Source organism: Melanotaenia boesemani, chromosome 15 (genome assembly GCF_017639745.1).
Source record: "Melanotaenia boesemani isolate fMelBoe1 chromosome 15, fMelBoe1.pri, whole genome shotgun sequence".
Taxonomy (NCBI): domain Eukaryota; kingdom Metazoa; phylum Chordata; class Actinopteri; order Atheriniformes; family Melanotaeniidae; genus Melanotaenia; species Melanotaenia boesemani.
In genome coordinates, this window is record NC_055696.1 from 30,728,716 (window position 1) to 30,872,894 (window position 144,179).

Genomic DNA, 144,179 nt, shown 5'->3' on the forward strand with positions numbered 1-144,179 from the left:
TGTAGGCCATACCTCCATTCTGGGACATTGCTGCTAGATGCCTTGCAGCTGTCTTAGTCTGTGTACTGCTACTGGATGCGCAGCAGCCTGTTCCATGCCTGAACATTGATGCTGAACGACCACCAGAACTCCATGTCTGGACATTGCTGCTGGATGCCAAGCAGGCCTCCGTGTCTGGGGATCACTGCTGGAAGCCCGGGTAGTTCAAGGCAAATTTAAAAAGCAGGGGGACATCAGGTCTTCCTTCATGTTGATAGGGTGTGTCAATTCGCTTGCCATCCATCCACTACCAACCATCATCACCCAGTCCCAGTGAGGTTTTCCATTAGTTCGGAGGCAAGAATTGGGTCAATAAACCCCCCTGTTGTGTGTGGTGTATGTTTACTGGACGCTAACGAGCCCTCCTACCTCTCCCACGTATCACAAAAGCTCTCATGAATCAGTGAGATATGGATCGTACACTCAGGGCCTTGGCTCCAATCTAGGACAAGTGCTGCAAGCCTTGCAAGATCAAGAGCTGGCTGTGACCCACTCTGCAGACACTGGGAGGTTGAAAGTTTAACTCGTTCTCTTTGACTTAAGTAATTATGAATATTTAGTTTGTTTTTCCTATTGGTTGACTCATGTCTCCAGCCTGTGCAGAGTACAGTAAGATATGCTAGTAAAAGCCAATCAAAACCAGTTTCTCAGTCGTTTAATATAGCCTCGTTTCCACCACTGGTCCAGGTTGGTAAAGTTCGGGTCGGTATGTATTTTTGTCTATTTTAGGTCATTAAGTTATTCTCCAAATCTTACCAATCAGACCCTAAAGGGTGGAGTTGGACACTGCAATCTAATGATTGTTGCTTAATAAATAAAATTAGATTTGATTTGAAAGAATCATCACTTCTTGTGTGACTGGGCAACAGGAACAAATCAGGAAAAAAATATTTAAATATACGGAGGATTTTTTGTTGTTTAAAGCCACATGCCAAGAAGAATACAAACTGTCATTTTTATGTCATTTTGTAGTGTTATCACTTCTCGCAGAGGATGTAACAGGCTTAAGGGTATGGTCAGCTGTGGAAACACAACAGAGATAAGGATTTACCAAACCAAACCATTCCAAGTCTGACCGCCGATGGAAGCGGTGCTCATGTAGCTGTCCTGAAGTGAGATCTTCCAGGTCTTGATTTTTGCTTCTCTTTATTAATTGAAATGTTACTCTTCAAATACTTATTGTTTTCCCTATTGTGGTCAAATACATATATATTTTCATGTGCTCTGTTGATTGTAAGCATAGTTTTTAATAGTTGTCATGAGTAAATAATGCTTCAGTTTAAAACAATCATACAGTTAACAAATTTCTCCAGTGTTTGTAACCATTTGTAAGCAGCAGAGAGAAGTATGATTTATACCACTGTGTTGCGAATTGCAGTGGTTTAGGCGAGTAGAAATGAAAGTGTGGATGACTTTTTCAAATGGCTTGAGTTTTTTGATGGTGCACATTTGGAAAAAACTGCTTTTACTACTGAAGACACCTGTTTGTCTAACTTAAGTGATGAATCAAAGATGAAACCAAGGTTTTTGACTTGAGGGTTGATGAAAGTGGATAGGTTGCCAAGACTATTAGATGCCTGATTGATATTGTTACAGGGGCTGAAGAGAATAATTTTGGATTTACTGTCATTAAGTTGAAGGAAGTTAGCTGCCATCCAGGACTTTTTTTCACCAATGCAGTTGTGGATGTTGGTGCGTTTGGACTGGTTGTTGGGTTTGAAGGGAAGGCAGAGCTGGGTGTCATCAGCATAACAGTGGAAGGAGATGTTGTATTTTTGAATGATGTGACAGAGGGGGTGCATGTATATGGAGAAGAGAATATGACCTAGGATTTAACCTTGAGGGACTCCAAAGGAGAAAATAACTGTGAGGGAGGAGATTGTGCCAATTTCTCCTGAGAAGCTTTTATTGTTAAGGTAGGAGATGAACCAGTTCAGAGCAGTGGCATTTATTCCAGTTCCATGATGGAGACAGTCTATTAATGTGGTCTATATTTTTCCAGGATGTTATTATGGATTAGGTAGGGGAGCAACTGATTGAGAGTGACCTTTTCAAGAACCTTGGAGAGAAATGGAAGTTTGGAAATGGCTCTGTAGTTGCTGGGTAGTGTGGGATCAGTGTTGGGTATCCTTGGAAGTGGCTGGACAGTTGTGTGCTTGAAACAAGTTGATACATGCAATGTAGAATTTTATTAAGTAGATAAAATGTTGTAACTCCACAGATGTATTTAGTCAGAGTTTTAAACAAATTAATACCCCTGGTTGTAGTTGGTGTTATTGGCTGTGCAGAAAAAATGTCTGAGAAATGTCTGTGGAAAAACTGCACTGCAGCAAAATTTCATTTGAATATTTAACCATTAAGATCGGTCTGCTTTCAGGAACTTCATTATTTCCTTTCAGTCATTTTTTATTTGGTTTAGCGTAAATTTCACTGTATAAAACAAGAATAAAGAGCCATTATCCATCTTCTGAATTGTGTTAAATTAAAATGATTTAATTAAGTACAAAGAAAACAAGTGCCTAGATTAGATTTTGTATTTTATCAGAGAAGTCCTGCACAGAAATCATCTATACTCCATGTGTGCTGTGTTGACTCACTGTATTAAATTAAAGTGCCTGATAAAATGAGTCAAGCTAAGTCCTACATGTGCAAGTCGTTCATGCACAACATGCTTAACGTAATTAAAAGAAAAAAGAAAGGTAAAGGCTGAGAGAATGCTGGAACGCGAGACTCAGCAAGACTTGGCAGGATGTTTTTTACATAAGAGGTCTTTATTTTTTAGATACATTTTAGACATTTTATTTTTGACATAGTTTATGTGACTTTTCCAGTTTTAGTTGATTATCAACAATAGCTTCTTTGAATTTGGATTCAAGAACAGTTTCTGTTGAAGTGTCAATAACTTTGATTTTTCTACTATTGTTTGTTATATGATTTTAAAATATAATCCATTTAGTTAATCCTAGATGGAGAGAGAATTTGTTGGCATGAAACCCCTTTTTAACTAACTGAAATTCAAGTTCTACTGTATCCAGAAGCTGCTTCAGATTGTCCCCACTACAAAAAAAGTTTAATCGTCCGCATATAGGATACATTTTAGTAAATTAGAAACAAAATATAAATAATTTATAAACAATGTAAACAGCAATGGCACAAGTACAAAACCCTGTGGCATCCCACATGTAACCTTCAGCAACTCAGACTCTATTATCTATATGTACAAACTGATACCTGTTATCTAAGTAGCTTCTCAGCCAATTGTGGGCGAGTCCCTCAATGCCATACTGTTAGAATTTAATTAGGAGCAATGAATGATCAACAGTTTTGAATGTAAATTAAAAAAACTGCAACAGTATGTTCCCTTTTTTCAGTAGCATCAGCAATTTGTTCAGTAAAATTCATAAGTGCCAGTAAAGTGGTCTGGTTTTCCTGTACCCACTTTGTTGGTTGTAAATAAGATTGTGCTTATCAATAAAGATATTTAGTGGATTAACAAATAATTTTTTTCTGAAATTTCTGGTCAAAGTGAATTGGTCTGTAGTTGGATAGCATGTTTTTGTCACCAGATGTATACAAAAAAATTACTTTAGCTATGTTTCCTCGTAAGGGAACTTTTCCAACCATCGGGGACAAATTACTGATATATAGTTGTACAATCAATTGTCTTTTAACCAAGAACATGATGAGCTCATTCAAGTCAATTGATTTTTCTTGATGAAATTATTAATTTCATCATGATCAGTAGGAGATAATGATCTCTCTCCATTAAGGTCTTTTAGGACAGATCTTAATTTTAAAATGTTTAACGATGCTGGAGCGTAATTCTTTGCTGACCAGGCCGTAGATGATGGGGTTGATCGCTGGAGGAATAATAATAAGTAAAATGCTGAAGAACTTCTGTATGTTTTGGGAGAGGGAGGGAAACCTGTAACTCACAATGATGACCAGTGAAGCGATCTCATACAGGACATAAACAACAAGGTGAGGTGTGCATGTCTGAACTGCTTTGATGCGGACACTCTTATAATTTCTACCTTGTTTTATAGAAGCACTCAGGATTCGGATGTAGGAAAAAGCAATGATGATGAAGATCCCTGTACTCAAAGTCCAGGTCATGGCAAGACCTAGAAAATCATAGAAAGGCAATTATTAATTAATATTGAAAACCATGTTTTCATGGGAAGAATTATAAGAACGTTGCCCATGGTCTTGATACTATCATATATATGGCTCCAAACTTGTGCAAAACAAAAGCAAAAACCAAACTTCATTGTTAATAAATGCACCGTAGATGTTGTTTGTGGGAGTGGGAATGCAGGCCAGGTCGAGGATGTTGTGGTTGCTGCAGTAGACATGAGGGATGCTTTGTCCACACAGTGGGACATTTATATGGAAGGCAAAGAGGACCGCAATAACCAGCAGGGCAACGATCCAGGCCAGAGCGCAGCAGGTGTGCAGTCGAACCGAAGTCATGATGGCATGATACCTGAGCGGCTTCCACACTACAATGTACCTGCACAGAGAAAAGAGCTCAGTTCGTTCAAAGCAATATATATTGTACACATATATTTGAGAGGGTTAACGCATTCATCATTAACACCGTCCAGTTTTTTGTTGCACATTAACACATATTTTTTTTTCTTTCTCAAAGTTCATGCTTTCTGGTTCTGAACACAAAAAACCCACAAGCTGAGGCTTGCAGTCCAATGCTTCTTCAGCCATGTAATATCCTGCTGCATATATATATATATATATATGTATATGTTAGTTCAGGTGCTGATCACCTCTCTGTTTCCCCTCAATACATTTTCTCTCCCTCTCCTTTCCTTGTTTTCATCTTGTTAGTCTGATCTTCCTTTCTTAGGGAAATACGTAACTTTTCCTGTTCCCTGTGGCTGTCCAACAACATAGACTGAATTACCTGGTTCAAACACCTGGTGTAGGTGTGGACTAAACCATTTTCCCCTTTTTGAATGGGGCTTCAAAGAATGAGTGATCCATAATTATTAAAATTAATTCAGAATTCAGGGCAAATTTAAGCCTACTCAAGCTTTTTTTTCTGTTAAACTGATTTATTTTACTTTTCACGTTAGTCCAGGATAACAGTCTACTGTCCCTGTTACCATCAGGCCTATATCACTTATCCCCCCACTGCTGGATGGTTATTTCCTGCTGGGACACATGATAACAGACTCAACTGATGCAGACTTACAAGGATATTTAGTCCTCATCACTACAGAATGAAGATGTCAGGTCATGTCTTAAAAGACCTTGCAGCTGCAGTACATGTTGATATCAGGTTAAAATCTAATAAAAGACTGACTTTGAGATTTGAAGATCGTAGGTACCTATAAAAAATTTTATAAAACAAAAAATTTAAATTCTAATTTTGACCAGTAATTCTTTCTGATAATGAATGAAAAACTGAGAAATTAAATTAACTGCTGAAGGAATAAGTTGCAGCACATGATCTTCCAAAACCCACTTATTGCTATTTAGAACATTTTAAACTCTGGAAAATACTGATGCAGCATAAAGTTTCAGAAACTGAAAAGCTCCTCATTTCCTCAGTGATTTCACTACCTGTCATAGGCCATAGCACACAGAACAGTCTGTACTGCAACCCCGTATGTGTGCACACTGAAGGCCTTAGCGATGGCCGGGATGTAGGCGATCCTCTTCTGTCCTATCAGGAAGTCACAAGGAATCCATTAATACTAAATGTTGTGATTAATCGCTGGGAAAGATGTAAAATGCTGATATAAAGCTGACCTGAAATCTGTTGATAATGTTGAATTTCTGCTATTTTTTCATGTGTTGTTACATGAACCCTGATGTGCTGCTGATATCAGCTCAGACTATGTGTTAGTTCAGGTGCTGATCACTTCTCCGTTTCCCCCTAGTTGATTTTCTCTCCCTCTCCTTTCTTTCTTTTCATCCTGTTAGTCTGATCTTCTTTTCTTGGGGAGATACATCACTTTTCCTGTTCGCTGTGGCTGTCCAACCACATAGGCTGAATTACTCGTTAATATAGCCAAAGCAGGTGGAAGTTCTTGCTATGGACAACAATGCCCTCAGAGACTCTGTGAAAAGCCTTACTGAAGGAGTAAGCCGACTATCAGTGGAAAATAAAAAAAATGAAACAATTAGTCTTACATATACTGGCGCTTGGCATGAGAGATAACCTAGTTATTTCTGTCACGAGTGGCAGCGGAGGTGAGGACCCAAGTGCAGGCAGCTCAGGCATGAGGCAGGATCGGTGAAGTTAAAATAGTTTATTGCCAAGATGCAAGACAGGGAACCACACATGACAGGGAGTATACCACATAAGGATCTTACCAGGAGTAACTGAAAACCAAGGTCATATATACACGGAGGGAGTAATGAGGAACAGGTTAAGTGGATGAGTAATTAGACCAGATGATCTAATGAGCCAGAAACTGAAACAGAGCGCATGAGGGAAAAACTAACTTAGCATGACAAAACCAAAAACCCAAACCATGATCTAAAAGCAGAAACTAATCATGACAAAAACCAGAACTATAACCCAAAACCAGAACTAAAAAACGACATACATGATCCATACACAGCCCATGAGCATGACAATTTCAGGGATCCCTGAGCAGGTGGAGGAAGATACAGAGGCAGCTGTAAAAAAATTATCAGAACCAACCTGAAACTTCCACAGGAAAAGGTAAAAGCCAACTCCTTTCATCGTGTTCACCGCATAGGGGGAAAAAAACGGAGGGCAGACCCAGGCCGATAGTAGCTAAATTTGTTCTCCACAAAGAAAAAGAAGAGGTAATGCGTTGCATCAGACAGCTTTGTGGGACTGACCTTAACATGAGCGATCAGTTTCCCAGAGAAATCCTGCGTTGCAAGATCTTGTTCCCCTCTTGTTCCCCATCAGGAAGAAATTCCTGGACGAAGGAGCCTGCGCTGTGATCTTTACGTCAATGGACAGCTACATCGTGACCATAACACCACTCCCTGGCTCTAATGACCTCAGATATGTATCCACACTGCATACTTTGCACAGATGATATAAATGCTAATCAGACTCACTGGGTTTAAGTCACAGAGTTTAATGTTTGTTCACATTTGACAATAATACTGCCAATCTCTATTGTTTTTTTATGGGTTAATTTTCTTTTCTTCACTTACTCCCCCCCTCCTTTTTTTTGTCATTTTCCTCCCACTTCATTGTTCTTTCACTCTCTCTATGCACTCTTTTTTGTTTTACCTTTTTCTAGCTGCCACCTCACAAAACCACATAACACCAATGCTAAGCTGCACAGTACGTTTAGTAATACCTGCATATGTAACCCAGCACTCACATTTAATAATTCAAGTACATTTAATAACATTCAACACAGGCACACAACATTACACATACATATTCATACACTTACACACACACACACACACAAACACACACACACACACACACACACACACACACACACACACACACACATACATACACATTTATATCGACAAGAAGCATCCAACACTCACCTTTTCACCACAAGCATGACCATACTTAGATTTATCACGTGTAATGTGCACGGAGCTGGGACCAGAGAGAAGAGACTAAAAATCTTTAATAGATTAAAGGATCTGCAGACAGACATTGTGTTCTTACAGGAGATTCATATGACAAAAACATCAGTGAATGCCCTCTCTACAACACAGTTTCCTCATGTTTACTCAGCCTGTTATAACTCCAGACAGAGAAGGGGTAGCCATTTTCATAAATAGAAAAGTAACATTCACAGAAATCAGCGTAATCACAGATCCAGAAGTTAGATTCATCTAGTAAATTATCTATTCAAAAAATGAAGTTATGCTTAGCTAACTTATACGGCTTAAATGTTAACGATCCCTCCTTCTTTCATTCTTTCTTCACATCACTTTCTGAACACGCAGATAGCACACTAATCACAGGAAGGGATTTTAACATGGTTCTGGGCTCAGCTGATAGATTTAGTAGCACTGAAAATCATCGAAACTGGCAATCCACAAACACTGTTAAACAGTATATGGAGGATTTTGGACTTTGCGATATATGGTGGTCTTATCACCCTAATATCAGAGAGTACACCTTCTTTTCCTCAGTTCACCATTTTTGCTCTAGGATAGATTATTGTCTGGTTAGCAGCTCTTTGGTGAGTGAGAGTTCAGAGACCCAGATTCACCCCATCACTATTAGCAACCATGCACCAGTTTCCTTCACCTTGAGGCACACGAGAATCACACCACCTACTAAAAACTGGAAATTTAATACAGAGTTGCTTAAAGATCCCGACTTTATCAGCTACTTCACAAAGAATGAGCTATAAACAATGACAAACCAGGAGTCTCAGCATGTTTTCTGTGGGAAGCAGGGAAGGCGGTAATGCGAGGGAAAATTATGTCTTTTGCATCACATAACAAAAAGAAAGAAATCTCAAAAATATTAGAATTAGAACTAAGAATTATATATTAGAGGATGTCTACAGTGCTTCACCAGATGAACCAACGATGAACCAAATTGTCATGCCTGCTCCTCCTGTACCAGTACGCTCTGCTTCACCAGAATTCTGATCACCAGTTCTAGGACTTCATCTCCCAGGACTCATCTGTTACAGCTCATCGGACTTCACCTGCCTCTATCCTCATCAACCTAACAAGTCACACCTGTCCTCCGGCCTACTTAAACCCCTCAGCACACCACAGAACTTTGTATTGTCTTGTCACACCTTTGGTCTGTTAGAAGTTCCATTAAAAATCCTTCTCTCTCAACCAGCCTGGCCTTGTGTCCGACTTTCAGCCGATCCATTCTTACACAAATAAGGAAGGCTAGACTTAAATGAAATAATTAACAAGAGAACAGAATTTCTAGTGCAAAGATTTTGCTTGGAGACATTTGAACACAGTAATACATCTGGAAGTTTTTTAGCTAATCAGTTAAAAATAAATAAAGAAAAATCTACTATATCAGAAGTTAAAGATTCAGTAGGTAATATTATGCATGAGCCAGATGCAATAAACAACATCTTCAAAGACTTCTATAAAACTCTGTATACATCACACTTAGATCCATCAGACAACGATATCCATCATTTTCTTAACAATATAGATCTTCCAGGTTTACAGCGGGAACAAGTCACAGCCTTAGATTCCCCCCTCACAGTGGAGGAGCTACATGAAGCCCTTAAACATATGCCCTGTAAAAAAGCCCCAGGTCCGGATGGCTTCCCAGCAGAGTTCTATAAAGAATTCTGAACAACACTGGCCCCTACATTTTTCAAAATGGTAACACAAATTAAGGAAAATGGTTACTTACCCCAAACATAAACTCTGCCACCATTACTGTACTATTAAAACCAGGTATAGAGCCCACAAAACCATCTAGTTACAGACCCATATAACTGATAAATGCAGACCTTAAAATAATCTGCAAAGCATTAGCTGGAAGGTTAGAGAAAGTAACGCCTCTCATTATACACCATGATCAAACAGGCTTTATAAAGGGCAGATATTCCTCTGTTAACATGCAGAGACTAATTAATATAATTGATTATTCTACCATCAATAACCTGGAAACAATAATAGTTTCTTTAGATGCTGAGAAAGCTTTTGATCATGTTAACTGGAAATATTCACTAGCTACTTTAAACAGATTTGGCTTTGGACCATCTTTCATTAACTGGATTAAAATCTTGTACAGTTCTCCTAATGCGAGTGTTAGAATAAAACCTCTCCAAGTTTAAAAACTTGGAGAGGTTTGATAATTTGTTTTACAAAGAGGTACCAGACAAGGTTGTTCACTATCCCCCTGACTTTTTGCTATATTTATTGAACTGCTAGCCGCTGCAATTAGACAAAATCAAGTTATTAAAGGCATTCTGTCCAAAAATATATTTCATTAAATGTCAGGGTTGGTGTTTGGATCTAAGGAAGAAGAAACACTGGGAAAGGTTACCAGACACTTTATTTTGACACTGGTCAGTGGAATGAGATGAGATCACGGGGAGGACGGGCTGGAGCGGGCAGACAGAATTCTTCGAAGTCACCGGCAAGGTTCGGGTCGGGTTCTTGTGGGGAGAAAGCATAGGAGAGTTAACATCAAGTTACGAGACAGACTAGACTTAGATCACGACTGGTTACCACAGATTGTAGTATAATCCAGCGAAGACTGAAGATCCGCCTGGAGTTCTTATGCGTGAGTGGTGATTAGTCTGATGACTTCCAGCTGCGCCGTCCTGATAGAAGAGGTGCTCTGTGATCCAAATAAGGTCAGCAGGAAATGAGGAAGCGTGAGCCATGACATTAAATGAATTTTTATGCTGATGATGTTTTCCTGTTCCTCCAGAACGCAAATTCTCATCACTCTCAGATTACTCCGTTACCTAGTCTAAGAGTATAGTTGTCCCCATCAACTGTAGCTTTCAAAATCTACCCAACATCAGCTTACAATCAGGTAACATTAGATACCTGGGTGTAAACATTCCCTCCAGGCTCTTAGAACTAACAAAACTTAATCACTTTCACCTTCTTAAGACTATAGAAGATGATCTTGGTCGCTGGAAATCTCTACCCATTTCACTCATGGGGAGAGTTGCCATAATAAAAATAATGGTTCTACCCAAAATCAACTATTTGTTTTCCATGATTCCAATGAAACCCCCCTCTACCTGGTTTAAATTGGTAGAATCACACATCTCCTGATTTCTCTGGAAAAATAAAACTGCCCGGATCAGTTTAAAAACTTTACAGAAGCCGAAAGATAGGGTAGGATTAGACCTGCCTAACTTTCAACATTACTTCCTAACTAACAGGTTGCAATATGTCCTAAAATGGCTCAAACCTAGTATTATAGATGACCTGTGGATAGACAAAGGACAAACATTTTGTGACAATTTGGAAATTTCTTATCTTCCTTTTTTCAGCTTAGGTATTAAAAAGCTAAAGTTCTTCAAAAGTGTCAAGATTGTAGCAGATTTTATGGACCTCTGTACCCCAAAATTACTTTAAAAAATATACAGATTATTAAAAATAGATGATTCAAATTCCCTACCTACTTCAAAATGGGAGAGAGATTTATCCATCAATCCTAGTCAACCATTTTGGCTACAAATATGTCCTAATACCTTTAATATAACAGACAGCCCAAATTTACAACTCATGTAATACATCCAGGCCTTGGGGTCTTGGTGGCCTGGGGGCTGGTGCTCCCTGGGGGCAGGCCGGGGGGCGACCGGGGGTCCGGGGCTGTTGGGGGGACCGGAGGCTGCCTCCCTCCAGCTCGGGAGACCCTGCCTGGGCCTCAGGGGGGCTTGGTCACCCTGGGCATGCCATCGGGATCGGGCTAATCCAATGCCGGGCATGTACCCTTAGGATTACGATGTTTCCGTAGGGACGAAGGGAGGGGTAGGGGAAAGGGGGACAGCTTGGGTCCTGGTGGGCAATGGGGGAGATTAGGGCTCATGGGGGGTGGAGTCTGCTCTCCTTCTCACTCTCTCCCCTCCCGCCAGGGGCTCCTTCGGGGTGGGTGGGAGTGCTGTGTCTTGGGCCCGACCAGGATATGTATGTGCAACCTGGGGCTCTCTGGTCCCCTGATTTTAAGGTTCTCTTACTTGTTTATAAATGTCGTAATGGTCTTGGGCCTTCTTATTTATCTGACTTGTTTTCAAATTATGAGCCCTCGCGGACCCTGAGGTCCTCTGGTACCGGCCTTTTAACTATTCCCAAAGTTAGATCTAAAACACACGGTGAGGCCTCGTTTCATCATTTTGGTCCTCAACTGTGGAACAGCCTGCCAGAGAGCCTCAGGGCTGCAGAGACTGTTGATGTTTTTAAGAAGAGGCTCAAGACCTTCCTTTTTAGTTTAGCCTTTTGATTTGACTTTATTCATTTTCTGTTATTTATCTCATCTTATCTTATCTTATCTGTCTCATTTATCTATTTTATTTTATTATATTTTATTATAGCTTCTTAACTGTTTCCCTATTTTATCGTTGTTTTAACTGTTTTAACATTTTTAACATTTTTAACTCCAGTGTTTCTTTATGGGGATCCTAAACTCTGGGAGTAAAGCCTGCTTGGTCTGCCCTCTGCAAACATGGCTTGACTGGCTCCTGGTGTAAATGGGTCCCCAAAAATGCCGTTTCCTCACAGCAGCGCCAAGCTAAAGACAGATATTAAGAGTTTGTGTGTGTGTGTGTGTGTGTGTGTGTGTGTGGATGGGTGGGGGGGGGGGGGTTAATCTGTCACATAACTGGGTGTGTAAAGGGCTTATTGTTTTTGTTCTGTGATTTTCTTTTTTTTCATTTTAATATGCATTCATTTATACTATGTAAAGCACTTTGTGTTGCCTTTGCATGAATGAAAAGCGCTTTATAAATAAAATTTGATTTGATTTGATTTGATTTGGTGTGGTGGCGTGGGCTGCCGGGGGTGGGTGGGCGTCCGGAATGCTGATGCGTTGGACTCTGCCGGGCCGTTGCCCTTCTGCCCTTGGGTTGTCTTGGGGAGGCGGGGGCGCCTACAGCAGCCAGCTGAGGAGTTGGCTGCCTGGGAGAGAGAAAGGTTGAGGTAAAGAGGGTTTTTTTCGGAGGGGAGAGTTTTTTTTTTTGGGGGGGGGGGGGGTTGGGGTGCTCGTCTAACCATCCAGATGTTGCTGATGTTATTGTGTTGGTGCTATTTTTCTTAGTGTATCATGTAGTACTGTAGTAGTTAATATTGTTTTTTGTGATGTGTTTTAGGAAGCCTAGACAACTGTTATTTCCACATTTTAATCCTGTACTTTTCTCCCTTTTTTCTCCCGTCCTCTATCTCCCTGTCAGGTTTGACACTGACATATGAAAACTGAAGAAAATAAGATAACAATGAAAATAATAAAAATATCAAGGGCAGCCATGTATATAACATGTCTCCCTTGGTAAAGCAAATCTGTTCAAGCAAAATATGGCACACAGACAACCGTTCTGTATGTTAGGATGCTGGACAGGACAGGGTAAAAAAAAAACAGACATTGCAACACTTAGTAAGAACGAGTTGGGCTGGGTTTAATCCAGCTGCAGGCGATGCTCAAGAGGAAGAGGAGGAGACGGACACATGCATCTGTGGTTGCGATGGATATTATCTCGCTAGGTCTTGTAAGAATTTAGACATCTTTTTAAAGCAAATGGATTAGATTTTAAAAAGTCCTTATTGAAACTGTTCACCTCAATCCTTTTTTACTTCCTGCATCATCCCTCTGCACTCTGTGCCCAGACTGAGATACAGGAGGAGTTATCTCACAGGATAGACCAAACATAACCTACTGAAAACCCAGAGGAAGAGCTGCATCTGCCCCCACCCAGCCTTGAAAACAGAGACAACAGCAGAGACAAGAGGCAAGGGAAGTTTATTTGTACAACCCATTTCATGTACAAGACAATCCAAAGTGCTTAACATAAAACATTAAAAGCATCATAGTGCAAAGAAAGCATTCAGAAGTAGTAAAAGGTAGAAAGAAATAGCAAACATCAAAATAAGATCATAAATTACATTCAAATTATTAAAAAAAGATCAGTTACAAAGTTAGCGTGCAGATTTCATGCATAGGTGCATGAGAAAAGAAATATTTTTAACCTGGATTTAAAAGTGTCTATGTTTAGTGAAGGTTTAATCTCCACTGGCAGTTTGTTCCACTTGTTTACAACATAACAGCTAAATGCACTTCTCCATGTTTTGTCAGGACGCTGGTCTGGACCTTGGTTTGGACTGGTTGACCAGAGTCTTTACATCTAAGGGCTCTGCTAGGTTTATATTCTCTGAACATATCACAGATGGATTCTCGGCCTAAACCGTTCTGGGATTTGTAAACGATCAGAAGGTTTTTTAAGCTCTATTGTCTGACTGACTGGTAACCAGTGTAAATATTTTATAACTGGTGTGATGGGTTCAGATCTCTTAGTCCAGGTTAAAACTCTAGTAGCAGCATGTGAATTACAGTAATCCAGCCTACTGATGAAGAGGAAGGATCTTTATTTGACCCCAACCCCCTCAACAGAACCAAGAACCACGACGTGGTCCTTCACCCCACCCTACACCAACAGATCATCATCGTCCTCACTCTCCCTTTCCCCCTCCTTCCCTCACCTTAAATTAACTAGGCAGATGATGGACCGGGTCAATGCTGGACTCAGATCTTAAGCCAGAGCTACACTCCCTCTCGACAGTTACGCTCTGCCAGTGAAAGACGACTTTTGCTCCCACCACAACGTGGCGCAAAATCAGTAGCTAGACTCTTCTCCTCTGTTGTTCCCCGGTGGTGGAACGATCTACCAAACTCCGTCCGATCCGCAGAGTCCTTATCCACTTTAAAGAGCAAGCTAAAGACTCACTTGTTTAAGGAGCATTTCCACCTTTAGCTTAACTAAATGAGTTAGAAAGATTTGTCCAGCTCTTTGGCTCAACCAAGTACTGAATAAGCTGTGTGCACTTATGCCCAAGATGATATTGTGTGATGAAATCATGCACTTATGACCAAGTTGATATTGTGCGATGAAATCGTGATCTTGTATTTTAATAAAATGACTTATAAAAAAAAAAATTATATGCACTGCCTCTAGCACTACATGACAGCACCTGGGTCCAACTGGACTCAAAGCGGTCTGACTATCACTTAATTATGACGTCCCATCTTGTTTGAATTCATGCTTGTGTTGTTCTTACTCTCAAATGTAAGTCGCTTTGGATAAAAGCGTCTGCTAAATGACTGTAGAATAGAATAGAATAGAATAGATCTACCTCCTAGAGCAATAAATTTTTGTCCCCTATAAACTCCCCACTAGAGTGGGTAAAAGGAGGGCACCCAGTCCCTCCTGTCCCACCATGCCAGTTTCTATGGCAAGCCATTTTAACATTTATTCAAAGCACACTCCTCTCATTGTTCCGTTTGGTAGATGTTCACATTGGATTCTTCTTAGTCAAAATTACATTCTTACTAGTCAGAATTCTAATTAAAGATATCTTCAATCACACTTCTGCTTGCAGAAACTGAATTTCAAGATATCTACAATTACAAACGTACTAGTAAGGTATCCACAAATCTTTACAAATTTTAGTTGGCCATTTTTAACATATATTACGTTGACTGGATATTTATTTCAGATATCTTAATTCCATTCTTCCTAGTCAAAATTAAAATTTCAGATATCTAAAATTACTCCCATCGTTGCCAAGTGTGGACACAGCTGGAGCGCATCCAATCAACCCACTGCCTGGGAGTGGAGGGAGGAGGGGAAAGGAACCAACCAAGGTGGTGAAATCACGGAGGGGGGTGTGTCTGTAATAGTGTGCATGAGTGTGCCTGCTTGTGTGCGTGCATGTGTGCATAAGTAAGTATAAGTAAGCACGTCTGTGAACTTTGCCCCAGTTCCTTTCTCCAGTCTTTGCCACCAGATGATAGTGAGGTGACCTTGGGAGCTGATCCAGGAAAAGTCCACAGCCTGAGAATATGGGAGGGGGGGAGGGTGGGGGCAGAGCATCCATTTACACAACATTCCAGGGGAACTTGATAACCAGCCATCCAAAGCCAGTACAGGGAGCTGTCATGCTCTGTGGTACAGAGCCCGGTTTTCCCAGCTACCCTGAAGGCATCTTTCCCGCACTCTGGCTTGATTGCATGGATGTATTATAAGAACTGGATAACGGACTGAAAATGGCGGCCCATTCATTTCTATGGAAGTTGCTCACCCAGCGCATACGCCGAAAAAGTTCTCAGGCTTCCGGGTTACTTCCGCATATTGGGCCCATAGAGCATGCGCAGTAGTGTCACCTCCCATCATGCTTCACGTCACTGTGAACGAGCAATGCGCAGCCCAGTGACCTGATCCAGCGACGCGCGGTCACGACATTAATCTGCAGTATGAGAGCTGTACAAACTCAGATGATGATTTTCTACGGCACACGATCGGACCTCGATGTAAAGTAATGATATAATATACGTGGAAAAAGTTGTGTAGTAATTGTTAAAATGATGGTTTGTTTTAATCTGATGAATTTCTATATGGGATTCGTAATAGCCCAATATAAGTCAGTCTATATTGTATATTTGTATAATCCCGTGTCAAATTTTCACGATGACTTACAATTCCTACCTTTATTCATGAATAATTTCAGGCACGTCTTTTGTAATAAATGTTAGAAGTCCTTGTTAATGCATTATTTCATTGTGCTACCCATGCATATTCTTTTTATTTTTCTGCTATTCCCTGGATGACACCAAGATTATCAATTGCGTCTCTTAAAATGTTCCTTTCTTGTGTTTTGCCGGATTCCACTTTGTTAAATGCTGCAGTTTTTTAATTGACAAAGAAAAAAAAACTTTGTTTAAACTGAGGACTATGTTAAAGAAAACTAGGCCACTTGGGTTATCACCATTCTATATTTATTATGTAGTTATGTATTTTATGTATCGTGATTTCCGTTAGGGATTGAAAATGGTTTTGTAGGCTATTTTACCTAACTTGGCGACATTGTGTCGCTGTCATGAAATGGCTCAACACTCCCAAAATATTTAACTGTATATGTATAACAAAATATCACTGACAGCGATGCGTCAAGACTGTTATTCATATTTTATTTGAACTAACGAAAATAGAATAGCAGCTCATAAGACAAAATATTTTAATTAAAAAAAATTCTATTGCCCTCTGGGTGAACAGTGTGATTAAACTACTTAACAAAAAGTGAACTAATGTGAACCAAAATATAAGAAATTAACAAATAAAAAAAAAAGCCACCCTCACTTTCCCCGATCTATTCATGGGCTGAATCTCTCTTTACATAAAATAAACCAGTAAAACGCACTATCAGGTGGTTTAAAACAGGTGGTCGTAACTACAACCTAGAGCTAATTAGGATTTAGGTCACAATATACGTTTAAAAACAGGAACTATCATGCATGTAATATCAAACATTAAGAATACAAATGTATTAAGTTACTCGATATCAGAAAAAAGAAACTTAACTTTAACTTAACTTTTACGAACAGCTTTCCCATCATATTGAAGTCAACAGCCGTCCTCCTCGCTCCCGACACAGCATGACCGCGCTTCGGCAGTGCATGTGCACAGCCGTGACGTCACCGGAGAAATAGAGACTTTTCTGTGGCTTTTATGGCCTTTTGAAAAATAATTGACGGATTAAATGTCCATGAATTAAAAATATTGAATAGAAAGATTGGTAATTAGCTGTGTTTAAAGCTGAAGACGTCCTGTCAACAGTTTTACAGCCGTGTCTTTTACCATTGTGGCCTATGGGAAAAATGCTTTTTGGGCCCCATGGGATTTTTTGTTGCAGTACCACGAGTGGCCACTGGGAAAAATCGGCGTGCCGCCATTGTTCAGTCCGTTATCCAGTTCTTATAATACATCCATGCTTGATTGCTGATGCGCTCCACCTGCGCTGAGCGCTTTATATACCTGCCAGTTTCATCTCTTAGTCGCCAGATCGTCTTGGTTTATCCCTGTACGTTTCCAGCCCTGATTTCTCTGCCTGCCTGTCTGTTATCGACCCTGTCACCTGGATTTGGATTCTGCCTCTGCCTGCCCCCTGTCTGGTACTCTGCTTGTCTCTGATTGGATCTCCTGGCTCTCGGACCTCTGGAATAGATTATTGGACTTAGATAACGGATCACGGACTACTTCCCTCATCCCCTACTGTCACGGAGGTTGCCTGTGGTTAGATTCTCCCAGCTATCCCTGAAGGCATCTTTCCTCCGGTGCGCTCCTGATTGTTGATGCGCTCCACCTGCGCTGCTTGCTTTATTTACCAGTGCACAGCACCACTCCTTTGCCAGATCGTCTCGGTTTACCCTGCACGTTTCCAGCCATTATTGCCTGCCTGTCTGCCTGTGTTCTGATCTCCGACCCGTTTTCTGACCTGGAATACCTGATTCTGCCTGCCCCCTGTCTGGTAACTTTGCTGTCTATTGTTTGGAACCTGTCTGTGCATTGACCCTTGGACTGTCTTTGGATTTGATTATTGGATTTGGATAACTGGATTACTTGTTTGGATATTGGATACAGGACTTCGGACTTGGATCTGGATGTGGATGTGATCTTGGAGATTCCCCCCTAACATTACCTGTCCTCTATCTCCTCCCCAGAGGATTCAGTGGACCTCAGGGCTCTTAGGCCAAACTAACTGTTTTTCCCCCTTCAGTTTTGCCACCAGCCTAGTCTCACTCTTCACATCACCACAGCCCCAGTGGATCTCTCACCGCCCTCCCAGTACAGCGATTCCCCCTGCGTCCTTCCTCTCCTTGGCCGGTACGTAAGACGTCATTATTCTTACATCCCCATTTTTGCCACGCTTTTGCTCACCTGGATCTCCTATTCTCACAGGCCAGTGGGTGACGTCTCCAGACCCGGATTTCCTGAGCAGTATTCAGTCCCTTATAATAAACCTGTTTTCTTACCCAACCCTCTGTCCTGATCTTTTTGTGGTCCAGCTTGCTGAACCGTTACACCCTACGAGGATTCTCTGACCCACGCTGTCATCCTGGTCGGCAGTCCGACCTGTGGGTTACTATCCAGCTTCTAACCTCTCTTCTGTTCAGCAGCTTCTCCCACATCACGCAGCGGATTCCCCCCCCCCCCCCCCCCCCCCCCCCCCCCCCCCCCCCCGGATTGCCTCGGCTCAGACCCTGAGATAATCCTCCCTCGCCCGCTGGATCTCACGCTGCTGGTACGTCAGCCACACTATTGCGCACTGTCACCTGTCGCTCCCTGCCTTCTAACACCTGTCTCCTATATCCACAGAACCCAGACCATAGCAGACCAGGATTGCACATTCTATCCATTGTACACCAATAAATGTTTGTAACCCATCCCTGGGATTCTGAGCTTTCTTCTGAGTCCAAACCTGTCAGCCCCATGACAGGGAGCCAGATTAAGATAACAGCTTTTGTTTTGGTTCAGGCTAGAGCATGTTTCGTCTGACTTCATTCTCTCAGTGGTCTCACTGGCGACTCCAATTCATCCGAATTTTTGGGTCAGTTTCCACCCAGCCAAGCAGACAACTTCTCCAAGTTCGTGTCCTCCCTGCATACGAGCTCCAGAACTGCAGCTAGAATAGCTTCCAGTTTACGAATAAGCTTCTGCAACTCGCTCATATCACGTACTCGCGCGCGGTGATCCCCGTGCGCTTGCATTGTTTTTATGAGCTGCTTTTGTAACTGAATAAACGCCATATTCAAAGCTCTCCACACACCAGCACAGAAATCAGGCAGCTTGCCAGTGGCCGCCAACAATGTCCAAATTTTGCAATACACCAGGAAACCACCTGCCCCAAACAGCAGAAACCCAGTTATCATGAATCCAAATGTGTAGATGCCCTCTGCATCCTGAACGGAAAGAATGGACAGACACATGAACTTCCACACCCCTCAGGAATTCATCACATATCCAGCCGCGAACGTTCCGCCAAGACAAGTGGGTTCCACTACGCCCGTTTTGCTGTTCAAATAAACTTGGTCAATTGCATTGAGAGACCAGCTGATTAGATCCATGGTTTTAGATTCAGAACAGAAATGCAGAGAGAGGCTCAGAGATGACAGGACAAGTAGCGAGGCAGAGTGTGAGGAAGGAGAGAGAAGAAAAAGCGTTCGCCTTTGTCGAGGGCAGGAAGTAAAGTACTAATACAAATGAACATTTCAGATGTCTAAAATTACATTTTTACTAGGACAAATGATGTCACAGTCCCCATTCATGTGTGTATTGCGTTTTTACTTCCAGAGATCCTAAATTACATTCCTCCTATCTAGAATAAACATTTTATACATCTGAAATAATAATTTCTGATATCCAGAATCCAATTGTTTCTAGTCATAATTTTCATTTTAGATATTACAAATAAAAAGAACATTCATGAGAGCTACAAAATAATTGCTAATATCAAAAATATATTTATACTAGTAAAAATCTCATTATAGATGTCCACAATGGGATTCGTACTAGGAGCAAATAAGTTGTGGATATCCATAACTGCCATTCTTCCTATCTATTATGGCAAGTCTTTTTAACATTTAATAGCTAGGCTGGATATGTATTGCAGATATCTGTAATTCAATTCCTCCTAGTCAAAATGAACATTTCAGATATTCAAGTCATTCTTCCTATACAGAATTGTAATTTCAGACATCCACAGTTTATTTTTTACTAGGACAAATGGCGTCACTTTTCCCATTCATGTGTAAGGGGCGACTGTCATGTTTGCTGCTCTGCTGTGCAGCTCCGCAATCAATCACCTGCCCTGATTGCTCACTCACCTCACCTACTTAAACACTCGCCAGTCTCTGCTTCCCTGCCAGATGGTCATCTAACCTTGTCGAGTTCTTGAGTTTTTTTTGCATTTGCATTTGCATTTGCATCAAAGCCCTGGATTTTGCACTTGTCCAGCCCATTTCGGGTTGTTTCCCTGCTGATAGCCTGCCTGGATATTGAACTCTGTTTGACTGACCTCGGATTTATGCTTCCTGGGTGTTGGATTCTGTTGTGGACAGACTACGGATTACCACTTCCTTGATAAGTTGCCTCTGTGATCTACCTTACCTGCCCATAACCAGGTCTTTGCATTGTGGACTGGTACCCTGGTTTTCTGGAGTTTTCACTAATACTGGCGCCATCTGCCTTCGGACTGTTACCTGTTCTCCTGAACCACATTCCTGTCTGTTACATAAATAAATTTTTTCTTGTTCTAACACAATTCTATGTGAGGCTGAATTTCCGGGTTTGCCGGAGTGAATTATTAGAGTACCATCTGGCCAACATGGACCCGTCGCCCTCTCAGGCTCCAACATGTTGGATTTACTTACGATGCTAACTACTTTCTCTACATCAGCAGGTTTCCACAGTGCGATACCTCACCAAGCTTCCGCCTTTCCAGTTTCGCCCTCCCAGGAGCCGTGTCTTGTTCTCCGGAGGTGTTCACAGGTGAGCGCACTCAGTGTCGACCATTCTTGACCCAGTGTGAGATACAAATTGAGCTCCAGCCCTTATCCTTTCCATGTGATCGAACCAGAGTCACCTATGTGATTAAATTATTGTACGGAAAAGCTAAATTATGCGGAACGTCTGAGTGGCAGAGACTCGCCCATTTGCTACGTATATAAAGACTTTGCCAAAGCTCTCATTAGAGTGTTTGACTCCATATTACCAGAGAGGGAAGCAGCTTGCGGGTTAAGACAAGATCAGAGACGTGTTATGGATTACATCATCAATTTCCACACCCTGTCGACTGACAGTTACTGGAATGATGAAGCCCTGTGCGATGTTTTTTTTTTTTACCACAGTCTCAATGAGGATATCAAGGATGAACTGGCTACTAGGGATGCCCCCTATCTGGCAGAGTTAGAGACACTCCTGCTTCCTGGCTGCGAAAACATAATCCACACATAGAGTGGAGCAAGGGAGAGATTTTGGGTTGGTCTGCAGACTGTTTCTCTTCCAGTCTGGAGACCAGGCAGGAATTATCCAGGCATCCTTGTCTCTTGCCGGAGCCGGTTTCTTTTTTGTAGAGAAGAAGAACAGGTCTCAGACCATGCATCGATTACAGAGGATTAAATGAAATAACAGTCAAGAAACGCTATCCACTACCCCTCATGAATACAGCTTTTTAACTGACTACTATCTGCACTAAATTGGATCTCCAGAATGCTTACCACCTCGTCTGGATCAAGGAGGGCGACGAGTGGAAAACGACGCTTAATACCCCCACCTCACCGTGGATCCAAGAAAGATCAAAGCAATTTTGGAGTGGCCCGCACCACAATGTCATAAGCAGCTGCAGTAATTCATAGAATTTGACATCTTCTATCGCAGGTTTATCAGGAATTACAGCACTATTGCTTCTCCTTTGCATGCCCTAACTTCTTCCAAGAACAGGTTCATCTGGACGGACCAAGCAGACCGGGCATTCTCTTCCTTGAAGCACCTGTTTACTTCTGCTCCTGTTCTTTTTTCTCCTGACCCATCACAACAGTTCATCGTAGAGGTTGATGCCTCTGACTCAGGAGATGGGGCAGTTCTTAGTCAAAGGTGTGCAGACAATAAAATACACCCCTGTGCCTTTGTTTCCAGGAATCTGTCTGCAGCACAGAGGTACTAACATGGGTAATCGTGAACTTTTGGCTGTTAAGTTGGCGCTCGAAGAATGGAGGCATTGGCTAGAAGGAGCGTCTGAACCTTTCATTGTGTGGACTGACCACAAGAATCTGGAATATTTGAAGACGGCCAAAAGGCTAAATCCCAGACAAGTCAGGCAGGCTTTATTTTTCTGTCGCTTCAACTTCTCCTTATCTTACAGGCCGGGAAAGAAGAATGTAAAGCCTGATGCACTCTCCAAGCTCCATGACATGCCAGAGGAGGAACAACCAATGGATCAGGCTGAGTTCATACTACCCCCCCTTCTGTACGATTGGCGGCTACCAGACTGGAGGTGGAGAACAAGGTAACAGAGTCCTACCGGCAGTTCCCTATGCCTGCTGAGTGCCCAAAAGATCTTTTTGTCCCAGGGCACGTAGTCCCAGAGGTGTTGTTGTTTTGCCATGGTTCTCATTTTTTACTGTCATCTAGGGGTGAACAAGACTCTATCCGTGGGCTGGAGTCGGTTCCGGTGGGAGACACTGGCTCCCCGCCCTACTTAAATCCTTTCCAGTCTTTGCTTCCCTGCCAGATGGTCATCTAACCTTGTCGCATTCTTGAGTTTTTCTTGTATTTGCAGACCTCCCGTTTTCTTGCCCTGCCCATGTCGGATTGTTTCCCTGCTGATAGCCTGCCTGGATATTGAATTCTGCCTTTGACTGACCTTGGATTTATGCTTCCTGGATGTTGGACTCTGTTGTGGACAGACTACGGATTATCGCTCCCCTGATAAGTAGCCTCAGTGATCTAACTTGCAGGCCCATAATCATGTCTTTGCATTGGGGAATAATACCCTGGTTTTCTGGAGTTTTTACAGATACCGGCGCCATCTGCCTTTGGACTGTTACCTGTTCTCCTGAACCACATTCCTTCCTGTTCCATAAATTATTTCTTGTTCTAACACAAGTCTGTGTGAGGCTGAATTTCCGGGTTTCCAGGACTGGTTTAGATCAGTTGTTTTTTGACAGAATAACCACGCATTACATTTCTCTTGACAATGGTTGTTTAGCATAAATAGGCAAACAAAAAAGTTCCTTTAGTTAAGCATATTAAGCACATTTTGTAAAGATAAATAAATTTGCTATAAAATGCTTACTGTGTGGGACCATGATATAAACAGATTAAAGAACTTGGACCAATCGCCGAACCTTTGTGCATAAATTCCTGGTACACCAATTACACTGATGCACATGGTAAACTTCCACTAATAACTTAACAACTTTGGCGCTATATTTAGTGATTTTTCAGACACATATAGCGACTCTGTTTAAATAAAAACAGGACTGTAGACAAATTTACTGATGATACTGTAGACTTTTGGTGACTAACATGAAAGCACATATAGTTTACAGCTATAGTGAACAGCAGCAGCTACTGCATAAGCCCCTCCTTCATCCTAAAGAAATGACAAGAAGCTTGGTCTTCCCACGCAAATATTGTTATGCGATTAATCAAGATTAATTGCAGCCTCGTTCGAAGTTCAGTCAAACTGTTTTTCAGTTCGTTAAGTTTCTGTAGATAACAAATATTTCTGTGTTCACATGGGAATATAAGCCGCTAAATATTATGGGTCACACGCAGGTAATTACGTTAGTTTTTTTTCAGTCATCAAATTTTATGTCCCCTTCCCTTAGCCACCACCTTATCGTGGTGGAGGAGTTTGTGCGTCCTGACGATCCGAGCTGCTATGTTGTCGGGGGCTCATGCCCCTGGAAGGGTCACCCATGGCAATCAGGTGTCTAGGGGAGGGACCAGATGAAGCGCGGCTCAAATCACCCCCATGACTATGACAAAGCAAGGACCAGGGATTCCCTTGCCCGGATATGGGTCACCAGGGCCCCCCTCTGGAGCCTGGCCTGGAGGGAGGGCACGGAGGCGAGTGTTTTGTGGCCGGGCCTTTGCCCATGGGGCCCGGATGGGCTCAGCCCGAAAGAGTGACATGGGCCTCCGCTCCCCTGGGCTCACTACCTGCAGGAGGGGCCATAGGAGTCGGTGCATTGTGAGCTGGGCGGCTGCCAGAGGCGGGGACCCTGGCGGTCTGATCCTCGGCTGCAAAAGCACGCTCTAGGGACGTGGAATGTCACCTCTCTGGCGGGGAAGGAGCCTGATGTGCGAGGTTGAGTGGCTCTGGGTAGATATAGTTAGACTCACCTTGACGCACGACTTGGGCTCTGGAACCACTGTCCTTGAGAGGGGCTGGACCCTCTTCCACTCTGGAGTTGCTCCCGGTGAGAGGTGCCGAACAGGTGTGGGCATGCTCATTGCCCCCCGACTTGGCGCCTCTCCGTTGGGGTTTACTCCGGTTGACGAAAAGGTATCCTCCCTCAGCCTTCAGGTGGGGGGACGGGTCCTGAGTGTTGTTTATGCTTATGCACCAAACAGCAGTTCAGAGTACCCACCCTTTTTGGAGTCCTTGGATGGGGTGTTGAAGAGCACTCCTTCCGGAGACTCCCTCGTTCTGCTGGGGGACTTCAATGCTGATGTGGGCAATGACAGCGAGACCTGGAGGGGGGTGATTGGGAGGAACGGCCCCCCTGATCTGAGTCCGAGAGGTGTTTAGTTGCTGGACTTCTGTGCTCATCATGGACTGTCCATAACATACACCTTGTTCAGACATAAGAGTGCCCACATGTGCACTTGACACCAGGACACTAGGCCGCAGTTTGATGATCGACTTTGTAGTCGTATCGTCGGACTTTCGGCCAGATGTCCTGGACACTCGGGTGAAGAGAGGGGTGGAGCTGTCAACTAATCACCACCTGGTGGTCAGTTGGCTCAGATGGTCGGGGAGGATGCCGGTCAGGTCTGGCAGACCCAAGCGTGTTGTGAGGGTCTGCTGGGAACGTCTGGCAGAGTCCCCTGTCAAAAAGAGTTTCAACTCCCATCTCCGGCAGAGCTTCAACCATGTCCTGGGTGAGGCAGGGGACATTGAGTCCGAGTTGGCTGTGTTCCATTCCTCTATTGTCGAGGCGGCCAGAGGAAGCAGAGTCTGGGGTAGCTAGTGCTGGCTCTCCCATCTCTGGGGCTGAGGTCGCTGAGGTGGTTAAAAAGCTCCTCGGTGGCAGGGCCCTGAGAGTGGATGAGGTCCGCCCAGAGTTCCTTAAGGCTCTAGATCAGGGCTACTCAATTCGGTCCTATGAGGGCTACAATCCAGCAGGTTTTTCATGTATCCCTGCACCAACACACCTGAGTCAAATTAGGTGGCTCTAACAGCCAATCAGGTTCTACACAATAACTCATTAATTTGACTCAGGTGTGTTGGTACAGGAATACATGGAAAACCTGCTGGATTGCAGCCCTCATAGGACCAAATTGAGTAGCCCTGCTCTAGATGCTGTAGAGCTGCCTTGGCTGACACCAATGCAGCATCGCGTAGACATTGGGGACAGTTCCCCGAGACTGACAGACTGGACTGGTGTTCCCCCTCTTCAAAAAGGGGGACCGGAGGGTGTGTTCCAACTACAGGGAGATCACACTCCTCAGCTTCCCTGGTAAGGTCTATTCAGGGGTGCTGGAGAGGAGGGTCTGTCGGATAGTCGAACCTCCTATTGAGGAGGACCAGTGTGGTTTTCGTACTAGTCGTGGAACAGTGGACCAGCTCTACACCTTCAGGGTCTCTGAGGGGGCTTGGGTGTTTGCCCAACCAATCTATATGTGCTTTGTGGACTTGGAGAAGGCATTCGACCGTGTCCCCCGGGGACTCCTGTGAGGGGTACTCCAGGAGTATGGAGTGTCGGACCCACTTGTACGAGCTGTCCTGTCCCTGTAAGACCGGTGTCAGAGCTTGGTCCGCATGGCCAGCAGTAAATCAGAATCATTTCCAGTGCGGGTTGGACTCCGCCAAGGCTGCCCTTTGTCACCGATTCTGTTCATAACTTTTATGGACAGAATTTCAAGGCGCAGCCAAGGTGTTGATGGGATCCGGTTCGGTGGCCTCAGGATTGGGTCTCTGCTCTTTGTGGATGATGTGGTTCTGTTGGCTTCATCGGGCCGTGATCTGTAGCTCTCACTCTCGCAGCTGAGTGTGAAGCAGCTGGGATAAGAATCAGGACCTCCAAGTCCGAGACCATGGTCCTCAGCCGGAAAAGGGTTGAGTGGCTTCTCTAGGTCGACAATGAGGTCCTGCCCCAAGTGAAGGAGTTAACATATCTCAGGGATTTGTTCACGAGTGAGGGAAGGATGGAGCGGGAGATGGACAGGCGGATGGGTGCGGCGTCTGCAATGATGCGGACTCTGCATCGGTCTGTCGTAGTGAAGAAGGAGCTGAGCCAAAAGGCAAGGCTCTCGATTTACCAGTCAATCTACGTCCCTACCCTCACTTATGGTCATGAGCTGTGGGTAGTAACTGAAAGAACAAGATCGCGAATACAAGCGGCCAAAATGAGTTTCCTCCGCAGGGTGGCCGGGCTCTCCCTTGGAGATAGGGTGAGAAGCTTGGTGATCCGGGAGGGGCTCAGAGTAGAGTCGCTGCTCCTCCGCATCAAGAGGAGCCAGATGAGGTGGCTCGGGCATGTGGTTAGGATGCCTCCTGGACCTCCCTGGTAAGGTGTTCGGGGCATGTCCCACCGGAAAGAGGCCCCGGGGAAGACCTAGGACATGCTGGATGGAGTACATCTCTCGGCTGGCCTGAGAACGCCTCGGGATCCCTCCGGATGAGCTGGTGAATGTGGCCGGGGAGAGGGAAGTCTGGGGATCCCTGCTTAGGCAGCTGCCCTCACGATCCGACTCCAGATAAGCGGCAGAAAATGGATGGATGGATGGATGGATGGATGGATGGATGGATGAATGTTTTATATCTAAAATGAAAATATGACTAGAAACAATTGGAATTTGGATATCAGAAACTCGTGTTTTTCCTAGTAAGAATTTTATTTCAGATATCCAAAATGTTTCGAGCAGGGGTAGCCAACGTCGGTCCTCGAGGGTACCAATCCAGCAGGTTTTCCAGATTTCCCTGCTCCAGCACACCTGACTCAAATTAAATGGATCCAAGAGCCTATAAGGATCTCCACAGTGACTTGTTAGTTTAAGTCAGGTGTGTTGGAGCATGGAAATCTGGAAAACCTGCCGGATTGGTGCCCTCGAGGACCGACGTTGGCTACCCCTGGTTTAGAGGAATGTCATTTAGGTTATCTGGAAGTAAAAATGCAATACACATGAATGGGGAATGTGACGTCATTTGTCCTAGTAAGAATGTCGTTTTAGATATCTGAAATGTTAGAAAATGGAAACTTCTTATGATTTAATATTCTCACTTCACAATATGGAATCTGTAGCAAAATATTTTTAGAATATCACCAGCTTAAATCTATTATATGTAAAAAATATACCATTAATCAATTAAACTTACAGCTACCTATTAGGGTGGCAGAATTCATGAATCTCAATGCCCCAAAGCTATTATCGAAAACATATAGACTATTATCTAAACTAGAAGACTCAATCTGTCTTCCAACTTCAAAATGGGAGGGTGACTTATCCAGTAACTTTAATAAAGATAAATGGTCACAAATATGTTTAAACACCTTTAAAATGACTAAAAATTCAAATATGCAACTAATACAATTCAAAATTCTGCATAGAACTCATTATACAGGACAAAGGATGTTCAGGATGGGTCTGTCACAATTAAACATCTGCACACACTGCAATGAAAACACACCTGACAACTATCTCCATGCCTTGTGGTCCTGCACACCTGTCCGCAGGTTCTGGCTTCAGGTATGTGTGGACATGTCAACATGGTTTAAATGTAATATTCCTACAATCCCCGCACTATGTCTACTAGGTGTCTTGGGTGATATTAATATGGCAATTAACTCTGCACACATGATACGCACAGCATTATGCATCGCAAAGAAAACTATCCTTGTGAACTGGAAAACCAAAAATAATCTGTGTTCAGCAGTTTAGGAATCTCTTAGTTGACCACATCAGTAGTGAGACAATGTCTGCCTCCTCAAAAAACTATTTGGATGAATCTCATTCCTTCTGGTCCCCTGTGCTTAGTTCCATCACTTAGTGTAGGTGGAGGACTGTGACCTCGTGGCTATGGGGGTTTGAGAAATGGCCGGGAGTGACTGGTGGTTGCATGTTCTTTGTGGTTGCCCGTGGTGCGGGACCGGGCTGCTCTGCAGTGGGGGTGGCTCTGGGTCTGGCCCCGTCGGGGGCTGTGGGGGCCAGCGGTTGGAGTCGCCTCGTGGTGGGGGGTGAGTCCAGTGGTGGTGCCTGGGGTGGTGGGCGTCAGTCCTGGGCCGGGTGGCCGGGCTATTCTGGGGCGGGCTGGGCGGGGGTTCTGGGCTCTGGTGCCCGGGGGTGGTCCTCCTTCCTCCGGGGTGGTGGGCTCCGTATGTGCCTGGGGTCTGGGCCTGCCCGGATGTGCTGCCGTGGTGTGGGTTGGTGCATGCCCTGGTGTCTGGTTGACACCCTGGGACCCAGGGTATGGCCCAGGGGCAGGGGGGGGTGTAGGGGTTTGAAGGAGGGCTGAGTGGGATTCGGGGGATTATAGGGGGAGGTGCTGGGGTTGTGAAACAGGATTGCTTGTATGTTGTGCGTGTGTGTCTATACTTTGGATGTTTGTGTGAATGGGGGGGGTATGTTTATGTGCGTGTGTATGCATGTGTTAGGATGAGTGGGGGTGTATCTGGGAAGTGAGAGTGGGAGGCTTGGATGCTGTGCGAGTGTTTATATTTTTTGGGTGTGGCTGAGAGGGCATATGTGACTTAGGATGAGTGGGAGTGTGCAAGGAAATAGGTGTGTGCATGTCTTTCTGTGTGTGGTTGGGGCGGGGTTAAGTGCACTTGTGGGGGGGTGCTGGGCGGGCCTGGGGGTGGTGGGCCATGGATCTGCCGCTGTCCCCATCCTCTCATTCCCCGTTAGGGGTGTGGGAGGGTGGGTATTTTCTGGGGTGGGTGGCGGCTCACTGGCTGCAGTCCCTGAATGGCCCGGTCGTGGGGGGCGGCCTCTCCTGGCCTGTCTAGCCCTGGGGGGCCTCCAGGGGAGCAGGGGTGCCTAATGCCACTAAAGGCTCATCATCCAGAGGGATGTTTGCTTCCCTCTGGATCTACATCACCGGACCCCTCTTACTTCCCGCTCTCTCTGTCTCACACACACACACATAGGGAGTTGGGAGGCGTGGAGCTATGCGGGGTGGAACGGAGGAGACCATTCAGTGGTCTCCTTGGATGCACCCCGTGGCTACTCGCCTCTCAGTTTTAATTGCACCGAGACACCAAAACACAAGAAACACAACACACAAACAACACCTGGGGGCATGGCTCATTGCAGTCACTGCCCCTCAATTTTAATTGCACACAACACTCACTACATAAACAGTCAGGAGCGGGGAGGGAGAGGGTATTGGGGACCTCTTACACCCCTGCTCCTCCTGTGTGTGGCTGGGGGCGGGTGTGGGGGGGGGGGGGGTAACGCGACTGTGTGGTGGTGAGTGATTGTGGGTGCGGGACGGGGGAGGGTGTGAGTGTGGGGTTATATGGGGTGCAGGTTGAAGTAGATGGGGAGTGGGGGGAGGGGGCCGATAGCACCCTGGTTCCCGGGGTGTGCGGCTGGAACATCGGGGGGTGTGCTGGCCTACGCCGAGTGGCTGTCTGGGGGGGCCTGGTCCTCCTAGGCATGTTGCGGGCCCTCTGCCTTTGGGGGGTGGGGCGGCCGCCTCTGGGTTCCTGGGGCCCTGGGTCCTTCGCTTGGGCTGCCCTGAGTGGCCGGTCCGCGGCTGCTGATCTTGGCCCATTGGGGCCTGTGCCCCAGGACCGTGGGGGGCTCTTGCTGGGGCTCTCCACTGCCGCCCTTCGGGTGGGGCTGGAGTCGTCTTTGTGGTGGGGTGGCTTGGGTTGGTGCTCCGGGTCTGCTGTTGAGGGCCCGGCCCAGGCCCTGGTCTGCCTCTAGCCTCCTTGGAGGCGAGGTCGCATTTGCATGATCTCACTCACCACTCTTCATCACTGATCACTCCTTGTTTCTCATGCTCTGCATGCTGACACAGTCACTGAGTTGTCTAGTGGGTTTTTAATACTAAGCGATAATTATTAATTTTTTTTTTTTTTTTTGTATTTTTCCTGTGAGTTAGTATCTGGTCACTGTAATGTCATTTTGATTTGGTTATTATTTAAAAACTCTTAATGACTGGCAGCCCTGTTTTTTTGTGTGTGTGTGTGTTTCTGCTTTTGTAAAAGTTGTAGGAAATTTTCTGGTGTGTTCATGTACAGGTGTAACAGTTTGTTGTCTGGTGATGGTGTGGATTGAAGGGTCGTTTCCTTCTGTCTGTGATCTTCTTGTCTCCTTTCTTCTTTCCCTTTTGCTCTTTTTGCTATTTTCCATCTTTTTCCGTCCCCTCCGGTCAGGTCCAGCAAGATTACATAGATTCCGTGATTCAAAGTAAATAAATAAATAAATTAATCACATTATCAAGAGGAGCCTTACCCATAGGCCTCCCCTTGGCAGAGCAAATTTGTTCAGCACGATACAGCAACCAGATTATCATTTTGCTTGCTATGATGCTGGACAGGACAAGTAAAAAAAAAAAAAAAAAAGATATCTGAAATGTTCATTTTGACTAGGAAGAACTGAATTACAGATATATGAAATATGTATCCTGTTAAGCTAATAAATGTCAAACCGGCTTGCCATACAGCTTCATGTTTCGGATGTATGATGTGTTGAGGGTCCAGGCTGCATGGATAACAGCAGTCATGATATTTCCCAGTACAAGCTGAATCCCTGTTTATTGAATAGTTCCAGGATATCTGGACTCTTTGGTAACAGAAGGAGAAACGTAGCTCGACCAGATCACAGAGAGCTGCTTTCTAAAAAGTTTCCCAGCAGAGTTAAGATACCCTATGGCAAACAATTCTAAACCCATCAAGTTTGCTATATTAAATGTTAGGTCAATAGCAGGGAAACATTTTTAAGTAATGATTTTATCACTGAGCACAACCTTGATTTTACGGTTTTAACTGAAACTTGGTTAAACCAAAATAACGGTGCAGCTGCTCTTATGGAATCAACCCCTCCCTACTTTAGTTTCATCAGTGAAGTCTGACTGAACACGAAAGGAGGAGGAGTACCAGTTTTATTCAATGAATCATTTCAGCGTAAGCAATTATCTCTTGGAAGTGTTCCTTCTTTTGAATACGTGGCTCTTCAGCTGAAGGCCTGTTTCAGAGTACTGTTTCTAAATATTTACAGGCCTCTGGGCATTGTGCAGTATTTTATGATGGTTTTAGTGAACTGGTGAACTCTGGAGCCAAATCTGTTAGGTTGTCAGGTTGTGAACTTGTCTTTAATTTGGGGTGTCTTCCCAGACCTTCTACAAACAGCTGTAATCAAGCTTCTGCTAAAAATGGACAATTTAGGCAAGACACAAATGAACAACTACAGGCTGATCTGAAATCTTCAGTTTTTAAGTAAGATCATCAAAAAGCTGTTTTTCGTCACCTTAATGACTTTTTAACACAAAACAACTGCTACGATGTCTCCCAGTCAGGTTTTAGACAGCACCACAGCACTGAGATGTTCTGACCAAAGTCATGACATATGAAATGACATACGTTTGAATACAAATGATGGTAAAATATTAGTCTTAGTCTTACTGGACCTTAGTGTTGTATTTGATACAGTTGACCACAATATATTCCTTAACTGACTGGAGAACTAGGTTGGCCTCTCTGATAATGTGCTACACTGGTTTAAATCTTATTTAGAGAATAGAAAGTATTTTGTGTCAATAGGCAAGATCACATTAGAGCAGACAAGAATTGCATGTGGAGTTTCCCAAGGTTCCATTCTGTGGCCTCTTCTGATTAACATCTACATGCTCCCAATGGCACAGGTCATAAAGAAAAACAAAATGAGCTACCATAGCTACGCAGATGACACACAAATATATATTACAATGTCACCAGGAGACCGAGGCCCCGTACAGGCTCTTGGTAAATGCATTGAGGAGATTAATGACTGGATGTGTCTGAACTTTCTTCAGTTAAACAAAAACAAAAGTGAGGTGATGGTCTTTGGAGCCAAAGGGAAACAATTAAAGGCCACCACAGAGCTTCAGTCTATACACCTAAAAACCACCAACCAGGCCAGAAATCTGGGTGTATTGATGGACTCAGACCTAAACTTTGAAAAACACATTAAGGGAATTAAAAAGTCAGCCTACTATCACCTTAAGAACATATCAAGGGTAAAAGATGTGATGTCTCAGCAGGACCTGGAAATACTATTCCATGGTTTCATCTTTAGTCAGCTTGATTATTGTAACATTGTTTTTACAGGTTCTACCAAAAAAATCAATTAGACACCTGCAGTTTATTCAGAACTCTGCTGCTCGAGTCCTCACTAATACCAAGAAAGTGGACCACATCAGTCCAGCTCTGAGGTCTTTACACTGGCTGTCGGTCCGTCATAGGATAGACTTCCAAGTTCTGCTGCTGGTCTATAAAGCTCTGAATGGTTTAGGACCAAAATGCATCAATGACCTCTTGACCCAGCATGAACCTACAAGAATTCTCAGGTCATCTGGATCCAGTTTCTTAGTTCAGTTCCCAAAGTCAGAACCAGACATGGAGAAGCTGCATTCAGCTTCTATGCTCCACATGTCTGGAACAAACTCCCAGAAAGCCTCAGATCAGCTGAAACACTCAGTTTATTTAAATCCAGGTTAAAAACCCACCTGTTCTCTGCTGCAGTTCAATAGTTTTTATTTAGAGTCCAGATCTGCATCTGGTTCTGTTAAGCTCGAATCTTTAAACTTGATCATGTTTTAATATTGTCTTTCCCCATGCTGGAACTTTATTTCTTGCATTTTATTTATTTTATTTTACCCTTTTCTTTCTGTTTTTGGTAATTAATTTTACTTCTTTTAATCTTTGTTTTTATTAAATGCACTTGTATTGCTTTCTGCACCCTGCTGTAATGGTTTATGTAAAGCACTTTGAATTGTCTTGTACATGAAATGTGCTATACAAATAAATTTGCCTCGTCTTGCCTTACTCACTTGACAATATGGAATCAGCAGCACAATTTTTTTTCTAGAATACTACCAAATTAAATCTATTATATGTAAAAAAAATATATATATACATTAACCAATTAACTTGCAGCTACCTATCAAGGTGGCAGAATTCTTGAATCTCAAAGCCCCAACGCTATTATCAAAGATATATAGACCAGGATATACAGACTCAAATTAAATGGATCCAACAGCCTATTAGGATCTGCATAATGACTCATTACTTTAAGTCAGGTGTGTCGGTGCAGGGACACGGTGCAGTATTGTGGCTCTCAAGGACCAACGTTGGCCACCCCTGATATAAACTATTATCTAAACTAGAAGACTCAATCTATCTTCCAACTTCAAAATGGGAGGCTGACTTATCCAGTAACTTTAATCAAGATGAAAGGTCACAAATATGTTCAAACACTTTACAATTACTAAGATTTCAAATATGCAATTAATACAATTAAAAATTATGCGTAGAAGTCAAAGGATGTTCAGGATGGGTCTGTCACAATCAAACATCTGCTCACACTGCACTGATAACACAATTGACAACTATCTCCATGCCTTGTGGTTCTGCACACAAGTTCACAGGTTCTGGCTTCAGGTGCTGGTTGCAATGATGTGTCTGGTCATGTATGGCTACTTTTGTTTAGGTTTTCTTGTTGTGTGTGTGTTTCTGGTACTTTGGTTGTTGTTGTGTTACATCTTGTTGTTGCTGTCTTGGTTACCTTTTAGGAACTGCTGATGATTAGTTTACCTGTAAAAGCTGTAGGAAATTCTCTATTGTGTTTCTGTACAGGTGTAGAAGCTGGTTGTCTGGTGTTAGGCTGGATTGAAGGTAATTCATTCTATCTACTGGATCTTTGTCTCCTCTTTCTTTTTGTACTTTCCTTTTTACATTTCTTCATTATTCCCCTTTCATTTTTGTCCACTGCGGTCAGGTCCAGCAAGATTACATAAATTCCATAATTCAAAATAAATAAATAAATAGATTATCAAGAGGACCCTTATACCCACGAAGCTCCCATTGCAAATTTGTTCAGCACAACACAGCAGCCAGACCATCATTCTGCTGCCACCATGCTGGACAAGTTAAAAAAAAAAAAAAAAAAGAAAAAAAACAGTCAAAATTGATATTCAGTATACTACAACCTGATAAACTGATTTGGTATTGGAAAATATTGGTATGCGCTAGTATCCACACTTTAAAACCATAAAACAGCAGTCTCTCTACTCACACACAAAGATGGTGTATGTATGTATGTATGTTTTTATTTATTTATTTATTTATTAAATTGTTTATTTATTTATTTATTTATTATCCATTCAGTTAATTAGGTAGTTTTATATGCCTTTATTTTTCTTCTATGATCTTGAAAAGTTATATTTCAGCAGTCCTGAGTAGAGCTGTATTATCATGTATAAATGCTGTTTCTCAAATTTCACACATTATTTACAACATTCTCATTATCACAAGCTACTGTCCTACCACCATAACAGTGACTATAATGACTCACTGTGTGAGTGTGTTAGCTTTTGGGATGGACCTTGATGAGGAAATGTTTAATGATGCTAGAGCGTAATTCTTTGCTGACCAGGCCGTAGATAAAGGGGTTGATTGCTGGAGGAACAACAATAAACACAATGTTGAAGAACCTCCGTATGTTTTGGGAGACAGAGGGGAACCTGAGAGCTATGATGATGACCAGTACAGCTATTTCATACAGGACATAAACAACAAGGTGAGGTGTGCATGTCTGAACTGCTTTGATGCGGACACTCTTATCATTTCTGCCTTGTTTTACAGAAGCACTCAGGATTCGGATGTAGGAAAAAGCAATGATGATGAAGACCCCTGTACTCAAAGTCCAGGTCATGGCAAGACCTAGAAAATCATAAAAAGGCAATTATTAATTAAAATTGAAAACCATGTTTTCATTTTTATTTTAAATTTTCTAACAATTAATTGGAAGAATTATAAGAACATTGCCCATGCTTGTGATAGTCTCATACTACCGTATATGTGGCTCCAAACTTGTGCAAAACAAAAGCAAAAACCAAACTTCATTGTTAATAAATGCACCGTAGATGTTGTTTGTGGGCGTAGGAATGCAGGCCAGGTCGAGGATGCCACGGTTGTTGCAGTAGACGTGAGGGATGTTTTGTCCACACAGTGGGACATTTATATGGAAGGCAAAGAGAACCACAATAAGCAGCAGGGCAACGATCCAGGCCAGAGCGCAGCAGGTGTGCAGCCAAGCCGAAGTCATGATGGCGTGATACCTGAGCGGCTCACACACTGCAACATACCTGCACAGAGAAAAGAGCTCAGTTCTTTCAGTGCAATATATGTTGTACACATATGTTAGAGAGTAGACACATTAATCATTAAAACCTTTCATTTTTTTGTTGCACATTAACACAGTTTTTTTTTTTTCCCTCAAAGTTCATGCTTTCTGGCTCTGAACACAAAAAACCCACATGCTGACTTAAATGCGCCAACAGTAGTTCAGATAATAATCAGACTATCTTATTTAAAATTTATTATTATGGCCTTTAATTTGGGACATTTTCCTTTGTGAAATCCTGGTTTCTCAGTTCTGAAAAATTCAGATTTTTAGAGCGACGACAGAAACATCATCACAACCCTAAAATCACAAGGAATCCATTAATACTAAATGTTGTGATTAATCGCTGGGAAAGAGATAAAATGCTGATACAAAACTGACCTGAAATCTGTTGATAATGTTGAATTTCTGCTATTTATTCATGTGTTGTTACATGAACCCTGATGTGCTGCTGATATCAGCTCAGACTATGTGTTAGTTCAGGTGCTGATCGCTTCTCTGTTTCCCCCTAGTTGATTTTGTCTCCCTCTCCTTTCTTTCTTTTCATCCTGTTAGTCTGATCTTCCTTTCTTGGGGAGATACATCACTTTTCCTGTTCGCTGTGGCTGTCCAACCACATAGGTTGAATTACTCGATTCAATCACCTGGTGCAGGTGTGGACTGAAAAATTTTACACCATTTTGAATGGGGCTTCAAAGAATAATTGATCCATAATTATTCAAATTAATGGAGAATTCAGAGCAAATTTAAGCTTACTGGAGCTTTTTTTTTCTGTTAAACAGATTTATTTTACTTTACACATTAGTCCAGGATAACAGTCTACTGTCCCTGTTACCATCAGGCCTATATCAATTATCTCCTCACTGCTGGATGGTTAATTCCTGCCGGGACACAGGATAACAGACTCAGCTGATGCTGACAAGGATCTTTAGTCCTCATCACTACAGAATGAAATTATCAGGTCATGTGTTAAAAGACCTTGCAGCTGCTAGTATCATGTAAAAATCTAATAAAAAACTGAATTTGACATTTGAAGATTGTAGGTTCCCAAAAAAGAAAAACAAATTTACCAGTAATTCTCTATAATAATAAATGAAAAACTTAAAGTGAGAAATTAAATTAACTGCTGAAGGAATAAGTTTCAGCACATGATCTTCCAAAACCCGCTCATTGTTATTTAGAACATTTTAAACTCTGGAAAAACTATTGCAGCAAAAAGTTTCCGAACCTGAAAAGCTGCTCTTATCCTCAGTGATTTTACTACCTGTCATAGGCCATAGCACCCAGAACAGTCTGTATTGCAACCCCGTATGTGTGCACGCTGAAGGCCTGAGCGATGGCCAAGATGTAGGTGATCTTCTTCTGTCCCATCAGGAAGTGCATCATGAGGCGAGGCAGCACTGCAGTGGCCCCCAACAGATCACAGACTACCAGGTGACACACCATAATAAACATGGGTCTGTGCAGGTTCCTATCTACAGCAATGACACACACTACTATACCATTCCCCAGCAGCACCACAATGTAGGCAAACAGAGCCAAGAAGAAGAGGAAAGGGCCGTAGCCTGGTGGTACATCGAAGCCTTCTAGCTCAAACACAATCGGCTGTGTGAGAGGAGTGACCGTGGTTTTGTTCTCCATCCAAAGCAGTATACTCCTGTAAGAGACATATTAAAATGTTTAAACATATGTGCTCAGAAAGCAGAGAGCGTAATGTTAGATTTTTATCAATAATTTCTCATAAAAGCTAATTCAACATTAGATGTATTATTGCAACATGAAAAAAACACACAGTAGTACCTCCAAAACATGCAGCTGCCACTGAATGAGGGTAGAAATTGAAGTACTTCTTGGTGAATTCATAAGTCTGTTCTGCCTTCCTCTCTTGTCTGTGATGCTGGTCTGACTTGTTGTGGAACGTGTTGTCCTTTAATGATTTTATAGAGTGTTTGATGTTGTTGCAGTATCAGCTGCACCATGGAAACACCAATAGGGAGAAATGTGTGAAAAACAAGGCCCTCAAACTGCACTGCAGCAAAATCTCATTTGGAATATTTTACCATTAAGATCTATCTGCTTTCAGGAACTTCATTATTTCCTTTCAGTCATTTTTTCTTGCTGTAACTGTATAAAACAAGTATAAGGAGCCATTATCCATCTTCTGAACTGTGTTCAGAAAAAGAATTAAAAAGAAAACAAGTGCTTCGATTAGATTTTGTTTTTTTTTTATCTGAGAGAAGTCCTGCACAGAAATCATATGTACTCCATGTATGTTGTGTTTACCCATTGAAATACAATTAAATTAAAGTGCACCATACAATGAGTCAACCTAAATCATACATGTGCAAGTCGTTCATGCACAACATGCTTAATGTAATTAAAAGAAAAAAGAAATTAGAAAGCTGAAAGGCAAAGCTTGAGCTTTAAGACCCATTTCTGCTCTCTACGTACGTAAATAGCTACGCCCATTTCAAACGTTGTCATGCATCACCGCCCTTATACCTCCATGTGTGTTTTGCATTGCCATGTTTGTTAAGTCAGTTCCTCCACTAGTGGTCAGTGCTGAGTTCAGAGCTGATGTCAGTTTCAGACACTGTTTGGTGGCGGTGATGCACCGTGAAATTCTTTCTAACCGCACAACACCCAACCCCCGCATATCCTTTTTTCAACAGCTTGCGTGATTTCTACAGTCGTCCTCATTCTTCTGCTTTTTTGCTCCCTTCCTGATCCTCATCTTCTCAGGTTTGTTTCTTTCTCTTGTCGCATGTCACCTATTTTGCTCAGCACTACACCCACAATTTCCTGTGGTATTGCTCTGTCTTCTGGGTCCATCGACGGATAGCTAAGCTCCCTAAAAATGAACCAAATTACGCATGTAACCGACGCAGAAGCTGGACGACACTGTACGTCAGTCTACGTATCCGCCTTCTGTGTAGAGCAGGGGCGGTCAACGTCAGTCCTCAAGAGCCACAATCCTGCAGGCTTTCCAAATTTCCCTGCTCCAGCACACCTGACTTAAACTAATGAGTCATTGTGCAGATCCTTATAGGCTGTTGGATCCATTTAATTTGAGTCAGGTGTGCTAGAGCAGGAAATTTGGTGGCTTTCACAGGACAGACACTGGCCACCTCTGGTGTAGAGCATAAATGGGCCTTCACTTGGCTCCGTATGTTCCAACCCTCAGATATGCTCACGAGTTCTGGGTGATTACCAGAAATAATGGGATTGCAGATATTAGTGAAGCAACTGTCATCAGTTGCAGTGCCAGGACAGAGAACCAGGGCGGGCCCCATTTATCAAATAATTTTGACTTTATAAGAGGACAAATTCCAGTTTAATAATTCAATATTAGACCCATGTTGACGTAAATTAGGTATAGAATACAAAAAACAAAAAAGAGTTTTTTCCCTCTATTAATGGAAACAAAAAAACAACTTTTGCTGACACTGAAAATAGTAACATACCAGATTTAACAGAAAATAGATATGTCATAGCGACTTACTACACTTAATAAGGATAAGTCGGGCTGGGTTTAATCCAGCTGCAGGTGATGCTCCGGAGGAAGAGGAGGAGACGGATACATGCAACGGTGGTTGCTATGGTTACTGTCTTGCTAGGTCTCATCACATTGTGGAATCATCCAACCTGCTGGAAGTGGCTGATTCTTGCTGTGTGACACCTGATACGTGTTCCTTTCTTCACCTTATCACTGAATCACTTCCTGATGTTTATTGTCCAAAGGTCTGGTTCTAGTTTTTTAAATGACTTTGCAACAAATATTGAGATAATTTAAAGAACACATCATGTTCTTTAAGTTATCTTTCATAGACTGGATTTAAAAGCATATAAATAACCAAATCTTCACTTTTTCCATGTAAGCTTACACCCATCTGGAACAACCCTGACATCCTGCAAAACAATAAGATGATTAACTTCACTCAATGAAAAATTAAAGGAATTAAACAGAACATGATGGGAAAAGAATTTTTCATTTTATATTCTCACTTCACAATATGGAATCAGCAGCACTAAATTTCTAGAATATCACCAGCTTAAATCTATTTTATTGTCATGCTTGCGCTTCCTCCACCAGTACTCTCATCTTCACCTTTCTAGTGATCACCGGATCTGACTACAATACAGCGCAGTTGGGTCCCCCGTGAGAACATCCCTGAACCTTCCCTCGTTCTGGACTTCGACTGGGCTCGACCCGATTACCCTGCGCCACGTCCATAGGGTCATCCTCTGGGAGTCTGGAGTCGCGCCTCAAGGCGAGGGTACTATCATGCCTGCGCCTCCACCAGTGCGCTCATGTTCACCTTTCTACTGATCACCGGTTCTGACTACAATACACATGTTTCATCTGCCTCTGCCGTCTTGGATGCCACCTGTGATCAATCATCATCAGTCTCATGAACAATACCTGTCCACACTGTTTTTTATACCATCAGTTCACTCTAGTCATTGTGTAGTATTATTCCCATGTTCCTTTACTTGATTAAAACTCCTCAAACTGCTGCCTGTCAGCGCTTACAGAAGACAACACCTAACATGGACGCAGCGGTCAGTTCTCCTCCTGGAGAGGGACCTTCATCTGATTCAGCTTCAGTCCCTGAACAGACCCCTGTCATCATTCATCTCACTGAGGTGGCTACTGCTTTGGAGCAACAAGTGAGAAGAGAGGAAGCGATGATGTCCGACCTGTTGAGGCAGCTGCAGATCCAACACCACCCACCACCAACAGCTGACATTAATCTGGCTCCTATCCTATGTGGTTGTGTGGGTGTTTGTATGTGGAGAGGGTCAGGTCTGGGGCCCACCAGACCCTAGACTCCCTGGGCTGCCCCTGGTGGGGGTGGGAGGGGGTGCGGAGGGGTGGGGGGTGATTGGGTAAGTGTTGGGGTAAAGAGGGTTTTTTTTTTTTTCTTTTGGGGGGAGGGGGGAAGACCTGTGGACATGTTCTTGTCCCTGGGGTGCCTAGCCTTGGTGTTGGGTTGGCGTGGCCCACGGTGGTTTTGCCTGGGGCGGTCGGCCCCGTCGGGTTCCTGGGTGGGGCTCTGCTGGGAGGAATGGGTGGCCCTTGGGCCTGTGGGGTGCCTGCCCTCCGTGCGGCCCGCACCGCAGCACCCGGCACCCGCTGGGCCTGCTTGCCATCGCCCTGTGCTGCCCGGTGCCCCTGCCCCGTCGCACCGGGGGTTCTGGTCTGGGGGCCCCTCTGCTCCGGTCCGGGTGGGCCGCTGCTCTGTCTGCTTTGGCTGTCCCGGGCTTGGTGCTCTGTGGACCTGCTTGGCCTTTGGGGCCTCGGGCTCCCCCCGTCCCCCGCTGATGCTTCAGGGTGCGGAGTGATCGCGGCCCCCTTGCGGGTACACATTTCCTCCTTGTTGCATGGCCACACATGCATGTTAACACGTGCATGCTCACAAACGTGCTCGTCTCTCTGTCCGCTTCTCACTAGATGTAGCTGATGTTTGTGTGTTGGTACTTTTGTCTGCAGGTACTATTGATGACTATTGTAATTTTTCATATCATCATCATCCTATTTTTCTTTTGGTCTCATGTAGTACTGTGGTAGTTTATATTGTTTTTTTTTTGTGATATGTTCTGGGCAGCATAGACAACTGTGATTTCCACATTTTAATCCTGTCCTTTTCTCCCCTTTTTTTTTTTTCTCTCTTCCTCTATCTCCCTGTCAGGTTCGGCACTGACATATAAAGACTAAAGAAAATAAGATAACAATAAAAATAATAAAAATATCAAGGGCAGCCATGTATATAACATGTCTCCCTTGGTGGCACACAGACCACCGTTCTGTATGTTAGGATGCTGGACAGGACAGGGTAAAAAAAAAAAAAAAAAAAAAAAAAAATCTGGCTCCTACCCCAATGGTTGCTCCTACGTCTGCAACTCCCTGGTAAGACTTCCTAAAGTTTACCATGGAGACTCATCTGGATGTGCTGGCTTCCTCCTACAGTGCAATTTATTCTTCACCTACCATCCGGAGCTGCAGGATGGAGAACGGATTGCCACTCTCATATCTCTCTTGGGTCGTCGAGCATGAGAATCGGCCACAGCCGTCTGGAATCGTGTGTAGTTGACGTACTAACGTCCTATGTACGGTTTCTAACGATGTTTCGCTCTGTTTTCGATCATCCCCCAGAAGGCAGAGAGGGAGGAGAGCGCCTCCTCTGGTTACAACAAGGCTCCCGGTCTGTGGCAGATTATGCACTGAACAAGCCAGCACTTGAGCTCGATCTTCCAACAGGAGCTGTGATCCAAGGTCAAAACAGAGTTAGCCTGTCGGCATGACAGTCTCTCCCTCAACGCTCATATCTGCTTGGCTTTTTGTCTTGATAATCTTCACTGCAAGAGACATCGTATCACCAACCAAGCCTGCAACAAGGGATGAAGCGGTGGAGGAACCAATGCAAATGGAGCACGCCAGGCTTTCAGCAGCGGAGCAACGGCACAGAAAGGAGAAAGGCTTATGCATGTACTGCAGAGAGGAGGACCACCCCCTGCTGGATTGCCCTCATGTTCCCCGGGCATGAGGGGATAAAAGAGATCGGCAGAACGCCGATCTCCGGGTGAGTGTTGCTCCGCCTTCTTACTGCTCAGAACAATTCTTAGTTCTCGTATATGTTCATGCTGGTGAATTGAGCTTTCCTGTCTCAGCCCTTGTAGCCTCCGGGGCAGCAGGGGATCTCATCTCTCCTGTTTTGGTTAATCAGCTCCGCCTCCCTCTCCATTGGCTTCCTTGTCCTGTCGCTATCCAGGTTGAGGCTTTGTTCAGCCACATCTTTAGAAACTTCAGCCTGCCTGAATATGTTGTCTCTGACCGTGGTCCACAATTCATATCTCAGGTCTGGAGATTGTTCTCGCACCGCCTGGGGGTCTCGATCAGTCTGACTTCTGGTTACCATCCTGAGTCTAATGGGCAGGCTGAGCGACTGAATCAGGAGTTGGGGAGATTTCTACAGGCCCACTGTTCCCATAACCAATGTGACTGGGCCCAGTTCCTGTCCTGGCGGAGTACGCCCAGAACTCCCTCTGGAATGCGTTGACCAGCTTGACTCCATTCCAGTGTATGCTGGGCCCCCAACCTGCCCCTGGCACCCAGATCCGGCCAGAGTCCAACCAGTTGACGAGTGGTTCCGCCGTGCGGAACGAGTCTGGGAGACGACCCATGTCCAGCTTCGTTGGGCGATCTGCGATCAGAAGATCCAGGCCGACCACAGACATTCTGACTCACCTACCTAAACATCCTGGTGACCGGGTTTGGCTCTCAACTCGAGACCTTCCTCTTTGCCTGCCATGCAGAAAGCTGAGTCCTCGGTTTGTCAGACTCTTCAAGATCCTTCGACGGGTCAACAAGGTTTCATTTACACTCCAACTCCCCTCGCATTTCCGCATCTCACCGACTTTCCATGTTTCCCTCCTCGGCCTGTGATCAGGGGTGCCTTTGCTGATGCGGTCCTGCCTGACGACCCTCCTCCGGTCTTGGACATTGAGGGTACTGTGGAATACTCTGTCTGGTCCATTTTGGACTCCAGGCATCGCCAGGGGCATCGTGAGTATCTGGTGGACTGGGAGGGTTATGGCCCTGAGTAGTGCAGTTGGGTCCCCAGTGAGAACATCCCTGAACCTGCCCTCGTTCTGAAATTCGACTGGGCTCGACCGGATCGCCCTGCGTCACGTCCACAGGGTCATCCTCTGGGAGTCTGGAGTCGCGCCTCAAGGTGGGGGTACTGTCATGCCTGCGCCTCCACCAGTGCGCTCATGTTCACCTTTCTACTGATCACCGGTTCTGACTACGATACCCATGATTCATCTGCATCTGCCATCTTGGATGCCACCTGCGATCAATCATCATCAGTCTCATGAACAACACATGTCCACACTGCTACTTATACCATAAGTTCACTCTAGTCATTGTGTAGTCTTATTCCCATGTTCCTGTACTCATTCCACTGATCTTACTGGATTAAAACTCCTCAAACTGCTGCCTGCGTTTGTGTCTGCCTCTACACCAGTCAGAGCTTACATATATGTACATATATGTAAAAAAACAATATACCATTAACCAATTAAACTTGCCTTAAACTTACCTATCAGGGTAGGAAATTCTTGAATCTCCATTAGGGTTGCAAAATTAAATGGAATTTTCAAAGTTGGAAACTTTCCATGGGAATTAATGGGACTATATGGGAATTAACCAGAGATTTACAAAATTTAGGTTGATAGGTTTATTCAATTAACTGGGAACTTAAATATAGTTGAGGAAAATATACTGTAGCATAATCTTGGCTAAAACAAGTAGATTTAATGTAAGCACAGTTGAATATCTATGCCATTCAATCACATGCACACTACTTACTGCAGGGTTTTTGAGGTCACACCCCCTACATACACCATGATTCCTCCATCACATGAACTGGTGATTTCTTCAACCCTGGAGTACTGAAGCCACACTTGAGCTTGCAACTACATAAAGTCATCTAAGTTTTCATTACATTATGGGGTAAATTTCGCTGCTGTTGGGCGCAAACCTCCTATCTCCAAAACTGTTATTTTTCAAAAAATGAAATGTATGGTTTTGTAATAACTGGACATAATGTCATTAAACTTGGCATTGTATTTTTTTGTTTGTTTGCTTTGTTTTGTTTTTTTTTCGTGTTTTTTTTCATATGTCGTTGGTCAATTATTTGTAAAACAACAGACAGACATAAAGGGTGACTGAGAGTACTGATTTATGAAGGAAAACAAAAATCACGAGTTTTGGACATAGGAGGTTTTTGCCCGACAGAAACAAATTATTTTATAGATCAATTATGAAACAATTATGTTACTATAAATATGTTCATGCTGTTGTACACTGAAAAAGGTGAACATGGGCAGCCATTGATGTAAGGAGGGATTTCTATTTGAACTGAACTATTATCGCTATGTTTCTGTCTTTTACTTGGTTTAAAGTAATGTATCACTGTCATTAAATGTAAATGTAAATAAAGCCCTCATTGGTTCAAAGTTATTGACAGACTTTTAATCAAACAACAATTGTAAGTTTAAGTGAAAGCGTCGCATGTCACGTGACATGCGTACGTACTGACATCACGCTACAACCAGACTTGAACTTTGAATTCTCCGCCATCTTCTTCTCCCGCCTGAAGACCCCACAGGAGAAGAGAAAGAAATCGGTAAGAAATACGCCGTTGTATACGCGTTTACATTTATACACCCCTCTTACACAAGGTAACTTAACGCTGTCTTTTATCACACGACGTCGATGATTAGCCATGACTTTTTGGTACGACATTGACATCATGCCGCTAACGTTAGCTAGCGGATCGACATGTGTTGCTGTTATCTTAGCAGACGCTGCTTTGTGAACTCGGCTGCGTGCATGTGTCTTAGCACATTGCTTCAGTTAACTAACGTCCTGCTTCACACCAACTTCCACAGAAGTACGGAGTGACTGTGGCTCACTTTCCTCATGGTTTTACAGTAACGGTAACCAGGGCTGGGGGGAGGGGGAGTGCGCATGGCGTGCTTCCATGGTGAAAGCAGAGTGATTGATGACACTGATTCATATCATCGCGTTTTTATGTAATTTTTTTGACAACAGACTTCTGCCAGCTATGCCCGATGGCCAGTCGGAGGAGGGGGGGGGGGGGTATATATGTGCAAACGTGAAAACGGAGTTTTTCTAAATTTACACTTTGGCTGAGGTTCTCATTTCATTTTTTCGTGTAAGGGGAAAGACAGTGTTTATATGTTGCAGTGGCTCTCATTAACAAATGTCTCCTTTCTTCTAGGTCTACAGTGATCTCATATGGTTAAAAGCAGCAACATTTAATGGGTAAGTGGTCATATTTGAATGCCATTTGAATTATGCAGCTGCGTATCACGTGTGAGGTTATGGTCATGATTATTGTAAGATAAGTATTGTTCTTGTTCATCACCTGTGATAGGAAGTTTTATTTTCTGTGACTGAATCCAAAGTGTAATTTGAACTGCCAAAGCAAATTTGTGTGGTAGTGGAATTCATGGGCAGGGTGATATGGTCTAAAGCAATAGAAAAAATCAAAAGGACTTTTTGTATATCATTCAATATGTTTAACATATGTATTAATATGTATTAAGTCACATATAAAATCATACCACATGGTAATATCCTGTGTGATGTAAAAGAGAAATCCCTATATTACTGCATAATCATGAGAACTCAGAAGGACTCACAGAAAGATTATACAATGTTTTATATTAGACATTTGCCCTCCGTAGACAAGAAATTGTGGTAAAACAGCCCAGGGAGGAAGAACTCCTGGAGCGATGGCCAGCGATGTTTCAAGAACAGGAGGTATGAGTTGAATCACTGTCATAATCTGTTAAAACTCTATTCCAGAGTTAAGTCAGGCAAACACTATTTTCCTGATTTTTTTTTTACTTTGCCAGTCGTATGCCTTAACATGAAATGTATTGTCTAATTTGTATATATTTCAGATCAATGCTGAATTCCTAAGGATTACAACGGTACCGCTACAATCACGATTCTTGGCTGGTTTGGATAAGCAGAGCAGTCAGCTTCTTCAGCTCATAAGGAAAAAAGGTGGAGCTGTTGGTGAGAAAATCAGGGACGCCCTTAAACCTTTGCATCAGGTACAGAATGAAATGCATATGTATTGCATTTGATTTCCTCTTTTGTCAGTTCAGTTGTCGGTGAGTTGAAAGCTAATATGTATTTTATCTTTTGTCTTTTGAAATGTCTTTGTTGCTATAGGGTGTGGACTTGGATATAAGAAGAGAGTGCCTCCTGAAGTCGCTAGTGATTTGCCTGGGTGAAGATGTGAGCCACCTGATCAAAGAATACCTGGTAAGTCAGTAAATCATGGCAATGCACTGAGATCAGACAGGGTCTCTGAGACCCCGAGAGCGGAGGAGGGGAGGAGAAGAGGAAGGGGGAGAGGAGAGGAGAGGAAGGGGGAGAGGGGAGGAGGAGGGGAGGAGGAGGAGAAAAAGAGAGGGGAGGGGGTCCCAGTGACCCTGAGGAGGGGGGAAGGGGAGGAGGAGGAGAGGAGGGTAGAAAGGGAGAGGAGAGGAAGAGGGTAGGGGAGGAAGGGAGAGGAGGAGGAGAAGAAGAGAGGAGAGAAGAGGAGAGGCGAGGAGAGAAGGGGATGAAAGGAGGAGAGAAGAGAAGACAGGTGCCGGTCTGCTTGGACTCGACCCAGGGCAACAGGAGGGTTAAAATTAGAATGTGATCAGAAGAGTGCACATATTATGTACTACTTGCGTGATTAATTGTCTTTGAGTGTCAATAATTGTAATCATTATTGAATGAATAATCACCCCTCTCCTGTCCCTGAGGACAATTATCTAAACTAACGTAACTGTCTAATATCAGGTTGTCCAAAAGGAAGAGGCGGAGGAAGAACTTGAAAATGCCGCCATGGCCATCTTTGTCCTCCGCGATGGTGACGCTCTCTCCCCTCCAAAGGACATTGGCCTTGTCATCGATGGTGTTGAGGTACTTAACGACTTGTCCTTCATTGCATCGGCTTGTGCCATGCTATTTGGTCTGACTTATGCACTCAACCTGAGTTACCCAGTGGAACTCAGATATACCTTTGAGACCTTTCAAAAAATCATTATGGATATTGAAAGTAAGCAAATGTCAAGAAGGATTCAGAACCTCAGTGCTAAGCTGCAGGAGTGAAAACTTGTGAACTAAAACACATTGTTGCATTGTTGTCATTGTTAGTATGAGCCTTGGTATTCATCACAGATGGCTTGTTGCTGTTGCAAGAGAAAACATTGTTATTCAGGTTTGCCAGGGTCAGATTTTGTGAAGTAATTGTGGTCATGTTTCTTAGTTTAAAATGGTTTCTTGGAATTGAAATGGCTCTTGTTTTATTAAGGAGACTTGACTTTTGCCCTGTTGCTGCTACGATTATTTCATGCAACACTGTTGGTGGGCATTCACACAGAGTCTGATGCTTTGTTGATTAGTGGAGGGCAGTGCACTTGGGAGTGTCACTACTGTGTGCGTGTGTCTGTGTGTATGCGTGTCTCTGAGCTGTGTGTGTGAGTGAGAGAGAGAGAGAGAGAGAGGGAGAGAAAGGGGTTGTGAAAGGTGCATTTAGTGCGCATGCTACCACCTTGAAATGGAGCACCAAACCCAATATGAATGCTTTATTGCCACTTTGGTCATTGCTCGGTCTTTGTTTTTTAGGCTTTTGAAAGAGTATTTGATTTTATATGTACATTGTATTTTCATACATAATGATTTATTTTTATATTATCTAAAGATTTGCCTACCTCACCTCAACCATTTTGAGCTGTTGGTTGTGCTTTTGAACAACTGGAGTTATTTATTTCATTTTTATACATTTATGTTTTAAAGAATAGCCCAGCTCACCTCAAAACCATTTGCTGTCATTACTGTAATTAGTTAGAAATTCAATAAAAGACATGTGAGAAGGTGAACTGTGTCTTTTCATTATTTTATCTTGGAGGTAAGTAATTTGTGACAAGTTACTTGTGACAAGTTGACGTAATTTCATTAGTTTTTCTGAAAGTGAAAAAATACATTGTATTCATACGACATATTACTTTGTAGGTATGTAAGATTTTGGCTCAAGCCAGGGTGAAAATATAAGTTGATGCAAAGCATGAAAAAGAAAATTTAAGTTGAAATTACGATTCCATTGTATTTGAAAACTTTCCTTGGTTTTAATTAAATTTTTGAATTAACATTACTACATTATTTACTTTGTTCAAACTATTTTTTGTAATTTGAGAAAAACTAAAAAAAATTAGATGTGACAAGTTGATGCAATTTTTTTAATTTGATCCAAAGTATCAATTTTTTCAGTGTGTCACAATCAAACATCTGCTGACACTGCACTGAAAACACAACTGACAATTATCTCCATGCCTTATGGTCCTGCACACCTGTCCGCAAGTTCTGGCTTCAGGTGTGTGAAGACATGTCAACATGGCTTAAATGTAATATTCCTGCAAACCCCACACTGTGTCTACTAGGTCACTTGTGTAACATTAGTATGGCAATGAACTTTCTGCATTGCGCAGTGAGCCTTTGTCTGCGCATGCATTGTTTCGTTTTAGCTTTGGAGTGTTACTCTTTAGCACCCCCTACAGCCTTGTAGTATGTACTACAGTGCTTTCATGGGGATGCTGAAGCCGTTCTCCTTGTTTTCACCACTGTTTACACACCTGAACCAGCTTTGGTGCTGTGTGAACACAATCTAAGACTATAGTTATGCCCAAAAACTGTGACTTAAAAAAACATAGCCAATATTACAATACAGTCTGGAAATATTAGATATTTAGGCATAAACATTACCCCCGGGTTATCCGAACTAACAAAAGTAAATTATGTCAAGCTACTTAAAACAATAGTGGATGATCTCTCATTGTGGAGGGGCTTACCCATATCACTAAAAATGATGGTTTTACCTGAGATCAACTACCTGTTTTCAGTGATACCCACTAAACCACCCTCCAGCTGGTTTATTGGCTGACCTATCCAATAACTTTAATCAAAATGAATGGTCACAAATGTGCTTAAATACATATAAAATTTCTAAGAATTCAAATATGCAGCTAATACAATTCAAAATTCACCACAGAACTCATTATACAGGACAAAGGATGTTCAGGATGGGTCTGTCACAATCAAATATCTCCTTAAATTACTTCCATGCGTTGTGGTCCTGAACGCCTGTCTGCAGATTCTGGCTTCAGGTATGTAAAGACATGTCAACATGGCTTAAATGTAATATTTCTGCAAACCCCACACACTGCTTACTAGGTGACTTGGGTGAAAGTAACATGATAATTACCTCTGCACACATGATCCTCATGCACTTATACATTGCAAACTATTCTTGTGAACTGGAAAGCCAAAAATAATCAGTGTATTGTGATTATGCCATCGTCAGTTTTGTGGTCGGATATTGGCGGGGGGTACCAGGTGGTTTTCTGTATTGGGGACCTAGGCTGCAATGCTGTGTCTGGTCACGTTTACATGATCACACTCATCTCTAATCACTCCTCATTCCTCATACTTTGCATGCAGACAGTCACTGAGTTATCCAGTGGGTTTATACTGGTTTAGTTTAGAGTTTAGAGTTTTGTAGTTTAATAGTTTAGAGCTACTTTTATTCAGCCCAACACAGCAGCCAGAGCATCATTCTGCTGCCATCATGCTGGAGAGGACAAGTTAAAAAACAAATAAAAAAGAAGTGATATGTGGTATATTACAGCCTGATAAACTGATTTGATATTGAAAAATGTTGGTATTGGCTAGGATCCAAACTTTAGATATCGCATCGGAACCCCAAAACAGCAGTCCATCTACTGATACACAGAGATCGTGCACGTATGTATGTATTTATGTATGTATCTATTTATTTATTTATTTCTTTATTTATTTATTATCCATTCCGTTAATTAGGTAGTTTTATATGCCTTTATTTTTCTTCTATGACATTAAAAAGTTATACTTCAGCAGTCCTGAGTAGAGCTGTATTATCATGTATAAATGCAGTTTCTCAGATTTCACACATTATTTACAACATTCTCATTATCACAAGCTACTGTCCTACCACCATAACAGTGACTATAATGACTCACTATGTGAGTGTGTTAGCTTTTGGGATGGACCTTGGTGGGGAAATGTTTAATGATGCTGGAGCGTAATTCTTTACTGACCAGGCCGTAGATGATGGGGTTGATTGCTGGAGGAACAATCATAGTCAGAATGCTGAAGAACTTCCGTATGTTTTGGGAGAGGGAGGGAAACCTGTAACTCACAATGATAATGACTGCAGCGATCTCATACAGGACATAAACAACAAGGTGAGGTGTGCATGTCTGAACTGCTTTGATGCGGACACTCTTATCATTTCTGCCTTGTTTTGCAGAAGCACTCAGGATTCGGATGTAGGAAAAAGCAATGATGATGAAGACCCCTGTACTCAAAGTCCAGGTCATGGCAAGACCTAGAAAATCATAGAAAGGCAATTATTAATTTAAACTGAAAACCATGTTTTCATTTTTATTTAAAATTTCTTACAATTCATGGGAAGAATTATAAGAACATTGCCAATGCTTGTGATAGTCTCGATACTACCGTATATGTGACCTCAAACTTGTGCAAAACAAAAGCAAAAAACCAAACTTCATTGTTAATAAATGCACCGTAGATGTTGTTTGTGGGAGTAGGAATGCAGGCCAGGTTGAGGATGCCACGGTTGCTGCAGTAGACATTATCGATCCTTTGTCCACACAGTGGGACATTAATATGGAAGGAAAAGAGAACCACAATAAGCAGCAGGGCTACAATCCAGGCCAGAGCGCAGCAGGTGTGCAGCCGAGCTGAAGTCATGATGGCGTGATACCTGAGTGGCTCACATACTGCAACGTACCTGCACAGAGAAAAGAGCTCAGTTCGTTCAGTGCAATACATATTGTACACATATATTAGAGAGTTAACGCATTCATCATTAACACCGTCCAGGTTTTTGTTGCACATTAAGAAAGTTTATTTATTTATTTTTTTTTTTTCTCAAAGTTCATGCTTTCTGGCTCTGAACTCAAAAAACCCACAAGCTGAGGCTTGCAGTCCAATGCCTCCTCAGCCATGTAATATCTTGCTGCAGTTTGATGTAAGAGCAGAGAGCGGGTTTATTAAAATCAAGAGATGCTTTCCTTCTGGCACTTAAGAAAAGAGAGAGAGAGAGAAAAAAAAGAGAAAACCCATGCAGATGGGTGGAAAATTGTGATTTCTAAACAGGAAATTGCTCTAAACTGACAATGAGTTTTTTTTTAAACACACACACACTCATATATATATATATATATATATATGTAAAAATAGGCTGAATTACTTGGTTCAGACACCTGGTGCAGGTGTGGACTAAACCACTTTCCCCATTTTGAATGGGGGCTTCAATGAATAGTCAAATTAATGCAGAATTCAGAGCAAATTTAAGCATACTGGAGCTTTTTTCTAATTAGACTGATTTATTTTCATTTACAAATTAGTCCAGGATAACAGTCCCTGTTACCATCACTTATCCCCTTACTGTTGGAATGTTAATTCCTGTTTTCCTGTGTCCCACAGAATATTGAATCGGCTGATGCCGACCTACAAGGATCTTTACTCCACATCACTACAGAATGAAAACGTCAGGTCATGCGTTAAAAGACCTTGCAGATGCAGTACGTGCTGGTATCAGGTAAAAATTTAATAACAAAAAGTGATTTTGCCATTTGAAGACCGTAGTTTCCTTGGAAAAATCTAATTTTGACCAGTAAATCTCTATAATGATAAATGAAAAACTTAAAGTGAGAAATTAAATTAACTGCTGAAGGAATAAGTTTCAGCACATGATCTTCTAAAACCCACTCATTGTTATTTAGAACATTTTAAACTCTGGAAAAACAGCAAAAAGTTTCAGAACCTGAAAAGTTCAGAACCTTATCCTCAGTGATTTCACTACCTGTCATAGGCCATAGCACCCAGAACAGTCTGCACTGCTGCACCGTATGTGTGCACGCTGAAGGCCTGAGCGATGGCCAAGATGTAGGCGATCCTCTTCTGGCCCATCAGGAAGTGCATCATGAGGCGAGGCAGCACTGCAGTGGCCGCCAGCAGATCACAGACTACCAGGTGACACACCATAATAAACATGGGTCTGTGCAGGTTCCTATCTACAGCAATGACACACACTACTATACCATTCCCCAGCAGCACCACGATGTAGGCAAACAGAGCCAAGAAGAAGAGGAAAGGGCCGTAGCCTGGTGGTACATCGAAGCCTTCTAGCTCAAACACAATCGGCTGTGTGAGAGGAGTGACCGTGGTTTTGTTCTCCATCCAAAGCAGTATACTCCTGTAAGAGACATATTAAGATGTTTAAACATATGTCCTCAGAAAGCAGAGAGCGTAATGTTAGATTTTTATCAATAATTTCTCATAAAAGCTAATTTAACATTTACATTTATTATTGAAACATGAAAGAAACACACAGTAGTACCTCCAAAACATGCAGTTGCCACTAAATGAGGGTAGAAATTGAAGTACTTCTTGGTGAATTCATAAGTCTGTTTTGCCTTCCCCTCTTGTCTGTGATGCTGGTCTGACTTGTTGAGGAACGTGTGTTGTCCTTTTAATGATTTTATGGAGTGTTTGATGTTGTTGCAGTATCAGCTGCACCATGGAAACACCAATAGGGAGAAAGGTCTGTGAAAAACAAGGCCCTTCATTATTTGCTTTGTCATTTTTAATTTTTTTTTGTTTTAGGGTAAACATAACTGTATAAAACAAGTATAAAGCGCTATCATTCATCTTCTGAATTGTGTTCAGAAAAAGAATTTAAAAGAAAACAAGTGCCTCAATTAGATTTTGTTTTTTATCTGAGAGAAGTCCTGCACAGAAATCATACGTACTCCATGTGTGTTGTGTTAACCCATTGAAATACAATTAAATTAAAGTGCACCATAAAATGAGTCAAGCTAAGTCATACATGTGGAAGTTGTTCATGCACAACATGCTTAATGTAATTAAAAGAAAAAAGAAATAAGAAAGCTGAAAAGGCAAAGCTTGAGCTTTAAGGCCCATTTCTGCTCCCTACATACGTAAATAGCTACGTCCGTTTCAAACGTCATGCATATACCTCCATGTGTGTTTTGTGTTGCCATGGTTGTTAAGTCAGTTCCTCCACTAGTGGTCAGTGCTGAGTTCAGAGCCGATGTCAGTTTCAGACATTATTTGATGGCGGTGATGCTCTATGCAGTTCTTTCCAACCACCCGACATCCTAAACATTTGCATATCATTTTTTCAACAGCTTGCATGTCGTCCTCATTCTTCTGATTTTTTGTTCCCTTCCTGATCCTCTTCTTCTCTGGTTTGTTTCTCTCTCTGGTCACATGTCTCCTATTTTGCTCAGCACTGCCCCAGTGGTATTGCTCCGTCTTCTGGGTCCAGCAACGGATAGCTAAGCTCCCTGAAAACGAACCAAAATACGCACGTCTCCATATGTGCCAACCGTCACATATGCTCACAAGTTCTGTGTGGTTACCAGAAATAATGGCATTGCAGAAATTAGTGGAGCAATTGTCCTCAGTCGCAGTGCCAGGACAGAGAACCAGGGCGGGCCTCATTTATCAACTGACTTTTCACTTTATAAGAGGAGAAATTCAAATTTAACATTTCAATATTTGACCCATGCTAAAGTAAATTAGGTACAGAATACAATGAACAAAAGCAAGTTATTTTCCTCTACTAAAGGAGGAAAAAAAACAAAAAAAACTTTTGGTTTATACACCTAAAAGTGTATAAACCGAAACCCAAAACAAAAACTAAAACATGACACAAACAATGATCCTAACAGAAAACCGGACACAAAAACCAGAACTAGAAACCAAGATCAAAACAGAACATGGCAAACCAAAACCATAAACTATGATCAAAATCTAACACAAACCAAAAAAAAAGACAACCCCTACGTGAAATGGACTCACTGTGTCATACACAGAGAGGCACTGGCGTCCAAGAAAATGAGCCCTGAGTTATATGACGTTTTAAATGACAGCGCCAAAGTGACCAACTTCATAAAATCAAGGCCACGTAATGCACGCCTGTTTCGCCACCTCTGTGAAAATATGGGAGCTGAACACAAGCAACTGCTACTGCACACAGAAGTGCGCTGGCTCTCTTGAGGAAGAACACTCAACCGGCTATTTGAGTTACTGTCGGAAGCACACACCTTTCTGGCTGAGCATCAATCTCCCCTTGCCACCTTGTTCCTGGAGAAATACTGGCTTGCACAGCTGTGCTACTTGGCCGAGATATTCAGCAAACTGAATGAACTGAATACGTCTTTGCAGGGCAAAGACAGCAGCATTTTGAACTCTTATGACAAAGTGGGTGGCTTCCTGAAGAAAGCAGAGCTGTGGAGAAGGTCTTGTGCTTATGGAGATTTCACCTGCTTTCCTCAGGTGGATGATTTTCTCACTAGTGAGGATGTGGACAGAGCACTAGTGAAATCAGTTATAGTGGGCCATTTGACCAACTTGATTCAGGGCTTTCAGTCCTACTTTCCTGACATAGAGAAGGAATCTGCACAACTGGATTGGGTGAGAAATCCATTTCTCTTGTCTGAAGCAAACAGAAACATGCTTCCTGTCACTTTTCAGGAAAAACCCTTGGAAGTGTCATCTGACCGTGGCCTCCAGATGAAGTTTGCCACATCCACACAGTTTTGGGCTTGTGTAAAACAGGAGCATCCTGACCTAGGACAGAAAGCTTTGGAGAAGCTACTATCCTTTGCCTCCACATATTTATGTGAGGCCTCCTTCTCTGCTACGACTGTGATAAGAGCAAAACAAAGAAACAGGCTCTCCCTGGAGAAGAGCTTCATCACACCAGTCGCTTCCCTGCCACCAAGACTGACAAAGAGCCTCAGTGACTCACAAGCCCAACTTTCCCACTAAAGTACTCGTGCAAAGTTCTCAGTTTAATGCAGCAGTGCAATCTTAAGTGTTGACAGTTTAAAACTTTTAAACTTCTAATGTTATTTTTGATCCTTAGAATAGATAGGTCAAGATGAGAAATATTTTAATTTAATTTTAGAAAACTCCATTTTAAAATTAGGTTAATCTTTATTTTCGTGAACATTTTCTGTGCTTTTTTCTAGGTTAATTGGGGTTAATTATTGTTAATTATTTCTTTTATGAGAAGAGCTGTTTATTAATTAAATTTAATATGTCATTCAGTTAATGAATGAATCTGTTTGGGAACCAATTTGTTTGTGATGTTCAAATATTAATTTAGAACTTAATATTACATCTATATGTGAGTGTCTTCTTATCTTTATCTTCTGTCTCAATGGTTCAAAAACGGTACTAAAAATGACTATTATTTTGCACAGTTACAGTTTAATATACCAGACACAAATGATAAAGTGCTGTATTTTTCATCTCTTTTTCCTGCCAAAACTGTTTCATGTTAGTTTGGGTGTACTTGGCTGAAAAAATATTCCACAAGGGGTACTTTATTGAAAAAAGGTTGAGAACCACTGGTTTAATGAGTCATTTCAGTGTAAGCACTTATCTCTTGGAAGTTTTCCTTCTTTCGAATATGTGGCTCTTCAGCTGAAGGCCTTACATTAATGTTTGTAAATATTTACAGGCCCCTGGACATGGTGCAGTCTTTTATGATGGTTTTAGTGAACTGGTGGACTCTTGAGCCACATCTGTCACAGACTGTGAACTTGTCTTTAATTTGTCTTCCCAGAACTTGTAAAAACAGCTGTAATCACACCTCTGCTAAAAAGGGACAATCCAGACAAGACACAAATGGGCAACTACAGGTCAATTTCAAATCTTCCTTTTCTAAGTAAGATAATCAAAAAAGCTGTTTTTCGTCAACTAAACCACTTTTTAACTCAAAACAACTGCTATGATGTCTTCCAGTCAGGTTTTAGACAGCACCACAGCTCTGAGGTGCTCTGACCAAAGTCATTAATGACATATGTTTGAATACAGACGATGGGAAAATGTCTGTCTTAGTCTTACTGGATCTCAGGGCTGCATTTGATACAGTTCACAACAACATAATGCTTAAACTGGGTGGGCCTCTCTGGCACTGCGCTACACTGGTTTAAATCTTATTTAGAGAATAGAAAGTACTTTGTGTCAATAGGTAACTTTACATCTGAGCAGACAAGAATTACATGTGGAGTTTCCCAAGGTTCCATCTTGGGACCTCTTCTGTTTAACACCTACATGCTCCCACTGGCACACGTTATAAAGAACAACTAAATAAGTTACCATAGCTATGCAGATGACTCACAGGTATATATTACAATGTCACCAGGAGACCGAGGCCCTGTACAGGCTCTTGGTAAATGCACTGAGGAGATTAATGACTGGATGTGTCTGAACTTTCTTCAGTTAAACAAAAACAAAACTGAGGTGATGGTCTTTGAAGCCAAAGAGAAATGATTAAAGGTCACCACAGAACTTCAGTCTATACACCTAAAAAAAACCACCACCCAGGCCAGAAATCTGGGTGTAGTGATGTACCCAGACTGCTGAAACACTCAAGGTATGTCCCAATTCAGGGTCTGCACATTTTGAAGTGTGGATTCATCGGCCACATATGTCATTGCGGTGTACAAAGTACTGTCCCAATTCACAGAATTTGAAAGAACCTCTGAATCCACCCTTCAAATGCACACTTCATTTGGCCTCAAACAAAGGCTGCTGGTGATGCATCCTTCGCAGCTTCTTTTCTGCCAGAATTCATTGCTCACAAGACGGTGACTAATCAGCAACTGAGCTCAGAGGAGTAGATTTCAGTCTTGTTAAAAAAAAAGAAATAGAAACGTACGTTTCTTTTAACTACACTTTATTAGAAATGGTACAAAACATTTAAAACATGGTTGTTAAATGGTGACATTAAAATTCTGTAATATTTGATATTTTTGGATTTTTAAGGGGTTAATGATGTGTGTACCGGCTGGAAAACAACAGAGCTTCAGACCGTTTTTTTTTTTTTTCTGTCGGTGTTTCCGGTCAGTTTAACTTCCACTGAAGTGTCCTATGAGTAATTTGTGTAGTTGCTATGGGAAATTCTTGTTGACTAGGTAAGCTGTCCCATTTCCCGAACGTAAAGCAGACTTCGAAGTGTGTAGACTACTGAGGACACTCTATAGCCTACGTAGCCTCTGTATTGACCATTAAGGCGGTGGCTTCTCAGTGGTCAGCTCATATTAAAGTGGTAAATGTCAGAGAAAAAACTAGCTGTATGAATGGGTAACAATAAATTTAGCCATTAAAAGATGCCACCAGTGGTGGCCATCGCAGTGGTTAACTGCTCCCGAAAGTGGCCAATGGACTGGTTAACCACTTTGAGGTGCCCCCTAGTGGTGGCCAATACAGTGGTCAATGCACTGGTTAACCATTTGCCACTTTTCGATCTCGGCGCTGCTGGAGATCCCCTGGATTCACTCCCACACTCACTCACTATTTATTTATGTTTTGTTTACTTTTGGTACAACTGACATGTTTTGGCCCCCGAGTTGTATCCACCAAAAAATGAACTCAACTGATAAAGCAACCACTTGATGTTTTTGGAAATTATAGTTTGTGTTATTTAACTAATCCTAAAATTTGTCCAAAGTTTTATATTTAGAAAATATGTCATTAGTGGCAGTACTACCTGCTGAAAAAAACAGCACAGACCAGCAGGATTTCTATGCTGCTCTATGCTGTTTTTTTCAGCAGGGTATGCATTTGCAAATCTGATTTTGCTCTCATGGTTCTTAATCTTTTTCCTATTTCTTATTTCATTTTAAGAAAGACATACACACATAACCTAATCTTTACATTTTGATGTAGACTACAGGCCTTCAGGCAAGGGACGGATGCTAGGCCAGTGGCCAGCAGGAGGCAAGGCTCCAGGATAGGGAGACCTCGACAAATTACTTTCAAGGTGTCCTTGTTTAAAAGTAGCGACATCTCTTCATTCAGGTCGAGAAATGGTAAGTGAATTCCTTTTTTATTATTAGTTTAAGGGTTTAAGGTGTAGTGATTGCAGCCAGTTACACCCTTATAACCATTTGTTTGGAGCTATAAGTACAAAGATGTTATGTATTGTTGTGTTACATGTGCACTCTGTTTACTTTCCTGGCCCTATGCTACATGTGCTTTTTTCTTCCCTGTCATGTGACATGTGCATTTCTTGCTCCACCCCTCATGTACCTTGTTCACCTGTTTCTTCGTCCTGTTTCCTGATTATTAGTTCATTCCCTGCACCTGTTCCTACTTCTGCCAATCATGTGTCCTGTTTCCTGTTTAGTAGGCTTGTTAGTCCCTGCTTTCTTCACCCGCTCCTTGTTCCTTCATTAGCCTTGTGTATTTAAACCCTCCTGTTTCCTCCGTTCTCTGTTGGTCTTTGTGTTTTGTGTAGTGTTCTTGCGACTATTGCCTTGGTCCTTGTCCTGTGTTGCAAGTAAGTGAGGTTGTATTTTGTAGTCAAATTTTGTCATGTGCCTTAGTTCTCCCATTCAAGACCATTACACATGTAGACCATAAAGATTTTCCATTGGATTGTGGTTCATTTCATCTTGGCTCCAAGTAGTATTATTTCCCCTCTCACTGCTAAAGTACTTCAACATGTCTTTGCTGTTCATAGATGTCACAGGGCCCGTTAGGGTGGTGGTGGCTATGGACCAGACACCCCAGCAGTTCTATCAGGCACTCCGGGATAATATTACTGGGGTGCCTGAAGAATTTGAACTTTGTCGGGTGAATGGACAGCGGGAGGTTGTGCCCATTACAGAGCAGTGTCCAATGGATATTCATTCCCATAGGGCACTGCAACGGTCAAATTTATACCTTCGGCCAAAGGTAAGTTACTATAGTAAATTGAGGGTGGGTGGTATGCAGCATGGAAAATATTACCTTTGTAATCATAGATATAATCACACTCAACTGCTGAAGATGTATACATTCTCTTCATGACATTGAAATGTCTAATCGACTGGTCTGAAGTCATTGAGGTCACAGACTGGAGAGCAGAACTAAGACACGGTCCGCAATTTTACTTTGAAATCATGCTCACAGACATTAGCAACTGGAACAGGGCTATAAAATTCAAATCTGTTACAGAAGTGGCTTGACTGTAAATACAGGGTGTGCAGAATTATTAGGCAAGTTGTATTTTTGAGGATTAATTATATTATAGAACAACAACTATGTTCGCAATGAACATAAAAGACTCATAAATATCAAAGCTGAATATTTCTGGAAGTTGGAGTGGGGCTCTTTTTAGTTTTAGTATCTTAGGAGGATATCTGTGTGTGCAGGTGACTATTACTGTGCATAATTATTAGGCAATTTAACAAAAACCAAATATATACCCATTTCACTTATTTATTTTCACCAGGGAAACCAATATAACAACTCAAAATTTACAAATATACATTTCTGGCATTCAAAAACAAAACAAAAACAAAACAGTGACCAATATAACCACCTTTCTTTGAAAGGACACTCAAAAGCCTGCCATCCATAGATTCTGTCAGTGTCTTGACCTGTTCACGATCAACATTGCGTGCAGCAGCAACCACAGCCTCCCAGACACTGTTCAGAGAGGTGTACTGTTTTCCCTCCCTGTAGATCTCACATTTAATGAGGGACCACAGGTTCTCTATGGGGTTAAAATCAGGTGAACAAGGAGACCATGTCATTATTTTTTCTTCTTTTAGACCTTTTCTGGCCAGCCACGCAATGGAGTACTTGGATGCGTGTGCTGGAGCATTGTCCTGCATGAAAATCATGTTTTTCTTGAACAATGCTGACTTCTTCCTGTACCACTGCTTGAAGAAGGTGTCTTCCAGAAACTGGCAGTAGGACTGGGAGTTGAGCTTGACTCCATCCTCAACCCGAAAAGGTCCCACAAGCTCATCTTTGATGATACCAGCCCATACCAGTATCCCACCTCCACCTTGCTGGCATCTGAGTCAGAGTGGAGCTCTCTGCCCTGTACTGATCCAGCCACGGGCCCATCCATCTGGCCCATCAAGACTCACTCTCATTTCATCAGTCCATAAAACCTTAGAAAAATCAGTCTTATGATATTTCTTGGCCCAGTCTTGACGTTTTATCTTGTGTGTCTTGTTCAGTGGTGGTCGTTTTTCAGCCTCCCTTACCTTGGCCATGTCCCTGAGTATTGCAGACCTTGTGCTTCTTGGCACTCCAGTGATGTTGCAGCTCTGAAATATGGCAAAACTGGTGGCCAATGGCATCTTGGCAGCTTCATGCTTGATTTTCCTCAGTTCATGGGTAGTTATTTTGCGCCTTGTTTTTTCAACACGCTTCTTGCGACCCTGTTGACTATTTTGAATGAAACGCTTGATTGTTCGATGATCACTCTTTAAAGCTTGGCAATTTTAAGACTGCTGCATCCCTCTGCAAGACATCTCACTATTTTTGACTTTTCAGAGTCCGTCAAATCTCTCTTCTGACCCATTTTGCCAAAGGAATGGAAGTTGCCTAATAATTATGCACACCTGATATAGGGTGTTGATGTCATTAGACCACACCCCTTCTCATTACAGAGATGCACATCACCTGATATGCTTAATTGGTAGTAGGCTTTCAAGCCTGTACCAGTTGGAGTAGGACAACATCAATAAAGAGGATGATGTGGTCAAAATACTAATTTGCCTAATAATTCTGCACACAGTGTATTCTGGCATTGGTTGTAGAATTCTCAGTCACCAAAAAAATAACTAAATAGTAAGTGTAGACAAACTAAGAATTGTTTGAAAGTAGTGGCCTGCTGATTTCATTTTTGTCATGTAGTTATTGCGCTGTTGATTAACTAATATTTGGTAAAGAGAACAATGCTTTGAAATGCTGCTTTTCATTTCCTTTAGAAATCCTCCAGTGAGGAACTCTCTGTGAGACAAGTGTTTTCTTGTTATGGCCTACTTCACATGTTTAAGTAGTCACATTGTTAGTGTTAATGAGGCTATGCTGACTCATGACTAATTTTTATTGCCCTTCAGCATCCCCACTGCAGAACAATGCACCCAGCCCACCACCGAATGCGTCCTGCCCACCACTGCAGAACGACGCATTCAGACCACCACCACAGAGGAACGCCTCCAGCCAAATGGACCTATAATAAAGTAAGTGGTATTTCTGCGTTTTGAACAAACTAACTAGCTTTCGTAAGCGTACCAAGGCAATGCCTTGGAATTAATCTCTATAAAGCAGAAATAGTTTATTTTGTTTCATAGTCCTGCTCCTGAGGATGAATTATCCCTTGCTATTCCTGATATAGAGCCTTGGGTATCAGTGAGGTAAATCACTTTTCAAGAGTTGATGAATTTTTCAACTCTCTGACCATGGGTTTTAGTGTTATTGTTATAACTTGACATTTCCTTCTACCATAGTAATGCATCTTCAAGCCATGGAGAAAATCACACAGCCATGCAAAGGCAAGTTATTACAATTCCATTCTAATGTTTTGTAATGATGTACGCATAAATGAAGTCTTGTGTCTTGGTGTAGAGGACATCTACATACAGTCAGCATCAGAAGATGGGGAGGAAGTTCTGCTTGGATCCCCCAACAGGAGTGATCCTGGTGTGAGCACATAAACCATGTTGTGTTAATATACAATGTGAAATTGGTATTTGTTGTGAAACTTAGACATTTTTTTGTGCTGGATTCAATTGTAGGACGATGTGGACCTCACGTCCATCTTAAACAACTTCAGACAGGACAACATTGATCAAAACTCTACACTCACAGTGATCGCCAGGAGACGACATGTCCTACGAAGTGCATGTTTAGCTCTATCTAAGAGCTATTTTAGCTGGCACAAAGAACCATCTGTGGCATTTGTGTTGGAAATGGCAGCTGACTATGGTGGGCCTAGGAGGGAGTTTTTTAGGTGAGCAATAACTGCTGATTGACATATAAATTATTATTGTAGAGTTAGTAGGCATCATTGTGACTTTATGTAATCACTCTGACATGTATGCAATTCAAAAATGTCCTTGAACATTTTTTTTGCAGGTTGCTGATGATTGAAGTTCAAGGGTCCCTGGGGGTCTTTGAGGGGAGGCCTGGGGAGCTGTTTTTCTCCTATGACCTTCAAGCCCTTGAACAAGAAAAGTTCTATACAGCAGGGAAACTTACGGCCTGGTCTATCATCCACAATGGACCAGGCCTCCGGAGCTTCAATAGGTCTCTTTTTGAATTTATGTGCAGCCGGACTGTGGACCTAACAGGTTTTGACCTTGGGCTGGTCCAAGTGGAAGAAGAGACCCGGCGCATTATAGACCAGGTAACAACTTCAGGTGTGCTACAGCCCCTAAGAACAAAGTGCAATGACATTAATGTAGGATGTAATGTGTTTACTGAAAGTACGCACATTTGCATTTTGTAGAGCAATATGACTAATCTGCAATTCCCAGTGCTGACATTATATTATTTTTCCCCCAAATTCTAATTTTGTAAAGATTAAGAATTGCGTCACAGACAGGATCTGAAACAAGTACATTTTATTTATCATCGGTAAGCAATAGGTATTGTGTTAATTTGTGCAAAATGACACACTTCTTACATTATTTGGAGGTGATGGCCAGGATACTGTGGAATATTCTAAGTTGTTAATTTGGGGGGGGGGGCTCAGGGTTATGTGAGGTGTTGGCAGGATTTTTTTTATTCATTAGCTATTTAGATCTTTTTGAAAATAAACACCTGCTGCGTGTTCTTTAGTCCAAAAAAGTCTTTGAAGATCAGGAGTTTAGTCTCGGATTTGTCGCCTTTGTTTTATTCAGGTTTAAAATTGTCAAAAATTACAGTTGCAAATCAATTGCAGAATTACATCATTACTGACTCTGAGTCAGGAGAAACTGTAAGCTGTAGCAATCCTCCTGGTCATCTCTGAGCTCAAGATAGCATCCAGTTCCTCTCGAATAAGGCCAGTTCAGCTCTTATCACAGAATATGCACAGAGATTGTTTACGTGTTAGTCCAGCCCACACATATCCAGTTCTTGAACAGCAAGTTTGTTCATGGTATTTTGGGACAGCAGATGCCAATGACTGTTTTGATAGCATTAGGTCTCTTGTTAGGTCAAGCTGGCTGTCAGAAATCTTACTTAACTAAACCGTATAGGATGAAGCTACACACATGGCCAACTGGGCCAAACAAAAATGACAAAGTATGAAGTCATAATCTAAACAAGCTTTATTAATGCAGATACAGAGACTTAAGTAGGGCAAATTGTAATATATGAACTAAGAAAAGAGTTGTTAACCTTAGCAATGGCAAAATTATTATTTCAGCATAAACTAGAGCTTAACAAAACAGGAGAATTATAAATCAGGACAAGGAACTCACGTTGTGTGTGAGGAGAGGGGGTGAGGGGACATGAGGAGGGGTGTTGGGGCTAAATGTGTGTTGGTGTGACATTCATGTATTACTGGTATTTGTTGTACAATAGTAACTGTAATTTCCACATAGAGCAAGAGTATGTCTTTGTATTTTTTTAAGCTTTTTTGACTTGGCTATTGTGAGGTTATGAAGTAATGTACAATGGTTTACTTATGCAATTTGTGGTATGATATGACATGATTTCAAAATAAATTGGGTAACCATTTCTCCAACAGGGCTGCAAGCATGATCCAGCAGTTCACAGCTGGCATGAATTCTTGTGGCCAGTTCTGGGACCTGGTGAAGGCCAACTGGAGGCAGTTTGTCCCGGTGTTTACAAACACTGGGGAAAAACTGACCAGACATCAAATTTGTTCTCTTTTCAAGAGAACAAGGAGAAAAGAAGGAAGTAACAGATGGGAGATGTAGGAGAGCACCCTCTATTTATTTGAGGACTGGCTTCTGGGTATCGAAGGTACGTGGTGGTAAATTCAAAATATTTTTTTTGCATTGTCATTCAGCAAATATCGTCTATTGACAGACAATGATTATTGGTCTGGGCCTGATGCTTTACGGACTTATCTTGACTCTCCTTGACAACATTTGTACTTGATTACAGTCTGAACATAATTGAGGAGAGGGGTGGTGTTGCATGTTCAGAAGGTACCTGCCTGCATGTTATCTGTCAAAAAGTGACAGAACTGCATAGCTTCTGGCCAGGCCAGGAGGCCCTCCCCACAAAGTTTGTGGCTTTTATGCAATGCGCCAGTTTAATCTAAAGAACAAATTAATCAAACAGCAAGGAACAAGTGAAGTCTTAACTTTAGCATGACCAGTCAGGGAACTGACTAAATAAGGAAGAAAGTACAGTACATTACATCATGTAACAAGCACCTGCATCTGCTAAGTAAATCACATCTAGGAAAACTAGGATTAATAAAATACAAATGTACATGAAAGGTGAATCACATCAATAATGTCTAGGATTAATAACATAAGTATATAAGTGGGGAGTCCTAAACTAAACTTTATTGATACATAACAGGATTAATCTAAGGCCGGGTTGGACTAGGACTTAGAAAACTTTGACCTTTAACCTTAGCTCTGGTAAAAATAACCTATCAGTGGTTGCCAGAGGTCTGTAGTAGCAGTCAGTGTTGGAAGAGGAGTATGATTATGATGTAGTCTGTGTCAAACAAGCTCTTGGCAGCCTGCATTATCCTACAGAACTGAAACTCATTTTGTGTAATGATTTTTGACTCCTGCATCATGGCTGAATCTCATATGAAGTCTGAACAAGTTTTGGTTGAGGAATCCTATGTAATAGCTATAGCTAACAATCGTAATATCAATGCAATAATTTAGGCTCTCAAAGTCATGTATTTCATAATTGCACAGAAAATCCTATTCTGTACTGCATTTCCCATAAAACTTACAGTATTACAGAAGTAGTGATAACTGACTGTAAATGTATAAAACACTGTTAAAAATATCTACTTTAAGTAATTAAACAAACTTATCTCTCCAGAGGGGGTTGTGGACCTTCTGGTTTTCGTCACTGGTGCAGACTGCCCCCCCCTTGGATTTCCCCACCCCTGCTCCATTGACTTTTATGACCAGGAGCCAGGGATCAGATGAGTCCCATTTGCCTCCACCTGCAGCCTCTGTCTGTCTTTACCAAGGGGCATGGACAGTGAGGCAGAATTTAATGATTTAATGTGCCTTGCCCTGAAGGGGTCATTAGGTTTTGGAAAAGTGTAGGTGTTTTAAGTCATAGAGATATAACTGATTTGTCCAAAATGTTTCTCTGTGTTGAAGCAAGTACATGAAGTAAGACTATGCATTAGATCAAGCTAAAATATGAAAAAGATATCAAATTAACTAAATAAATTTAAATAATATTGTTAAAGCAAGTGTAGCTCCCTATTTGTTTACATGGCACTTGGTAGAATGGTTACAGTCAAAATATGGCTGCAGTTACTGAAGTTCACCCTGTTTTATTCAAGGTAGCCCCAAGGTCTTAAAAGTATTAAAACATATGGGCAGTTATTACATTTTGTTCATCTAGATCATAGTGTTGTACTTGTCAAAAATATATTTTAGATCAATACTTTGCAAGTAACAACAGTGAAGTCTGTTATATCTGGTGTGGATTTGGCAACAAATTCTATCGATAGTGGTTTTACAAATATCTTAATCATGTTTTTGAAAGCGAAGTTTACTGTTTATGAGCTGCGTAATGATATTCATATTAGTTGCAAAAAACATCCCCTATAAATGCTATGAAATTTATGATTCAGTTTTGACATTTTAATGCAGAACTAGAGTTTTTTCACCTGTATCAATCAGACTTTTAAAATATAACTAAAGAGTTTCAGGAATAATACTAATCATTTATTAGTGTAAAGATATACAGATGATTGTTCTTTAGGTGGCAATCTTGGCATCAAATCTTATTCTAGGTGGCATTAAAAAGTCTTAAAAAGGTCTTAAATTTCACAAGAAAAAATATGGAACTACCCTGTTATTATATCTCTGTTTTAAGTAGTGTTGTCTTTACTTGTAGCTTCAGTGTTTGGTATGTCTGAAAGTTAGAAGTTTTGTAAAAGTTTTTTCTGTTAAGTTTAAAAATGTAATGTTTGAAATACATTCAATGTTTATTATTATTTTTCTTTCAATTGTTTACTCTTTTTGTTGGTAGTGTGTTAGCTTTTTCTGTCTGCATAGTCTGTTCATTAAAATTGTTATAGTTTCGTACATCAGTTTGTCCCAATTTCTCTATGACCATGACTAATATCAATGACCAAAAACATTTAATTAAAAACGTAGTGCAGGTGCCTGACAGTACACTGCCCAAGTAGACTAAACAATATTAGAATCCACTTTGCAGATTAAATGCATTCTTCCGGTAACTTAAGCTAACATCAGTGAATGAATGTTTGACACTGTTCATGGAGCGTGATCCAAATAATAATGTGAAGGATATCTACCATGTTGAACTGGCATGTTTTATGTGCCATTAAAAAAAAAAAAAAAAAAAAAAAAAAAACAATACGATTATTATTGTATTTGTGGGAATAGCAGAAAAGGTCACCCCCCTTCATTGATTTTTATTGGTTATTTCATTATGTTATTTTATTTCCTGTGTTATTATTTCATATTACTTTAAAAAAAATTAATAGTGTGCTCAGATTTGCAGTACAAGTAAAGTGTAGTTCCTACTTCCACCACAAGAGGGAGATACCCAAAAATGAGCGCATCTGCAAGGGGTAAACAGTACCCAGTCTCGGTCAATGTGAAAGCAATGCAGATGGCAGACACTCGCACTGATGTACTGCAATGTTCATTCATTTTCAGATAATAAAGTCAAGACATCATCATAACTCCTGTCAGCCCTTTTCATACTTCAAGTGTGCAACATATTCAGCACCTTGAAGTTGCTATTCAGGTGAACAGGCAATTAGCCCCAGTGGTCTGATTTACATAGACAACGATGGTGGCCATTGATTTACAGCCAGAGGGCCATAGTATGTAGAGGGCCATTGGAGTGCAATTTACACATGAATTGTTGTATCGCCAGAACGTTGCTATTTACAACAACAAATGATGTGTTGCAGATACCTTCTGCTAGTTTGTAGTATGGGATATCATGGGTAATGTCATTCCTGAAATGTGTCAAACAAATTATGAACCCAGTATTATTTTGTGAAATGGGAAAAATGTTGACATATTGCATGTTTCAAGTGGTAATAAGGCCATATGATTAACTTTAAAATAGCATCAGTGCTGGGATATTTAAAAGAAATTACACTGTCACGGCCCCTTCCTCCTTGTGGCCGTGTTCTTTAATTATGTGTGTGTGCAGGTGAAGCTGGAGTGTACCTGGCTGTGCGTGCGTCAAGGGCCCGACGCACCGCGTGTATAAAAGACCCGCCTACGGCCGGCCTCTCCCTCTCTCTTTTCCTCGCTCCGCTCCCAGGCCGCACCTGCTCCCGCTGCACCTTGCTTTTGCTTTACTTTTAGTTTAGTTTTACACCATACAACACTGCACTCATTATATTCTTACACACAACCATGCACGCACCTACACTTCTGATTTTGCAGACAGCCACACTCAGTGGTTAATCTTTCGTTAATAAATAATCATAATAGGCCTTATTTGCTGTTTGGCGTTGTTTTGTTGTAGCCGTGAGCCGGGTTATGACAGATTGGGGGCTCATCCTTAACTGCTTCGGGTTGCTGTGGACTCGTTTTGTGCGCCAAAGTTGTGCATTATCCTTTTGGTGATGCGTTTGGTAGGCCTGTTTTTGGTTGTTCTTTGTTTGGTGTTTGGGCGCGAGCTGGTGATCTTTTTTGGGAGGGGAGAGCACCACTCTGACGTTTTGGTAAGTTTTCCCTGGCGGCCGGATCCTTTGGGTGCATACCCCTTTTGTTTGCTAGGAGTGGGAGATGCACCTTTGTTTGTTGGCTGGGGGTGGAAGGGTGTTTTCCCCAACTTCAGTTAACCAAGGTGAATAAAGTGTTTGCCTTGTGCACCTTAACCTATCATTTGCGGCCTGTGTCCCGGTTAGGAACAAAGACGCTGCTCCTTTGGGCTTCGTCTGTTTGTTTTTTGGAGTGTCGCAGGGACGCGGTTTGTGTTTGCTGCGCAAGCAGTAATCTTGGGAGCACGTTAGCCGTGTTTTGGGGGGTCGTCTGTAAGGATTGCCTCACATGCCCGCTGGTTTTCGGTGCGTAAAAACCCGCCACTGATCTACGTGAAGACTAGGGTTGGATTTGGTGATAGGTAAGTTTGGTTAGGCAGGTAAGGTAGCGGGGCTTGTGGTCTGCCGCTGTGTGTTTGGTGCCTTTTGGTCAGCGTTTTTCTTGCATTGCTCGTGCTTCTGTTTGTTTTGTGAGGAGAAATCATGGTGAGAGGTTTTTAGCTCTCCCACTGTGGAATTTTTGGATGAATGTACCAAAATTCAATTGCTTGAGATTGGTAGACATAATGACATTGAAACTGACAGTAAACGAAAATTTTAAGGCCATATTAATTACTAACTTAATTGAGAAAGGTGTGTTTTTTTGGCCAAAACACTGGTTTTCTTACCGGATGCGACTTTGTTACCTCCAGGCTTAACATTTGAGCACCAGAAAGGGCCCGACGCACCGCGCGTATAAAAGACCCGCCTATGGCCGGCCTCTTCCTCTCTCTTTTCCTCGCTCCGCTCCCAGGCTGCACCTGCGCCCGCTGCACCTTGCTTTTGCTTTACTTTTAGTTAATGTTTCCAAATGGTCTAATTTTTTTATAAACATTTATTAAACACTGATCTTTAATAATACATGGTCTTCTATTAATCATTTTGTTAATCTCTGTTTATTACAGATCTCATAGGATTGGATCCAGTACTGGTTAATTGTGTGGCACCATCTACAGTCACTGTGTTTCCTTTCCTCCTAATTCTATCAGAAAGTTAACCAGAGCAAAAAATACATGTAGTCAAAATGTATGTCTCCATAGCTTAACCATGGCAGGGGAGTTTAAATATTGTCAAAACAATGACAGAAATGAGGGCAAAAACTGACAGTATAGACAGGTTTCTGCCATCTGTATCCAAACAAATACACAATAACATAGTATGACAGAGTTTAAAAACAAACTAAATAAATAAAAAAGTTCCTCACAGGATTCGATCCTGTGCAATATTGACACTCTACTTCACAACAAGCCTTCAAACCATTGTACTACCCTTGCTATGAAGAAGCTGACTGTCAATCTGACCAAATCAACATTAAGAGAAAATCATACATATAAAAGAAAAAAAGAAGCATGGAAAAGGAATTTAAAATAACAAGGAAGTTCATTAATGGGATATTTTTCCTGCCTAACTCTCCCAGCCTATGTAAAACTCCACCACAGTTAAGTTACAGCAATCTTGGCCACAAAGGAGATCTGTGCTGAACTCCTTTGGTCTGCTTGTCTTGATCAGTGATTGGGCACAAACACTTCACATTCAGTGGCTGTGAGAAAAGAAGGGTGGAGATTATTATCATATTAGCAAAACGGCGTTTTTTACGCATGTCCTGAAGTGCACAAAAGCCGTTTTTTATGTTTTTTGCAGCATTTTTCTAGGGCTTCAAGGCGGCATAAAAACCGGCGCATTTTTTGGTACATTTACGGCATATTTAACGGCGCAGCCTTTTATTACGGCGAAAAGAACGACATGATTACTGACAAAACTGCGTTTTTTGCGGCATTTTTTCGGTGAAACGTGACATATAGAGGCGTAATAGTAGCAGGTCTGGCCTGCGATAGACCCGGACATCACTCCGTGGCCCTACTGACTTGGTATGTGCTTTAATTTTCCTGTATTCTCACTAGATCATGTTATATCCATTAAACCACCATAAAAGATCATTTAGTTAACAGTAAATCCACTGCCCGTCTCCACTACACTGTTCTCAGCACAGATGCGTTTTTTAAATTACTTTTTTCCTTTGGCACTGTCGCTATTTTCACTCTTTACACTTCTTCTCTCCTACCCTTTAATGGTTAACGGTAATCCCACTTGTCATTATATTATATACACATCAGCACTTTTCATGATTCAGGAACTGGTGCCTGGGGGTGGTCCTCCTTCCTCCGGGGTGGCGGGGTTCGTATGTGCTGGGGGTCTGGGCCTGCCCGGATGTGCTGCCATGGTGTGGGTTGGTGCATGCCCTGGTGTCTGGTTGCCACCCTGGGACCCAGGGTATGGCCCGGGGGCAGGAGGGGTGTAGGGGTTTGAAGGAGGGCTGAGTGGGATTCGAGGGATTATAGGGGGAGGTGCTGGGGTGTGAGACAGGGATGCTTGTATGTTGTGTGCGTGTCTATGCTTTGGATCATGTTTGTGTGAGTGTGGGCGTATGTTTGTGTGCATGTGTATGCATGTGCTAGGATGAGTGTGTCTGAGGAGTGAGAGTGGGAGGGTTGTATGCTGTGTGAGTGTTTATATTGTGTGGGTGGGGCTGAGGAGGCATGTATGTGTTAGGATGAGCGGGCGTGTGCAAGGAAATAGGTGTGTGCATGTGTTTCTGTGTGTGGTTGGGGCGGGGTTAAGTGCACTTGTGGGGGGGACCTGGGTGGGCCTGGGGGGTCCTGGGGGTGGTGTGCCGTCGGTCTGCCGCTGTCCCCATCCTCTCATTCCCCGTTAGGCATGTGTGGGAGGGTGGGTACCTTCTGGGGTCAGTGGCGGCTCATTGGCTGTGGTGCCTGTATGGCCCGGTCGTGTGGGGTGGCCTCTCCTGGCCTGTCTTGCCCTGGGGGACCTCCTGGGGAGCGGGGGTGCCTAATGCCACTAGAGGCTCAACATCCAGAGGGAAGTTTGCTGATTTCCCGCTCTCGCTGTCTCACACACACACGTAGGGAGTTGGGAGGCGTGAAGTCATGCGGGGTGGAGCGGAGGGGGCCATTCAGTGGTCTCCTTGGAGACCCCATGGCGACTCGCCTCTCAGTTTTAATTGCACCAAGACACCAAAACACAAGAAACACAACACACAAACAACACCTGGGGGGGCATGTCATGAGATGCATGTCGGGCGGGGTCACTTAGGTGGCCCGGCTCCCGGCTCATTGCGGTCACTGCCCCTCAATTTTAATTGCACACAACACACACTACATAAACAGTTGGGAGCAGGGAGGGAGAGGGTATTGGGGACCTCTCACACCCCTGTTCCCCCTGTGTGTGGCCGGGGGCAGGCGGGGGGAGGTGGTTGCCCCGGGGCCAGGTCCCGGGTCGAGGGGGGTTGCTTGGGGCTCGCTGTCCTCTGGTCCGCCTGGGGTGTTCCCAGGGCATGGTGGGTGGGTTATGTGTAACGCGACTGTGTGATGGTGAGCGCTTGTGGGTAAGGCACAGGGAAGGGTGTGAGTGGGGGGTTATATGGGGTGCAGATTGGAGTAGGTGGGGGGAGGGGGTCGATGGTGCCCTGGCTCTCGGGGTGTGCGGCTGGAACATCGGGGTGTGTGCTGGCCTGCGCCGGGTGGCTGTCTGGGGGGGCCTGGTCCTCCTAGGCATGTTGCAGGCCCTCTGCCTTTGGGGGGTGGGGTGGCCGCCTCTGGGCTCCTGGGCCCTTTACTTGGGCTGCCCTGGGTGGCAGGTCCCTGGCGGGGCTGGCGGCTGCCGATCTTGGCCCACTGGGACCTGTGCCCCAAGACCGTGGGGGGCTCTTGCTGGGGCTCTCCTCTGCCGCCCTTCAGGTGGGGCTGGAGTCGTCTTTGTGGTGGTAGATTGGATTGGTGCTCCGGGACTGCTGCTGAGGGCCCGGGTCTCTGGGCTGCCCTGGTCTGCCTCTGACCTCCGTAGGGGCGTGGTCGCATTTGCACGATCTCACTCACCACTCTTCATCACTGATCACTCCTTATTCCTCATGCTGACACAGTCACCGAGCTGTCCAGTGGGTCTATATACTAAGAGATAATTCTTCTTTTTATTTTCCCTGTGAGTTAGTATCTGGTCGCTGTTATGCTACTTTCATGATATGTCTTTTTGATTTGGTTATTTTTTAAAAACTCTTAATGACTAGCAGCTCTTTGTGTGTGTGTGTTTCTGGGTTTTTTTTTGTAAAAGTTGTAGGAAATTTTCTGGTGTATTCATGTAAAAGTGTAACAGTTTGTTGTCTGGTGATGGTGTGGATTGAAGAGTCATTTCCTTCTGTCTGTGATGTTTTTGTCTCCTTTCTTCTTTCCCTTTTGCTCTTTTTGCTATTTTTCATCTTCTTCTGTCCCCTCCGGTCAGTCCAGCAAGATTACATAGATTCCGTGATTTAAAGTAAATAAATAAACAAATTAATCACGTTATCAATAGGAGCCTTACCCATAGGCCTCCCCTTGGCAGAGCAAATTTGTTGTGCACAATACAGCAACCAGATTATCATTTTGCTTGCTATGATGCTGGACAGGGCAACAAAAGATAAAAAAAAAAAAAAAAAAGAATTGTCTTGTGCATGAAATGTGCTATGCAAATAAATTAGCCTTTTCTTGTTTTACTCACCTAACAATATGGTATCAGCAGCACATTTTTTAAAATTTTATATATATATATATAAACCTATTAAGTTGCAGCTACCTATAAGGGTGGCAGAATTCTTGATTCTCAAAGCCCCAAAGCTATTATCAAAGTTATATAGACTATTATCTAAACTAGAAGACTCAATCTGTCTTCCAACTTCAAAATGGGAGGCTGACTTATCCAGTAACTTTCATCAAGATGAACGGTCACAAATATTTGTAAACACTTAACAATTACTAAGAAACTAATACAATAAAAAATTCACCATAGAACTCATTATACAGGACAAAGCATGTTCAGGATGGGTCTGTCACAATCAAATATCTCCTTAAATTGCACCCACAACGACTTCCTTGCGTTGTGGTCCTGAACGCCTGTCTGCAGATTCTGGCTTCAGGTATGTAAAGACATGTCAACATGGCTTAAATGTAATATTCCTGCAAACCCCACACACTGCTTACTAGGTGACTTGGGTGATATTAATATGATAATTACCTCTGCACACATGATCCTCATGCACTTTTACATTGCAAACTATTCTTGTGAACTAGAAAGCCAAAAATAATCAGTGTATTGTGATTATGCCATCGTCAGTTTTGTGGTCGGATATTGGCGGGGGGTACCTGGTGGTTTTCTGTGTTGGGGACCTAGGCTGGAATGCTGTGTCTGGTCACGTTTACATGATCACACTCATCTCTAATCACTCCTCATTCCTCATACTTTGCATGCTGACAGTCACTGAGTTATCCAGTGGGTTTATACTGGTTTAGTTTAGAGTTTAGAGTTTTGTAGTTTAATAGTTTAGAGCTACTTTTATTCTGCACAACACAGCAGCCAGAGCATAATTCTGCTTCCATCATGCTGGACAAGACAAGTTAAAAAACAAATAAATAAAAAAGAAATGATATGTGGTATATTACAGCCTGATAAACTGATTTGATATTGAAAAATACTGGTATTGGCTAGTATCCAAACTTTAGATATCGCATCGGAACCCCAAAACAGCAGTCCATCTACTGATACACACAGATCGTGCACGTATGTTTGTATGTATGTATGTATTTATTCTTTCTTTATTTCTTTATTTATTTATCATCCATTCCGTTAATTAGGTAGTTTTATATGCCTTTATTTTTCTTCTATGACATTAAAAAGTTATACTTCAGCAGTCCTGAGCAGAGCTGTATTATCATGTATAAATGCAGTTTCTCTGATGTCACACATTATTTACAACATTCTCATTATCACAAGCTACTGTCCTACCACCATAACAGTGACTATAATGACTCACTGCGTGAGTGTGTTAGCTTTTGGGATGGACCTTGGTGGGGAAATGTTTAATGATGCTGGAGCGTAATTCTTTGCTGACCAGGCCGTAGATGATGGGGTTGATTGCTGGAGGAAGAATCATAGTCACAATGCTGAAAAACCTCCGTATGTTTTGGGAGAGGGAGGGAAACCTGTAGCTCACAATGATAATGACTGCAGCGATCTCATACAGGACATAAACAACAAGGTGAGGTGTGCATGTCTGAACTGCTTTGATGCGGACACTCTTATAATTTCTGCCTTGTTTTGCAGAAGCACTCAGGATTCGGATGTAGGAAAAAGCAATGATGATGAAGATCCCTGTACTCAAAGTCCAGGTCATGGCAAGACCTAGAAAATCATAGAAAGGCAATTATTAATTAAAACTGAAAACCATGTTTTTATTTTTATTTAAAATTTCTTAAAATTCATGGGAAGAATTATAAGAACATTGCCAATGCTTGTGATAGTCTCGATACTACTGTATATGTGACTCCAAACTTGTGCAAAACAAAAGCAAAAAACCAAACTTCATTGTTAATAAATGCACCGTAGATGTTGTTTGTGGGCGTAGGAATGCAGGCCAGGTTGAGGATGCCACGGTTGCTGCAGCAGACACCATTGATCCTTTGTCCACACAGTGGGACATTTATATGGAAGGAAAAGAGTACCACAATAAGCAGCAGGGCAACGATCCAGGCCAGAGCGCAGCAGGTGTGCAGCCGAGCCGAAGTCATGATGGCGTGATACCTGAGTGGCTCACATACTGCAACATACCTGCACAGAGAAAAGGGCTGCGTTCTTTCAGTGCAATATATATTGTACACATATATTAGAGAGTTAACGCATTCATCATTAACACAGTTCAATTTTTTGTTGCACATTAAGAAAGTTTTTTTTTTTTTTTTCTCAAAGTTTATGCTTTCTGACTCAGAACACAAAAAATCCCACATGAAGACGCTTGCAGTCCAATGCCTCCTCAGCCATGTAAGATCCTGCTGCAGTTTGATGTAAGAGGAGAGAGCGGGTTTATTAAAATCAAGAGACGCTTTCCTTCTGGCACTTAAGAAAAGAGAGAGAGAGAGAAAAAAAAGAGAAAACCCATGCAGATAGGTGGAAAATTGTGATTTCTAAACAGGAAATTGCTCTAAACTGACAATGACTTTTTTTAAACACACACACACTCATATATATATATATATATATATATATATATACATATGTAAAAATAGGCTGAATTACTTGGTTCAGACACCTGGTGCAGGTGTGGACTAAACCATTTTCCCCATTTTGAATGGGGGCTTCAATGAATAGTCAAATTAATGCAGAATTCAGAGCAAATTTAAGCATACTGGAGTTTTTTTCCTCATTAGACTGATTTATTTTCATTTACAAATTAGTCCAGGATAACAGTCCCTGTTACCATCAGGCCTATATCACTTAGCCCCTCACTGTTGGATGGTTAATTCCTGTTTTCCTGTGTCCCACAGGATATTGGATCGGCTGATGCCGACCTACAAGGATCTTTACTCCACATCACTACAGAATGAAAATGTCAGGTCATGCGTACGTGCTGGTATCAGGTAAAAATTTATTAAAAAAGTGATTTTGCCATTTGAAGACCATAGTTTCCTTGGAAAAATCTAATTTTGACCAGTAAATCTCTATAATGATAAATGAAAAACTTAAAGTGAGTAATTAAATTAACTGCTGAAGGAATAAGTTTCAGCACATGATCTTCTAAAACCCACTCATTGTTATTTAGAACATTTTAAACTCTGGAAAAACAGCAAAAAGTTTCAGAACCTGAAAAGTTCAGAACCTTATCCTCAGTGATTTCACTACCTGTCATAGGCCATAGCACCCAGAACAGTCTGCACTGCTGCACCGTATGTGTGCACGCTGAAGGCCTGAGCGATGGCCAAGATGTAGGCGATCCTCTTCTGGCCCATCAGGAAGTGTATCATGAGGCGAGGCAGCACTGCAGTGGCCGCCAGCAGATCACAGACTACCAGGTGACACACCATAATAAACATGGGTCTGTGCAGGTTCCTATCTACAGCAATGACACACACTACTATACCATTCCCCAGCAGCACCACGATGTAGGCAAACAGAGCCAAGAAGAAGAGGAAAGGGCCGTAGCCTGGTGGTACATCGAAGCCTTCTAGCTCAAACACAATCGGCTGTGTGAGAGGAGTGACCGTGGTTTTGTTCTCCATCCAAAGCAGTATACTCCTGTAAGAGACATATTAAGATGTTAAACATATGTCCTCAGAAAGCAGAGAGCGTAATGTTAGATTTTTATCAATAATTTCTCATAAAAGCTAATTTAACATTTACATTTATTATTGAAACATGAAAGAAACACACAGTAGTACCTCCAAAACATGCAGTTGCCACTAAATGAGGGTAGAAATTGAAGTACTTCTTGGTGAATTCATAAGTCTGTTTTGCCTTCCCCTCTTGTCTGTGATGCTGGTCTGACTTGTTGAGGAACGTGTGTTGTCCTTTTAATGATTTTATGGAGTGTTTGATGTTGTTGCAGTATCAGCTGCACCATGGAAACACCAATAGGGAGAAAGGTCTGTGAAAAACAAGGCCCTTCATTATTTGCTTTGTCATTTTTAATTTTTTTTTGTTTTAGGGTAAACATAACTGTATAAAACAAGTATAAAGCGCTATCATTCATCTTCTGAATTGTGTTCAGAAAAAGAATTTAAAAGAAAACAAGTGCATCAAATAGATTTTGTTTTTTATCTGAGAAAGGTCCTGCACAGAAATCATCTATACGCCATGTGTGTTGTGATAACTCACTGAAATACAATTAAAGTGCCCCATAAAATGAGTCAAGTAAATTTTTTGTTTTTGTTTTTCTTTTTTAGAAGTGATTTAAATGACTTCCTCATTGATGATTCAGAGAATGAGGACGAGGACACCATAGCTGATCCATTTCAAAGTTACAGTACTGCACTGGTTGGTTTTTTTACAAAAGATTATTTGGAGCATTCTGAGCATCCTGATTTGTTGAAGACAAGATGTTGCTGATGTCTGTGTGTTGGTACGTTTCTCTGCAGGTGTGTTTGGTGACTACTGTACTTTTTCACATCATTTTCTTTATGTATCACGTACTACTGTGGTAGTTTATATTGTTTTTTTTTTGTTTGTTTTTTTTTTGTGGTGTAGGCAGCCTAGACAACTGTTATTTACACATTTTAATCCGTTTGCCGTATGCTTCAACCTGCAGTATGACAATATACTTGCCACGGGGTGTCACACAGGAAGAGGATCTACATCAGATGCTTTCGATGGCCATAAAGGAATCCTTGGGATTTGGAAAAGTTTGATCCTTGCATCTTCCACTTGTATTTTGGCACTGTTACTATTTGATTATCACACAAACAGACTGTCAACTGAATCAACCAAATATGTTCACTTTCTGTTTACAAACAAACTACTTTGAATATGAGGGGGTTTAATCCAAACATTCAGTCTTTACTTGTTGTTGGAACATTGACCAGTTAAAACTTGATTTTTTTTTTTAATAGCCAGAAAATTTGAGAAACAAATTTACTCCTGTTCTTCTAATTGTTTGTTTCAGATTGAAAAATGGAACAGTTACACATACAATAAGATAGAAGTTTGTGTGCATTTGTTTTGCGTTTAGACTGCTTCAGTCCACAGTTTAGAACATTAAGTGTGTTGTATTGTCTGAAGAATATTTTAGATCTCTCAAGCACACACCAGAAACTTGTCCTTCAAGTCTGTTCTCCCTTCCATTGCATTTTGAAGTGCCTGCAGTTGTTCAGCACTTAGGTTGATAGGTTGCATCACGATGACACCTCGTTCCAAATCATCACCGTTTGCCTGTAACTGAGTCAGCTGTATGCTATGTCTTTCCAGTGCAGCTTCCAGATTTTCTTGGGTGTATGGATCATTTCCAAAGATGTGGTTTATAGCTGCTGACTCCTGTTCACTGTTGGCTAGCATGCCCTCTGTCCAAATTTGTATTGGTGTACGGTTGTTTTCTGATCTAATTTAATGATTGTTCCAAGCATGTTTGAACAAGTCAAGTTTCTTCTGAATTTCTGGCTTATAAACTATTTGAAGGGCCATTTTCTGAATTAAATTGTCTGGGTTGAGTATTTGTTCTTCAAATGAGTAGAAAACCCCATAGAAGTAATTCACAACCTGTTGGAAAACATCTCTCCAAAGACGTTCAATGCGCTGGTTGTGTACAGACTGGCCTGCAATGTGCCTTGGATGTCCTTGTCCTTGCAGCAAGTTCATTAAAAGAGCAGCCAGGGTGTTTCCCCCCCATGATCCGATCTGACTCTGGCAGGTAATCCATACATACAGGTTGCTCGAACAAACTGAGTCAACACTGCATGAGCTGTGTTGTCTGTGCTACAGTTGAGGTAAGTTACTAGTCTGGAATTCCCATCAATGGCAGCATGTGTCACAAATCCCCACCTGTAAAAATTTTAAACATTAAAAAGAACAAAGGATTATTTATAAACTCATAAATTTTTACATAAAAGTAAAACATTTTGTAGCACTTCTGGGCACTAATATGTTTGTACTCTTATGAGAAAGTGGTATGGGTAAATAATAGGAACAATGGACTAAAAGGATGACTGTAGAAGACCTAAGAACAACTGCTGGAGCTGAGTGTCAGTGATCAATAAAAGACAGGACAAGGTTGATTTTAGTTAGTGGTGGTACCATATATTGAAGTGATTAATAACCCCAAATTGCAGCCCAAAAATATCCCAATATATACAACTGCAGTATCTTGGTAATCTGATCAACTGCACAAGTTGATTTCACAATAATTTGGCTGAACAACATCAAATAACATTTACAGAGTCTTCACAACTACAGGCACTGGTCAGTATAATTCACAACCCAATCACACAGCACGGGTAGAATCCGTGTCTTGATTATTGCCATTGTCCGGAGAAGATGTCTAAACGCGATTGTCCATAACAGGAGAAGAATGTATGTCGGTTGTGTGAATCAGAGAGTGAAATGGTGGGGAGCAGAGTGCAGGCTTTGCCAGCCTCCTACCAGACCAGTAGGTAGGTTTGGTGTCGTCACTCCTCGGCTGTTCATTCAGTAGCTCGCCATCTTTCCGATCCCAAATGGAATCCAAACCACCTGGCCAGTTCCAATCATGACACGGTGCACAGCAGCACTACACGGCTCCGGGCTTCACCGACAGCTGGTCTCTGCAGCAGCTCTGTCACCTGGCTTTACCCCATGCATCCAATGGGAAAAAGCCAGAGCAGGCCTGCATAATCGCTCCACGTAACCCGATTGGCTTAGCGCCGCCATGTGATTGTGATCACGTGACCGAGCACACACAGGTGAGACCTTCAGGGACAGGAGATGTACAGGAAACTACTAAACCAATATCTAACCCTGTGTTACAATTAATCCTGAATAAGGAATTGTATCAGAAATAAAAAAAAAAAATGAATGAACCTTTAGGAATGCAGTGAAGCCATGGCCAAGCAAAGGGTGATCACCATGGCAACAACCCCACAGACCTAGCATGCATGGTCCCTAGGATGAATGGTCACCACAAGCAAAAGAAAGAAAATGAAGACCTAAAATTTATAACAACAAATAATAGTAGCAAGTATAATACGAGCATAATATATAGTTCATACAACTTTTTACCTGAATGTAAACGATGTGCTCTGTGGAAACTGACAGGTGCTGATGACACATTAATAAAAGATCGGAGGTCCATGAGACTTTGAACTGAATTGCGCACGACTTCAGAGCTAATACTTTCCTCGGCTCTTCTCAGATTAGCGATAGATGTGTCTATGGCCTGCAATTCTCTTCGACCCGCAGATCCTTGGATATATGCTCTTTCAACTGCAGTACATCTTCTAATGTGTCTCAGCCATGTCTGCCTTCAACTTAAGTAAAACACTTGCTTCAGTTCACAAAAAAAAACACAACTTTAACCCTGCATCAATGAGTAATGAAAAAAAAAATGGTTTCCTTCCTTGAACTCCGCTGTTCCCACCTCTTGATGAACCAGTGCAGGAAATGTGAAACTGCACTGGTGTTACTAGTCATACTAGTGTTACTAGTATACTAGTTTAAATTAAAGTAAATTCTTCACTTGTAAACTAGTAAAATGTTAAAACTTCACTGGTATTACTAATGTTACTTGAGGACTGCAGGTGAATGACGTATGTTGCCGTAACAAGTGTTTTCATTGGTCCAAACACAATTATTTAACAGTCTTCTGAGAACCTGCGTTTAACAGTTGGTCGAGACTGAAGCAATATGTTTGATAACATATTGATTAGACTTCATTATAAAGAAAAACAGCCTGTCCAACCCTGCAGGTCTGTGATCAAGGCCGGTCTGATCACGTGACATCTTTACAGCGAAGAATGAGGAAAAAAAATAAATAAAAAAAGAAAATTGGTCACCTTGAGGCTGCTCTCAGCTGCACAAGAAAGTTTAAATATGAAACTTTTTCAGTTTTGTTTAGTTTTTTTTTTGTTGTTGTTTTTTAACTAGAGATATGATGGGCCAGTGTTACATTTTTCTCTATATTAGTAATTTTTGCTATTTAACTAAACAAAATAAAATGATGTTTGGGTATTTTAATTGTATTTTAAAAGTAGTACATTTATTTTTAATTCAGATTTGATGATTTCCTACATTTTGGGACTAATATGTTAGTAAAAAAAAGGATACCAAACATGTGTTTTTTATGTTTACATATGTAAATAAGGTATTACTTTGCCTTTGCCTGGTGATCTGTTACGGGTGAACTCTATCTCTTGCTCAGTGATAGCTGCGAATGGATGGATGTATGGATGGTATTACTTTGCTAATATATTTCTAGTACAGAAATCTGAACACCAGCGATGGACAGGTTCAAAGATTTTATTTCTTGTTAACATGCTAGAGTCAAAGTTTTTTTTTTTTTTTTTTTTTTTTTTTTTTTTTTTGTCAGTGTTAATCTAATTTTTGTTTATTCAGTTTTACAGAGAAAACTTGTTCAATAACAGCAACATAAACATAGCATATTACCATCTTTTTTTTGTTATTAATTCCATTGTGAATGAGATATGACCAAGCTCCTTTCCAAAAGCTACTAGAACATAGACAATAAATTAAAACTAGAAAGTTTTATGTGTGTAAGTAAAATGGAGTTTTTGATATTTAGCTTGAGAAAAAAATTAATTTAAAGAAAAAGGGTTTAAAGATTTGGCTTGTCACATGACAGATCGTGCTAATTATGTTCGACAAAATTAATGAATAAATTAATAAGGAAATATAAAGTCGGAAATACATTTCAAAGTGACCAAACCAGCTAATGCAAGACCATTAATACTGTTTGTAAGTGGATATAGTATGTTTTCATGTAATGATGAATTAAGGGGCAACACTGCAGGTAGCAGAGTAAAAGTCCTACTAAAAGACAACACCAATAAACATCTCCAGTAAAACAGCTTTTTCTGCAGCAAATTTGTAGATTTGTCATTAGAAATTTAAATGATGTAAACACAGTCTTTGTTGTACATTATGAACAAAGAAGCACAGCAAGCCATCATTACTTCACAAACTTTGTAAGTAGTATGTGATTATTGTTATTTGTGTTCTTACTTTGAATTAGACTATCATTATTTCCTTTCTAGATATTTTCATTGACAACATGTTTTTTTGACCAAGTTAAAAAGGAACAAAGGGAAACTTTCACAGATGGAGAGCTGTTGTGTTTTTTCTGCTTATATCAGAAAACGATAAAACTGCTTTGTGTTTCAGTGTTTAAAAACAGCTAAAAATAAAAACACAACAGTAAAACACTGGGTGGAGTTCCAGCTGGAGATCCAATCATTCTGCTTACCCCCCCCCCCCCCCCCCCCCCCCCCCCCCCCACACACACACACACACACACCCTCCCCTTCCTGATTAGCATTTAGTGCAACTAGTGTAACTAGTGACAGTTTAGATTTTTACTTGTCAGCTAGTGAGCATTTATGGTGCAAACCATGCTTTAACTAGATAACTAGTGAACATGTTGAACCTCTCTAGCTGACTTGTGGTGTTAGATTTTTATTTAACTTGTGTAACAAGTAGACATTTTGGATTTTACTAGTTAACAAGTAAGCATTTTTGTCACAACAAATAACTAGCTAGACCAAATATGCTTTATCTAGTTGACTAGTAAACATTTTAACATCTACTAGTTGACAAGTAAGCACTTATGCCTTTACTTGTTAACTAGTAGGCATTGTCATGCTCACTAGTTAACTATCCCAGGTTAGTAGTTAACAAGTAAACAATTTTTTTTTTTCTTGGCCTGTGCACATGTTAGAGTTTTTGTATCTCACTAGTTAACAAGTATGACATACAAAGTAAATAGTTCAGCTCATGGGGCCACTAGTGCATAAAACCGGTAACTAGTTTGTTTTTTTAAGGTGCATGTATGGAGCTTCGTTTTACTAGTACAGCTTCTGTTGTAACTAGTTGAACAAAGTGTCACTAGTTGTTGAAAAATCGTTACTTGTCAGATTTTGAGTTCCACTAGTCTATTAAAAATACTCATAAAATGTGAGCACATGTTAACTAATTTCTGCATAATGCAAATTAGTAAAGGAAACTGATGTTTGATATCAAGAATATGGAATAAATGCGCAAATGGCTTGCCATACCTGGTTGCAGTTGGCGTTATTGGCTGTGCAGAAAAAATGTCTGGGCAAAAAAAATAAATAAATAAATGAAATAAAATAAAATAAATTTGTATTAGTTTTACAATTTTTCCAAAGCACAACACAGTAGGTCATATATGGTACAATTCATGGATGATATAATATAAACAATAAATTATTATTATTATGTTTTTTTTACATAAGAGGTCTTTGTTTTTATTCAACAATTAAGCAGTTTTAGACATTTTGTTTTTGACATAGTTTATTTGACTTTTCCAGTTTTAGTTTCCGTAGCTTTGAAGAATTTGGCTTCAAGAACAGTTTCTGCTGTCATTAACTTTGATTTTCTACAATTGTTTGTTATATAATTTAAAATATAATACATTTAGTTCATCCTAGATGGAGAAAGAATTTGTTGGCATGAAACCATTTCTTAACTAACTGAAATTCAAGTTCTACTGTGTCCAGAAGCTGCTTCAGATTGTCCCCACTACAACAAAAGTTCAGTCGTCTGCATATAGCAGGGGTCTTCAACTCCGGTCCTCATGAGCTACTGTCCTGCAGGTTTTAGATGTCTCCTACTACAACACACCTTTGCACAAGCCTGTTAATGACCTAGTGATTTGAGTCAGGTGTGTTGCATCAGGGTAGAATCCAAAACCTTCAGGACAGTAGCTCACGAGGACTGGAGTTGGAGATCTCTGGCATAATCGGATACATTTTAGTAAATTAGAAACAAAACATAAATCATTTATAAACAATGTAAACAGCAATGGCCCAAGCACAGAACCCTGTGGCATCCCACATGTAACCTTCAGCAACTCAGACTATTATTTAGATGTACAAACTGATATCTGTTATTTAAGTAGCTTCTCAGCCAATTGTGTGCAAGTCCCTCAATACCATACTGTTAGAATTTAATTAAGAGCAATGAATGAGCAACAGTATTGAATGTAAACTAATAAAACTGCAACAGTATGTTCCCTTTTTTCAGTAGCATCAGTAATTTGTTCATTAAAATCCATCAGTGCCAGTAAAGTGATCTGGTTTTTTTCTGAGGCCATTTTGTTGGTTGTAAATGAGATTGTGCTTATCAATAAAGATATTTAGTGGATTAACAAATAATTTTTTCTGAAATTTCTGGTCAAAGTGAATTGGTCTGTAGTTGGATAGCATGTTTTTGTCACCAGATGTATACAAAAAAATTACTTAAGCTATGTTTCCTCGTAAGGGAACTTTTCGAACCATCAGGGACAAATTACAGATATATAGCTGTACAATCAATTGTCTTTTAACCAAGAACATGGTGAGCTCATTCCAGTCAATTGATTTTTCTTGATTAAATTATTAATTTTATCATGATCAGTAGGAGATAATGATCTTTCTCCGTTAAGGTCTTTTGGGACAGACCTTAATGCTGAAATGTTTAATGATGCTGGAGCGTAATTCTTTGCTGACCAGGCCGTAGATGATGGGGTTGATCGCTGGAGGAATAATAATAAGTAAAATGCTGAAGAACTTCCGTATGTTTTGGGAGAGGGAGGGGAACCTGTAACTCACAATGATGACCAGTGAAGCGATCTCATACAGGACATAAACAACAAGGTGAGGTGTGCATGTCTGAACTGCTTTGATGCGGACACTCTTATCATTTCTACCTTGTTTTACAGAAGCACTCAGGATTTGGATGTAGGAAAAAGCAATGATGATGAAGATTCCTGTACTCAAAGTCCAGGTCATGGCAAGACCTAGAAAATCATAGAAAGGCAATTATTAATTAAAATTGAAAACCATGTTTTCATGGGAAGAATTATAAGAACATTGCCCATGCTTATAATGGTCTCGATACTACCGTATATATGGCTCCAAACTTGTGCAAAACAAAAGCAAAAACCAAACTTCATTGTTAATAAATGCACCGTAGATGTTGTTTGTGGGAGTGGGAATGCAGGCCAGGTTGAGGATGCCACGGTTGCTGCAGTAGACGTGATCGATCCTTTGTCCACACAGTGGGACATTTAAATGGAAGGCAAAGAGAACCGCAATAAGCAGCAGGGCAACGATCCAGGCCAGAGCGCAGCAGGTGTGCAGCCGAGCCGAAGTCATGATGGCATGATACCTGAGCGGCTCACATACTGCAACGTACCTGCACAGAGAAAAGAGCTCAGTTCGTTCAGTGCAATACATATTGTACACATATATTAGAGAGTTAACGCATTCATCATTAACACAGTTCAGTTTTTTGTTGCACATTAACACAGGTTTTTTTTTTTTTCTTTCTCAAAGTTCATGCTTTCTGGCTCTGAACACAAAAAACCCACAAGCTGAGGCTTGCAGTCCAATGCCTCCTCAGCCATGTAATATCTTGCTGCAGTTTGATGTAAGAGGAGAGAGCGGGTTTATTAAAATGAAGTGACGTTTTCTGTCTGGATCTTAAGAAAGAAGACGAAGAACCGACGTCTCTCTTTGTCTGTCAAAACCCATGCAGATTGGCAGAACATTGGGATTTTTGGATGGGAAACTGTTCCCAAAAGACAATGAGAATTTTTTTTATTTAATATTGTTATTTTTTTTATTAAATGCTGTTTTAGTTTAGGCAAGACATCAAAGGTTAGACATGTTTTCTGACTTTTACAAACTTGAAGCATAAATCGGGCCTTCTTCTGCTCTTGGTTCGGTCAATCTTGATCAAAGCGAGATGAAACTTCCAGCTGTGGAATCTGTTTGATGTGAGCTTTTAGTAGAGGAGTTGTTTGTTTGTGTTCATGGGGAGACATCATCTGTGTTTACATGTGTGTTCAGACTTTGTGTACCTGGTTTTTAACAATTGTTGTCTTAACTGTGTTTGGTTGTCATAGAAATGGTTTTGCTAAGCTGTTAGCTGAGATTCTGGACTTTCTGTGGATACCACAAACGTTTATAGTTGCATTTATACATCTGACGCTACACCCGGAGGTGAGATGTCAACCCCCTAATTCCCGTTAGCGAAGACTGCAGGTGCAGTCAAGCTAAGAATGAAAGATTAAAGAAGTTATAGGCCAAAAATCTGGATAATGAAAGATGCATGGATGGAAGTTATTGTGCATATTACTTCCTGCTTTGCTGCCGTGCGGACGCTTCCTGCTTTGTTATCCTTTCTGCTTGTATTTTCTTCTTTTTTTTATCTTTACCGACAAGAAATTCAGGAACAAGGACTCCTGGTCACTTATAAATCACTGGAACGAATATATTTTTTGATAAATTTAGTTGATTGCCATCAGAGAACCAGTGGAATGATGTCTCCTAACCCTGCAGTATCAGTGAGCTGCACTGAGTGTGAGCAACTTTCTTTGAGGATAACACAGCTGGAGAAGAGGATTGAAACACTGCAAGACATTCGTGTGAATGAAGAATTTATTGACTCTGTTGTAGCTTCTGTACAAGCTACTGAGTTGTCAAATGGATTGAGTCAAATCTTCATACGCGAAGGCATGTCGAATGTGGAGCCTGCCCCTACAGACCTGGCTGATACACTTCCTTGCATGTGTTCAAATGACACTAGAATAGCTGGGAAAAATCTCAAACCGGACCATCTCTCCTGATCTCTCCTACTGGAACAGTGTTGGTGCCAGACCAAAGTCATCAACCCCAGCCAGAACTTGGTCTGATGTTGTTCGTCGCAGAGGTAAATCCAACAGGAAATTTAAAGCTCCAGCACTCACTCCACCACCTGAAGTCTCACTGCATGATAGTATGAGGTGTTGACTCATATTAAAATGAATGATGATGAATGTAATGCAAGGATCTATAAAAACTCAAGAAATAGCCCTAAAACTCAGCCCAGGGCTAACCAGACCAGGATCAAAGGCCAAAATTATACAAACAGGAGGACTAGAGAAGCTATCCACACCTCCACACAAAAACAAATTGACACAATTCTGATTAGGGACTCTATAACAGCATGTGAGGATGGCAAAGACAGAATAACTAACACTTTTTGATACATCAGTCAGGGAACTGACAGAGATGTTGCAGACTATTCTGGCTTCACATCCAGATGGTATGAAGATTATTGTCCACACAGGGTCTTTTGAGATTCTGAGGAGGAAAACTGGCACAGAGATCCTGAAAAAAAGATTTTTCTCTGCTGTTGGAGACATTGTGTTAGTTTGGAGCACCATGTTTACATTTTAGGACCCATTCCTACAGCGGGTAAAGGAATTGAACTTTTCAGGAGACTTCTTGGCCTGAACACATGGTTATCAAACGCATGTATCACCCATGGGATAAAGTTCATTGATAACTTCAATATCTTTTGTAAGGAGCGATTCAGACCTGATGGTGTGCATCCAACTAACTGGATGCAGATTCCTTGGTGCACACTTGCGTCATGCTGTTGGGACGGCAAACCCAAACATGAGTGTACAGATAAGAGCGAAGGACACAGCAGAGAGGCGATCAACTCCTAGCTCTCCCCCCTCACCAGACCCTCTTCTCCACATCACCCAAGGTCTTCAAAGGATGTCTCTATCCCGGTCTGAACCCCAGCGACCACCATCTACCAAGAAATACAGGGCTCCCCCTCCTCATCGTCCTCTTAGATCATCTGTCCTGGCAGAGCAGGGCACGGGAGGATGTGCAGGAGGTTCACAGAGCAGCAGAATTCACAACAAAGGTAACATGCCATGATGCGTTCAGGGTCCTTGCTGTAGTTTTGCTACTACTGACAGCTGTTCTGAGATCAAGCCTGGACCCAGTAGGATTTCTGTGTTAGTTAGTAAAATAAGGAATCAAACACGATCATCTTGTGGGGTGAATCGATCTAATCTGTTAACTGTACCTTGTATAACTCAGAATACAACAGAGACCAGTGTAAACTTCATAAAGCTGCTGTACTTAATGTTAGATCTCTGTCCAACAAGTCACTGTTAGTTAATGACTTCATCATTACTCACAGTTTAGATTTTCTTTTTCTGACAGAAACATGGTTAACAGAAGACACAAGTGCTACAGTTCTTAATGAAACAGCACCCCCTCATTTTAGTTTTATGAATAAATGTCGAATCGGGAGGAAAGGGGGAGGAGAAGCTGCCTTATTTAAAGATTCATTCCAGTGTAAAGAGATTTCATTTGATGATTTTACTTCTTTTGAATATCTTAGTTTTGTTTTAAAGGGCATTCCTAAAATCCTATTTCTAATCATCTACAGACGTCCAGGACACTGTGTAAATTTTATTGATGAATTTTCTGAATTATTGTCGGTTGTCTCTACTGATTTTAACCATTTCATCTTAACTGGGGATTTTAATATTCACATAAATAACATGACGGATGGTAATGTCCAGGAATTTTCTTTCATGTTGGACATGTTTGGTTTGTCGCAGCTTGTAAAAGAACCGACCCACATTCCAGGTCACATTCTGGACCTGGTTATTTCAAAGGGTGTTGATATTTCTTCTGTTGCGGTCACTGACTCGGCCTTGTCTGACCATTTTTGTATTTTGTTTGATTTACTGATCGCTCAGAATGTCCAACCAACCTGCTCCTCGGTTAGGAAGAGGTACATTAATGAAAGAACAAGTGCTAAGTTTGTGGAGGCCATAGCTATGTGACCAACAACCAGGGCAGAGTCAGTTGATGGACTCCTGGATCATTTCAATCTGAAAATCTTGAATGAAATGGATGCTGTTGCACCGATAAGAATCAAGAGCACTTTGAGCAAACAGAAAACATCATGGAGAAACACCACTGTGGTTTCCAGCCTAAAAAGAGAATGCAGAAAAACTGAGCGGAAATGCCGGAAAAATAAACTTCAAATTCACTATGAGCTGTACAAACAAAGCCTGCGTAACTATAACAATGAGCTGTGCAAGGCCAGAGAGCTGCATTTATCTAAAATGATTAACAGGAATGTCAACAATTCTCACACTCTGTTTGCTATGATTGAAAAACTTACAAATCCTCCTATACAGATAAGCCCAGAGCTCCTTTTCACTGAGAAATGCAACCAGTTTGCCAACTTTTTTTGCCAAAAAACTTAAAACAATTAGGCAAAATATTAATTCCACACAGTCACACAAGAAAAGTAGTCTGTGTCTAAAACCTGGAAATAATTCTAATGTTATGTCACAATTTAAAATGGTTAATTTAAAAATTCTAAAAGAAACAGTTTGGCATTTGAAATCAACAGCATGCACTCTAAACATGATACCATCCGACTTTTTAAAAACAGTTTTTACCTCAGTAGAAAGTGATCTCTTACTGATAGTTAACAGCTCACTGGCATCAGGCATTTTTCCCAAGTCACTAAAGATAGCTGCTATTAAGCCACTCCTAAAGGAAAGGACTCTAGACACCTCTATAATGAACAACTATAGACCTGTCTCTAACCTCTCTTTTATTTCCAAGATTATTGAGAAAGTTGTACTTCACCAGATTAATGACTTTTTAAATGAAAGTGGAAATCTTGATAAATTTCAGTCCGGCTTCCGACCTCATCACAGCACTGAAACAGCTCTGCTCAAAGTGTTAAATGACATTAGTTTGAATACTGATTCTGGTCAAGTATCAGTCCTGGTTCTGTTGGATCTCAGTGCTGCATTTGATACTGTAGATCACAGAATCCTGTTGCACAGGCTGGAAAACTGGGTTGGACTTTCTGGTCTTTAACTGGTTCAGGTCCTATTTAGAAGGCCGGAGTTATTTTGTTACGATCGGCAGCTATGAATCTGAGCGAGTGGCCATGACTTGTGGAGTCCCCCAGGGGTCAGTCCTTGGACCTCTTCTGTTCAACTTGTATATGTTCCCTTCGGGTCAAATATTACAGAACTATAGCATTAATTATCAAAGTTATGCTGATGATACACAACTTTATGTGTCTCTGTCACCAGATGACTGCAGTCCAATAGACTAAGGCCCAATCCCATTTCACCCCTTGGCCCTACCCCTTGCCCCTTACCCCTTAAAACGGAGCTAGAAGGGGTAGGGCTGAAAAGTCCACCCCTACGAATTGGGACACCCCTTCAACAGTCACATACGTCATCAGTAGTCACTAAAGAACATTTTACACAGGAACTGGAAGAAACTAAATAAAAAAAAAACAATAAATATATTAAAAAATATTAAACATGGGGCTCAAACAGGAAAAACCAGCAAAACTGCTGGCTGTATTTAAAAAAACTAGGAAAAACTATATTGTGCATCGTTGGTGTTTGTGAAGCTGAAAGTGAGCGAACCGCTGCTGCAACGCAACGCTGCGTCTTTTTGACATATAAGCCGGGACACCGGCACAAAAGTAATGCGGCCCACTGGGAATCCTCTAGAACCTCTCCATTAGCCGGCATTGCTCTTAAAGTGAATTCCAGCGTGAGAAATCAGAGGTTTAGCGTGAGAGCGTAAGAAGCCATTCAAATGCACGAGTCTAACGGTCGATGCGTGAGAGTAGCCCTGTAAACAAACGCAGCTTACCGGCTCGCACAGTGGTTCACCACGGTCTTGTGCTGCTACATGCTGCTGTCAAACATGACATGAGAGAGATCACTCCACAAGAGTGCTGAGTCGAGATACTGCATAGTGAAACCTGTTGTCATACACAGTCTATGGTGCAGTAAGATGGGGGGGCTAATGAAAACTATCGCGGCGGCAAACTTGTTGCGCTCATTTTTTCGTTACCGTGCAATTAATTGACTTATTGCTTATTGACAGGCATATGTGGGACGTAATGTACGAATTTTGCATGCCATTAAAATTAATTGTGTGTGCTGATATACGCTCTTTTCTCTGGGGCTTTTTTTTTTTTTTTTTTTTTTTTTAGTGCGAGTGTGTGTTGTCCTGTACCTCAAGAAAGCGTGATGTTCGTAGAAACACTTGCTTTCTCATATAGAACAGGAAATTTTTCATACCCCTCCGTTTCAAGTGTGCCTCTGAAAAATCTTCGTTTGAAGGGGTATATAGCCCTACCCCTTACCCCTACCCCTCTGTCCTAAGAGGAATTGGAACACCCCTACCCCTTCACGTGAACGCGCAAAACGAAGGGGAAGGGCTAAGGGGTAGGGCCAAAGGGTGAAATGGGATTCACCCTTATTGTGTCTGTGTCTGGAGCAAATAAACACCTGGATGAAGGAGAATTTTCTACAATTAAATGAAGACAAAACTGAGATTATTCTGTTTGGTAGCAAAGAGAAGAGGGTCAGCATTGGTAAACACCTGGAGACTCGGGCTCTTAAAATCACCGACCAAGTTCGTAACCTTGGAGTGTTGATAGACTCAGACCTGACTTTCAGCAGCCACATCAAAGCTGTCACTAAGAAGCTTTTTACCAGCTCCGAAACATCAACAGAATTAAAAGTTTAGTCTCCCAGAAAGACCAAGAAAAACTCATCCATGCACTCATCTCCAGTAGACTGGATTACTGTAATGGTCTTTTAACAGGACTTTCTTAAAAAGAGCATTAAACAACTGCAGCTCATCCAGAACTCTGCTGCTAGAGTTTTAACCAGGACTAAGAGATCTGAACACATCACACCAGTTTTGAAATCTTTACACTGGCTTCCAGTCAGTCACAGAACAGATTTTAAAACCCTTCTGATTGTTTACAAATCCCAGAATGGTTTAGGCCCAGAATACATCTGTGATATGTTCAGAGAATATAAACCTTGCAGAGCTCTTAGATCCAAAGACTCTGGTCAACTAGTCCAGACCAGAGTCCAGACTAAACATGGAGAAGCAGCATTTAGCTGCAAACAAGTGGAACAAACTGCCAGTGGAGATTAAACTTTGACCAAATGTTGACATTTTTAAATCCAGGTTAAAAACATTTCTTTTCTCATGCAAGAAATCTGCACAGAAACTTTTTAACTTATCTTGCTTTTAATCATTTTAATGTAATTTATTATTTTATTGTGATTATGTGTTGATACCTTTTTAATCTTCTTCTTCTTATTATTATTATTATTATTAATGCACTTGTATTGCTTTCTGCACCCTGCTGAAATGTTTTATGTAAAGCACTTTGAATTGTCTTGTACATGAAATGTCCTATACAAATAAATTTGCCTTGCCTTGCCATATAGTGAATATTTCTCTCTCCTCACCATCTAGAAGCTGTGAGATTCTAATCCTAACCCTTTTAGATAGTAAATCCTGAACATTTCATCCTTCTTTGTCATAAATATCTGATTTTATAAATATATATGAAGAAATATTTTAACTGTTGCTGCTTAAAGAGAAAAATGCTGCTAAACCTGTTTATGTGTTTAGTGCAGGGGTCTGCAGCCTTTCCAATCCAAAGGGCCATTTTTCCCTCAGCCAGTTAATAAAACTCCTTTAGAGCTGCAAATGTTATATTTCAATGAAGAGCCACCATAGGAATTTTTTTTTTTTGATGAACCACATTTATATAACTTTTTTTAGAATTTTAAAATAAATAAAAACATAAAACCTTTTTTAAAAAGAGAATACACAGACTTTTAATCTAAGGGATGTAGATATTTGTGGAAAATGATCTAAAGTAAAAAAAAAGTCCCTGGTTTTCAAACTAATGACAAGAAATATAGATTTAAAAAAATATTTTAGCCACATATTTAGAGGTATTGTGGAAGGTCCAGAGAGCCGATATGGTGTTTGTCAATCAAAATTTACTGCATTTTCCTTAAATAGCAGTAGGCCTTCTTTTAAAGGAAAGAGACAATTTGCGCGTAACCATGCGATTAATCGTGATTAAAAATGTTAATCGTTGCCCAACATTAATATATATATGTATATATATATATATATATATATATATATATATATATATATATATATATATATGTATATATATATGTATGTGTGTGTGTGTGTGTGTGTGTGTGTGTGTGTGTGTGTGTGTGTGTGTGTGTGTGTGTGAATTAAAGTCACCAACAGTTGGTCAGATTATAATCAGACTATCTGATTACATACATATTACATATACATATATTAGAGAGTTAACGCATTAATCATTAACACCTTTCAGTTTCAGTTTCAGATAATAATCAGACTGTCTTATTCAACATTTATTATCATGGCCTTCAATTTGGAATAATCTCCTTTGTGAAATCCTGGTTTCTCAGTTCTGATAAATTCAGATTTTTAGAGCGACGACAGAAACATCATCACAACCCTGAAATCACAAGGAATCCATTAATACTAAATGTTGTGATTGATCGCTGGGAAAGATGTAAAATGCTGATATAAAGCTGACCTGAAATCTGTTGATAATGTTGAATTTCTGTTATTTATTCATGTGTGTTGTTACATGAACTTGATGTGCTGCTGATATAAGCTCAGACTATGTGTTAGTTCAGGTGCTGATCACCTCTCTGTTTCCCCTCAATTCCTTTTCTCTCCCTCTCCTTTCTTTCTTTCCATCTTGTTAGTCTGACTTTCCTTTCTTGGGGAGACACATAACGTTTCCCTGTGGCTGTCCAACCACATAGGCTGAATTACTCGGTTCAAACACCTGGTGCAGGTGTGGACTAAACCATATTCCCCATTTTGAATGGGGCTTCAAAGAATAATTGATCCATAATTATTCAAATTAATGCAGAATTCAGAGCAAATTTAAGCTTACTGGAGCTTTTTTTTTCCATTAAACTGATTTATTTTACTTTACACATTAGTCCAGGATAACAGTCTACTGTCCCTGTTACCATCAGGCCTATATCACTTATCCCCTCACTGCTGGATGGTTAATTCCTGCCGGGACATAGGATAACAGACTCAGCTGATGCCAACAAGCATCTTTAGTCCTCATCACTACAGAATGAAGATGTCAGGTCATGTGGTAAAAGACCCTGCAGCTGCAGTACGTGCTAGTATCAGGTAAAAATCTTTTAAAACGGAATTTGAGATTTGAAAATCATAGGTTCCTATAAAAAATCTAATTTTGACCAGTAATTTTCTATAATAATAAATGAAAAACTTAAAAAATGAATAATTAAATTAACTGCTAATGGAAAAAGTTTCAGCACATGATCTTCCAAAACCCACTCATTGTTATTTAGTACATTTTAAAATCAGTGATTTTACTACCTGTCATAGGCCATAGCACCCAGAACAGTCTGCACTGCTGCACCGTATGTGTGCACGCTGAAGGCCTGAGCAATGGCCGGGATGTAGGCGATCCTCTTCTGTCCCATCAGGAAGTGCATCATGAGGCAAGGCAGCACTGCAGTGGCCCCCAGCAGATCACAGACTACCAGGTGACACACCATAATAAACATGGGTCTGTGCAGGTTCCTATCCACAGCAATGACACACACTACTATACCATTCCCCAGCAGCACCACGATGTAGGCAAACAGAGCCAAGAAGAAGAGGAAAGGGCCGTAGCCTGGTGGTACATCGAAGCCTTCTAGCTCAAACACAATCGGCTGTGTGAGAGGAGTGACCGTGGTTTTGTTCTCCATATACTCCTGTAAGAGACATATTAAAATGTTTAAACATATGTCCTCAGAAAGCAGAGCGCAATGTTAGATTTTTATCAGTAATTTCTCATAAAAGCTAATTTAACATCTACATTTATTATTGAAACATGAAAGAAACACACAGTAGTACCTCCAAAACATGCCGCTGCCACTAAATGAGGGAACAAAATTTAAGTATTTCTTGGTGATTGCATAAGTCTGTTCTCCCTTCCTCTCTGGTCTGTGATGCTGGTCTGACTTGTTGAGGAACGTGTGTTGTCCTTTTAACGATTTTATAGAGTGTTTGATGTTGTTGCAGTATCAGCTGCACCATGGAAACACCAATAGTGAGAAATGTCTGTGAAACACAAGGCCCTCAAACTGCACTGCAGCAAAATCTCATTTTGAATATTTAACTATTAAGATCTGTCTGCTTTCAGGAACTTCATTATTTCCTGTCAGTCACTTTTTATATGATTTAGGGTAAACGTAACTGTATAAAACATGTATAAAGAGCCATCATTCATTCTGAATTGTGTTCAGAAAAAGAATTAAAAACAAAACAAGTGCCTAGATTAGATTTTGTTTTTTATCTGAGAGAAGTCCTGCACAGACATCATCTATACTCCATGTGTGTTGTGTTGACTCACTGAAATAAAATTAAATTAAAGTGCACCATAAAATGAGTCATGTTAAGTCATACATGTGCAAGTCGTTCATGCACAACATGCTTAACGTAATTAACCCCTTATCAAGCTGGGTCATTTTGGCAAAAACGCCTGTAATATGACCTCCAAATTAGAATTACTGCTGTTATTGAACCCTCTGGATTGTAAGTACAGGCTTGGGCTCTTTGTAAAGGTAACACTCTCTAGTTTCACCCACAGCAATCAGAATCACTGTAAGTATCACTGATAAATAGTTATACACTTTAGAACACACAGAAAAAAATCTTTTTGTCCTCGCCTAACCTGTACGGACAGAATGAGACCAATCTTGATGGGAAATATTGATGTTTGGCCTATAGAGAGCCCTAAAAGGTAAGGACAGTCAACATTTAAACTTTCTGCTTTTCTGTAAAAAAGGCTTTAGTGTTAGTGCTGTGGTTGTTGCGTGTCAAAATGGTTTTATATCATTGGAAAGACGAGACTTTGAGCTTTCATTTGATGTGTATATTGTGGGCATTCATGACGGAGGGGCATGCACACATGGCTGCAATGTTGTTGATTAGTAGTCATGTATCGGGACCGGTAAGTCTGCATCGTAAAGGGTTAAAAGAAAAAAGAAATTAGAAAGCTGAAAGGCAAAGCTTGAGCTTTAAGGTCCATTTCTGCTCCCTACGTCCGTAAATAGCTACCTCTGTTTCAAACGTTGTAATTGATCACCGCCCTCATACCTCCATGAGTGTTTTGTGTTGCCATGTTTGTTAAGTCAATTCCTCCACTAGTTTACAGTGCTGAGTTCAGAGTTTATGCCTGCGAGCCGACGTCAGTTTCAGACACTGTTTAGTGGCGGTGATGCTCTGTGAAGTTCTTTCCAACCACCCGACATCCTAAACATTCGCATATCCTTTTTTCAACAGCTTGCTTGATTTCTACAGTCATCCTCATTCTTCTGCTTTTTTGCTCACTTCCTGATCCTCTTCTTCCCAGGTTTGTTTCTTTCTCTGGTCGCATGTCACCTATTCTGCTCAGCATTGCCCCTGCAATATCCAGTGGTATTGCTCCATCTTCTGGGTCCAGCGACGGATAGCTAAGCTCCCTGAAAACTAACCAAATTACGCACGTAACCGACGCAGAAGATGGACGACACTGTCCGTCAGTCTACGTATCCGCCTTCTGCTTAGAGCATAAATGGGCCTTTACTCGTCTCCGTACGTTCCAATTCTCACATATGTTCACGAGTTCTGTGTGGTTACCACACAGAAATCTGGCAAATAACTGCCCTCAGTCACGGTGCCAGGACAGAGAACCAGGGCGGGCCTCATTTATCAAATGAATTTTGACTTTATAAGCGGACAAATTCCAGTTTAATAATTCAATATTTGACCAATGTTGCAGTAAATTATGTATAGAATACAATAAAACTAAAAGTTTTTCCCCTCTACTAATGGGGGAAAAAAAGAAAAAAGACACTTAAAACGGATCCAAAATAGATATGTCATAGCGACTTACTACACTTACTACGGACGAGTAGGGCTAGGTTTAATCCAGCTGCAGGTGATGCTCCAGAGGAAGAGGAGGACACGGAAACATGCATCTGTGGTTGCTATGGTTATTGTCTTGCTAGGTCTCATCACATTGCTGGAATCATCTAACCCCTATGTTCTCAAACTGTGGTGGCACGTGTACCACCGGTGGTACGCGAGAGCCCTCTTAGTGGTACAAAAGTCAAATATTTTTTAATAAAATTATTAAACATTAAGGGTCACAGGTAAGCTGGAGCCTATTCCAGCATTACCGGTGAGAGGCAGGTACACCTGGACAGGTTACCTGTCCATAACAGGGCCAACACATAGGGGACAAACAATCACAATGGTGGGAGGAAGCTGTAGAACCTGGAAAGAACCCAGGCATACACGGGGAGAACATGCAGACTCCACACAGAAAGGCCACAAAGTTCGAACCTCCCCCTCCAGCTGAGATTCAAACCAGCGACCTTCTTGCTGTGAGGCTGTGGTGCTAACCACCACACCACCGTGCAGCCCAGTTCTTTTATGAACTTTCCATAGCTAATAGCTATGTATGTTATAGCTTAATATGTTTGCTACTGTATGTTCAGGTTTTTCATGATGGTGGTACTTGGTGAGCTCGATATTTTCTCATGTGGTACATACTGTAAAAAGTTTGAGAACCACTGATCTAACCTGTTGGAAGTGGCTGATTCTTGCTGTGTGACACCTGATACATGTTCCTTTCTTCACCTTATCATTGAATCACTGTCTGACGTCTATTGTCCAAAGGTCTGGTTCTAGTTTTTGAAGTGACTTTGAATGAAATATCGAGATAAATTAAAGAATGCATCATGTTCTTTAAGTTATCTTTCAAAGACTGGATTAAAAAAGCATATAAATAACCAAATCTTCACTTTTCCCATGTAAGCTTACACTTGTTATACACCCTTGGGTCTAGGGGTGAAAAGGATATTAACATAAAGATCGGAGACCATGTTCCACACAGTGCTAAATTTCAAAACACAATAGAACATGAATATACACAAGAATTTTCAAGCAGAATCAACTCTAGACAGGGCATCTGTGAATAGATTGTCTACCCTCTTTTTGTGCTTAATCTCCAACCAATACTGTTGCACAATTAACGTCCACCGCATCAGTCTCTGGTTGCGGTTATACATGCGCGAGAGGAACGTTAGCGGGTTTTGATCAGTGTACACTATGACGGGTGCAGGGGAGGATCCCACATACACATCGAAGTGCTGCAAAGCCAACAACAAAGACTGGGTCTCCTTCTCAAGAGTGGAATAATGGAGCTGGTGCCGATTAAACTTCTGGGAAAAGTAGCATTCGGGATGATCAATCCCATCTGGATCAGTCTGTAGGAGCAGGTGCATTCACACAGAGTTTAAACGGACAAGCTAAATTAGGTGCAGCCAAAGCAGGGGCATGCACCAGTAATGACTCCACACTGTCAAAGGCGTGGTGACAAGCGGGCGACCACAAGAGTTCATGCTTTGGACTTATTAGTGTGGTTAAGGGCTCTACTACCATCGCGTAATTTCGACAGAAGTTTTGGTAGTAGCCTGTCATGCCAAGAAACCGGCGTAATGCCTTTTGGTTGTCAGGTACTGGGAACGCCACCATCGCATCGATTTTGGCTTCAAGCAGACAGACAGATCCTTGCCCCACATGACGACCTAAGTTTGTCACTGTGGCTTTACCAGAGTCACATTTGGCTAAATTGAGGGTCAAAGAAGCCCTTGTTAATCGACTAAATACTTCCCGTAACACTGATACATGATTATCCCAAATATCCGTGTGGATGACAAAATCATCCGAATAAGTGTTACAATGAGGCACATCATCAAAAAGAGAATTTACAAGGCGCTGGAACGTTGTCGGTGCATTACACATACTGAAAGCCATTACGGTGTACTGCAGAAACTGATCAGGGGTCACAAACCCTGAAATTGCGGATGCTCTGGCCATCAGGGGAATCTGCCAGTAACCTTTCAATAGATCCATTTTGATCACATACTGTGCAGAGCCTACTGCATCTACACAATCCTCAACTCTAGGTAATGGATATGCGTCCAACACGTCACCGCATTCACTTTCTGGAAGTCAGTAATAAAGCGAGGGGAACCATCTAGTTTAATTTCAATGAGACACAGGGAACTCCAAGCGCTATTCTAGGTTTTGCTAGACCATGTAGTAGCATGTATGTCGTCTCATTTTTCATAAGTATCCTTTTAACATGATTGCAGCGGTAGAGATGCTGTTTTATTTGAGAGCTGTTTGTAACCTCAATATCATGTTCAATAACTGTGGTTCGAGAGGGTATGTCACTGAATATTAGTGGGTGCTCAGAAACTAATGAAAGTATATTGTATATACCTGTATATATCTTGTTCTATACTTAGATGTTGTAACATTGATGGCAACGTTTTCAGCATCTGGCTGTTCGGTACTCGAGGAATTAAGCGACTTTCAACTCAGTTGGATAACCCTGAGTCAGTGATCTATGGTATAGGATGGACAACAGCTACTGCGACCCCCTGTGGAAAACTCTCCACTGGGAGGTTTTCTGCAGGTAAGGTCGTACTACGAGAGACATAAGCTTTCAGCATATTTATGTGACATACCCGGGTCTTTCTCTTCTGATCAGGAGTAGCAACAATATAGTCCATATCACTTAGTTTATTCTGGACCACATATGGACCTTTTCCAATCCTTTGCTTCCTCACTACAATATTTCCAGAGCATAGACTTAAGCATCTGATGCCACCTTTCTAGCGCACCCTGGCTCTCCGGGAGATACGCACTGAACGTAATGTGTTGAATGTTCAACTCGTTCAACATCTGTTTAAATACTTTAGACGTAAAGTTTGTGCTCTGATCGGTTTTAATAACATGCGACAGGCCAAACAACGAGAATTTCACCAGTGATTTAGTCACTGAGCAAGCTGTAATCCGGCACAAAGGTATCGCTTCCAGATAACAGGTTGATGCACACAAGCAGGAACATATTACCAAATCGTGTCCATGGCAATGTTCCTACACAGTCGACAATTAACTGTTTAAATAGTTCACCTACAGCAGGAATTGGATGTTAGGGAGAATGAGGGATCAATTGATTTGGCTTCCCCGTTACCTGACACGTATGACAACTGCTCACATAGCGGATCACATCAGATTTCATCCCTGACGAAAAGAAAAAGAAATGCTTTAACATGCGCTGGTACGTTTTGGCAGAAGGGTTGTGGGACCACAACCTGGGTTTCCACGTTCCAATGCTCCCCTGGACGCACAACCTGGACAGCAACGCCGCATTAATATTCCAACCTGACGAAAAACATCCCTGTCCCCGTGCCACTCTATTCAGCACTCACCACCTCTTTAAAGTACTGCTGTAGTGTGGGATCCTCACTCTGCGCAACACCAAGTGAGTGTCGTGTTATCGGAACTGACAAGAGGGCAGGAGGCACTAGAACCTCCTGAGCTTTTATGTCCTTCCTGTATAATCAGTCTGGACTGTGGTCAGCAGATTCTAAACCACTGTTATCAGAGTGTGGACTGTGGTCATAAGAGTCTGGACCACCACCATCTAAGCCTGGACCACCATCGGAACTTCAGCCAATAAGCTTCAGGTTCTAGCTCATAGGTACTAAGCTCATAGGCCTTCAGCACTGTAGCCTTAACCACATCATAGTCTTAGCCACAAGAGGGAGCGCTGCTACCACCTCCTGAGCCTTGCCAGATAAATGGCATTGAACAAGGAGGGACCAACATCCCCTGGGCCACTGAAGCGCATGCCCGATACGTTCAAATGCCGAGAAAAAGCAATCCACATCTGACTCATCGAATACTGGAACAAAGGGAATATACTTTGAAATATCAAAGGGCTTAGCAGGCAGCATAAAGCTCCGAACCCCCACTGGAGTACCAGAGACTCTATGAGAGGTGGCTCTGGCCTGGGCTTCTAGTTCCACTTTCCGAAGGCGTACTGCCTTGTCCGCCCCAGTTTTCTTATTTCCACCTGGGTCTGTCTTTGCTGGGCTCTTTCCTGAGCCTCCAGCTGTAATCGGGCCAGCCTTAGCCTCAATCAAGCTTGGGAAGCATTGTCCGAGAGGTGAGGATCAATACACGCACCCCAGCGGACACACAGGGCACACGCCTTTTAAACAAGCCAGCCACCACTAAAGCTTTAATTCCTGCTTCCTACTTTGTTTCGGCAACGGGATATCAAAGTGGTCTGCGATCGCGGTCAAATCATCCTTCCGACAGGTTTCAATTTGGTCAAAGTTGGGTTCTGCCAGGAACTCCTCCAGATCAAATCAACCCATGTCCAGTAGCCAAAACTTGTACAATACACTACAATACACTGTAACAGGTTGAAAAGTCAGCTTAACAGTACCTGAGTGCCAAAAAAAGAAATTTGCAACACGCATTTGTCTCCCTCTACACCAGTCAGAGCTTACATATATGGTAAAAAAAAAAAAATGTACCATTGACCAATTAAACTTGCAGCTACCTATCAGGGTAGCAGAATTGTTGAATCTCCATTAGGGTTGCAAAAAAAAGAAAGATAAATTTAAAAGAAAAATTTAGCCACATATTTAGAGGCATTGTGGAAGGTCCAGAGAGCCACTTTCAGCTCCAGAGTCGTAGGTTAGAGACCCCTGATGTAGTGTTTGTAAACCAAAATTTACTGCATTTTCTTTATGTAAATGTAGGCCATACCTCCATTCTGGGACATTGCTGCTAGATGCCTTGCAGCTGTCTTACTCTGTGTACTGCTACTGGATGCACAGCAGCCCGTTCCATGCCTGAACATTGATGCTGAAGGACCACCAGAACTCCATGTCTGGACATTGCTGCTGGATGCCCGGGTAGTTCAAGGCAAATTTAAAAAGCAGGGGGACATCAGGTCTCCCTTCATGTTGATAGGGTGTGTCAATTCGCTTGCCATCCATCCACTACCAACCATCATCACCCAGTCCCAGTGAGGTTTTCCATTAGTTCGGAGGCAAGAATTGGGTCAATAAACCCCCATGTTGTGTTTGGTGTATGTTTACTGGATGCTAATGAGCCCTCCTACCCCTCCCACCTATCACAAAAGCTCTCATGAATCAGTGAGATATGGATTGTACACTCAGGGCCTTGGCTCCAATCTAGGACAAGTGCTGCAAGCTTTGCAAGATCAAGAGCTGGCTGTGACCCACTCTGCAGACACTGGGAGGTTGAAAGTTTAACTCGTTCTCTTTGACTTAAGTAATTATGAATATTTAGTTTGTTTTTCCTATTGGTTGACTCATGTCTCCAGCCTGTGCAGAGTACAGTAACATATGCTAGTAAAAGCCAATCGAAACCAGTTTCTCAGTCGTTTACTATAACCCCGTTTCCACCACTGGTCCAGGTTGGTAAAGTTCGGGTCGGTATGTATTTTTGTCTATTTTAGGTCATTAAGTTATTCTCCAAATCTTACCAATCAGACCCTAAAGGATGGAGTTGGACACTGCAATCTAATGATTGCTGCATAATAAATAAAATTAGATTTGATTTGAAAGAATCATCACTTCCTGTGTGACTGGGCAACAGGAACAAATCAGGAAAAAAAATATTTAAATATACAAAGAATTTATTGTTGTTTAAAGCCACATGCCAAGAAGAGTACAAACTGTCACTTTTATGTCATTTTGTAGTGTTATCACTTCTCACAGAGGATGTAACAGGCTTAAGGGTATGGTCAGCTGTGGAAACACAACAGAGATAAGGATTTACCAAACCAAACCATCCCAAGTCTGACCGCCGATGGAAGCGGTGCTCATGTAGGTGTCCTGAAGTGAACTCTTGCAGGTCTTAATTTTTGCTTCTCTTTATTAATTGAAATGTTACTCTTCAAAGACTTATTTTTTTCCCTCTTGTGGTCAAATACATATATATTTTCATGTGCTCTGTTGATTATAAGCAGAGTTTTTAATAGTTTTCATGAGTAAATAATGCTTCAGTTTAAAACAATCATACAGTGAACAAATTTCTCCAGTGTTCGTAACCATTTGTAAGCGGCAGAGAGAAGTATGATTAATACCACTGTGTTGCGAATTGCAGTGGTTTAGGCGGGTAGAAATGAAAGTGTGGATGACTTTTTCAAATGGCTTGAGTTTTTTGATGGTGCAGATTTGGAAAAAAACTGCTTTCACTACTGAAGACACCTGTTTGTCTAACTTAAGTCATGAATCAAAGATGAAACCAAGGTTTTTGACTTGAGGGTTGATGAAAGTGGATAGGTTGCCAAGACTATTAGATGCCTGATTGATATTGTCACAGGTGCTGAAGGTGCATAATTTTGGATTTACTGTCTTTGAGTTGAAGGAAGTTAGCTGCCATCCAGGACTTTATTTCATCAATGCAGTTGTGGATGTTGGTGAGTTTGGACTGGTTGTTGGGTTTGAAGGGAAGGCAGAGCTGGGTGTCATCAGCATAACAGTGGAAGGAGATGTTGTATTTTTGAATGATGTGACAGAGGGGGTGCATGTATATGGAGAAGAGAATATGACCTAGGATTTAACCTTGAGGAACTCCAAAAGAGTAAATAACTGTGAGGGAGGAGATTGTGCCAATTTCTGCTGAGAAGCTTTTATTGTTAAGGTAGGAGATGAACCAGTTCAGAGCAGTGGCATTTATTCCAGTTCCATGATGGAGACTGTCTATTAATGTGGTCTATATTTTTCCAGGATGTTATTATGGATTAGGTAGGGGAGCAACTGATTGAGAATGACCTTTTCAAGAACCTTGGAGAGAAATGGAAGTTTGGAAATGGCTCTGTAGTTGCTGGGTAGTGTGGGATCAGTGTTGGGTATCCTTGGAAGTGGCTGGACAATTGTGTGCTTGAAACAAGTTGATACATGCAATGTAGAAACTTATTAAGTAGATAAAATGTTGTAACTCCACAGATGTATTTAGTCAGAGTTTTAAACAAAATAATACCCCTGGTTGTAGTTGGCGTTATTGGCTGTGCAGAAAAAATGTCTGAGAAATGTCTGTGGAAAAACTGCACTGCAGCAAAATCTCATTTGAATATTTAACCATTAAGATCGGTCTGCTTTCAGGAACTTTATTATGTCCTTTCAGTCATTTTTATTTAGTTTAGCGTAAATGTCACTGTATAAAACAAGAATAAAGAGCCATTATCCATCTTCTGAATTGTGTTCAATTAAAATGATTTAATTAATTACAAAGAAAACAACTGCCAAGATTAGATTTTGTATTTTATCAGAGAAGTCCTGCACAGAAATCATCTATACTCCATGTGTGTTGTGTTGACTCATTGAATTAAATTAAAGTGCCTCATAAAATGGGTCAAGCTAAGTCCTACATGTGCAAGTCGTTCATGCACAACATGCTTAACGTAATTAAAAGAAAAAAGAAAGGTAAAGGCTGAGAGAATGCTGGAAAGCGAGACTCGGCAAGACTTGGCAGGATGTTTTTTACATAAGAGGTCTTTATTTTTTAGATACATTTTAGACATTTTATTTTTGACATAGTTTATGTGACTTTTCCAGTTTTAGTTGATTATCAACAATAGCTTCTAAGAATTTGAATTCAAGAACAGTTTCTGTTGCAGTGTCATTAACTTTGATTTTTCTACTATTGTTTGTTATATGATTTTAAAATATAATCCATTTAGTTAATCCTAGACGGAGAGAGAATTTGTTGGCATGAAACCCCTTTTTAACTAACTGAAATTCAAGTTCTACTGTATCCAGAAGCTGCTTCAGATTGTCCCCACTACAAAAAAAGTTCAATCGTCCGCATATAGGATACATTTTAGTAAATTAGAAACAAAACATAAATCATTTATAAACAATGTAAACAGCAATGGCACACATACAGAACCCTGTGGCAGGTAACCTTCAGCAACTCAGACTCTATTATTTATATGTACAATCTGATACCTGTTATCTAAGTAGCTTCTCAGCCAATTGTGGGCTAGTCCATCAATACCTTACTGTTAGAATTTATTAGGAGCAATGAATGATCAACAGTTTTGAATGAAAAACAGTATGTTCCCTTTTTTCAGTAGCATCAGTAATTTGTTCAGTAAAATCCATAAGTGCCAGTAAAATGGTCTGGATTTTCCTGAAGCCATTTTGTTGGTTGTAAATAAGAATGTGCTTATCAATAAAGATATTTAATGGATTAACAAATCATTTTTCTGTAATTTTTAATCAAAGTAAGCTGGATAGCATGTTTTTATCACCAGATGTATACAGAGAAATTAGTTTAGCTATTTTTCCTTGTGAGGGAACTTTTCCAACCATCAGGGACAAATTGCAGATATATAGCTGTACAATCAATTGTCTTTTAACCAAGAACATGGTGAGCTCATTCAAGTCAGTTGATTTTTCATAATGAAATTGTTAATTTCATCATGATCAGTAGGAGATAATGATCTTTCTCCATTAAGGTCTTTTGGGACAGACCTTAATTTTAAAATGTTTAAAGATGCTGGAGCGTAATTCTTTGCTGACCAGGCCGTAGATGATGGGGTTGATCGCTGGAGGAATAATAATAAGTAAAATGCTGAAGAACTTCCGTATGTTTTGGGAGAGGGAGGGAAACCTGTAACTCACAACGATGACCAGTGAAGCGATCTCATACAGGACATAAACAACAAGGTGAGGTGTGCATGTCTGAACTGCTTTGATGCGGACACTCTTATCATTTCTATCTTGTTTTACAGAAGCACTCAGGATTCGGATGTAGGAAAAAGCAATGATGATGAAGATCCCTGTACTCAAAGTCCAGGTCATGGCAAGACCTAGAAAATCATAGAAAGGCAATTATTAATTAATATTGAAAACCATGTTTTTATGGGAAGAATTATAAGAATGTTGCCCATGAATGCAGGCCAGGTCGAGGATGTTGCGGTTGCTGCAGTAGACATGAGGGATGCTTTGTCCACACAGTGGGACATTTATATGGAAGGCAAAGAGAACCGCAATAACCAGCAGGGCAACAATCCAGGCCAGAGCGCAGCAGGTGTGCAGTCGAACCGAAGTCATGATGGCGTGATACCTGAGCGGCTTACACACTGCAATGTACCTGCACAGAGAAAAGAGCTCAGTTCTTTTATATATTAGAGAGTTAACGCATTAATCATTAACACCGTCCAGTTTTTTGTTGCACATTCACACATATTTTTTTTCTTTCTCAAAGATCATGCTTTCTGGTTCTGAACACAAAAAACCCACAAGCTGAGGCTTGCAATCCAATGCTTCTTCAGCCATGTAATATCCTGCTGCATATATATATATATATATATATATATATATATATATATATATATATATATATATATATATATGACTCAAATGCATCAAGTGTAGGTCAAATAATAATCAGACTATCTTGTTCAACATTTATTATTGTGGCCTTAAATTTGGAATATTCTCCTTTTTCTGTTGTCTGTACATGAACCCTGATGTGCTGCTGATATCAGCTCAGACTATGTGTTAGTTCAGGTGCTGATCACCTCTCTGTTTCCCCTCAATACATTTTCTCTCCCTCTCCTTTCCTTGTTTTCATCTTGTTAGTCTGATCTTCCTTTCTTGGGGAAATACAAAACTTTTCCTGTTCCCTGTGGCTGTCCAACCACATAGGTTCAATGAATTACTTGGTTCAAACACCTGGTGCAGGTGTGGAATAAACCATTTTCCCCTTTTTGAATGGGCTTCAAAGAATGAGTGATCCATAATTATTAAAATTAATTCAGAATTCAGGGCAAAGTTAAGCCTACTCAAGCTTTTTTTTTTCTGTTAAACTGATTTATTTTACTTTTCACATTAGTCCAGGATAACAGTCTACTGTCCCTGTTACCATCAGGCCTATATCACTTATCACCTCACTGCTGGATGGTTATTTCCTGCTGGGACACAGGATAACAGACTCAGCTGATGCAGACTTACAAGGATATTTACTTCTCATCACTACAGAATGAAATTGTCAGGTCATGTGGTAAAAGACCCTGCAGCTGCAGTACGTGCTAGTGTCAGGTAAAAATCTAATAAAAGACTGAATTTGAGATTTGGAGATCGTAGGTTCCTATAAAAAAAATCTAATCTTGTCAGGTCATGTGTTAAAAGACCTTGCAGCTGCAGTACATGTTGATATCAGGTTATCAGATATCAGTGATTTCACTACCTGTCATAGGCCATAGCACACAGAACAGTCTGTACTGCAACCCCGTATGTGTGCACGCTGAAGGCCTGAGCGATGGCCGGGATGTAGGCGATCCTCTTCTGTCCCATCAGGAAGTGCATCATGAGGCAAGGCAGCACTGCAGTGGCCCCCAGCAGATCACAGACTACCAGGTGACACACCATAATAAACATGGGTCTGTGCAGGTTCCTATCCACAGCAATGACACACACTACTATACCCTTCCCCAGCAGCACCACGATGTAGGCAAACAGAGCCAAGAAGAAGAGGAAAGGGCCGTAGCCTGGTGGTACATTGAAGCCTTCTAGCTCAAACACAATCGGCTGTATGAGAGGAGTGACCGTGGTTTTGTTCTCCATCCAAAGCAGTGTATTTCTGTAAGAGACAGATTAAAATGTTTAAACACGTGTCCTCAGAAAGCAGAGAGCATAATATTAGATTTTTATCAATTTCTCATAAAAGCTCATTCAACATTTAGGTCTATTATTGAAACATGAAAAAAAATACACAGTAGTACCTCCAAAACATGCAGCTGCCACTAAATGAGGGTAGAAACTGAAGTACTTCTTGGTGAAAGCATAAGTCTGTTCTCCCTTCCTCTCTTGTCTGTGATGCTGGTCTGACTTGTTCAGCAATGTATGTCGTCCTTTTAATGATTTCATAGAGTGTTTGATATCTTTGCAGTATCAGCTGCACCATAGAAACACCAATAGGGAGAAATGTCTGTGAAAAACAAGGCCATCAAACTGCATTGCAGCAACAACTCATTTGAATATTTAACCATTTAGATCGGTATGCTTTCAGGAACTCATTATTTCCTTCCAGTCATTTTTTTATTTCGTTTAGCGTAAATGTAACTGTATAAAACAAGTATAAAGAGCAATTATCCATCTTCTGACATGTGTTCAAATAAAATTAATTAATTAATTAAAAAGTGCCTAGATTAGATTTTGTTTTGTTTTTTTTTTATCTGAGAGAAGTCCTGCACAGAAATCATCTATACTCCATGTGTGTTGTGTTTACTCATTGAAATGCAATTAAATTAAAGTGCCCCATAAAATGAGTCAAGCTAAAACCTACATGTGCAAGTCGTTCATGCACCACATGCTTAACGTAATTAAAAGAAAAAAGAAAGGTAAAGGCTGAGAGAATGCTGTAATGCAAGACTCGGCGAGACTTGGCAGGATCAACATGGCGCGCTACTGAAAACAAACAAACAAACGCCTCAAGCTAACACAAAAAGATTAAAATAATAATAATTAAAGCCACAAGCAGCATCCATCAGTGGCCTCCCGCCACCCGTCGCATTTTGCTAGCATGTTAGCTAATGTGCTAACATGCTATGTAACATGGCAAAATGTCTAGCTGAGAATCTGGAATGTTGGAATACCTAATTATCGTTTTTGCTAGCATGCTAACGTGCTATGTTGCCATGGTAACAGGTGTTAAGTACCCAACAAGTATGAATACTGTCAACTTTGGTGTCGATCCCATGTTTTTCTGTGGAGATATGAGCAAACTGTGTTTCATGGTGAGAAGGCTTTATTCCGTCGGTTGCCATGGTAACATGCTTTGTCCTATTAGAAAGATTTGAATAGCATTTGGTCCCCAACTTGCCAGTAAGCTTCCCACTAAGTTTGGAGTCACTCGCACGAATCCCCTCAGACTAGTTCGTTCAAATATGATGCATATAAAGTGCAAGAAAATGGGAAAAAAATGGACGCAAACTCCAAGATGGCGGCACCCCGTTGCCATGGCAACATGTGTTCGATTGACTTTTTTGCTTGACTAGGGGTGTTGCACATGTGTGCCAAATTTTGTCTTAATACGCCAAAGTAGAAGTTCAGGACCCCATTCATTTTTGGATTTTATTTTTTTCTAGGTGGTGCTTTTGAGCCATTTTTGAATTGAAGTCTATGGGGACCGTAGAATATCGAAATTTTTGCCGGGCTTGATGTGTGTGCCACATTTCACAACTTTTCATGGATGTTTAGGGGGTCATATTTGGGCTCAAAGTTCTTAGAAAAATAATAACATTTCAACAACAATCCTTCCATACTTCGTATGGCTCGGACCCTAATATATTTACAAAAAAAGGGTTGATATTCCAAACCACACCAACCCGGTCACTCTGGATCACAGCGAAGAATATCTCACCAGCCCGATGGATTTCAGTAAAGAAAGCTTCCAGCGGATTGTGATGGGAAAGTCGAACGCTACAACGACAAGCTCCGAAAACCAGCTCCAAAAGGTTTCGCCCAGCGGATTCCCCTGAAGCAACCATTCCAGTTTCTCCAACCGGCAGCGATATGACGGATATCTTAATCTCCGTTGATGGGACGCTATCTAATCTCCTTGCCCTGCTCTCCCTGCTGGAAGTTCTTCACCATGAGTTTCAATCTTTAAAAGAAAGTTTGGAATATAGCCAAAGCAGGTGGAAGTTCTTGCTACGGACAACAATGCCCTCAGAGACTCTGTGAAGAACCTTACTGTAGGAATAAGCCGACCATCAGTGGAAAATAAAAAAAATGAAAGAATTAGTCTTACATCTACAGGCTCTTGGCATGAGAGATAACCTAGTTATTTCCGTCACAAGTGGAGGCAGAGGTGAGGACCCAAGTGCAGGCAGCTCAGGCATGAGGAAGGATCAGTGAAGTTAAAATGGTTTATTGCCAAGATGCAAGACAGGGAACCACACATGACAGGGAGTATACCACATAAGGATCTGACCAGGAGTAACTGAAAACCAAGGGCATATGTACACGGAGGGAGTAATGAGGAACAGGTGAAGTGGATGAGTAATTAGACCAGGTGATCTAATGAGCCAGAAAAAAGCGCATGAGGGAAAAACTAACTTAGCATGACAAAACCAAAAACCCAAACCATGATCTAAAAGCAGAAACTAATCATGACAAAAACCAGAACTATAACCCAAAACCAGAACTAAAAAACGACATACATGATCCATACACAGCCCATGAGCATGACAATTTCAGGGATCCCTGAGCAGGTGGAGGAAGATACAGAGGCAGCTGTAAAAAAATGATCAGAACCAACCTGAAACTTCCACAGGAAAAGGTAAAAGCCATCTCCTTTCATCGTGTTCACCGCATAGGGGGAAAGAAAACAGAGGGCAGACCCAGGCCGATAGTAGCTAAATTTGTTCTCCACAAAGAAAAAGAAGAGGTAATGCGTTGCGTCAGACAGCTTCGTGGGACTGACCTTAGCATGAGCGATCAGTTTCCCAGAGAAATCCTGGAGTGTCGCAAGATCTTGTTCCCCATCAGAAAGAAATTCCTGGACGAAGGAGCCTGCGCTGTCATCTCGGTGGACAAACTTTACGTCAATGGACAGCTACATCGTGACCATAACACCACTCCCTGACTCTACTGACCTCAGATATGTATACACACTGCATACTTTGCACAGATGATATAAATGCTAATCAGACTCAATGGGTTTAAGTCACAGAGCTTAATGTTTGTTCACATTCGACAATAATACTACCAGTCTCCATTATTTTTTTATGGGTTCATTTTCTTTTTTTCACTTTTCACCACAAGCATGACCATACTTAGATTCATCACGTGGAATGTGCACGGAGCTGGGAACAGAGAGAATAGACTAAAAGTCTTTAATAGATTAAAGGATCTGCAGGCAGACATTGTGTTCTTACAGGAGATTCATATGACAAAAACATCAGTGAATGCCCTCTCTACAACACAGTTTCCTCGTGTTTACTCAGCCTGTTTTAAGTCCAGACAGAGAAGGGGTAGCCATTTTGATAAATAGAAAAGTAACATTCACAGAAATCAGCGTAATCACAGATCCAGAAGTTAGATTCATCATAGTAAAATTATCTATTCAAAATATGAAGTTATGCTTAGCTAACTTATATGGCCCAAATGTTGATGATCCCTCGTTCTTGGAAATTTAATACAGAGTTGCTTAAAGATCCCGACTTTATCAGCTACTTCACAAAGAATGGGCTATAAACAATGACAAACCAGGAGTCTCAGCATGTTTTCTGTGGGAAGCAGGGAAGGCGGTAATGCAAGGCAAAATTATCTCTTTTGCATCACATAACAAAAAGAAAGAAATCTCAAAAATATTAGAATTAGAACTAAGAATTATATATTAGAGGATGTCTACAGTGCTTCACCAGATGAACCAACGATGAACTAAATAAGGAAGGCTAGACTTGTCTTAAATTAAATAATTAACAAGAGAACAGAATTTCTAGTGCAAAGATTATGCTTGGAGACATTTGAACACAGTAATATATCTGGAAGATTTTTAGCTAATCAGTTAAAAATAAATAAAGAAAAATCTACTATATCAGCAGTTAAAGATTCAGTAGGTAATATTATGCATGAGCCAGATGCAATAAACATCTTCAAAGATTTCTATAAAACTCTGTATACATCACACTTAGATCCATCAGACAACGATATCCACCATTTTCTTAACAATATAGATCTTCCAGGTTTACAGCGGGAACAAGTCACAGCCTTAGATTCCCCCCTCACAGTGGAGGAGCTACATGAAGCCCTTAAACATATGCCCTGTAAAAAAGCCCCAGGTCCGGATGGCTTCCCAGCAGAGTTCTATCAAGAATTCTGGTCAACACTGGCCCCTACATTTTTCAAAATGGTGACACAAATTAAGGAAAATGGTTACTTACCCCAAACATAAACTCTGCCACCATTACTGTACTATTAAAACCAGGTAAAGAGCCCACAATACCATCTAGTTACAGACCCATATAACTGATAAATGCGGACCTTAAAATAATCTGCAAAACATTAGCTGGAAGGTTAGAGAAAGTAACTCCTTGCATTATACACCCTGATCAAACAGGCTTTATAAAGGGCAGATATTCCTCTGTTAATATGCAGAGACTAATTAATACAACTGATTATTCTACCATCAATAACGTGGAAACAATAATAATTTCTTTAGATGCTGAGAAAGTTTTTGATCATGTTAACTGGAAATATTTACTAGCTACTTTAAACAGATTCGAAACATCTTTCATTAACTGGATTAAAATCTTATACAGTTCTCCTAATGCGAGTGTTAGAATAAATGATCAAACCTCTCCAAGTTTTTAAACTTGGAGAGGTTTGATAATTTGTTTTACAAAGAGGTACCACTATCCCCCTGACTTTTTGCTATATTTATTGAACTGCTAGCCGTTGCAATTAGACAAAATCAAGTTATTAAAGGCATTCTGTTCAAAAATATATTTCATTAAATACATTTTTATGCTGATGATGTTTTCCTATTCCTCCAGCACTCACAAACCTCTCTATCTGAAACAATCTGACTAATTAATAAATTCTCATCACTCTCAGATTACTCCGTTAACTAGTCTAAGAGTATAGTTGTCCCCATCAACTGTAGATTTCAAAATCTACCCAACATCAGCTTACAATCAGGTAACATTAGATACCTGGATGTAAACATTCCCTCCAGGCTCTTAGAACTAACAAAACTTAATCACATTCACCTTCTTAAGACTATAGAAGATGATCTTGGTCGCTGGAAATCTCTACCCATTTCACTCATGGGGAGAGTTGCCACTATAAAACAAGTATTTGTTTTCCTTGATTCCTATGAAACCCCCCTCTACCTGGTTTAAATTGGTAGAATCACACATCTCCTGATTTCTCTGGAAAAATAAACCTCCCCGGATCAGTTTAAAAACTTTACAGAAGCCGAAAGATAGGGTAGGATTAGACCTGCCTAACTTTCAACATTACTTCCTTACTAACAGGTTGCAATATGTCCTAAAATGGCTCAAACCTAGTTTTATAGATGAACTGTGGATAGACAAAGCACTAACATTTTGTGACAATTTGGAAATTTCTAATCTTCCTTTTTTCAGCTTAAGTATAAAGAAGCTAAAGTTCTTCAAAAGTGTCAAGATTGTAGCAGATTTTATGGACCTCTGTACCCCAGAATTACATTAAAAAATAAACATATTGTTAAAAATAGATGATTCAAATTGCCTACCTACTTCAAAATGGGAGAGAGATTTATCCATCAATCCTAGTCAACCATTTTGGCTACAAATATGTCTTAATACCTTTAATATGACAGACAGCCCAAATTTACAACTCATGCAATACATCAGGGCCTTGGTGGGCCATCGGCCCTGGCCATTTCTCTGGATCGGTGGTTGGCAGGGTCATTAGGTGGGAAACTGTGTGTCTGACCGGATCCGGGGCCTTGGTGGCCTGGGGGCTGGTGCTCCCTGGGGGCAGGCAGGGGGGCGACCGGGGGTCCGAGGCTGTTGGGGGGACCGGGGGCTGCCTCCCTCCAGCTCGGGAGACCCTGCCTGGGCCTCAGGGGGGCTTGGTCACCCTGGGCATGCCATCGGGGTCGGGCTGATCCAATGCCGGGCATGTACCCTTAGGATTACGATGTTTCCGTAGGGACGAAGTGAGGGGTAGGGGGAAGGGGGACAGCTTGGGTCCTGGTGGGCAGTGGGGGAGATTAGGGCTCATGGGGGGTGGAGTCTGCTCTCCTTCTCACTCTCTCCCCTCCCGCCAGGGGCTCCTTCGGGGTGAATGGGAGCACTGTGTCTTGGGCCTGACCAGGATATGTATGTGCAACCTGGAGCTCTCTGGTCCTGGTCCCCTGGTGTGGTGGCGTGGGCTGCCAGGGGTGGGTGGGCGTCCGGAATGCTGATGCGTTGCCCTTCTGCCCTTGGATCGTCTTGGAGAGGCGGGGGGCGCCTACAGCGGCCAGATGAGGAGTTGGCTGTCTGGGAGAGAGAAAGGTTGAGGTAAAGAGGGTCTTTTTTAGGGGGGGGTGCTCGTCTCTCCATCCGCTTCTGACTAGATGGTGCTGATGTTATTGTGTTGGTGCTATTTTTCTTACTGTATCATGTAGTACTGTAGTAGTTAATATTGTTTTTTGTGATGTGTTTTAGGAAGCCTAGACAACTGTTATTTCCACATTTTAATCCTGTACTTTTCTCCCTTTTTTCTCCCATACTCTATCTCCCTGTCAGGTTTGACACTGACATATGAAAACTAAAGAAAATAAGATTACAATGAAAGTAATAAAAATATCAAGGGCAGCCATGTATATAACATGTCTCCCTTGGTAAAGCAAATCTGTTCAAGCAAAATATGGCACACAGACAACCGTTCTGTATATTAGGATGCTGGACAGGACAGGGTAAAAAAAAACAAAAAAACAGACATTACAACACTTAGTAAGGTCGAGTTGGGCTGGGTTTAATCCAGCTGCAGGCGATGCTCAAGAGGAAGAGGAGGAGACGGACACATGCATCTGTGGTTCCTATGGTTATTATCTTGCTAGGTCTTGTAAGAATTTAGACATCTTTTTAAAGCAAATGGATTAAATATTAGAAAGTCCTTGTTGAAACTGTTCACCTCAAACCTTTTTTACTTCCTGCATCATCCCTCTGCACTCTGTGCCCAGACTGAGATACAGGAGGAGTTATCTCACAGGATAGACCAAACATAACTTACTGAAAACCCAGAGGAAGAGCTGCATCTGCCCCCACCCAGCCTTGAAAACAGAGACAACAGCAGAGACAAGAGGCAAGGCAAGTTTATTTGTACAGCCCATTTCATGTACAAGACAATCCAAAGTGCTTAACATAAAACATTGAAAGCATCATAGTGCAAAGAAAGCATTCAGAAGTAGTAAAAGGTAGAAAGAAATAGCAAACACCAAAATAAAATCATACATTACATTCAAATTATTAAAAAAAGATCAGTTACAAAGTTAGCATGCAGATTTCATGCATAGGTGCATGAGAAAAGAAATATTTTTAACCTGGATTTGAAAGTGTCTATGTTTAGTGAAGGTTTAATCTCCACTGGCAGTTTGTTCCACTTGTTTACAACATAACAGCTAAATGCACTTCTCCATGTTTTGTCAGGACGCTGGTCTGGACCTTGGTTTGGACTGGTTGACCAGAGTCTTTACATCTAAGGGCTCTGCTAGGTTTATATTCTCTGAACATATCACAGATGGATTCTCGGCCTAAACCGTTCTGGGATTTGTAAACGATCAGAAGGTTTTTAAGATCTATTCTCTGACTGAGTGGAAACCAGTGCAAATATTTTATAACTGGTGTGATAGGTTCAGATCTCTTAGTCCAGGTTAAAACTCTAGTAGCAGCATGTGGATTACAGTAATCCAGCCTACTGATGAAGAGGAAGGATCTTTATTTGACCCCAACCCCCTCAACAGAACCAAGAACCAGGACGTGGTCCTTCACCCCACTGTACACCAACAGATCATCGTCGTCCTTACTCTCCCTTTCCCCCTCCTTCCCTCACCTTAAATTAACTAGGCAGATGATGGACCGGGTCAATGCTGGACTCAGATCTACCTCCTAGAGCAATATATTTTTGTCCCCTATAAACTCCCCACTAGAGTGGGGAAAGGGAGTGCACCCAGTCCCTCCTGTCCCACCATGCCAGTTTGTATGGCAAGCCGTTTTAACATTTATTCAAAGCACACTCCTCTCATTGTTCCGTTTGGTAGATGTCCACATTAGATTCTTCTTAGTCAAAATTAAATTCTTACTAGTCAGAATTCTAATTAAAGATATCTTCAATCACACTTCTGCTTGCAGAAACTGAATTTCAAGATATCTACAATTAGAATAGAATAGAATAGAAATACTTTTAAGTACTAGTAAGAACCAAGCTTCAGGTATCCACAAATCTTTACAAATTTTAGTTGGCCATTTTTAACATATATTACATTGACTGGATATTTATTTCAGATATCTTAATTTCATTCTTCCTAGTTAAAATTAAAATTTCAGATATCTAAAATTACTCCCATCGTTGCCAAGTGTGGACGCAGCCGGAGCGCATCCAATCAACCCACCGCCTGGGAGTGGAGGGAGGAGGTGAAAGGAACCAACCAAGGTGGTGAAATCACAGAGGGGGGTGTGTCTGTAATAGTGTGCATGAGTGTGCCTGCTTGTGTGCGTGCATGTGTGCATAAGTAAGTATAAGTAAGCATGCCTGTGAACTTTGCCCCAGTTCCTTTCTCCAGTCTTTGCCACCAGATGATAGTGAGGCGACCTTGGGAGCTGATCCAGTAAAGGTCCACAGCCTGAGAATATGGGAGGGGGGCTGGGTAGAGGCAGAGCATCCATTTACACAACATTCCAGGGGAACTTGATAACCTGCCATCCAAGGCCAGTACAGGGAGCCAGATTAAGATAACAGCTTTTGTTTTGGTTCAGGCTAGAGTATGTTTCGTCTGACTTCAGTATCTCAGTGGTCTGACTGGCGACTCCAATTCATCTGAATTTTTGGGTCAGTTGACAACTCCTCCAAGTTCGTGTCCTCCCTGCATACGAGCTCCGGAACTGCAGCCAGCTTGCGATTCTGAGCTAGAATAGCATCCAGTTTACGAATAAGCTTCTGCAACACCAAAGTCTGATTGTTCAAAGCTCTCCACACACCAGCACAGAAATCCGGCAGCTTGCCAGTGGCCGCCAACAGTGTCCAAATTTTGCGATACACCAGGAAACCACCTGCTCCAAACAGCAGAAACCCAGTTATCATGAATCCAAATGTGTAGATGCCCTCTGCATCCTCAATGGAAAGAATGGACAGACACATGAACTTCCACACCCCTCAGGAATCCATCACATATCCAGCCGCAAACGTTCTGCCAGGACAAGTGGGTTCCACTGCGCCCGTTTTGCTGTTCAAATAAACTTGGTCAATTGCATTGAGGGACAAGATGATTAGATCCAGGGTTTTAGATTCAGAACAGATATGCAGAGAGAGGCTCAGAGATGACAGGACAAGTAGCGAGGCAGAGTGTTAGGAGGGAGAGAGAAGAAAAATGCGTCGCCTTTGTCGAGGGCAGGAAGTAAAGTACTAATACAAATGAACATTTCAGATGTCTAAAATTACATTTTTACTAGGACAAATGATGTCACAGTCCCCATTCATGTGTGTTGCGTTTTTACTTCCAGAGATCCTAAATTACATTCCTCCTATCTAGAATAAACATTTTGTTTATCTGAAATAATAATTTCTGATATCCAGAATACAATTGTTTCTAGTCATAATTTTCATTTCAGATATTACAAATAAAAAGAACATTCACGAGAGCTATAAAATAATTGCTAATATCAAAAATATATTTTGACTAGTAAAAATCTCATTATAGTTGTCCACAATGGAATTCATACTAGGAGCAAATAAGTTGTCGATATCCATAATTGCCATTCTTCCTATCTATTATGGCAAGTCTTTTTAACATTTAATAGCTAGGCTGGATATGTATTGCAGATATCTGTAATTCAATTCCTCCTAGTCAAAATGAACATTTCAGATTTTCAAGTCATTCTTCCTATACAGAATTGTAATTTCAGACATCCACAGTTTATTTTTTACTAGGACAAATGGCGTCACTTTTCCCATTCATGTGTATGGGGCGACTGTCAAGTTTGCTGCTCTGCTGTGCAGCTCCGCAATCAATCACCTGCCCTGATTGCTCACTCACCTCACCTACTTAAACACTCGCCAGTCTCTGCTTCCCTGCTAGATGGTCATCTAACCTTGTCGAGTTTTGTATTATTTGCATTTGCATTTGCACTTGCAGACCTCCCATTTTCACCCCAGTCACGGCCCTGGATTTTGCACTTGCCCAGCCCATGTCGGATTGTTTTCCTGCTGATAGCCTGCCTGGAAATTGAACTCTGTTTGACTGACCTCGGATTTCTGCTTCCTGGGTGTTGGACTCTGTTGTGGACAGACTACGGATTACCGCTTCCTTGATAAGTTGCCTCTGTGATCTGCCTTGCCTGCCCATGACCACGTCTTTGCATTGTGGACTGGTACCCTGGTTTTCTGGAGTTTTCACTAATACTGGCACCATCTGCCTTCAGACTGTTACCTGTTCTCCTGAACCACATTCCTGTCTGTTACATAAATAAATGTTTTCTTGTTCTAACACAATTCTGTGTGAGGCTGAATTTCCGGGTTTGCAGGAGTGAATTATTAGGGTACCATCTGGCCAACATGGACCCGTCGCCCACTCAGGCTCCAACATGTCGGATTTACTTACGATGCTAACTACTTTCTCTACATCAACAGGTTTCCACAGTGCGATACCTCACCAAGCTTCCACCTTTCCAGTTTCGCCCTCCCGGGATTCGTGCCTTGTTCTCCGGAGGTGTTCACAGGTGAGCGCACTCAGTGTCGACCATTCTTGACCCAGTGTGAGATACAAATTGAGCTCCAGCCCTTATCCTTTCCACGTGATCGAACCAGAGTCAGGTATGTGATTAAATTATTGTATGGAAAAGCTAAATTATGTGGAACGTCTGAGTGGCAGAGAGACTCACCCATTTGCTACGTATATAAAGACTTTGCAAAAGCTCTCATTAGAGTGTTTGACCCCATATTACCAGAGAGGGAAGCAGCTTGCGGGTTGTTAGCCCTAAGACAAGATCAGAGACGTGTTGTGGATTACATCATTGATATCCACACCCTGTCCACTGACAGTTACTGGAATGATGAAGCCCTGTGTGATTTTTTTTTTACCAGGGTCTCAATGAGGATATCAAGGATGAACTAGCTACTAGGGATGCCCCCCATAATCTGGCAGAGTTAGAGACATTCCTGCTTCCTGGCTGCGAAAACATAATCCACACATAGACTGGAGCAAGGGAGAGATTTTGGGTTTGTCTGCAGACTGTTTGTCTTCCAGTCTGGAGACCAGGCAGGAATTATCCGGGCATCCGTGTCTCCTGCCGGAGCCAGTTTCTTTTTTGTAGAGAAGAAGAACAGGTTTCAGACCATGCGATCAAGAAACGCTATCCACTGCCCCTCATGAATACAGCTTTTGAACTGACTACTGTCTGCACAAAATTGGATCTCCAGAATGCTTACCACCTCGTCTGGATCAAGGAGGGCGACGAGTGGAAAACGGCATTTAATACCCCCACTGGGCACTACAAATACCTGGTGATGCCATTTGGTCCTACTAATGCCCCTGCAGTTTTCCAAGCATTGGTTGATGACGTCTTAAGGGACATGATTGGTCAGTTTGTTTTTGTATATTTGGATGACATTCTGATTTTCTCCAAGGATCTCTTTTCCCATAAGGAGCCCGTCTGTGCTGTTCTCCTCCGACTCCTGCAAAACAAGCTGTATGTCAAAGCAGAGAAGTGTGAGTTTTATCAGCATATAACCTGTTTTCTTGGAATGGTGATTTCACCAGAGGGCCTCACCATGGATCCAAAAAAGGTTCCTTTAGTTAGCATATTAAGTACATTTTGTAAAGATAAATAAATTTGCTATAAAATGCTTACTGTGTGGGACCATGATATAAACAGATTAAAGAACTTGGACCAATCGCCGAACCTTTGTGCATAACTTCCTGGTACACCGATTACACTGATGCACATGGTAAACTTCCACTAATGACTTAGCAACTTTGGCGCTATATTTAGTGATTTTTCAGACACATATAGCGACTCTGTTTAAATAAAAACAGGACTGTAGACAAATTTTGCTGATGATACTGTAGACTTTTGGTGACTAACATGAAAGCACATATAGTTTACAGCTATAGTGAACAGCAGCAGCTACTGCATAAGCCCCTCCTTCATCCTAAAGAAATGACAAGAAGCTTGGTCTTCCCACGCGAATATTGTTATGCGATTAATCAAGATTAATTGCAGCCTCATTCGAAGTTCAGTCAAACTGTTTTTCAGTTCATTGTAATTTTCTGTAGATAACAAATATTCCTGTGTTCACATAGGAATTTGAGCCGCTAAATATTATGGGTCACACGCAGGTAGTTACGTTAGTTTTTTTTTTAGTCATCAAATTTTATGTCCTCTTCCCTTAGCCGCCACCTTATCGTGGTGGAGGAGTTTGTGCATCCTGACGATCCGAGCAGCTATGTTGTCGGGGGCTCATACCCCTGGAAGGGTCACCCATGGCAAACAGGTGTCTAGGGGAGGGACCAGATGAAGTGCAGCTCAAATCCCCCCCCATGACGATGACAAAGCAAGGACCAGGGATTCCGTTGCCCAGACGTGTGTCACCAGGGCCCCCCTCTGGAGCCAGGCCTGGAGGGAGGGCACGGAGGCGAGTGCTTTGTGGCTGGGCCTTTGCCCATGGGGCCCGGATGGGCTCAGCCCGAAAGAATGACATGGGCCTCCGCTCCCCTGGGCTCACCACCTGCAGGAGGGGCCATAGGAGTCGGTGCATTGTGAGCTGGGTGGCTGCCAGAGGCGGGGACCCTGGCGTTCTGATCCTCGGCTGCAAAAGGTACGCTCTAGGGACGTGGAATGTCACCTCTCTGGCGAGGTAGGAGCCTGAGCTGGTGTGCGAGGTTGAGTGGTTCTGGGTAGATATAGTTGGACTCACCTTGACGCACGGCTTGGTCTCTGGAACCACTGTCCTTGAGAGGGGCTGGACCCTCTTCCATTCTGGAGTTGCTCCCGGTGAGAGGTGCCGAACAGGTGTGGGCATGCTCATTGCCCCCCGACTTGGTGCCTGTACGTTGGGGTTTACTCCGGTTGATGAAAAGGTATCCTCCCTCAGCCTTCAGGTGGGGGGACGAGTCCTGAGTGTTGTTTGTGCTTATGCACCAAACAGCAGTTCCGAGTACCCACCCTTTTTGGAGTCCTTGGATGGGGTGTTGAAGAGCACTCCTTCCGGGGACTCCCTCGTTCTGCTGGGGGACTTCACTGCTGACGTGGGCAATGACAGCAAGACCTGGAGGGGGGTGATTGGGAGGAACAGCCCCCCTGATCTGAGTCCGAGTGGTGTTTTGTTGCTGGACTCATCATCATGTGCTCATCATGGACTGTCCATAACGTACACCTTGTTCAGACATAAGAGTGCCCACATGTGCACTTGGCACCAGGACACTAGGCAGCAGTTTGATGATCGACTTTGTAGTCGTATCGTCGGACTTTCGGCCAGATGTTCTGGACACTTGGGTGAAGAGAGGGGTGGAGCTGTCAACTAATCACCACCTGGTGGTCAGTTGGCTCAGATGATCGGGAAGAATGCCAGTCAGGTCTGGCAGACCCAAGCGTGTTGTGAGGATCTGCTGGGAACGTTTGGCAGAGTCCCCTGTCAGAAAGAGTTTCAACTCCCATCTCTGGCAGAGCTTCAACCATGTCCTGGGTGAGGCAGGGGACATTGAGTCCAAATTGGCTGTGTTCCATGCTTCTATTGTCGAGGCGGCCAGAGGAAGCAGAGTCTGGGGTAGCTGGTGCTGGCTCTCCCATCTCTGGGGCTGAGGTCACTGAGGTGGTTAAAAAGCTCCTCGGTGGCAAGGCCCTCAGAGTGGATGAGGTCCGCCCAGAGTTCCTTAAGGCTCTAGATGCTGTAGAGCAGTCTTGGCTGACGCGCCTCTGCAGCATCGCGTGGACATTGGGGACAGTTCGCCGAGACTGGCAGACTGGACTGGTGTTCCCCCTCTTCAAAAAGGGGGACCAGAGGGTGTGCTCCAACTACAGGAAATCACACTCCTCAGCTTCCCTGGTAAGGTCTATTCAGGGGTGCTGGAGAGGAGGGTCTGTCGGATAGTGGAACCTCGGATTGAGGAGGAACAGTGTGGTTTTCGTACTAGTCGTGGAACAGTGGACCAGCTCTACACCCTCTTCAGGGTCTTTGAGGGGGCTTGGGTGTTTGCCCAACCAATCTATATGTGCTTTGTGGATTTGGAGAAGGCATTCGACCGTGTTCCCCGGGGACCCCTGTGAGGGGTACTCGGGAAGTATGGAGTGTCGGACCCGCTTGTACCAGCTGTCCTGTCCCTGTAAGACCGGTGTAAGAGCTTGGTAGGCATGGCCGGCAGTAAATCAGAATCGTTTCCAGTGCGGGTTGGACTCCGCCAAGGCTGCCCTTTGTCACCGATTCTGTTCATAACTTTTATGGACAGAATTTCAAGGTGCAGCCGAGGTGTTGATGGGATCCGGTTCGGTGGCCTCAGGATTGGGTCTCTGCTCTTTGTAGATGATGTGGTTCTGTTGGCTTCATCGGGCCGTGATCTGTAGCTCTCACTCTTGCAGCTGAGTGTGAAGCAGCTGGGATGAAAATCGCAACCTCCAAGTCCAAGACCATGGTCCTCAGCCGGAAAAGGGTGGAGTGGCTTCTCTGGGTCGACAATGAGGTCCTGCCCCAAGTGAAGGAGTTAACATATCTCGGGGTCTTGTTCACGAGTGAGGGAAGGATGGAGCGGGAGATCGACAGGCGGATCGGTGCGGCATCTGCAATGATGCGGACTCTGCATCAGTCTGTCGTAGTGAAGAAGGAGCTGAGCGAAAAGGCAATGCTCTCAATTTACCAGTCAGTCTACATTCCTACCCTCACTTTTGGCCATGAGCTGTGGGTAGTAACTGAAAGAACAAGATCGCGAATGCAAGGGGTCAAAATGAGTTTCCTCCACAGGATGGCCGGGCTCTCCCTTAGAGATAGGGTGAGAAGCTCGGTGATCCGGGAGGGGCTCAGAGTAGAGTCGCTGCTCCTCCGTATCAAGAGGAACCAGATGAGGTGGCTCAGGCATCTGGTTAGGATGCCTCCTGGTGTCACGGTGTTTGCCTATAGTCAGAATCTCCCAGCTGTCCCTGAAGGCATCCTTCCTCCAGTGCGCTCCTGATTACTGATGCGCTCCGCCTGCGCTGTGTGCTTTATATGCCAGTGCACAACACCACTTCTCTGCCAGATCGTCTTGGTTAACTTCATCTTTAGTCAGCTTGATTATTGTAACAGTGTTTTTACAGGTTGTACCAAAAAAATCAATTAGACACCTGCAGTTTATTCAGAACACTGCTGCTCGAGTCCTCACTAATACCAAGAAAGTGGACCACATCAGTCCAGCTCTGAGGTCTTTACACTGGCTGTCGGTCCGTCATAGGATAGACTTTCAAGTTGTGCTGCTGGTCTATAAAGCTCTGAATGGTTTAGGACCAAAATACATCAATGACCTCTTGACCCAGTATGAACCTACAAGAACCCTCAGGTCATCTGGATCCAGTTTCTTAGTTCAGTTCCCAAAGTCAGAACCAGACATGGAGAAGCTGCATTCAGCTTCTATGCTCCACATGTCTGAAACAAACTCCCAGAAAGCCTCAGATCAGCTGAAACACTCAGTTTATTTAAATCCAGGTTAAAAACCCTCCTGTTCTCTGCTGCATTTCAATTGTTTTTATTTAGAGTCCAGATCTACATCTGGTTCTGTTAAGCTCGAATCTTTAAACTTGATCATGTTTTAATATTGGCTTTCCCCAGGCTGGAACTTTATTTCTTGCATTTTATTTATTTTATTTTACCCTTTTCTTTCTGTTTTTGGTAATTAATTTTACTTCTTTTAGTCTTTGTTTTTTTAAATGCACTTGTATTGCTTTCTGCACCCTGCTGTAATGGTTTATGTAAAGCACTTTGAATTGTCTTGTACATGAAATGTGCTATACAAATAAATTTGCCTCGTCTTGCCTTACTCACTTCACAATATGGAATCAGCAGCACAATTTTTTTTCTAGAATACTACCAAATTAAATCTATTATATGTAAAGTAAAAAAAAATATATACATTAACCACTTAACTTGCAGCTACCTATCAGGGTGGCAGAATTCTTTAATCTCAAAGCCCCAAAGCTATTATCAAAGATATATAGACCAGGATATACAGAATCAAATTAAATGGATCCAACAGCCTATTAGGATCTGCACAATGACTCATTACTTTAAGTCAGGTGTGTCGGTGCAGGGACACATTTAAAACCTGCAGGATTGTGGCTCTCCAGGACCAACGTTGGCCACCCCTGATATAAACTATTATCTAAACTAGAAGACTCAATCTGTCTTCCAACTTCAAAATGGGAGGCTGACTTATCCAGTAACTTTAATCAAGATGAAAGGTCACAAATATGTTCAAACACTTTACAATTACTAAGATTTCAAATATGCAACTAATACAATTAAAAATTCTGCGTAGAAGTCAAAGGATGTTCAGGATGGGTCTGTCACAATCAAACATCTGCTCACACTGCACTGATAACACAATTGACAACTATCTCCATGCCTTGTGGTTCTGCACACAAGTTCACAAGTTCTGGCTTCGGGTTCTGGTTGCAATGATGTGTCTGGTCATGTATGGCTACTTTTGTTTAGGTTTTCTTGTTGTGTGTGTGTTTCTGGTACTTTGGTTGTTGTTGTGTTACATCTTGTTGTTGCTGTCTTGGTTACCTTTTAGGAACTGCTGATGATTAGTTTACCTGTAAAAGCTGTAGGAAATTCTCTATTGTGTTTCTGTACAGGTGTAGCAGCTGGTTGTCTGGTGTTAGGCTGGATTGAAGGTAGTTCATTCTATCTACTGGATCTTTGTCTCCTCTTTCTTTTTGTACTTTCCTTTTTACATTTCTTCATTATTCCCCTTTCATTTTTGTCCACTGCGGTCAGGTCCAGCAAGATTACATAAATTCCATAAGTCAAAATAAATAAATAGATAGATTATCAAAAGGACCCTTATACCCACGAAGCTCCCATTGCAAATTTGTTCAGCACAACACAGCAGCCAGACCATCATTCTGCTGCCACCATGCTGGACAAGTAAAAAAAAAAAAAAAAAAAAAAAATCAAATTATTATCATGTATAAATGCTGTTTCTCAAATTTCACACATTGTTTACAACATTATCATTAAGCTACTGTCCTACCACCATAACTATGACTATAATGACTCACTGTGTGAGTGTGTTAGCTTTTGGGATGGACCTTGATGAGGAAATGTTTAATGATGCTAGAGCGTAATTCTTTGCTGACCAGGCCGTAGATGATGGGGTTGATTGCTGGAGGAACAATAATAAACACAATGTTGAATAACCTCCGTATGTTTTTGGGGACGGAGGGGAACCTGAGAGTCACGATGATGACCAGTGAAGCTATTTCATACAGGACATAAACAACAAGGTGAGGTGTGCATGTCTGAACTGCTTTGACACTCTTATCATTTCTGCCATGTTTTACAGAAGCACTCAGGATTCGGATGTAGGAAAAAGCAATAATGATGAAGATCCCTGTACTCAAAGTCCAGGTCATGGCAAGACCTAGAAAATCATAGAAAGGCAATTATTAATTAAAATTGAAAACCATGTTTTCATGGGAAGAATTATAAGAACATTGCCCATGCTTGTGATAGTCTCGATACTACCGTATATGTGGCTCAAACTTGTGCAAAACAAAAGCAAAAACCAACCTTCATTGTTAATAAATGCACCGTAGATGTTGTTTGTGGGAGTGGGAATGCAGGCCAGGTTGAGGATGCTGCGGTTGTTGCAGTAGACGTGAGGGATGTTTTGTCTACACAGTGGGACATTAATATGGAAGGAAAATAGAACCACAATAAGCAGCAGGGCAACGATCCAGGCCAGAGCGCAGCAGGTGTGCAGCCAAGCCGAAGTCATGATGGCGTGATACCTGAGCGGCTCACACACTGCAATGTACCTGCACAGAGAAAAGAACTCAGTTCTTTCAGTGCAATATATATTGTACACATATATTAGAGAGCAGACACATTAATCATTAACACCTTTCATTTTTTTGTTGCACATTAACACAGTTTTTTTTTTTTTTTCTCTCAAGGTTCATGCTTTCTGGCTCTGAACACAAAAAACCTGCATGCCGACTTAAATGCGCCAACAGTAGGTCAAATAATAATCAGACTATCTTATTTAACATTTATTATTATGGCCTTCAATTTGGGACATTCTCCTTTGTGACACTATGGTTTCTCAGTTCTGATAAATTCAGATTTTTAGAGCGACGACAGAAACATCATCACAACCCTAAAATAACAAGGGCTCCGTTAATACTAAATGTTGTGATTAATTGCTGGGAAAGAGATAAAATGCTGATACAAAGCTTACTTGAAATCTGTTGATAATGTTGAATTTCTGCTATTTATTTATATGTGTTGTCTGTGCATGAACCCTGATGTGCTGATATCAGCTCAGACTATGTTTTAGTTCAGGTGCTGATCACCACTCTGTTTCCCTTTAGTCGATTTTCTTTCCCTCTCCTTTCTTTCTTTCCATCTTGTTAGTCAGATCTGCCTTTCTTACATAACTTTTCCAGTTCCCTGTGGCTGTCCAACTACATAGGCTGAATTACTCGGTTCAAACACCTGGTGCAGGTGTGGACTAAACCATTTTCCCCATTTTGAATGGGGCTTCAAAGAATAATTGATCCATAATTATTCAAATTAATGCAGAATTCAGAGCAAATTTAAGCTTACTGGAGCTTTTTTTTTCCATTAAACTGATTTATTTTACTTTACAGATTAGTCCAAGATAACAGTTTACTGTCCCTTTTACCATCAAGCCTATATCACTTAACCCCTCACTGGAGGAAGGTTAATTCCTGCCGGGACACAGGATAACAGACTCAGCTGATGCAGACTTACAAGGATCTTTACTTCTCATCACTACAGAATGAAATTGTCAGGTCATGTGGTAAAAGACCCTGCAGCTGCAGTACGTGCTAGTGTCAGGTAAAAATCTAATAAAAGACTGAATTTGAGATTTGGAGATCGTAGGTTCCTATAAAAAAATCTAATCTTGACCAGTAATTCTCTATAATAATGAATGAAAAACTTAAAATAAGAAATTAAATTAACTGCTGAAGGAAAAAGTTTCAGCACATGACCTTCCACAACCCACTCATTGCTATTTAGAACATTTCAAACTCTGGAAAAACTATTGCAGTAAAAAGTTTCAGAACCTGATAAGCTGCTCTTATATTCATTGATTTCACTACCTGTCATAGGCCATAACACCCAGAACAGTCTGTATTGCAACCCCGTATGTGTACACGCTAAAGCCTGAGTGATGGCCAAGACGTAGGTGATCTTCTGTCCTATCAGGAAGTGCATCATGAGGCGAGGCAGCACTGCAGTGGCCCCCAGCAGATCACAGACTACCAGGTGACACACCATTATAAACATGGGTCTGTGCAGGTTCCTATCCACAGCAATGACACACACTACTATGCCATTCCCCAACAGCACCACGACGTAGGCAAACAGAGCCAAGAAGAAGAGGAAAGGGCCGTAGCCTGGTGGTACATCGAAGCCTTCTAGCTCAAACACAATTGGCTGTGTGAGAGGAGTGACCGTGTTTTTGTTCTCCATCTAAAGCAGTATACTTCTGTAAGAGACATATTAAAATGTTTAAACATGTGTTCTCAGAAAGCAGAGAGCGTAATGTTACATTTTTATCAATAATTTCTCATAAAAGCCAATTCAACATTTACATTTATTATTGGAACATGAAAAAAACAAACAGTAGTACATCCAAAACATGCAGCTGCCACTAAACGAGGGTAGAAATTGAAATACTTCTTGGTGAATGCATAAGTCTGTTCTGTACACACTGTACACAGTGTTGACGGAGCAACGCTTTCCCCTCCTGAGCCGCCGGATGGTGGACCAGAATCTCCTCAAAGCCGTCCGGAAGACATTCTCCATGGCCTCTCCAAACTCCTCCCATGCCCGAGCTTTTGCCTTAGTGACCGCCGAAGCTGCGCTCCGCTTAGCCCGCCAATACCCATCAGTTGCCTCTGGTGTCCCACAGGCCAAAAAGGCCCGATAGGACACCCTATTTCAGCTTGACGGCATCCCTTACTGCCGGTGTCCACCAACGAGTTCGGGGATTACCTCCACGACAGGCACCGACGACCTTATGGCCACACTTGTGGCTGCCCCCCCCCAAGGACTCCAAAAAGGGTGAGTACTCTGAACTGCTATTTTGTGCATAAGCACAAACAACAGTCAGCACCTGTCCCCGCACCCGAAGGCGGAGGGAGGCTACCCTTTCGTCCACAGGGATAAACTCCAACGTACAGGCGCCAAGTTGAGGGGCAATGAGCATGCCCACACCCGCTCGGCGCCTCTTACCAGGAGCAACTCCAGAATGGAAGAGGGTCCAGCCCCTCTCGAGGGCAGTGGTTCCAAGCCGCGCGTCGAGGTGAGTCCAACTATATCTAGCCGGAACCGCTCAACCTCGCGCACCAGCTCAGGCTCTTTCCCTGCCAGAGAGGTGACATTCCACGTCCCTAGAGCTAGCTTTTGCAGCCGAGGATCAGACTACCAGGGTCCCTGCCCGTCCCCTATGGCCCCTCCTGCAGGTAGTGAGCCCATGGGAGGAGGGGCCCATATCTCCCTTTCGGGCTGAGCCCGACCGGGCCCCATGGGCAAAGGCCTGGCCACCAGGCGCTCGCCTCCGTGCCCCACCTCCAGATTAAATTAAAGTGCACCATAAAATGAGTCAAGCTAAATCATACATGTGCAAGTCGTTCCTGCACAACATGCTTAATGTAATTAAAAGAAAACAGAAATTAGAAAGCTGAAAGGCAAAGCTTGAGATTTAAGGCCCATTTCTGCTCCCTATGTAAATAGCTATGTCGATTTCAAACGTAATGCATCCCTGCCCTCAAACCTCCATGTGTGTTTTGCGTTGCCATGTTTGTTAAGTCAGTTCTATGGCGTTTATTCGGTTCCAGAAGCAGCGCGCTTGAAACCCGTGCGCGCTCATAAAAACAATGCACGCGCACAGGGATCACCGCGCGCGAGTACGTGATATGAGCGAGTAAATTAGTACCCGCGAGTTAAAACACACGCCTCGATGAGGCATTTCTGCATTGCGAGGGAATAACACAATATTTGCAAGCAGAGAATCACCCTTGATGAGAGCTCATCAATCCACTGTGTTCACATATGTGGACCAATGTCCTCGCAGCAGCGACCAGCTCACTCTCAGTTCTGTCACTGCACGCTCGGCTTAACAGTCCTCCCTCGCTCGACTGCTGGAGTTTTGAGACTCCAGGGGCGAAGACTTTGGCTGAAGTGTCTTATCCTCGGATTGGTCAGTTTTCGGTCTCTCTCCCTCCTTTTCTTCACGGAGTTTGGCCAGAATCAAGATGTCGGAGAAAACAGAGGTAATTTAAGAAAGAATCTCTAGTGTTGTCAGCACATGCAAATAACGAATTACAAAAATGTTTATGTAACTATTATATTGTGGAAACAATTGTGGCACTTACAACCTTAAAGATTGTGGCAAAAAAAAAAGCTTAAGTTAAGGTCAGCGCTAGCTAGCAAGTGCCATAGCTATTTTATCCATTAGCATTACCGTGGTAAGTCAAAGTGTTAGGTCTTGTGGATCTGTTTAGTTTTTGCTTTGTTTTGATTTCTTTAAAATAATTGTCTGGTAAACAAACCTAAACACTAATGTTAATTTGTCATGTTGACCCGCTATGATAGGGAGAGTTGCAGGACGCAGCGCGGCGGGTGGTGTCCCTGCTGCAGAATGCCTTATCTGATCCATCAACTAGAGACAGTGAGGACTGTTGTTGTCATTGTTAATTTGCCTACAAGCAGTAATTTAAAAAAGCAGTTTCACAACACTACATGTTATGTATTTATTATGCAAATCTAGCCTTGTGAGAGTTTTTTGGGTGTGTGTGTGTGTGTGTGTGTGTGTGTGTGTGTGTGTGTGTGTGTGTGTGTGTGTGTGTGTGTTTGAAATAAGGAGACTCAAACCAGGGACAGACTGGAGGACAAGGATCTCAACAGCAGAATAATAGCACAGTAGAACAAAACATGGCAAGGTTTGTTACATTAGAGCATAATCATTTGTTTTCACTCATCTTGTGATCATATCTGAATTTTAGTATAATCATGTATGATATTGTCTGTCTTTTTCACAGACTGTAACACGTTTTAATCTCTGATTTTATTCTTCTACAGATCCTTTCCAGGACTGTTTGGGAAAAGAAATTATGGAAAAAAGAGACCACATACTAGTGTCATTGATTTCAAAAGGAGGCTGAACCCTGTCAAGTGTTTTCCCATACAGTTTTATCTCGTCAACAAATATATGGAGAAAACCCCAAAGATTTCTGATGAGTTGACCCTTCTACAGGCAGGGATGGGTCGAAGAACCACCAGTGTCACTGAGGACGCTGACCATTCATGGGTAAATATAAAAGAAAATTATTGTGCAAATCAAAATAAAACAATACTCTTGTCACTGTAAAACCAACTTTAACTAATTTTATTTTGCTAAAGTAATTTAGGAATTGACATTGTGCAAAATATTTTAAACAAAGGGCTTGGTATTATATTACTCATATACAGTTGTCCAGAAAACTTGAGGATACCTACTCAAAAATGGCCACTTTGAAAGGAGCATGGATGCTGTACAAGTCTGTTGGTAACACATGGAAATTTTTATCTTTTTTCACAGATTTAAGTTTAGTACACAGAGTTAAGATTTTTTAAAATCAGCAGTTTAACAAAAAGAAATGGACCAATATAACTTCTTGTTTTTTGTAGGTGGCTCTGGACAAAGAAAATTGTGCATTGTGCCTCCTGAAGCAGAGGGCTATACCGGAGCTTACCTCAGTACAGTTGCACGTGGAAAGTCAACACTTTACATAGTACCTGTCCAAGGAACTCTTGACACCTCACTTCTTCCTTACTGTGCAAAGGAGTTTGAAAAAATGCCCAAAGCAACATGTCATACCTGTTCTGTAAATATGCTGATCCAGTTACTAGCTGCACATGTGGCATGTTGTGAGGCTCAGGATTTCTCAAATGACATGGAGGATCAGGCAAGGAAGACTTATCTTTAGTTAGGAGGATGATTTATAACATGTTTTTGTTGTCGTGTGAGTGTTTTTGTTTGCTCTATTTCAGACTGCAGATGTACAGGAGTTGTCAGATAACAGGCCGGCCTTCGATGTTTTCCTGGAAAAAACCTCTGACACTCCTAGAAGTGATTTGTCAATGACAGTAAGTCTTTTTCAGCAGTGCAACTGTAGTTAAACACACAAGCTCCCAAAGAGAATATGATAATTAATATTCATATTGTTAATCTTGTAATACATTGACATAATTTTACCATCAGTACAGGACTCAGATCTTCCTTCATGTGCCAAGGTTCCTCTGAGCAAAGTAAGCCCAAAACTGTAAAGTAAAAGCTTTCAGTATGTTCCCTTTTATTGTGTAGTTTTTATTTAATTATCTCAAATGGAAATGATTGACAAGATGGCGCCAGCAGTGTGCACAGCTCGCCATCTCTCAGGTTTCCTGTCAGGTTTCCTTGTCCTTCTGCTTTTATTTTTGGTACTCTCAGTTAGTGATTGCTTTTATACTGCTCCTGCTCGTTTTGTTTACAATCGCCAGTTGCTTCTTAACATCCAAGTGGCTTGTAAATTGCTTCCACCGTTGAGGTTGGAGATTTGTACAGCTGGTACTCCTCCTGCCCTGTCTGCGGTTCCAGCTTACCTGTGTCATTCCCCAAAGGAAGCGTATCAGGAAATGGGGAAAGTGGGGTGGTGTTGTAGGGAGGCTCAGGGCCTGCTTCTGCTCCACCAGTGGTGGTTTCTTGGATTTTTTTCTCCGGATCCTGCCCCTCTTGTTGATCAGCTGAGTTTGGCTTACTGGGATCTGGCCTGTTGCTCTCGATCCACTACCTGCTTCGTGCCGGCCCTTTCCTATGGCAGCTCCTCTTCCTCACCGCCACCCAAGTTCGCAAGCGCAGAGTGGATTTCTCCAACCTTCGTCCTCTGGGATATGTGGATTTACGGGTAAAGCAGGATCTTGGTCTGCATCTGGCTCTTGTCAATGCCAGATCACTGGCAAACAAATCTTTCCTGCTCAAAGACTTCTTTGAATCCCAGAAGTGGGATTTTATGTTTATAACAGAGACTTGGCTTCATGATGGTGAGTCTGTTGCCTTTTCTGAACTTCTTCCACCCCACTGCTGTTTCTCCAGCTCTCCACAGTCCCCAGTCCCATATGCTAGACTTCTCTGAGCCTTCTCTGCTGCCGCTCCTAAGCTGTGGAACAACTTCACATTAGAGCTGTTCAGTCTGTCGTTGGTTTTAAGTCTTTACTCAAAACCTACTTCTTTGCGCTGGCATTTGATCAAAACTGAGCTTGACGTTTGCGTGTTTTATTTAATTTTAGTTTTATTCTAGCTTTTATTTGAGTTTTGTTGTTTGTTTTTTGTTTTTATTTTCATTGGTTTTTATTGTTTTATTGTGTAGTGTTTTATTTTCAACTGTGGAGTGTTTGTTCTATTGTTCAGCACCAGAGGTGGGTAGTAACGCGCTACATTTACTCCGTTACATTTACTTGAGTAACTTTTTGAAAAAAATTACTTCTATGAGTATTTTTAATGACTTGTACTTTTTACTCTTACTTAAGTAAATTTATGAGCAAATAACGCTACTCTTACTCTGGTACATTGGGCAAAAGTGGACTCGTTACTTTTCTTTATAACGTTTGTTTTTCTCCCGTGGATAACCATATGACCATGTTCCGCCAGTCAAATGTAGCAGCAATAATCACATGACTCCGTCTGACCTATCAGACGTACCCATGCTGCAACTCGCACGGAAACAAAATATTAGCGGCAGAAAGTATTTTCTTCCGAAGACGAGCTACGGCGAAAAACTAGTGAAAAATGGCAGCAGCAAATGTCTGCATTGAAGAAGAGGACACAACAGAAGACGGCGAAGTTGGCGAACATCCCTGGCCTCATATTCAAAGCATGTTTAGCTTGCGCAAAACGCAAAAGAACAGCTATATAATGCGGTGTCTTCTGTGCCTACCAAAACAAACCGACATTTCAGCATTCAAAATCTCGACGTCTAATTTGAGGAAACACGTTGCGGTAAGTATAACGTTATAGTTTTATTACATATCATTATCATTAGCCTACATATCAGTCATAATTCATCCAACCGCAGGGCGGCTCCTGCTGGGGTCTCCTGCTGCTGCCTTCCTGAGCGAGCGAGTGGTCGTCTCTGTGGACCGGTCGGGATCTGTTGCCTGCGGGGGGGCTGGTGGCCTGGGTCTCGGGACCGCTGGCCTGACTCTGGCCTCTGTTCAAGTGAGGTGGCATCTGCATGATCACTCTGCATGGGCACTCCTTCCTGAACGTCTCCACACAGTCTTTGCGTCGCCGTGTGGCCGAGTTCTCCAACACATCCACACAGGTTTCTCTGCGCGTGTTCTTGAATACAGCAGTTTCACTTATATCTATTATCATATTTTTTTTCTTTTTTTATTTTATTATTTCTGTTCTTATTATTATTATTACTCTTACTCTTATTATTATTATTGTTACTATTATCAACTAGTTGTGTAATGACCTACTGGCTAGGATGATCGTAGCTATATATGTTGTAAGTAGTAAGGATTACATGGTCTTCTGTATGATGTTTCAAGTCCCCACCCGCACTCCCCACACCCTTTCTGTCCCTCTCTCTCCCCTCCCTCTTCTCTCTACTTTCTTTTCTCTCTCTCTCTCTCTGTCCCCTCCGGTCGAGTCCAGCATTAAGAGTCTGATTTAATAAAGTTTTTCATGTCATCAAGAGGGACTTTATACATGTAGTATAAATCCCTGCTTGATAGAGTAAAATTGCCCAGCACCAGACGGCAGCCAGACAATCATTCTGTTTGCAACGATGCTGGACAAGACAGGTAAAAAAAAAAATAAATAAATAAATAAAAAAAAATAAAAAAAAAAAATAATTCATCCAACAGTTCTTTCATCTGTGCTGCATCTAACGTTAAGGTTAGTACATCTAATAACCACATTAACAATAATAAAAAAGGCACCCACCACTAATGTTTTAAAAGCGTTATTGTTCTCATTGTATACTATTCATGCACAAGAAATATTAGGCTGTAAGTTAAACCTTTTTTCAAAGGCGTAAATTCAGCACCAATACATAAATCACATGACAAAAGTGCAACTACAACACACTATTTACCACTCTTCCCCTATATAAAACTTTATGACTTAATATGTTATACTTTGAAGCCTCATTTTTATTTTTCTGTCAACAGAGGGTTCACACCAACAGCATGAAGAAATACACAGACCTAATTGATAATCTTGTAATCAGATTTGTCTGTGAGGCCAACTTACCTTTTTCTGTGGTGGAGACACCATCTTTTAAGACTGTGATGGGAACAATACTGCCTAAGCATACAGTAATGACAAGAAAAACATTGTGCTCAAAAATACAGGAAGCTGCCAAAACAATGAAGAACACTATTATAAAAACGCTCAGTACTGTTAACTATGTTGCAACAACCACAGACTGCTGGTCAGCCTGACAGAGCAGCTACTTAGGAGTGACCTGCCACTGGATTCATGACAGCACCTTAGAAAGGCACTCTGCTGCACTGGCTTGTAGGCCTCTTAAAGGCTCACACACCTTTGATGTGCTTGCAGCAGCGTTAGAAGAGATACATTCTGAATATCAAATAAGGGATAAGGTGACAAGGACAACCACTGACAGTGGTTCCAACTTTCTGAAAGCTTTTCGAATATATGGCGAAGATGAAGAAGTCACCAATGAAGAGGAGGAGATGGACATCACCAATGATGAGGCATCAGAGGATGAGTGTGAGTTGGAGGTGGAGATCCAGGATGTCTCTGCTGTGTTGAATGATAATACAGGCCTTGAATACCAACTTCCGAGGCACCAAAAGTGTGCCTGCCATCTCCTAAACCTGATATCTACAGTAGATGCTGCTGCCACGGCAGCGACCAATGACACATACAAAAGGCTGTCTCGATCTGCTTTTGCAAAGTGTTCTGCTCTATGGAACAAAACCAGTAGGTCAACCATGGCCTTTGAAATAGTGGAACGTGAATGTAAGCTGCAGTTCCTCCGACCAACTCAAACACGTTGGAGCTCCCTGTTCCTGGCTGTGGAGAGAGTTGTACGCATTCAGAAAGAGCAAGGAGAGGCAGCAATTCGGAATGTCTGCACAGCACTGAAGATAAAGATGTAAGTTGACTTATGACATGTTTTAAACACAATTATGCATACAACCCATGGTTAATTCCACTGTTAATTCATTTAAACTGGTTTAGTCTGAGTTTAGTTTTAGTTTAATTCTGGTTTATTCTAGATTTAGTTTTGCATTCAGTAAACTAGTATGTGGAGAGCAAACTATTTCTGAGGTGGTCCTCTGTGTGAACAGTTTGAAAACCACTAAACTAATTTAATTTCTGATCTGTGTGGGGTTTTTTTTTAGGTTTAATCCTGCTGAATTTGGATTTTTGGCTGAGTACACTGCTGTCATGAAACCTGTTGCCATGGCCCTCAACATCCTTCAAGGGGAAACGTATGTGCACATGGGATTTTTGCTGCCAACACTTTACCAGTTGCAGGAGAAGCTAATAAGGCTGGAGTTATCCTGCAAAGTCTGCAGATCTCTGGTAGATGCCCTGCTCAATGGGATTCAGAAACTTTTTGGAGACGCCATGGAGGACCCTGAGCTGATTGCAGCAGCAATACTCTTACCAAGATTTCGAACATTGTGGACAACAAAGGAGTGCATCTTAAAAGCTGGTATCTATCTATATTTTTTTTTATTTAAATTTGAGCTTGTAAACTCTGACTTGTGAGCTTTTAAAGTCCATGGTTAAGAATTGTATGCTGACCTATTTATTTTAAACAATTTCCGCAGGACTTGACTTCATTAGAAATCACCTAGACACAGACTCCGATGATGGCAGCACAAACAGCAGTCACTCTGATGAAGATGACTTCTTTGCATCCATGAAATCAGGAAAACCACAAGCAGGAGAGCTGGAGAGGTACCTTTCATGTCCATCCTCTGAAGGTATGGATCTACTGCACACCTTTCCTCACATCAAGAAGCTCTCACTGAAACTCAACACTGGTCTTCCTGCATCTGCAGCCTGCGAGAGACTTTTCAGTCATGCAGGACTTATGTTTACTGCTAAACGATCACAGCTTCACAGCAAGAATTTTGAGAGCCAGTTACTGTTGAAGCTTAACCGTCAGTTCACTGAGTGATTCTAAGGGACAGAACAAGCACCACACATGCACAGACTCAAAAGTGGCATGTACAACAAAAACACTCCCCCTAGCACACACACACAATGTCTTCTGTTGTGTCCTCTTCTTCATATCAGACATTTGCCATAACAGTGTTGTTTTAATGTTATTTTCTGGTTGCCAAGCATGCTGAGCCATTTGGAGCAAAAGTTAATCAAAAGTTTGTTTTGTGACTTGGAATAGTTTGCAGGGCTCTCACATACAGTACATACAATATGTTGTATGTTTTTTGTTGCTGTTAAAAAGCTTTTGTTTGAAGGCTTGTACAAGTTATTTATAAAGATGTCATTTATTTTTTTTTTACTGATTGTTTAGTTTATTTTTGAAAATACAAGAATTTGCACATTTTATTTATTTTATTGTCTGATTTTTTAAGTACAAAGAAATAAATCCGATGTTACATTTAAACAGTTACTCAGTACTTGAGTAGTTCTTTCAATAAGTACTTTTTTACTCTTACTTGAGTAATTTTTTTAGGTCTACTTTTTACTTTTACTTGAGTAAAAATATTTTGAAGTAACTGTACTCTTACTTGAGTAAAATTTTTGGCTACTCTACCTACCTCTGTTCAGCACTTTGGGCAACTGCTGTTGCAGAAAATGTGCTATATAAATAAACTTGAACTTGAACTGTGACAGTAATATATTTAATTATGATAAAGAAACAAATAACAAAATTCAATTTTAAAGACTGGCAGTATTAGTTTGTACTTAAATGTGCTCACTGTGACAAATGAAGCTGGACATTCCAGCTTTTTCTTCACAAGGTCAAACAGCTCTTGCAAAGCCTCTGTGATGACAGCAGGTATCTGTACATAATTGGATAGAGTGTCCAGGATGTACAGCTCCTGGCGACATAAAAACTCCAGGTAATCAAGATTCAGTGGTGTTGTGCTGAATCCACTTTGTATTTTATGCAGAAGCCGTTGAAGCAGATGACATCTCAGCTATTGACAAAAGAAAGCATAGTTGAAGATATGTATTATGATGCACATATCAAACATGATATTTTTTTAGGTATAACAGCTGAATGTTTTAAATGCATTGGAAAAAAACATGCAATTAGATATAATGTGAATACTTATTCATTCTGCAAAACTAAAGCCAGGTGCTGTTTATCTGGTAAATAAAGCATGTCAAGCTACAGTTCTTTCTATTACTTTTTATTTCCCACTGGGGATTCTTTGTATTTAAATCGGCTGTTTAAACAAAACCCCTCTCCATATAAAATCTGCTATAAAATCTGCCTTTTAAAATTATATTATCGATTTAGCATCTTACTGAAAAACTAAAATAATAATAATAATAATAATAATAATAATAATAAACTAACACTTTATTGTAGGATTTTTGCATTACACTTGTTTTGTTTTTTTTTGTTTGTTTGTTTGTTTTGTTTTTTACCAATAACTAGTAGCAGTTTAATTTAGGTGATTAAAATTTATCACATTAGACTGAGTTTTTGTTGAGGGGCAGCTAGCTAGATTTACCAAGTGGCAATAAAGTGAAGTCTGAGTGATATACATGCATACAGTTCCAATTCTGTTTGGCTGCCTCTTGGAGAGGAGGCTTTTACAGTGGTAAAGCATCAAAAACAGTAGCTTGAAAGTTTTAAATATGGTCTCTAGAAGTGTACTTACTTGGTCTGCTATAAGTTTTTGCGATTAATGAGCATGCAAAGTGCAGTCTTCTTCAATATCTTTTGTTTATTTTCCTTCCACTGTATTAGCATCGTGCTCCTGCCACGGCGGACGAAGTCCCCGGAAGCACTAGCTTGGATTGGCAATGTGTGAGCATTTAAACTGACCAATCAGAGGATAAGACACTTCAGCCAAAGTCTCCGCCCCTGGAGTCTCAAAACTCCAGCAGTCGAGCGAGAGAGGACTGTTAAGCTGAGCGTGCAGTGACAGAACTGAGAGTGAGCGGGTCGCTGCTGCGAGGACATTGGTCCACATATGTGAACACAGTGGATTGATGAGCTCTCATGAGGGTGATTCTCTGCTTGCAAATACTGTGTTATTCCCTCGCAATGCAGAAATGCCTCATCGAGACGTGTGTTTTAACTCGCGGGTACTAATTTACTCGCTCATATCACGTACTCGCGCGCGGTGATCCCTGTGCGCGTGCATTGTTTTTATGCGCGCGCACGGGTCTCAAGCACTCTGCTTTTGGAACCCAATAAACGCCATACAGTTCCTCCACTAGTGGTCAGTGCTGAGGTCAGAGCTGACGTCAGTTTCAGACACTGTTTGGTGGCGGTGATGCACCGTGAAGTTCTTTCTAACCGCACGACACCCTAAACACTCGCATATTCTTTTTTCAACAGCTTGTGTGATTTCTACAGTCATCCTCATTCTTCTCTTTTTTTGCTCCCTTCCTGATCCTGTTATTCTCAGATTTGTTTCTTTCTCTTGTCGCATGTCACCTATTCTGCTCAGCACTGCCCCCGCAATTTCCAGTGGTATTGCTCCGTCTTCTGGGTCCAGCGATGGATAGCTAAGCTCCCTGATAATGAACCAAATTACGCACATAACCGACGCAGAAGATGGACGACACTGTCTGTCAGTCTGAGTATCCGCCTTCTGTGTAGAGCAGGGGCGGCCAACGTCACAGTCGAGAGCAACGTCCTCGAGAGCCACAATCCTGCAGGCAAAACAGAAAGATGATTAACTTCACTCAATGAAAAATTAAAGGAATTAAACAGAACATGATGGGAAAAGAATTTTTCATTATATATTCTCACTTCAAAATAATGAATCAGCAGCACTAAATTTCTAGAATATCACCAGCTTAAACCTATTATATTGTCATGCCTGCACTTCCTCCACCAGTACGCTCATCTTTGCCTTTCTACTGATCACCTGATCTGACTACAATACACATGTTTCATCTGCCTCTGCCGTCTTGGATGCCACCTGTGATCAGTCATCATCAGTCTCATGAACAATACCTGTCCACACTGTTTTTTATACCATCAGTTCACTCTAGTCATTGTGTAGTCTTATTCCCATGTTCCTTTACTTGATTAAAACTCCCCAAACTGCTCTCTGTCAGAGCTTACAGAAGACAACACCTACCATGGACGCAGCGGTCAGTTCTCCTCCTGGAGAGGGACCTTCATCTGCTTCAGCTTCAGTCCCTGAGCAGACCTCTGTCATCACTCATCTCACTGCGGTAGTTACTGCTTTGGAGCAATGAGTGGGAAGACAGGAAGCGATGATATCCGATCTGTTGAGACAGCTGCAGATCCAACACCACCCACCACCAACAGCTGACATTAATCTGCTTGGCATTTTGTCTTGATAATCTTCACTGCAAGAAACATTGTATCACCAACCAAGCCTGCAACAAGGGATGAAGCGGTGGAGGAACCAATGCAAATGGAGCACGCCAGGCTTTTAGCAGCGGAGCAATGGCACAGAAAGGAGAAAGGCTTATGCATGTACTGCAGAGAGGAGGACCACCTCCTGCCGGATTGCCCTCATGTTCCCCGGGCATGAGGGGATGAAAGAGATCGGCAGAACGCCGATCTCCGGGTGAGTGTTGCTCCGCCTTCTTACTGCTCAGAACAATTCTTAGTTCCCATATATGTTCATGCTGGTGAATTGAGCTTTCCTGCCTCAGCCCTTGTAGACTCCAGGGCAGCAGGTGATCTCATCTCTCCTGTTTTGGTTAATCAGCTCCGCCTCCCTCTCCCTTGGCTTCCTTCTCCTGTCGCTATCCAGGTTGCTGAGGCTTTGTTCAGCCACATCTTTAGAAACTTCAGCCTGCCTGAGTATGTTGTCTCTGACCGTGGTCCACAATTCATATTTCAGCACTGGAGATCGTTCTTCCACCGCCTGGGGGTCTCGATCAGTCTGACTTCTGGTTACCATCCTGAGTCTAACGGGCAGGCTGAGCGACTGAAGCAGGAGTTGGGGAGATTTCTACAGGCCCACTGTTCCCATAACCAATGTGACTGGGCCCAGTTCCTGTCCTGTGCTGAGTATGCCCAGAACTCCCTCCAGAATGTGCCGACCAGCTTGACTCCATTCCAGTGTATGCTGGGCCTCCAACCTGCCCCTGGCACCCAGATCCGGCCAGAGTCCAACCAGTTGACAAGTGGTTCCGCCATGCGGAACGAGTTTGGGAGATGACCCATGTCCAGCTTCGTCGGGCGATCTGCGATCAGAAGATCCAGGCCAACCACAGACATTCTGGCTCACCTACCTACCGTCCTGGTGACCGGGTCTGGTTCTCAACTCGAGACCTTCCTCCTTGCCTGCCATGCAGAAAGCTGAGTCCTCGGTTTATCGGACCCTTCAAGATCCTTCGAAGGGTCAAAGGTTTCATATACACTCCAACTCCCCTCGCATTTCCACATCTCATCGACTTTCCATGTTTCCCTCCTCAGGCCTGTGATCAGGGGTGCCCTTGCTGATGTGGTCCCGCCTGACGACCCTCTTCCGGTCTTGGACATTGAGGGTACTGTGGAATACTCTGTCCGGTCCATTTTGGACTCCAGGCATCGCCAGGGGCATCGTGAGTATCTGGTGGACTGGGAGGGTTATGGCCCTGAGGAGCGCAGTTGGGTCCCCCGTGAGAACATCCCTGAACCTGCCCTCGTTCTGGACTTCGACCTGGCTCGACTGGATCGTCCACAGGGTTATACTCTGGGAGTTCAGCGTGGTGCGTCTGGAGTCGTGCCTCAAGGCGGGGGTACTGTCATGCCTGCGCCTCCACCAGTGCGCTCATGTTCACCTTTCTACTGATCACCGGTTCTGACTACTGAATACCCATGATTCATCTGCATCTGCCATCTTGGATGCCACCTGTGATCAATCACCATCAGTCTCATGAACAACACCTGTTCACACTGCTACTTATACCATAAGTTCACTCTAGTCATTGTGTAGTCTTATTCCCATGTTCATGTACTCTTTCCACCGATCTTGTGGGGAAGTTACGACCCCTGGTTGCTGATTCAGGAGTGTTACCAACCGATGCAGGGCTTTGGTTAGAAAGCTGATGAGTCATCCAAGAAGATTTGACACTTTACTTGAGAACAGGCAGATACAGAATTACAGCCATGGGCACGCAGGTGAACAGCATGTACAGGTAGCAGGGACAGCAGGGAAAGGCAATGGATGGTAGTGAAGGCAGGATAAACAGGATAGGCTGTTTCAGGCAGTTTCTGGAATACAACAGAAAGGGGATGTACTGGTCACAACCTCTTATCGCGTAACAGGTTACTGACTGCTTAACATCATCACGACACACAACATAGGAAGTAAGCATTAGCCGCGTACAACCGGAAGTTAGTTGCTACGGGACATAGCTAACGGCTAATCCACAACATAACATCGGCTGCAACTCACATATCTTAGCGAGTGTAAACATGTACTCGACTAAACAACATTAGTAGTCATACCAGGTCATATTCATGCCCCACTTTCTTCGGATATGAACATAACTTACATCGTCAAGGACTGCATTAAGGAGCTGAACACATCGTATGAACTACGTGGCGAACCGGAAGCGGAACTACTCTAACTAGTACAATGTAAAACGCTTCCTTCAGAATAAGAACATAAGTCCGTCACTTGGAGAATTCACAACAGCCGCCCCACATTCACTGGTGAATGTGTAGGACCAAGGATTCTTCAAGTGTCCTGTGCCTCCTCCTGAAGTTCAGGAAGCTGGACGAGTTTGGCCACTGGTCTCACGTAGATCCTATCTCGGACCTGGACCTCTGCTGTCCTCACGCAGCTGTCCGGACCAGCGATAGCCTTAACCACCTGCCCAACCGGCCAGCGGGCTCGTGGAGTCGATGAGTTGACGACCAGCACAGTAGCACCTGCTGCAAGGTTCTCCGACGACCTCTACCACTTCTGCCATGTCTGAAGGCGCAGCAAGTAGTGCTTTGTGAAGTGGGACCAGAACTGGTCCACCAACGCATGGCAGTGTCTCCATCTGCGCCGCCCAATGTCCGCTGGGGCATTGGCCACCTGAGGCAGCGCTGCATCTCGCCGCCCCATGAGGAGAATGTTAGGAGTGACTGGGTCTGGATCTGCCACGTCGGCTGACACATAGCTTAGTGGCTTAGAGTTCAAGATACCCTCCACCTCCACGAAAACAGTGTGCAGGACGTCCTCTGACATCGATTGGCTGCCCACAGCGACCTGCAGGGCAGATTTAATGGAGCATATCTCTCTCTCCCATGCCCCCCCGTAATGAGGAGCGTTCGGCGGATTAAACCTGAAGTCGATCTGGTCCCTCAGCCCTTGGCTCCGGGACCTCCCTGAGTTCTTTCTCGGCCCCACGAAAGTTAGTGCCGCAGTCGGAGAGGACCTCCTTTGGTCGCCCCCTCCTAGCGATGAAGCGACGAAGGGCGAGGGGGAAAGCATCCACATCCATGGAGTTCAGAAGCTCTATGTGGAACGCCCTTGTGGTGAGGCACTTGAAGATCACGCCCCAGTGTTTCTCCGCTCTTCTGCCCACCTTCACTGAATAAGGCCCGAAGCAGTCAGTCCCAGTCGAAAAGAAGGCCGGGCCGAGAAGGAGCCTGAGCCACTGCGGGGGTAGATCTGCCATTTGTGGCACCTTTGGCTGAGCTCTCCAGCGCTGGCAGGCAGAACAGTTAAATTGATGATGCGTTGATCGTATGAACTACGTGGTGAACCGGAAGCGGAACTACTCTAACTAGTACAATGTAAAACGCTTCCTTCAGAATAAAAACACAAGTCCGTCACTTGGAGGATTCATAACAGCTCTTACTGGATTAAAACTCCTCAAACTGCTGCCTGCGTTTGTGTCTGTCTCTACACCGGTCAGAGCTTACATATATGTAAAAATAAAATATACCATTAACCAATTAAACTTGCAGCTACCTATCAGTGTAGCAAAATTCTTGAATCTCCGTTAGGGTTGCAATAAAAAGAAAGATAGATTAAAAAAAAAAAAATTAGCCACATATTTAGAGGCAATAGGGTTGCAAAATTAAATGGAATTTAACCAGAAATTTACAAAATTTAGGTTTATAGGTTTATTCAGGGAACAGGGAACTTAAATATAGTTGAGGAAAATATACTGTAGCATAATCTTGGCTAAAACAAGCAGATTTAATGTAAGCAAGTTGAATATCTATGCCATTCAATCACATGCACACTACTTACTGCAGGGTTTTTGAGGTCACACCCCACACTGTGGTTCCTCCATCACATGAACTGGTGATTTCTTCAACCCTGGAGTACTGAGGCCACACTTGAGCTTGTAACTACATAAAGTCATCAAAGTTTTCATTATATTATGGGGTAAATTTCACTGCTGACGGATGCAAAGCTCCTATCTCCAAAACTGTCATTTTTCAAAAAATGAACTGTATGGTTTTGTAATAACTGGACATAATGTCATCAAACTTGACATTGGTTTTTTTTTTTTTTGTTTTTTTTTCTCTCTCTTTTTTTTCATATATCATTGGTCAATTATTTGTAAAACAACAGACAGACATAAAGGGTGACTGAGAGTACTGATTTACGAAGGAAAACAAACATAGGAGGTTTTTGCCCAACAGAAAAGATTTATTTTATAGATCAATTATGAAAAAATTATGTTAACTATAAATATGTTCATTCTGTTGCATTAGTGTTCATAAAAGCTTTTATGTTATCTTGTTTTACAGAAAAATGCCATGTTTGCCATCTGATGTGTGGAGTCATTTCACACAAACTAATGTTATAGGAAAGATTTTGTATGTGTGTAAATATTGTGCAAAGACATACAGAAATGCTACAAAAAAGGGGCAGCATATTGTTAAGTGCCAAAAATTTCCTGAAGGCTCAAAATATATATTCCCATGGAATGTTTCTGGAAGTTTATCGGAAATTTACTAGAAATTGTGGTGAGATTAGGGATTAGAATGAGAGGTTTGTTTGTTTGTTTGTGTGTGTGTGTGTGTGTAGGTTCGGGGTGGTGGGCCTTGGGTCTGGGTATTTGCAGGATCATACTCATCTCATCTCTGATCACTCCTCATTCCTCATCCTCTGCATGCTGACAGTCGCTGAGGTGTGCAGTGGGTTTATACACTAAGGGGCTGAGTTATGACGAGGGCAAAACTGCTGCGCTATTTAACATTTGCTGCGCAGTTTTGCTCTGGTTATGTTTCTACGATTAGCGCCTGATCTATTAAGACTGCTCCTGTTATCATTTGCGGAGCAAACAGCAGTATTTAAATGAGGATTTAGCGGCGCTGTTTGCTCTGTCATGTAAGGTTCTGGAGAGCAAGGAAACCGCAAACGCAAAATTAACTTTTATCCGATAGAAGTTGAGACAAATAAAGGAGACAAATAAAAATATTGAGGAAGTCGAGGAAAAAAATCTAAATGTCACCAGAAATGCTGCAATATAGTTTCATATTCAAGTTCAATTTATTTATAAGGCACACTAACAACAACCTTTAGGAACCAAGGTATTGTACATATAAAAACATGCAAGGAACAAATAAGAAATAATAAAGGTTTAAAAGCTATAAAGAAATAATAATAATAATAATAATAATAATAATAATAATAAAAGACAGGCATGATAAAGTCTTTAAACTTATCCAGCAATTCTAATATTGCAACGCTGGATCGTCTCCACAATCCTCTTCTCTGGCATTCTAAATATATTAATATAATAGAAAAAAATGCATTATCTTAGTCGCCTTTCATGGTGTCTGTGCCTCCTCCTTAAAATTATTACTGCAGCCATTGCGCGTATACTGTTGTGCCAATTAGCACCTGCTTTTCAGAAACGCTATTTTTAGAGCAAACATAAACACCGCAAACTATTTGCGGGCTACATGAATCCCACTG

At 41.9% G+C, this 144,179-nt stretch overlaps 3 protein-coding genes across 3 annotated transcripts; 1 reads left to right on the forward strand and 2 right to left on the reverse strand.

The window, feature by feature from the left end:
• Positions 1-50,249: 50,249 nt before the first annotated feature.
• Positions 50,250-52,485, reverse strand: LOC121653970 (olfactory receptor 2K2-like). The gene is made up of 4 exons (XM_042007779.1): positions 52,347-52,485; positions 52,109-52,271; positions 50,805-51,031; positions 50,250-50,605 (listed from the first exon to the last, which is right to left on the reverse strand). Exons 1-4 carry the CDS (start codon positions 52,483-52,485, stop codon positions 50,250-50,252), a joined length of 885 nt encoding a protein of 294 aa, XP_041863713.1.
• Positions 52,486-73,820: 21,335 nt separating this feature from the next.
• On the reverse strand, positions 73,821-93,694 carry LOC121653971 (olfactory receptor 2K2-like). The gene is made up of 7 exons (XM_042007780.1): positions 93,631-93,694; positions 84,519-84,745; positions 84,149-84,347; positions 75,993-76,147; positions 75,755-75,917; positions 74,460-74,686; positions 73,821-74,260 (listed from the first exon to the last, which is right to left on the reverse strand). Exons 1-7 carry the CDS (start codon positions 93,642-93,644, stop codon positions 73,905-73,907), a joined length of 1,341 nt encoding a protein of 446 aa, XP_041863714.1. The 5' UTR covers positions 93,645-93,694; the 3' UTR covers positions 73,821-73,904.
• Positions 93,695-133,886: 40,192 nt separating this feature from the next.
• LOC121653973 lies at positions 133,887-135,304 on the forward strand. The gene is made up of 2 exons (XM_042007781.1): positions 133,887-134,833; positions 134,952-135,304. Exons 1-2 carry the CDS (start codon positions 134,563-134,565, stop codon positions 135,302-135,304), a joined length of 624 nt encoding a protein of 207 aa, XP_041863715.1. The 5' UTR covers positions 133,887-134,562.
• The last annotated feature ends 8,875 nt before the right edge of the window (positions 135,305-144,179 follow it).

What these genes read in the sequence shown, in the direction of transcription:
- LOC121653970 (XM_042007779.1), bottom strand. Translation starts at nt 52,485, where the DNA reads ATGGAGAACAAAACCACGGTCACTCCTCTCACACAGCCGATTGTGTTT. An exon ending in CGTGGTGCTGCTGGGGAATG is followed by an intron (nt 52,272 to 52,346) that starts GTATAGTAGTGT and finishes GTCACCTGGTAG; the next exon opens with TCTGTGATCTGCTGGCGGCC. An exon ending in TCCCACAAACAACATCTACG is followed by an intron (nt 50,606 to 50,804) that starts GTGCATTTATTA and finishes ATGATTTTCTAG; the next exon opens with GTCTTGCCATGACCTGGACT.
- LOC121653971 (XM_042007780.1), bottom strand. An exon ending in TCCCACAAACAACATCTACG is followed by an intron (nt 84,348 to 84,518) that starts GTGCATTTATTA and finishes ATGATTTTCTAG; the next exon opens with GTCTTGCCATGACCTGGACT. An exon ending in CGTGGTGCTGCTGGGGAATG is followed by an intron (nt 75,918 to 75,992) that starts GTATAGTAGTGT and finishes GTCACCTGGTAG; the next exon opens with TCTGTGATCTGCTGGCGGCC.
- LOC121653973 (XM_042007781.1), top strand. Translation starts at nt 134,563, where the DNA reads ATGAAACCTGTTGCCATGGCCCTCAACATCCTTCAAGGGGAAACGTAT. An exon ending in GGAGTGCATCTTAAAAGCTG is followed by an intron (nt 134,834 to 134,951) that starts GTATCTATCTAT and finishes CAATTTCCGCAG; the next exon opens with GACTTGACTTCATTAGAAAT.